The sequence below is a fragment of the Apus apus genome, chromosome 15, assembly GCF_020740795.1.
Source record: "Apus apus isolate bApuApu2 chromosome 15, bApuApu2.pri.cur, whole genome shotgun sequence".
In the NCBI taxonomy this organism is placed as follows: domain Eukaryota; kingdom Metazoa; phylum Chordata; class Aves; order Apodiformes; family Apodidae; genus Apus; species Apus apus.
This window is the reverse complement of record NC_067296.1, coordinates 14650819-14773427: the sequence shown is the minus strand read 5'-3', so window position 1 is coordinate 14773427 and position 122609 is coordinate 14650819. Positions and strand designations below refer to the sequence as shown.

The 122609-nt window shown below is 59.8% G+C and overlaps 14 protein-coding genes and 1 long non-coding RNA gene across 25 annotated transcripts; 3 read left to right on the top strand and 12 right to left on the bottom strand.

Moving 5' to 3' along the window:
- Window positions 1-1489: 1489 nt before the first annotated feature.
- HM13 (histocompatibility minor 13) lies at window positions 1490-12593 on the bottom strand. 3 transcript variants are annotated; one of them, XM_051633139.1, is made up of 12 exons: window positions 12369-12587; window positions 11162-11260; window positions 9971-10053; window positions 9012-9100; window positions 8200-8285; window positions 7942-8067; window positions 6824-6881; window positions 6191-6274; window positions 5948-5984; window positions 4949-5051; window positions 4324-4409; window positions 1490-1846 (listed from the first exon to the last, which is right to left on the bottom strand). In XM_051633139.1, exons 1-12 carry the CDS (start codon window positions 12546-12548, stop codon window positions 1765-1767), a joined length of 1113 nt encoding a protein of 370 aa, XP_051489099.1. In that variant the 5' UTR covers window positions 12549-12587; the 3' UTR covers window positions 1490-1764. The 3 variants fall into 3 exon arrangements, with proteins under 3 accessions (XP_051489099.1, XP_051489098.1, XP_051489097.1); XM_051633138.1 differs by lacking the exon at window positions 1490-1846 and adding an exon at window positions 2443-2635; XM_051633137.1 differs by lacking the exon at window positions 1490-1846 and adding an exon at window positions 3194-3410 and having other exon boundaries at window positions 12369-12593.
- LOC127391121 (basic proline-rich protein-like) lies at window positions 12547-14549 on the top strand. The gene is made up of 3 exons (XM_051633421.1): window positions 12547-13319; window positions 14043-14143; window positions 14296-14549. The coding sequence occupies exons 1-3, from the start codon at window positions 12547-12549 to the stop codon at window positions 14547-14549; spliced, it is 1128 nt and encodes a 375-aa protein (XP_051489381.1).
- On the bottom strand, window positions 14433-17906 carry REM1 (RRAD and GEM like GTPase 1). The gene is made up of 4 exons (XM_051633358.1): window positions 17419-17906; window positions 17104-17186; window positions 15998-16202; window positions 14433-15813 (listed from the first exon to the last, which is right to left on the bottom strand). Exons 1-4 carry the CDS (start codon window positions 17882-17884, stop codon window positions 15536-15538), a joined length of 1032 nt encoding a protein of 343 aa, XP_051489318.1. The 5' UTR covers window positions 17885-17906; the 3' UTR covers window positions 14433-15535.
- A 279-nt stretch (window positions 17907-18185) lies between these two features.
- On the bottom strand, window positions 18186-24920 carry C15H20orf96 (chromosome 15 C20orf96 homolog). Its single transcript, XM_051632726.1, has 10 exons — window positions 24764-24920; window positions 24452-24564; window positions 23983-24086; window positions 23296-23454; window positions 22760-22859; window positions 22277-22434; window positions 22048-22149; window positions 21089-21172; window positions 20690-20808; window positions 18186-18798 (listed from the first exon to the last, which is right to left on the bottom strand). The coding sequence occupies exons 1-10, from the start codon at window positions 24808-24810 to the stop codon at window positions 18738-18740; spliced, it is 1047 nt and encodes a 348-aa protein (XP_051488686.1). The 5' UTR covers window positions 24811-24920; the 3' UTR covers window positions 18186-18737.
- A 2224-nt stretch (window positions 24921-27144) lies between these two features.
- Window positions 27145-28659, top strand: SOX12 (SRY-box transcription factor 12). Its single transcript, XM_051632725.1, has one exon. The coding sequence runs from the start codon at window positions 27145-27147 to the stop codon at window positions 28015-28017; it is 873 nt and encodes a 290-aa protein (XP_051488685.1). The 3' UTR covers window positions 28018-28659.
- Window positions 28660-33108: 4449 nt separating this feature from the next.
- Window positions 33109-43612, bottom strand: TBC1D20 (TBC1 domain family member 20). 4 transcript variants are annotated; one of them, XM_051632720.1, is made up of 9 exons: window positions 43474-43587; window positions 41790-41870; window positions 40918-41103; window positions 39671-39754; window positions 38092-38278; window positions 37208-37309; window positions 36255-36396; window positions 35476-35660; window positions 33109-35344 (listed from the first exon to the last, which is right to left on the bottom strand). In XM_051632720.1, exons 1-9 carry the CDS (start codon window positions 43514-43516, stop codon window positions 35089-35091), a joined length of 1266 nt encoding a protein of 421 aa, XP_051488680.1. In that variant the 5' UTR covers window positions 43517-43587; the 3' UTR covers window positions 33109-35088. The 4 variants fall into 4 exon arrangements, with proteins under 4 accessions (XP_051488680.1, XP_051488681.1, XP_051488682.1 ...); XM_051632721.1 differs by having other exon boundaries at window positions 39671-39751; XM_051632722.1 differs by lacking the exon at window positions 41790-41870 and having other exon boundaries at window positions 43474-43612.
- Window positions 43613-43888: 276 nt separating this feature from the next.
- Window positions 43889-65685, bottom strand: CSNK2A1 (casein kinase 2 alpha 1). Its single transcript, XM_051632724.1, has 13 exons — window positions 65665-65685; window positions 54015-54213; window positions 52902-53013; window positions 51944-52045; window positions 51479-51529; window positions 50635-50694; window positions 49888-49971; window positions 49459-49569; window positions 48588-48689; window positions 47630-47730; window positions 46812-46960; window positions 45659-45745; window positions 43889-45223 (listed from the first exon to the last, which is right to left on the bottom strand). The coding sequence occupies exons 2-13, from the start codon at window positions 54113-54115 to the stop codon at window positions 45108-45110; spliced, it is 1176 nt and encodes a 391-aa protein (XP_051488684.1). The 5' UTR covers window positions 54116-54213; window positions 65665-65685; the 3' UTR covers window positions 43889-45107.
- Window positions 65686-70986: 5301 nt separating this feature from the next.
- Window positions 70987-73601, bottom strand: TCF15 (transcription factor 15). The gene is made up of 2 exons (XM_051633011.1): window positions 72994-73601; window positions 70987-71397 (listed from the first exon to the last, which is right to left on the bottom strand). The coding sequence occupies exons 1-2, from the start codon at window positions 73468-73470 to the stop codon at window positions 71323-71325; spliced, it is 552 nt and encodes a 183-aa protein (XP_051488971.1). The 5' UTR covers window positions 73471-73601; the 3' UTR covers window positions 70987-71322.
- Window positions 73602-77976: 4375 nt separating this feature from the next.
- SRXN1 (sulfiredoxin 1) lies at window positions 77977-80025 on the bottom strand. Its single transcript, XM_051633420.1, has 3 exons — window positions 80007-80025; window positions 79146-79591; window positions 77977-78997 (listed from the first exon to the last, which is right to left on the bottom strand). The coding sequence occupies exons 1-3, from the start codon at window positions 80023-80025 to the stop codon at window positions 78794-78796; spliced, it is 669 nt and encodes a 222-aa protein (XP_051489380.1). The 3' UTR covers window positions 77977-78793.
- An 891-nt stretch (window positions 80026-80916) lies between these two features.
- Window positions 80917-85972, bottom strand: SCRT2 (scratch family transcriptional repressor 2). Its single transcript, XM_051633009.1, has 2 exons — window positions 85803-85972; window positions 80917-83566 (listed from the first exon to the last, which is right to left on the bottom strand). The coding sequence occupies exons 1-2, from the start codon at window positions 85924-85926 to the stop codon at window positions 82860-82862; spliced, it is 831 nt and encodes a 276-aa protein (XP_051488969.1). The 5' UTR covers window positions 85927-85972; the 3' UTR covers window positions 80917-82859.
- Window positions 85973-89234: 3262 nt separating this feature from the next.
- SLC52A3 (solute carrier family 52 member 3) lies at window positions 89235-93334 on the bottom strand. Of its 6 annotated transcripts, none has more exons than XM_051633320.1 (6): window positions 92812-93334; window positions 92243-92431; window positions 91668-91836; window positions 90097-91159; window positions 89758-89881; window positions 89235-89639 (listed from the first exon to the last, which is right to left on the bottom strand). In XM_051633320.1, exons 4-6 carry the CDS (start codon window positions 91122-91124, stop codon window positions 89427-89429), a joined length of 1365 nt encoding a protein of 454 aa, XP_051489280.1. In that variant the 5' UTR covers window positions 91125-91159; window positions 91668-91836; window positions 92243-92431; window positions 92812-93334; the 3' UTR covers window positions 89235-89426. The 6 variants fall into 6 exon arrangements, with proteins under 6 accessions (XP_051489280.1, XP_051489282.1, XP_051489284.1 ...); XM_051633322.1 differs by lacking the exon at window positions 92812-93334 and adding an exon at window positions 92752-92786; XM_051633324.1 differs by lacking the exon at window positions 91668-91836.
- A 4432-nt stretch (window positions 93335-97766) lies between these two features.
- Window positions 97767-100611, top strand: FAM110A (family with sequence similarity 110 member A). Its single transcript, XM_051633286.1, has 2 exons — window positions 97767-97816; window positions 98818-100611. Exon 2 carries the CDS (start codon window positions 98872-98874, stop codon window positions 99886-99888), a length of 1017 nt encoding a protein of 338 aa, XP_051489246.1. The 5' UTR covers window positions 97767-97816; window positions 98818-98871; the 3' UTR covers window positions 99889-100611.
- A 1134-nt stretch (window positions 100612-101745) lies between these two features.
- Window positions 101746-102492, bottom strand: LOC127391029 (uncharacterized). Its single transcript, XR_007890995.1, has 2 exons — window positions 102066-102492; window positions 101746-101992 (listed from the first exon to the last, which is right to left on the bottom strand). It is a non-coding gene; the product is annotated as an uncharacterized LOC127391029 (long non-coding RNA).
- A 216-nt stretch (window positions 102493-102708) lies between these two features.
- Window positions 102709-109393, bottom strand: ANGPT4 (angiopoietin 4). The gene is made up of 9 exons (XM_051633285.1): window positions 108941-109393; window positions 106390-106545; window positions 106069-106190; window positions 105481-105713; window positions 105006-105121; window positions 104437-104538; window positions 104198-104364; window positions 103495-103625; window positions 102709-103397 (listed from the first exon to the last, which is right to left on the bottom strand). Exons 1-9 carry the CDS (start codon window positions 109262-109264, stop codon window positions 103237-103239), a joined length of 1512 nt encoding a protein of 503 aa, XP_051489245.1. The 5' UTR covers window positions 109265-109393; the 3' UTR covers window positions 102709-103236.
- Window positions 109394-111908: 2515 nt separating this feature from the next.
- On the bottom strand, window positions 111909-118300 carry RSPO4 (R-spondin 4). The gene is made up of 5 exons (XM_051633092.1): window positions 118163-118300; window positions 115000-115188; window positions 114627-114770; window positions 114360-114545; window positions 111909-111998 (listed from the first exon to the last, which is right to left on the bottom strand). Exons 1-5 carry the CDS (start codon window positions 118239-118241, stop codon window positions 111925-111927), a joined length of 672 nt encoding a protein of 223 aa, XP_051489052.1. The 5' UTR covers window positions 118242-118300; the 3' UTR covers window positions 111909-111924.
- Window positions 118301-122609: the final 4309 nt, after the last annotated feature.

Sequence of the window (122609 nt, the reverse complement as noted above, 5' to 3'; positions counted from 1 at the left end):
TCATGTTTCCGCAGCCCCCCCGGGCCGGCAGGACCCCGCAGCGAGGGGAAGGTGGCCCAGCAGCTGCCCAGACAGCGCGGAGCCTCACGGCCCAGGTGCAGCAGGACAGGGAGCCCGGGGCCACCGAGGCGCCAGCTCTGCAGGCAGCTCCATGCAGGGCCCAGCCCGCTTCCTTCCTCCTGCCCACCCTGGCTCCTTGGCAGGGCACGGGGTGACCCCACTGTCCCCTCCCCAGGCCTTCCGTTCCCCGTAGCCCTGGGAAAGCTGTGGGCCTGGAGCTGCACTCCCACTGCACGCACAACTAGCACCGGGGAGGCAGGAGGATGTGGGGCTGGGGGCACCACGTGTGACCCCCAGCCTGTTCCAGAGGCATCAGGCTCCCAGCACCCACAGCCAGAGGACGCGGAGCCTCACAGGGTGCAGCGCCAGACCCAGCAGTAAGCAGGGCCCCAGCTGAGAGCAGGGTGCTGCATCCCACGGCAGGGCCAGCACCGTGTCCACGGGACACTGGAGGCCGATGAAATCACATCTGGAGTCTAGACTCAGCGACTCGGTGGGCCGGGCCTGGCCGCCGCACTGTGCCCGGGCCCTGCTGCACACTGTTTGCTTAGCTGGAGGTATTTAATTGGAATTAAAGTGGCCCCTCTTGTTTTTGCGGACAGGGCTGTAGGAAAAAGGAGCTGTAAGTCATAGAAAACATCTGTAGGAGACTGGGAAGGGTCATTCATTAGATGGCAGAACGCGAGGCGCCACTTTTAGTGCTCGCAGCCGACGCGGGGAATAATGGTTCAATGCGGCTTTTGTGGAGGGGCTGCCCAGCCAGCAAACACTTCTGTTTATTCTGGCAGTGGGCACAGCCAGAGGCATGTGGGATCCTCTGCACGTCTGTACCCCAGGGAGGGCACTCCTGGTGCTACGGGACACACAGCAGCCAGCTCTGGTGGGAGCCCAGGTGGTTGCTGGAGTTGCCTCTGCCTGCAGCCACTCCAGCCCCCTGCCTGCCCCGGTCCCAGGGGATGTAGGATGGTGCCTGGCTCCCTGAAAGGAGAGGGGACAGCCTGTGCTGCCTTCACCCCACTTCACCCCCAGCCCTCTCCCTCCCCTGTCCACTCCCACAGGCCATGGGGGCTCAGCTCAGCTCCTCACACAGCCAAGGCAGGGTATGTGTCCCCTTCCCAGCAGGTTCCTGCACCCCAATCCCTGCTCACCCACCTCACTCCAGGGCCAGACCCTTGCTGAAACCCACCCTGTGATCAGCAACTGTGGCCCTAAATGTAGCAGGGCTGGGGGGATGGCCAAGCACCAGAGAAGCAGGAGGGGGAAGGGGACAGTCACTTGGAAACAGCCAGACAACAGCCATGGGCCCCACAGGGAGAACAAGGTTGCTGGAGAGCCGGGACACTGATCCCAGTGCTGGACAGGCAGCTGAGCAGGAGCTACGAGCCGGAGCAGGGGCTGCCAGCGCGGCCCCAGCCAGACCAGCACTGCCTTCCTTCAACATGATTTAATATGAGAGAAAGCAAACGCACGATACAAAATTTAAAAACCGGCCTGTGGTTTGTCCCCCACCCGCCTGGTACCCCCGTGGGAGATGACGAGGCAGGGGGGCAGTGGGGTGGCTATGCGGCGTACATCGATCCCCACCTGCGGCTGCTCCGACACACACAACACGATGCTCTTGCACAATTGTTTCGTCGTCTGTCACTTGCGGAGGGTCTGGGAGGGGCCCAGCCCGGTGGCACCAGGCACGGCCCACGGGCAAGGTCACTTCTCCTTCTTGGCAGCTTCTGTTGGCTCTTCTTTGGAGGCCCCTGGCACCTCCCTGGGGGTAGAGCTCTCCTCATAGCTGGGAACCAGAGGGATGAGAGGGAGGAGTGAGTGGAGATAAGACCTTCTCTGGGGACAGGGACCTGTGCCAGGCAGGGACGGCCCAGCCCAGGGGCCTGTCCAGCTCCAGCAGCTGTGCTGAGGGGCAGCCATCACCCCCGAGTGTAGGAAACCCAATGAGATAAGACCAGGTGGGGAGATGAGCCCTGTGACATTCCCCCAGAAACTACCCAGCCAGGGGCTGGGGCTTCCCCTGGCCAAGCCATGGGGCTGGGGGGGCTGTTCTCACTCCTAAGAGCACCATCAGATAACCTGGACAGCCCTACACTGCCAAGCAAGGGGCTGGTTAGCAGGGGGAGTCACAAGACCAACAACAGTGACACCCTCAGAAGAACTTGCTCCTCTGGCTCTAAACCCCCCTGAGCAGCATCCACACACCCCGGCAGAAGAAAGGGGCAACTGCTCCCCTCCAGCAGGAAGCACGAGGGCAGAGAAGTAAAATCCTCTTCCATTTCACACTCTGCCCTCAAAGGCAGGGAGAAGCCAGCCTGTAGCAGCAGGACAACAGCTTCTGGCTCTGCCCAGGGGAATTTGGGAGCCAGGACCAGCCCCTACCTGGCCAGAGCGACAGACAGAGAGAGGGCACCGCGTGCGCTGCTACATGGCACTGGGGCTTTGCTGCCGGCGTCGGCGGGGACAGGAGAGTTTCTGCTGCATGGAATCAGCAAGGCTGGCTGGAGAGCCCGACACGGTGGGGAAGTGGGTAAGTCTTGGTGTGTGTGGCAAGATTTCAGCAGAGGATTCATAGCTGCAGGAGAGAGAGGAAGCAGGAAAGAATGCAGGGAAGATGAAGATGGAAAGGAGAGGGAAGGAGAGAAAAAGCAGAAGAGTTTTGGAGTGAGGCTGCTGCACACCCAGCACCCTGTGCAGGCAGCTTGCTGTCCCCTCTGGCTGCTGGCACCTGCTGTCTCAGGCTGGGATGACCCCGGGGCTGTTCTGGCAGGCTCCTGCCCACACTCCCCTTCCCTGCAGACCCCAGGGCAGGGCTGCAGCATGGGCTGAGACCAAGGGAGAAGGCAGCTCCCACTGGCATGCGTAGATCCAGGAAGCTGGGAGCCCACAGGTGAGAGCAAGCCTGGGCACTGGGAAGTTCATGGGCTGTGCAGGCAGTAGGACACAGCAGACCCTTTCCTGACAGCAGACGGAGGCAGAGCGAAGGTCTCTCCCTGCCTAGGGAGGCTTGGCAAGGCTAGGAACCACAAAACTGAACATGACATCACCCATCTCTGCTCCATCAGTGCCCCCTCCCCAGGCCTGCAGCACAGACCTGCCCTGGTAGCGCTCAACAAACAACAGCAGGCAGGACTTTACTGCTGAACACCTTGTACTAATGCTGGGTGGGGGTGGGAAGGGGGGCATTAGCCCCCCTGCCTGGCTCCCTGAGGCGCCTTCCAGCCCGGCGGGCTGGACTGACAGCTGTGTCTCTCCCTAGTTTCCTGGCCAGGAGATGGTGAATCACGACAGGGGAGCGCGGCTGCAGCGCCCCAGGTGCACAGGAAGGCTGATCCCAGGACACGCAGAGCCTGCAACATCAAAGGACGGAGGGGCAGGTGCGGCAGGGCCGGGAGCTGGCCCAGCTGCCAGCCCTCTGGGAACACCCAGACCCGAGTCTCCCAGGGGAGGGGAAGGAGGAAGGGCAGTCCCCTCCCTGCTGCGCCCCAGTCACTTGCTGGTTTCCCTCTGAGTGGGCTGGGGGCTTGCACAGGGGCAGCCCAGGGTGGGGAGGCTGGGGGTGTGCACAGCCCTGCTTTGGGACAGATGTTCCCTTCCCCCTTCTGCCTCAAACCAGCAACTGCATTGGGCCCTCGAGCACGATGAGCTGAACACAGCACGGAACCAGCTCCCGGACAGGCTGGGCTGTGCTCCTCGTGGCCAGAGGGGATGGCAGGACCAAAGCTGCCAAACACCCGAAGCCTGGCAGGCAGAAAGGGGACACAGCACAGACCCCTTTCTCCACTCCTACTGTCCCCAGGGCAGGGAGACAGCTGCAAACCAGGATCCTTTACTGAGCAAGGAGGCTGGGATGTGCTCAAACCAGCCCTGGCTGCTCTCACAGCCTCATCAGGCTCCATTCTCCCCCACCCACAGGCCCTGGGACACAATGACCAAGTATCTCAGCCCCAGGTGTACGGTCCCACCCTCCCCTGCCCGCCAGCACACGGGAAGGGTTTGTCACTGGGGCGTAAAGCGATACCAGATGCTGCCTGCATGTTAGTACGGGACAAAGCTCCCACCCAGCTCAGGAGGAAGTGGCTGGAGCCAGGCCCAGCGTGTACGAACACAGCCCCGGCTCCCTCCACCCACACGTGCCCGCGCGCACCCGGAGCGTGCCCGGATGAACCCGTCCCTCCAGCTGTGCCCAGGCGTGGGAACATCTGCACGCTTCATGCGCTCCAGCGCCACGGGCTAAACAGCTCCATCCCCAGCTGGGCTCACCTGAACATTTCAGTTACTTCTCCCTTTGCCAAGGCCACAAGGAGCGGGAATCCAATGCAGGCAGGGACCAGGTACAGAAGAGCAGGCTGCAAGGGAAAAAAAAAACTGCTGAGCCAAACCACAGATCACCCCTCAGGGGGAACACAAGGTGAGCTGGCCCTGTCCCCACTGCACCCACAGTGTCTGTCACAGTGCTGCACAGGGGGTGAATGCTCCAGAAAGTGGCTTTGATGACCAAGTTACAGCTGCAGCACAAAACCCTTGTCATGAGGCCACCAACATCCCTGTGCAGACCAGTGATAGGACTCATGGACTGTAGGTTCCCAGGGCCCCCCTGCACATAGGGTGGGTCTTCAGGGGCAGCTTGGCTCCCAAGAGCCACAAAGACACAGGGCGGTTCTTGGGAAGGCAACTGCCTGAGCCAGCCTTGCCCCAAAGAGGGCTCAGCTCCAGCCAGGCGCACAACTGTTGGGCCTGGAAAGGTACAGGCAGGCACTGGTAAAAGCAAAGCCAAGAGAAGGAACACATGGACTGTTTCCTGGCATGATGCAGGAAGCTCCTGGCCAAGCTGGTGTGTCCCCCACTGGGGACGTGCACCTGCACGAAGCAGCACAGCCGAGCTCACCTGGGCATGCTTGAAGATGTGCATGATGAATATGGTCAGGCCCAGCCCGAAGATGTAGGCCACAAAGCTGGTGTAGAAATACGTGTGTGTGTTCTTCTTCAAGCTGCAGGGAGAGGGAGCGAGAGCCCAGTGACCCCGGGGCTGGGATGACAGTGGCCAAATTGTAGCCAGTCCAGTGTTCTCAGCCTGGGAGCTGCCCTCGGCATGAAGGAACAGCTCCTGGTTCCATGGGAGCAGTGTGGGACTGGGTGGAGTGACACCCACGTGAGGGGCTGGAGAAAGGGAAGCAGGATCCTGCTGCTGGATGAGGGGGGAGAGAGGGAGGACTCAGTGCTGGGACCCAGAGGGAAAGTCCCACCTCCTGACGGGAGGCATGACCAGTCCCTGGTACCCCACTTTCAGCACATGCTGTGTTATCACAGGGCAGGCTGCAGGGACTGGGATTCCCGGCAGGTGCAGGCTGGGTGTGGGCGTAAACACCTGGAAGAGCTGGCACAGACCCGAGGGCCTGTGGAGCAGCAGCAGGAGGGGGCAGGCACACGGGGGGGGGGGGCCATTCCCAGCAGCCAGCCTGTCAGTGTGGGGCAACTGCCCAGCACTCCACCCTGCTGGCAGGTGCAGCTTCCCCCGTGCCAACCCAGCCAGCACTGCCAGGCACTCATTTGCATCCACGCGAGCACTTCCCTGTTGCCAGTACCTCCAGCTCTTTCCCACGCCATTTCCCCTTGCTGCCCGGGCTGGGTGAGGCTCTGGAGGCTGATCTGTGCTGCCTGCCCTGCCCACCAGCTCAAACAACTCGCCCACAGGGCTCAGGACTTGCCCACAAAGCCAGCCCTGCTCCTGTCTGCTCCTTGCACCCCTCCCAGTCCCAGCCGCTGTCACAGATCCCCACACCAAGCCCCAGAGGGGAGCACACTACTGTGCTCCTGCCTTCCCCTTTTTCCTCTACAAAAGCAGCTCAAATACCCTGCAAGATCCAACCTGCCAGGGCCCCCTCACCTGATGTCAAACCGCAGCAGCAAAGCGATGAAGATCCCTGCGGGGAGAAGGGGACAATGAGGGGAGGCGGCGGCCGGGCAGGCTGCGGTGCCGTGCCTGGGCTGACAGCGCCCTCTCGCGGCACGAGGCACCGGGACAGCGCCCGGAGCCGCTGGGAGACCCCCAGCCCGCGCAGCCCCCAGCCTTGGCACGGCCGTTCCAACAGGCGATCCCGGTCACATTCCTCATCTTTTCTGTCCTTACCTGGAATGACAATGTCTCCCAGACCCAGCATGGCAAAGTTGTCGGCCTCCAGCCCCTTCTCCAGCAGGTCCTGAGGGAAAACCACTACAAGAAGCAGGGAGAAGGGCAGTGAAGGGTGGGAATCTGTGCTAAGTAGACCCCAGACCCGCTATGCATGGTGAAAAGGCACCAGAGCAAGGCAAGACCCCTGCCCTGCCCTCAGCCCTCTCCTCCCCTGCAGTTCCCCTTGTTCTTCTTCGTGGGACAACTCTGGGATAGGAAACAGAGAGGTTTGGGGCCAGCCCCATGCACAGGCTTCAGCCCCAGTTCCCAGGACCTCAACTACTGCATGTTCCATAACAGCACAAATTCATCCCTCTTACTGTTTGGGGGAAAATGTGGTGGGTTTTGCACATTATTATTTTTTTCTGAGCAGGTGGAATTGCCTGCTCTGGCGGCACAGACTGACCCAGCCAGCTCAGGGCCCTACAAACCATCCCTCCCCAGAGGCCCCCTGCACCTCACTGCCACCAGGCAGCAGTCGAAGGGCTCATCAGCAGTAACCAGCCCTTCCTGCAACACATCCCACCTTCCCAGCCACCTCCAGGAGGCAGAGGCTGCAGAGCCAAACAGACACAGGGCAGATCTACTCACGTTTTATTGGGGCTTCGAAGGATTTGGCAACTGTCACCATCACATTGGTGCCAAAGACCTAGGGGAAGCAGAGGCGTGGGGGGTGACCAGAGCTGCACGGGGCAAGGTGGGATGTCACTATGACTAAATCCGTGCTGAGACCCAAGCAACCAGTCCCTTCAGTGGGGCATAGTAAGAGGGTCCTCACTTGAGGATGGTTCTTCCACAAGGCTCCAGCAATTCATGGATCTGCTGGGGAGACAGCTGGCAAGTGGAGAGGCTGCAGAGCAGCAAGGGCTGCACTCTCCATGTCTCCAAAGCACTGGAAAGAGATTCACACCCAAAGGAGGGTGTGGGGCTCAGCCAGAAGGCTGAATCCTCTCCAGCAAAGAGCAGCAGAAGTGGCACACTGGCAAATGAACCACAGAGCTGAGGCTGTTAAGGAGCCTATGAAACAGGGGCAGTGCTGGCCAAGTACAAACCAGCACACAGTAGCCTGGCTTAAACAGGGAAAGGATTACTCAGGCAGCTGCAGAGCTGCTGGACAGACCTCAAGGTACACAAGGCTGTCAGACATTTGGAAATGCAGTAATTGCAAAGGTGGAGGCAGCAGGAAGGGCTGGGGAATATGGACATGACAAGAAGAAAGGTGCATCCAAACCCATAGCAGATAAGGAAACCCCAAAATGAAGATGTCAGGGTGCTGCACAGGCTGAGGGAGAGACTGGAGGCATTCCAGTGCTCTGAGGGGACGGATGGGCACTAATGAAGCTGGCAGATGACAGAGCTGGGACACAACTCACAAGTGCAGGATCAGCATATCCCAGAGCAGATATGTCCACCCAGCATCTCTGCCAGACCTCAGTGGGGAACACAGGTCACCAGAACCGGATCTGCTGCACCCCTGGGCACCCCACAGCAGCCCTGGTGAGATCCTACCAGCCCTGTGCTAAGCCAGGTATTAAAAGCAAACACATTTGCTGAGCCACGTTCTGCCACTGTTGGATTCCATCATCACCCCCACCACACCCCTCTGGGCTGAGAAAGCAGGAAGCCTGACTGAGACCATGTGTCCCAGCAGCGGGTGCCTGCAGAGCTGTGCCAGCCCCTCGGGTCTGCCCTGGGAGCGTCCCTGTTACCCAGAACACGTCGTAGATGAAGAGGCCTCCGAGCAAGATGCAGCCAGTGCTGACGTTGTTCAAGTGCAGCAGCTCCACTCCATTGAGGGAGAACGCCAGCCCGAAGAGGTTGTTGGCAATCCAGTGCTGGGAAGGACAGGAGGAGGAGAGTTGGGTCCCACAGAATGTCCCAAGCCACCACCTCGGCCCAGAGGCTTTCCCAGGGCTGACCCAGCCTGGTCCCTGGCCTCCCCACAGCAGGGCTGTGGCTCCACTTACCTTTCTCAGCAGGTACCAAACCCCCACAACACTGCTCAGGGCCAGGCAGACAAGATCCTTGGTGTCAAACTCGTAATTCACTATTTCTGCAGATACAAGAAGAGAAGTTGGATTTTAGGCAGTCCAGACAGGTCCTTGTCCCACACAGGGCAGAGACAAGCAACTTTACAGCAAGGAGGCCACCCAGCCCACAGCACTGCCACCCCAAAGGAGGGGACTGTACCCACAGAACTGGCTATGCCCAGGGGAAACGTGCCAGCAGCAGGCGAGCAAGCAGCCAGCCCTGGCAAGGCAGAGCCTGCCACATGGACAGCATCTGCCACCCTTCTGTCAGGGAGGAAATTGAATTCAGGCAGGGAGAGGCAAACCTTCTTCCTCTTCCTGCACCAGTTAACTCCTGGTGGTATCATAACCCCTTCCCCAGTAAAGCTACTGGGCAGGAAACTTATCAAAGCATCTTCTACCAGCACAAGGATTTGAATCAGATCGGTTAAGGCAGCAGAAAACAGCCAGGGCTGCCCTGCCCAAGGAGCTTCAATAAAGGCAGTGCTTTTGCAGCAGCTGCAGCTCCGTTCCTGCAGCACTCTGGGATCTGCCTCTGGGGTTCTGCTGCCAGCCAGAGGCAGCAAGATGCACAGGTCAGCCCAGAGCTGCAGGGACACCCGGGGCTCACGGGGGCAGCGGGAGCAAGACGGGGCTCCTTGAGAAGGTTGTTCCAATGGGATGAAAGTCAGAGCACCAAGTGAGAGAAAAACACACTAGTAAAGGCAGAAGACAACCTGGCCCCCAGGGAGGGTGGCCAGCCAACCTACCCTCCTTGCTCTCCCCAGAGCCCTGGGTGAAGAGGAGCTGGTACTGCTTGTTGGGGAAATTTGCAGGGAAGAATCTGTTCATCATGGGGCTGAAACGAGAGGTGCAGAGAAGGGCAGCTGGACAGAGCCCTGCAGGACACACTGGCCAGTGTCCCTGCAGCACAGGTGTCATCCCACAGCCCTCCCGAGACTGGGAAGCACCAGAATTCACCACAGCAGAGACTGGCAGGAGCCCTGGTGTCAGTCACCATAACACAGAGGCTGGCCCTTGTCCTCTCCAGGGTCTGACCTGCCCACATGTGACAGTCTCCCAAAATGCTGAAGGGCAACAGAGCATCACCTGCAAGAAGGGAGGACCCACCCCAGGCCCCAGCAGCCCCCTGAGGACCCAGCACTGGGTGGGCCACCACCCAGCAGCTCTTCTGCAGAGCTGGGAGTGGAGACAAAACCCTTGCCCAGCCGGTCCAGGGAAAGCATCTGCTCCCCAGCACCCCAGAGCTCAGTTCTACTTTTTCAGTTACTAAACAGCCTCAGTGTTGAGCACGAGAGGCCAGGGATGTCACTGTGAGCTCCAGCTGCCCATTTCAGCCATTCCAGTCAGGGAACAGTGGTGCTGAGGAGCTTTCCCCTCCCCAGGGCAGCAAGAACTGTGCCAAGCCACAGGAACTCTGCAGGGTGAGCTGGCCTTGTCTCATAATGGTGGCCACCCACACCTCCATGAGCTCTCCTGGTGATGCTGTACAGGGTCTTGGGTCTCTCCAAGACTCTGGTTACCTAATAAGGAAGGGTACACTGCTCTGAGCCCTTCACACCACTAAGGGACAAACCCTCAGAACTGAGATCTGGCTCTGCTGCAAGACAACAATGCTCAAGAAACCCTCGCCCAGAAATGGGGCACTCTGCTGCCTCGCAGGGTGGGCAGCCTGGGACACCCCCCTCAAACCCTTCCCTCCCTGTACCTGATGGTGTGGGACAGGGCCAGGATCCCCAGCACAAAGAAATACATGGAGAGCAGAAGATTGATGTACTCTTGAGAGAAGATCTGCAAGACAAAGCCAGATGGGGAGGACAGTTACTGCAGGGTCCTCCCCATCTACAGCACTTCCTGCTGCCATCAGCAGCTGTGTCAGAGCTCCAGGGAGAGGAGAGGAACAGCTGGAATAACCCAAATTCTTGCACTGCTGATGTGAAATATGTGGGGAACAGCTGCCTGCAGAACAAGCACGAGGGGCTGCAAGTTGTAGCACATCTTTGGGCTGCTGAAGTCAAAAAAAAATAACTTGTGGGATGTGGAAAAGAGGACAGAGCTTCCCACACGGAATCAGCAGGAGCAGGAAGCAAAGCTCCAGGGGCTGCCCTGGCTGAGGGGAGCAGCAGCACCTCCCCCCTCTTGCTGCTACAACACCCCCAGCGTGTCCTGCTCTAATTAACAGGGTATTAATAGAACTCCTGCCCTCTGATGCACACGTTGCCTCATCACCAAATCCCACCCCCTCAGCCCAGGGGCCTCTGTGCTCTCCTGGAGGGGGATGCTGGAATACTAGAGCTTGGGGCAGTGGTTAAAGAGTCACTGATCACAGTGACTTCAGGGGGGGCCACATCCGTACATCTTTCTCCAGTGTCCCCATCCCAGTCAGCTCCACATGCTGCTGCTGGGATCTCCTACCTGTGGCTCAGGAATGGTCACACAACCCCAGCTGTTGGCTCTGCATGTCTAAAAGATCTCACCTGAACACAGAGGGGCTTGCCCATGGGCTAGCCAACCCCAGGCCTGCAGCCAAATGGGCTTCCAGACAAAGCAGGAGCACAGCACCGGGACAGCAGCACTGGGAACTCAGCAGTCCTAGGCACCCTCTGCTCTCAGTCCCAGCTTGGCTCAGGGAGATGGGCAGAGCTCAGGGTGAGCTCGCCCCTTGGCGGCTCCCCAGAGCCACCTCCTGCACAAACAGGCCCCGATGTCCCCCCAGGCTGTGTCAATTCAGGTGAGAACTGACGTTCTCCTGCCGGTGGCACTGAAGAGCTCAGCCTCACGCATTTCCTGTCCCAACACTGAGGGCCCCCAAACGAGGGGAAGCCAAAAATCAGGTCAGGCCCATCTCAGAGCCCCATCCCAGGCAGGAGGGTGGCTGGGTCTGGCTCTGCTCACTTACTTTAAAGAAGAGGTAGAGGCCCAGGAGGGTGCAACTGGCAACTATGGGAAAACGAGCAGCATCCCGACTGGTGATGGTCTCTGGCATCTCCGAGGAGTTCTGGGGAGGGAAGGAGAGATCAGCCCCTGTCCTGGCTTCACACCCCACCAAGAAGGGGGCAGACACCATGAGCTGGGCTCTGCAGTGGCTTCCAGAGGGGCAGGCACTCTCCAGCCCTCCCATCGCTCCCAGGGGTAGGGCTGAGGCACAGGCAGAGCCCGAGGTGGAAAAGGCAAATCCGCCACAATTTACTGTTGGGTTTTTTTTTCATCTTGGATAAGGGAAAAAACCCAACCCAGGGCTTGTCCTTGTTCCCTCCTGCCCCTGCCCAGAGGAGAGCTGGGCTCCCCTACTGCTCACGCCCTCCCCATCTGTGCTCACCATATGTCGCTCACCCTCCCGACCACATTTCTCTCCAACCCCCTTTTCATCCCTCTCACTTCACCCTTGAGACTTCCCCTTGTGCTCTAAAGCTCCAGATTTATAGATTAAAAAAATCATACAGCCCTTTTGCCTTCTGAGCCACCTTTGCCAAAGCCAGCTCCCCATGTCCCACGGCAGACCCTCAGAGGGAGGCAGAGGGGGCTGCCTGCCCCCCTGCCTGCCCAGCTGCTCCGAGATCTCACCTTCCACAGGCAAACACCTGCGGCCAGAGTGGAAACTCTAAAGCAAAACCACCCTGCAAAGGAACAACAGCTCATCCCAGGAACAGCTGCAGCTGCACAGCACAGAAGCAGCAAGGGAAGAGAAATTTCCCCCTCCCCAGAAGCACAACCCCACACACGTACCCCAGTTGCCACGAAAACCAGCTGGAATAAGACATAAGGGTGGACAACGAGCTTTAGAAATGCCCCGGGATGGGGAAACAAAGCCACACACGAGTGTCCTCCAGCACCACAGAATCTCTTGGGGGGCACAGGGGGCAGCCAGGAGCTTGACAGCACTTGAATTTATCGGGGCAGGCAGGAGCTGCGCTGGAGGAGACTCCTGGGAAGCCAGACAGCTCCCCATGGGATGCCAGACCGCCCCTGGGGACACGGGGGGAGGCCTGGCATCCCCGGGGAGAGATCTGGCGTTACCAGGACCGGAGGGCGATACAGCTGCCGCAGGGGGTGCCCGGGGGGGTGTGTGCGGGGGAGGCCGACAGGCCCCGAAGCCGCGGGGGTACCTTGCTCTTGGCGCAGCTGACGGAGCGCAGCGCCCCGAAGAAGATGGGCAGCAACGCCATAAGGACGAGGCTGCCGTAAGCCAAGGCCATGCCCTCGGGGGTGGCGGGAGGGCGGGCGGAGGCCGCGGGGGACCCGAGCCCGGTCCCGGCGCTGCCGTTGTGCGCCGCGGCCTCCTCCATGGCGGCTCCTCCACCGCTTCCGGCCGGCGCGCGCCAGGGACACGTCCTCCTACCGGCCGGAAGGACGTCACGGGAGGTGGCCACGCCCCCAGCAACCGCCCCGGCCGCCGTTGCTAGGAGACAGAGAGCGGCTGGGCCCGCTCCCGGGCCCCGAGCCCGATCCAAATCCCGGTCACCGATCTTGGGATCCCTGTCATGGCCCCGATCCCGGCCCCGATTCCCGACCCGATCCCGGCCCCGCATCCCTCCAGGCCGGCCGCGGCCGTTCCCAGGCTGGTTCGCCCCCCGCGGGGCACGGCGCAGGTGGAAGGCCCCGGCACCGAAAGCCGGAGCTGCCGCTGCCCCTCCCTGCCCAGACCCCTCCGGGCGAGGAGCAGGGGGGTCCCTGGGGCGGGGGGTCCCTGCTCGCCCCTGCCACGAGTGGGAAGGTGACTTCTGCAGCCGCCATCAGCCCGAGTGCGCCGGGCCGGGACTCCCAGCCTTCTCCCCCATCCTGCGCTGGGTTTTCCTCCCTCTGCCGCCCCCCGAGGACCCCCCTGCACCGCCGGGGCTCCGCCGTGCCCGCTCCCAGACCGCCCTCGGCTGCGCCCGGCGAGCACCATCGAAACTCCCCGTAACTGGCATCAAACCCTTCAGGCCGCTGAGCCGGGGCTCTGCTGGAAAGGTGACTGAAACCTGCCTCGTCCTCACAAACGCCCCCCGCCCCCCCGAACCACTGGCCATGCCGCAGAGCCCCCTGGCCCCCCGGGGCCACGCGTCCCCAGGGCCGGGGTGAGGCTGGGCTGCAGCAAGGGCCCCAGCAAAGACCGAGATCGGGCAGAGCTGAGCGGTGCTGCCCTGACCGCGGGAGGGAGCGCGCAGGGATGAAAGAGCAGGGGTTTATTGTTTTTTTTTTTAATGCTTTCCTTTTTTTTTTTTTTTTTTTTTCCTTAAAAAGACTCTGCTTCAGGACCGGTGATTCATAGTTTCGTGTTTCAGGCGTAAGGCGGATGGACAGACCCCCCGGGACCCCCGGCTGCCTCTCCCTGCCACCGTTCTCCCACCCTGCTGCCTGCCATGGCCCACCCCGGCACCGACCCCCTTGTGGACCCCCTCACAGGCCCCTTTGGGTGCCCACTCATCCCCTAAAGCCCGGCTCGGCTTGGGACCCCTCGGCAGAGGCTGCTCCAGCGCCGCGGGCGGTGGGCTCTGTCCCCACGGGGGGGGACCAGGGAGCCCCAAGGAAACGGGTGAGGGGCTGAAGGAGGGGGGGTCAGCGGTGGGACCACCGCCCATCCCCGCGTGCCCTGAGCCCGGCCGTGGCACCTGGGCTGCTGGCTCGGCACCGCGCTCCGGGCTCCCCTCCTTTCTTCCTCCCTCCGTTTCCCAGCACCTCGCCTTGCCCCTCCTCCAGCACGGCCGCATTTTTCTGGGTTTGAGCTCATTCTTTCCACTCTCATCTCTGTCGGTTGCCAACTTTCCATCCCGTGGCCCCCCCGCTGCCTCCTGCTTCAGAGAACCGCCGGCTGCAGCTGCCGGAGGGACGGGCAGCAGCGAGGAGCCCCCGGCCCGGTGCGCAGCCCCCGGCCCGGTGCGCAGCCCCCGGCCCCGGTGCGGTGATGCGGCCTGAACCGCAGCGTCGCACCGACAGCAGCACGAAGGGGGGCTGAGGGGAGCGCTGGTGCCACGCTGCGGTCCCCAACGGGTCAGGAAGGCACCGAGCAGCACGGAGAAAAAGTCTGAACCTCGTCCCCGTGTCCCCTTTGAGCTCGTGATCCCCTTTCCGGCTCCACCGTGCCGGCCACCGCCAGCGGCTCCCGCTCCCGGGCCGCGGAGCGAACGGAAACTCCCGACCTGACCCGGGGAAGGCACCGCCGACCCCCGCTGGCCCCGGGCCCGGGGCCGCTGAGCCGGTTACACCGCAGCATCCCAGCTGCTCGCCGGCAGCGCAGCCTAAAAACAACCGGCAGAGCCCCCGCGGCTCCAGCGTCGCCTCCCCGGCTGCCCGGGGTCACTCCCTGAGCTGCAGCCAAGCACGTCCCTTCCCGGCTGTGCCGCGCTGCTCAGCTCCTGCCTCCCTGCCCCTTCCCGGGCACCGGGAGCCACCCAGCGCCCAGCTCCCTGCGGCTCCCACGGTGCTCGGGGCCTGAGACGTGCATTTCAGCAGAGCTTCGACCTTTCCAGAGGCTTTTCCGGAGCCAACCGGGAGCCGGGAGGCGCAGGGAATGTCGGGGTCTTCTGCTATCACCGGGGATGATGCTGTTACAGCTGATTTAGGAACAGAAACTTCTGTCAAAGGTGGATGAACGCGCTCCCAGCCCAGAGATATTTTGGAAGATGGAGCTGGAGCAGGTCTTCCGCTGCAGCCATGAGCAAGGAATTGGGCTTGAGTGGCTCCCCACGGCAGAGCAGGGACCAGCACCTCCCTGAGGTGGTTTATTCTGCAGGTGGAGGGTTTCCCCATGGCACCAGTGCAGGGACAGCAGAAAAACCTCAGTCTGAGAAGCACTGGTGCCAGGCAGATGTGGTACAAAGCCCTGGCACAGAGAGGCCAGGGGGGGATAAGGCAATGCTGCCAGTGCTCCCCTGGCTCCTCTCCCTGGCCAGGCTCCAGGGTGTCCCTGAGCTGGACACCGCAATGGTGCCCTTGATGGTCCCTGCCGGGCACCATGAGTGGGACTGGCCGTGCTCCCAGCTCCTGCACCAGGACATGGCCACCCCTCACCTTCAGCTCCCCAGAAGCATCCAAGATCCCACCAAGAGCAGGTGCCTGCCCCACCCTCTGCTCCACGGGTGCAGCCCAGGGGACCCACTTGTCCCCCCATCCTGTAGGGGAAGTGGCTGGATCCAGAGCACCCTGGGCATCCTTCAGCACCCGTTAGAATGGCTCCATGTCCTCAGCATCAATCCGGCCCTGTCTGTGCTCTCCATGAAGCCACTGGCCACGCTACTGGCAGAGAGGAGAGTCCCAGGCTGTGTGCGGAGGGAAGGGGAGAAGGCAGAGGCTCTCAGAGCACGGATAGGTCATGGCAGGACTTGGAGCGGACTTTGAGGGCCACTTTGCTGCTGTTCCTGGCCGCCAGCCTGTCGAGGAAGTGCCGGGCTCTCTTGGTGAGGCTTTCCTTGCGCTTGTGGCCGGGCACGGGGCGCGCGTGGGGCTCCCTTCCCCCGCGGCGCAGGCGGATCTGCCGCACCACCCCCTCGAACAGCTCGGCCACGTTGTGCTGCAGAGCTGCCGACGTCTCGATGAACTTGCAGTCGAACACAGCGGCACAGGCACGGCCCTCTGCAAGGGAAGGGCAAGGAGGGGACACGGCCCCGCTGGAACCCCGGGCGCTGCCACAAGCCAGGACGCGGCTGCACCTCCAGGGACAAGGGGACAAACGCCAGAGATGCAGCTGCGCCTGGAGCCCGAGAGCAGAGCCCTCCTGGGGGTCCCCACCACCCAGTTCCCCCGCCCAGCTGCTCACCTTCCACAGAGACCTCTCGGCACCGCACCAGGTCGGTTTTGTTCCCCACCAGGATGATGGGGATGTCCTCAGCCTGCCGCGCGCGGCGCAGCTGGATGCGCAGCTCTGAGGCGCTCTCGAAGCTGCCCCGGTCGGTGATGGAGTAGACCAGGACGTAGGCGTTCCCCACCTGCAGGCACTGGTTGCGGCGCCAGCTCCCCTCACCCTGTCGTCCCAATAGGAACGAAATGTCACTGCACCACAGGGGCTGGTGGCAGCCCTGACAGCTGCTGGGGCACAGCAGAGCACCCTGGCACCCGTGGGACCTGCCAGCGCAGCCCACCAGCCCCCACGTCGTGGGGAGCAGAGATGTGGCCCAGTTAATAAAATGCAGATTAAAAGCTCTGGATTTTGGGGGATGTTTGAGAGTTTTCTCCTCTATCAGCAATAAATGGGGCTCAGCTGGGCTCTGTGGGGCTGAGGCTGCACTTCCTGGAGCCACTCTCATTCAAGCAATGGCAGGGACCGAACACTGCCTGGTGGGACCTCCAGGAATGCTGAGCCTTGGCTTGGAGGGGCCAAAGGGGTGTTCTGAGTGAGGCAGTGACAGTGGCACTGGCATTCCTGCCCAGGAGGTGTCTCTGTGCACCGGGGGGAAGGAATGCCCCATGCCTGGCTCCCAGGCCAGAGCTCTGCCTGACAAAGCACGTGTCCTGGCTGGTCGCACCCTCTCACGTGGATTTATCCAGTTGGCTCCTTCAGCCCCATTCCCAGATGATTTCCATGCATTTCGAAGCTGGCTGGCACCACGTTCCTTCCCCACAGCCCCTTCTCTCCACTCTGTGCCCACACGATTGCTCTGGTGCTTGCCATGAGAGCCCTTGTCAGCGAGGACATGGTGGGCAGCTGCCCACAGAGGTGAAAGTGGCAAAGATCTGGCCAGAGACCTTACCCCAGCCCATCTTGTCCAACATGTGTCCCCCATTCTGCAGCGAGGGCAGTGTGGCAAGCTCTGGACGTGGCCAGGGGAGCCCAAGGGAGTTTGATGGAGCTCAGAGGTCTCAAAGCAGTGGCTGTGTCTATGCAATGTCCCGTGGGCAAGTCCCAGTCCCCTGGCCCCACCATACCCGCTGCTCGGGTGCCCAGCAGTCCATCACCAGCAGCGTGGTCTCCTCGCCATCCACGGTCAGTGTGCGCTCGTACGCAGCCTCTGCAAGATGCCAGGAGAGCCCGGTCAGCAGGGCACTGCCTGGGCACCCAGACCTGCTCCTGACCCCAGCCCCGGGATCCTCTCTGCCTCGCACGAGAGATGTTTCCATCATGGAGCCATGTACACAGCCTGGGCACATATTGCCTCCCTGCCACCGCCTCTGGTCCCCATGGTGGGTGACCCTGCAGCAGAAGGGTCCCCCCAAACCCCCCCCCCCTTCCCAGGCACCCACCTCCGTGCTGCTCCAGCAGGTCTCGCTCCTGGATGCCGGCGAAGACGTTGACCAAGCTGGTCTTGCCCACGCCGGGGTCGCCCAGCAGCACCACGCAGTACCGGGACTCCCAGGAACTGGAGGAGCCCGAGGACTCGGAGGACCAGCTGTCCCGGGGGGCCTCAGCCCTGCTGCCCGGCTCGGACGCGGAGTAGCCAAGCTGAGGGTGGCCGGGCTGGCCCTGCGGGGTGGTCCCCGGCACCCCCGGCTGGGGCAGAGGGGTGCTGGCCCTCCTCCGCAGCGGGGTCTTCTCGTTCAGGGTCATCCGCGGCACCGAGAGCAGCGGGGCTGGGAGAGGCCGCCCCGAGGGACTTCGGCTCCCCGTGCCGCTACTGGTGTCAGTCCCGGTGCCACTTCTGGCCCTGGTTCCGCTTCCAGTCCCACTGTTGGTCCCGGTGTCCCTCCGAGGCGGCGGTAGCTCGGGCATAACTTTCCTCGGGCCAGGCTCGTCCCCGGTTTTAAACCCCGGGAGGTGGAGCCCCTCGCCGCTCCCGGTCCCTCCCCCACCAGACACACCCCCACCCGCACCGGCCCCGGTCTCAGCTGCCCTGTCCGGTCCCCGAGGTCCCCTCGGGGCTCCCGGTGGAGGGGTATGGTGAGTTCCCCCGGGGCAGGATCCTCCCGGTCTCTCTGGTCCCCCCAGCCCCACGGCTGTGCTCCCGTGGCCCCAGCCCCGGCTCCATCCCACGGCGGCTGCTTCACCAAGGAAGGAGCGAGCCGAGCCCAGGCTGGTCCTGCCCGGTGCCCGGTGCTGCTGCCGCTGTTCTTTGCCGGGATCTCGCAGCTCTGCTTGCCCGACCCCACAGCACTGCTGCCAGGACCCAGGGAGGGGAGCACGGCTGGGTGCTTGCTTGGCACCGTCAAGAATGGGAGCTGGTTGTATTTGATGCTGTTGGGTGGCCCAGCACTGGCACCACTGGCACCAAACTGCCTGAGCACCGTCCCTGCAGTGGCACCAGTCTGACTCTGCACTGGGACACCAGTCTGACCACACTGGGATGCACTGGCAGAGCCTCACAGCAGGAGGGCCAAGCCCGGGACACCCCTCACAGTCACAAGGAGGCCCCTTCAACACCTCCAGTGTTACCACAACAGGGACAGGGATGGCAGCCCCAGAGTGCAGCACGGCTGGCACAGGCCAGGATGACAGTGACACCTTTACTGCAGCATCTCACCACAGCACTGAGGCCGCAGGGTGGCTGAGCATGGCTGGGATGGAGAAACACTGATGGGGAAAGAGGGGTCTGTGGCTCAGCACCTCATCCAAGCCTGGCCAAGTATCAGATGAGCTGCGTCTCCTCGGTGGGGATGGTGAGGATCACCTCGGTGTCTGGTGTGCACCTGAGAGAGAGCAGAGTCAGCAGGGGGGAAGGCAAGAGCAGGTTTAAGCCTGGCACATTGGGTGTGAGGAGGAGGAGAAGCCCCTGGGTGGCCAGGGGAGAGGTGTTCTGACACCATCCTTGTCACTGAGCCCTCTGCAAGGCAGGCTCAGCCTTCCCACAGTGGCAGAGCCAGATGTAACCCTCAGGGCTCCAAGAGGGAGAAGGAATGACATTATCCGCCCCTCACTCTTGATCCTGAAAGACAAACAGAAGTGGTGAAGAACTGTTGGAGGACCTTGTACATCTGCTTTCTCACAGGGAGAGGGCAAGCAGAGTGAGCTGGGCTTGCTCAGAGCTGTACTCATCCATCTTCGTCACAGTCCAGGACAAACTGTGCATCCCAAATGTCCCAGTGCAAGGCTGGAAGCTGCAGCTGAAATCCTGGAAGCAAGAGGATTTTCAACAAGAGGGAATGGATGCTCAGGGGGTTACAGCTCCTCCAGCTGCACGCAGGGACACAAGGAAGGCCAGCAAGAGTCCTGGGTGCCAGGCTGAGCCCAGCTTGTGTCTCGTTTTGTTTTTTTTCAGGAAGAAAATCCAGTCACTGGAACGAAAGGGTTAAATAGAAAAAAGGAAGGGCTGGTGATGTCGTGTGAAAAGTTGCAGGGAGGTCAGTGGGAAAGGGCTGAGGGATGGCGGAGAAGGCTCTGGCACGGGCTCCCGCCTGTCAGGGCGGGTAAGCACCAAATGCCTGACTTGTGATGTTACAGAAACTTTCCACTTGGACCTTCCTGCTATTTTTAACTCTCCTCCCAGCCCCCCCCCAGTGACCCCAGCCCCCGCAGTAACCCCAACCCCCCACAGTAACCCCGGTCCCCTCAGCAACCCTCGCCCCGGCAGCTGTTCAGACGAATTGATTCTTCTTTTTTCTTTTTTTTTTTTTTTAATAATAATTTTTTTATCAGGAAAAAAATAAAAAAGGGAGTTGCACTAATCCCTCAGGCAGCCGCCCCCCCGCCCCGTCTCCTGACATGTTCCAGGCTTCCCTCCCGCTCCAGCTCCTGCCCCCGCAGCGCTGCAGCCGTACCTGCCTTCCAGCTACAACCCCAGCCCTGCAGCAGGAGATCCAGCCCCACTTGTCACCTGCGCCACCACCGGATTGCTGGGCAAGGCTCTGCTCATCCCAAGGGATGGCATTTCCCTGGGAAATAACCCCCGTGTGCACAGGAGGTGCGGAGGAGCCGCGGGGCTGGACAGCACCTGCCGCGGGGGGAAGGAACGGCTCCGTTCACAGACAACTCTGTGCCGAGAACAGGCTGCACGGGCAGCTGCTGTAAATAAATGCACATAGGCACATTGTTCTGCACAGCACTGGGGGTTTGGGCTGCAGCACTCTCAGGATTAAAAAACGTTTGACCCATTTTTTTTTGTACATGAGGCAGTGGACAGCTTCAAATAACTCGGGTTTTGTGACTTGTCCTGCCCTGGGCAGGACTCTGCTGCCACGGGCCAAGGAGCAGCCTTACCAGCTATGAAGTGAAAATAGTAAAATCAGAGCTAGCATAGGCACAAGGACCTTGAGAAGCCCTTCTGGTCCTGCCTGTGCCCCGCTGCCACCACTAGCAGCCTCCTCTTGCAGGCTTCACAAAGAGAAGCCCAAAGGAAAGCTGTGATGTGATCAAGGATCAGCATTAGAGTTGTGGCAGTTCCTGCTGCTCTTAGGCAAGACCATGAGACCCTGCAGTTGTCTTTCCTAATGTGAGTTTGTACCCCGTGCTGGGTGTAGGTTTAAGTGGGATGTCTATGGAAACAGTGGGATGAGGTAATCAGCACCCAGTGCCAAAGTGCAGCCTCCTTGGTAGCCCAGGGCCAGGGAGGAAGGGCCGTGCATGCCCACTGACCAGACTTACTTGGGTCTGGGGAGGAGAACATCAGCAAAGAGCAGCTCTCTTGAGTCTCTCACACTCTGCTGGAGTGTCTGGATGCTCCTCTTCAGCTCACCAATCTCCTCTTCCAGGTCCTTAATAACCTGAGTGAATGAGTTCTAAGAGTTCTTTACATTGCAGGAGAAGAAAGAATTAAAGTTTTAGAGATTTTGCAAACAGCAGAGCTAGAAAACATGCCTTGTGCCAGTAAGGCTCTTAACAGGTTTCCTGAAAAACTTGCTGGGCTGCTCCTCCTCAGGGTGTCCTAACAGCCCACATGGAAGGGAATATACCCCACCGAGGCAGACAAAATCCTCCTGAAGGGCAAGGGCTGAGAGGGGCTGGTTCTGCTGCACTGTCCTGGCCCTTCCCCAGCTCACTCACCTCCTTTTGCCTCAGTATTTTATATTGCAGAATATGATTGTTTATCACCAGCTGCTTCAGACCATCCTGGTGCTGCAACGTCTCCTGGGTGGGTGAAGAGAAGAAATCCAGCTGCAAAAACTCCCAGTAACCACCAGCATGGAGCCCTGGCACCACTGGGGCCACTGCTGGCTGTGCACAAGTGTGTCACTCCTCAAGGAAGTGATTTTTACTCAAACAAGTTTTGGATTCTGGCTCTAGAAAGAGATTGTCACTGAGATCACGTTGTGCTGATTGTGGAACAAGACTGAGGAACTCAAGAGATCCAGTTCAGTTTCCTAGGGAAAGCTCATTAATATTGCTTGGGTTGCTCAGGTCACCCGTGCTTACACATGCACCTGTACAGGGGCCCAGCAGCTCTTCTGCATCAGAGCAGGCTGTAAGGAGAGCCAGTAATTAATATTTTCTTAGTGCTCTCAAGCTGCTAATGCAGGAAAAGTGTTAAGCAGGAGCCACACACCAGGAGTTCCTCCTATTTTGGGAAGAAGGACAGCAGTCCCTGCTCAGCAGTGCTGCATGTGGTTTAATTTCCTCATGAATTTATTACAAACAGCACTGCCACAGCGGTGTCACAGCCAATTAGGGAAGCAGCTACCTAAATAATGTAATAAAGCAGGGACCATAAAGGCAGGGTGAATGTTGGGTCACTCACCTCCATGCAGCAAATTCTCAGGAGTGACTCTGAGAATATTTCAACCCATAAAACTTCAGCAGCAACTCCAAAGTCCTTCTCATGTCCCCTCCCAGCCTGACAAACGGCTCCAGCCTGGCACCAGGAGGGGAGCAGGGATGCTCTGCTGCTGTTTGTGTGCTGGCTGCACGGTGCTGTTGCTCATGGGCACTGTGTGGCAGCCCCTGCCTTGTCTCCCAGCTCCCAGAAACTGACCCTCCTGCTGGGACGTCACAAGAACTCCACAAACCTCCACAATTTTCTGCACCAGGGCCTCTAGTTCTGCCCATGCCTTCTCTTCTAGTTCCTCCAAGATGACCTTCTGCTTTTCTTCTGTCTTGTCTCTCTCCTCCTGAGAAGGGCAGGAAGCAGTGCGACAAAACAAGAGGAGTGTTAAGCAAGATAACCATGGTGTTCCTTCTTCCCCTGCCCTCTCCTTCCTCCCTGGCAATGCTGCAGGGCAGGGGAGGTCTCAGCACCTGATGTTTCTCCTTCAGGCTCTGGATGCTGTGCTGCAGAAGAGCTATCCGGGCAGCTTGTTCTGGAAGCTGCCTGTCCCTGCAGATCTGCATCTCTCTGAGCTCCTCCTGGAGAACCTGTACCTTTGATGTGGCTTCATCCAGGCTCTGCTGGAGCTCTGATGGAAAATCAAACAGAAAATCTCAACCCAGGGGTTCCAGAGCTTCAGAGCCCTGTATTTGCCTGAGCTCCTCAGAGATTCCACACCCAGAGGGGAGTGGGAAGAACCTAAGTCAGACCAGCTTGACCAGATCCTGCCCCGAGGGGACAGTGCAAAGACCTGCCAGGAGTGACCCTCCCAACCCCCTGAGCACAGGCTGCCGGGTGCCACAGGCAGCTCTGCCTCATAAACAGAATTGTTTGACATTTATAAGATCAACACAGTGTCTTCAACCTATAAGATGGAAAACAAAGGTAATTGCATGTCACAGTGAGCTACTCACTTCCCACATTCTTTTCCATCGTTTTTTCCATCTCCTGCAGCTCTGCCCTAGCTGTTTTGAGCCGCTTCTGATTGGTTATTTGCACTGTTTCCTTCACCCTCTGCACGGGGAGAAATCCAGTCACTGCTCATTCCACAGAGCTCTGAAACATCCCCCCACCCATCCTTGAGCTCCCTCTCTGGTGCTCCAGCACAGAGGACTTGGTTGCTGTGGCTGGTGCCAGCTGGTGCACGGGAGCTGCCCCGGGGGGTGGAACGGTGCTCCAGGAGCAGCCGGAGCCGAGGGCATTACCGGGGGATGGCTTTGGGCTGTCACAGCGTGACTGCTGCTGCTGAGGACAGTTACAGTCTGGGTGCACTTGCGGCTTTAAAACATGGGCACAAAGCAAGAACAGCTCTCTGGATCTTTGGGCATCAGAGAGCTCATTTCAGCAGTGGAAGGAGCCAGGCAGTGCCTGCCCCTTCCCCCGTCCTAACAAGAAACGGGAAGTTCTGCCTTCTGCTGAGCTGGGCTGTGGGTCAGCCCTAAAGCCTCACCTGAAACTTGTCACACTCCTGCAGCAGGGCTGTGGCTTGCTTGGCAGTGCTCTCGTCAGCCTGCTGGATGTCCCTCACCAGCTGGCAGTTGGTCTCTTCCAGGCAGGCACAGAACTGCTGCAGCTCCTCGATGGCCTCTCTCTTCCTCTCGCACAGACTCTTCAGGAATTTGTGGGTTAAACTGTTGTCAATTCCACCAGTCCCGCCTGCCCCAGTTTTCACTGTTCCTGGAACATTCCTGGTGACAGCGACCACCGTGCCAAGGCACTCTGGCTCCCCCACCTGCTCCCACCTCCTGCACTGCCAGCTGCAGGATCACCAGCGCTTTCAGAACCATCTTTTACCTGCTAAAGAGCTGTGGTTGTGTCCTTCACCTCCACCTTCTCCTTGCTAGACTGAGAACACCTGATACCAACAATCTTTTCTAACAGGTCACATTTCCTAAATCTCATCCCTCCCTGCTGCAGTCTGGACTCTCTCTTAGTTTCCCTTAATTTTTCTTGATAGACAATATCAAGGTCAGATTTCAGCAGCATTAAGCAGAGCAGCATAATTACCTCCAGTGTATTAATAAATAAATACGTGTCATTTTGCAACAGAGTCAGACTGATAGAATTTCCTTCAGAAAGGCAGCCAGGGCATGGATTTGCAACTTACATCCCAGCGCTGGGTATTCGAGGAACCTACCAGGATAATTTCGATCTCTTCCAAGTTTTTAGCGAGTTCCTCCTTCCTAAGGGCTAATTTCTTTTTACTGAAACCTCCATTTTTCTCTGGGGATGACATAGTCTCTGAAAGCAAAGATGGTTTTTCACTCGGCATAAATGCAACTGGTGAAACAAACAAACACTGGCTTATTTCCCAGCCCAATTTCAGCATCTCACACTGACTCTCTCCGGTCATACGTGGCTGAGAGACTGAATTCAAACCTCCCTTGGCCCCAGCAGCCCGCAGTTGCAGCCCAGAGTTGAGCCTACAAAGCTCTACCTGGTCTTTTCTACTTCCCTCCCTTTTATTCTCAGCATTTCCCCTTGGGTTATTTTCTCCTTCTGGCTTTTGCTGAACGCCGCCCAGCAGGAAGCAGCGGGTTAAGGCAAAAGCAGCAGCAGTGGGCAGGGACAGCAGGGGATGGATGGATGAGGGAATCTCTCCCGACCTGGCTGCTGCTTCTCCCCTTTCTTCTTCTCCTTGTCCTCATTGGCGAGCCGTGGCAAAGCCGACCTGCGGGCTGGAGCTTTCCTCTCCTCTGGCTCTGCCTTCCGCCCCTCGCTGTGACCGTCACGGCAGCACCGCGGCAGCGCAGAGAAGACGGGGAGTCAGGGGAGGTTTGTGAGCAGGGACCGTGACCCGCGGACTCCCCGGGGCTTCCAGGTGTCCCTCTGTGCCCTTCACCCGCAGCAAGTCCCAGCCCTGTTTGTCACCACAGTCCTTGTAAGTGCCATAAACCTCAGGGGTGCAAGAGACTCACTCCTCTCGTGAGCTCCTCCGCGGCACTCCGGGCTGGGCTCTGTGCATCTGTCTCTGCGGAGGCTCTGGAAGGAAAGTGCATCCCCAGGGAGGAGGCTGCGCCCCACGGCTCTGCACCCCGGACGAGCCTCTGGGGACCAAAGTCAGAGCAGGGAGGCACTGACACCTTAGCAAACCCTTTCACCCACCTCCTCTGCCCTTGGGGAACCCCCTGCCCATCCCCTTGAGGGAGCCCCCCTCGGGGTCCCCACGGGGAACCCTCCTGCCTGTGCCCTATGGGGGGACCCCCCGGCCAGCTGCTTTGTCCCGTTGGGAACATGCCTGCCCCCAGGAATCCCACATACTCCATGGATCTCCACCATCCTCCCGCTCCCCGGGGAGCCCCCGTGTAACTCACGGTGCCCCGGGGATCCCACCCCCCCGTACCCCTCGTCCCGGTCTCCCGGCCGGTCTCCATGGCAACAGCAGCCGGGTTCGCATCCCGGGCGGGGTGCGCGGTCACGGGAAGGGGCGGGAATGGCGCCGCCTGGCGGCTCCGCCCCGGCACTGCACGGCAGGACCCCGGGAGCGGGGGACGGGATCCACCGGGACGGGATCCACCGGGAAGGGATGCACCAGGCTGGGATGTACCGCGGAGGTGCCCAGCGTCAGGCTCAAACGAGACCTGCGAGGCGGGTACCCGGTACCGGGTATAGCCTCCCTCCGGTCACACCGCGCGGGCAGGGCTCGGGCGAGCCACGGCCTGCCGGGCCCAGGGCGAGGCCCTGAGCGGCGGGGCAGCGGCGGAGGGGGCTGTGCGGTGTCCCCGGGGCTCCGGCGGGGCTGGCCCGGGGTGCGGGGCGCGCGGCCCCGCCCGGGCCCCTGTTACTACAGCAACTGGCGGCGGAGGCGCAGCCAATGGGGGCGCGCCCTGCGGCGGGCACGCGCGCCCCGGCAGCAGCCAATGGGCGCGGCCCCTGGCGGGCAGCCCGCGGTCACCGGGGCAACAGGCGCGCCGCCGCCGCCCCATTGGTGCCGGTCGGGAGGAGGGGGCGGGACCTGGCGGGAGGGGGCGGGGCCTGGCGGGGCCGCGCCGCGGGGGCCGAAGTGCTCGAGGCACCGGGGGAGCCCCCCGGGACACGCCGCGGGGGCGGGGGGTAAAGCACATGTCCGTGTAGGTACCGGCCTTTCCACTCTGCGGGGGGCTGAGAGCTGCGACGCCAGTACCGGCACCGGGCTGTCCCGGGGGTACCGGGAGCACGGCAGGGGCGCGGTCCGGGGGCAGACTCCCCGGGGGAATGCTCAACGTCCCGGCTGGACAGTGCGGTGCCCGGGGGTGCAGCTGTCAGAAGGGTGTGCGGGCTCCCGGGGGTGCCACGGGCGGGGGCACGAGGGACACGGGGGTGCCCAGTCGGGTGGATCGGCGGGTCCTGGCAGTAGCTGGAGCATCCCTGGGTGGGTACCGGGGGCTACCGGGGGACGTCGGGGTGTGCCCCCTGCCATTCTCTCCAGCAACCCTTTTCCGAGGGCTCCCATTGGCTGAGCCCGATATTTCCCCCCGCCCATTGGCCGCGGGGCGGAGGGGGCCGGTGTCTCCCATTGACAGAACCGGCGCGGCGGTGTTTACCGGGGGCGGGGCGGTGGCGGCTATAAGAATGGCACCGAGGGGCGTGCGGCTCCCGGGCTGCCCGCACCGACCCCTTGCGCACCCCCCGACTCGCACCCGCCCGCAGCCTCCCCGCACTGCGCCCGATCGGAGCATCCTCCGACTGAACCGGGGGAAGCATCCCCAGAGCGGATCATCCCGGTAACGGGGAGGGGCAGGGCGGTGCGGAGCATCCCCGGGTCGGTGCGGAGCATCCCGGAGCACCCCCGGACCGGCGCGGAGCATTCCCGAGCCGGACCGTCCCCAGGCCGACGCAGAACATCTCTCGGACCGGCGCGGAGCGTCCCCAGGTTGTTGTGGAGCCTCCCCGGGTCGGCGTGGAGCATCCCCGGGCCGGTGCAGAGCATCCCGGAGGATCACCGCGCCGCTGCGGAGCATCCCAGAGGATCCTCGGACCAGCGCGGAGCATTCCAGAACGGGCACGGAGAATCCCGGAGCATCCTCGGACCAGTGCAGAGCATCCCCGAACCGAACCGCTGCGGAGCATCTCGGAACGAAGACTGCCGGACCGACTCGTGTCCCCTCCGGAGCATCGCAGCAGCCGCCGCCCCGGCGGAGCCGCCCCCGCCGTGCGCCCCCGGGCCCCGTCGCGGCCCCCGTTGCCCCGCCCCGCCGCCGCCGCCCGCTCGGCACAATGGGGGCGGCGCGGCAGGGCGCGTAACGGCGGGCAGGGGGGGGGAAGAGGAGGAGGAGGAGGAAGGGACGGCAGCGGCGGAGGGGTGGTCCCGGGCTCCGGCATGGTGCATCGCGGCCCGCGGGGCCGGGGCGCGGAGGCTCGGCGGGAGCCCTGCGCCCCGTTACCGGCCCGCGACGCTGAACCGGCCTGGTGCAAGACGCCGAGCGGGCACATCAAGCGGCCGATGAACGCCTTCATGGTGTGGTCCCAGCACGAGCGCCGCAAGATCATGGATCAGTGGCCCGACATGCACAACGCCGAGATCTCCAAGCGCCTGGGCCGGCGCTGGCAGCTCCTCCACGACTCCGAGAAGATCCCCTTCGTCAAGGAGGCCGAGCGCCTGCGCCTCAAGCACATGGCCGATTACCCCGACTACAAGTACCGGCCTCGGAAAAAGGGCAAGGTGGGCACCGGTGCGTCCCGCCCACGCCCTCCGGTGAAGATCAAGCCTTCGGTGCTGGGCCGTGTCGCCACCGGCCGCCGGCAGCCCGCCAAGCCACCTGACACCCCGCAGGACCCCGCGCCGGAGGCGGCCACCGAGGACTGTGCCAGCACGCCTGCCTGGCACACGGTGCCCACCCGGGAGCACGGTCCCCTGGAGCCCCCGAGCCCTGCTGCCACCTGCCCTGAGCCGGGGAGGTCCCCAGAGAGTGGGTCCCCCTCTCCCATGTCAGCTGGGTCCCCTCCCTCCTCCTTCAGCTCTTCTGATGAGGAGCTGGAGGAAGAGCTGCTGGGGGTCCTGCCCGCGCGGGCCCCCACCGGTGCCGCCTGCGGCGCCCTGGACTGGTCCAGCTTCGACAAGGACCACGACCCCTTCCCACGGGGAGGCTCCTCACACTTCGAGTTCCCGGACTATTGCACACCCGAGGTGACGGAGATGATCGCAGGGGACTGGCTCATGTCCAGCATCTCGGACTTGGTCTTTACCTACTGAGTCCCAAACTCTGCAGGTAACACTCTTTTTTTCCCCCTCGCCCCCCACTATCAGGTTGTTCAAAACAAAACAAACAGAAAGCAAGCAAACAAACAAAAGAACCGAAACCAGCTGTTTACATGCAGGAATCAGGTATTTTGCCTTCCAGCTCTGGAGGGCAGAGCTCCCTGCTCACCCCAGCCGTGGCACACACCCGCTCCTGGTCCGTCCGTCTGTCCGGCCCCGCCTCGCCACACGTGGCTGGTGCTGCTGCCGTTAATTTGCCCGTGAAACGCGAGCGTCTGGTCGGGTTTTCATTGTCAGGGCTCGGCCCCTTCCCCCTGCGGCTCCGGCTGCTGCGGTGCTACCATGGCTGCTCCGGCCATTCCCATCCCTGCCGGCTGCTGCCCACGTTCCTGCTGCCTGCAGGAGCCCCCGCACCAGCCCCGGCTCTCGGTGCCCATCCCACCCTCCCCATTCCTCAGGGAATGGCCGGTTCCTTTTGCTTTTTGACTACATTTAAGGCACAGCTTCAATTTTCTCCTCCTCCTCATGGCAGCCCTTGGGGAGGGATCCCCAGCTGTGCTGTGTCTGGGGATGGCAGAGCCATGCAGAGCCCCCTCCCCCTGCCCAACGCCCCATTTTGCGGGGTCCCCAGGTCTGGTGTCCCCCGGGACCAGCCCTTTCCCTGCCGCGCGTGCTCCCGCCGCTGGCGTTGGGAAGAGCCAAGTTGCGCGCACGTGATCCGCACGTGGCTGCGGGAGCCGCCTTGTTCCTCTCGCCCAGCAGTTGGATTTGTGGAGCTGGCTGTGCCACGGGGGGAGCCCGTACCCAGAGCCACCCCTGCGGGGGCACCAGCCCTTCCTAGAGCAGCTGATCCCCGTTTTAACCTTGTACCCCGTGCCCGTGTGGGACCGTCTCTGGGATGGCCCACCTTGGCCGTGGGAGCCGGGTCCCACCGTGCCCGGCTGCGGGGGGCGATGCCACTGGGGTGGCTGGGAGCTGGCAGGGTGGCCGGGAAGGGATGCTGCTGGAAATCTGCCTTAACACCACCCAAACGGGGCTGGGAGCCACAGCCATGCTGGTGGGCACGTGGGGGAGGGCGATGCTCCAGCCTGGTGCTCCTCCACCTGGCATCATGCCCCGCTGCCGGCTGCAGCAGGAGCATCCCGGCAGAGCACTTCCCTGTGGGAATGTCCTGCCACGGCAGCTCTTCCAGCTGGGATTTTCTTTGATTTTCCTAATGGCTGCTTCCTGCCATGAGCTCCTCCTGCTGCTGGGGAGCATGTGGCTGTGGTGCTGGCATGGTGGCCAGCACAGGCTGTGTTGGTGGGGCAGGGGCTGTGCTCAGGGATGGCTCTGCCACACAGGGGAGAGCAGAGACCCCCCACCACCCTGAGCTGCCAGCCCTGGGGACATGGCAGCAGCTGTTAGTGCCCAGAGGAGCTGCACTGGGCAGCCTCTAAAGTTCCCCATGGCCCTGACTCCTGGTGGAGACTAACCCTGGAGAATCTGACCTTTCCCGGGCAGTGGGGTGGCAGGGACAGGGGGGCACCCACTCCCCAGAGGTCTGCCTCCCCATTTTGGGGCTGCAGGTCCCTCTGGTTGCTGCCTTGTGCCTGCCCGTTGTGGTAGAGTCGGACAGAGCTGCAACCAGGGGAAAAGCATCCCCCCCGCCCCGGGGCCCTGGCATCCCTCCCGGGTGGCTCAGAGCCAGGGACCTGCCAGGCCCCAGTGCCCCCAGCTCAGTGCTGGGGACAGGCACCGCGGTGCAGGGAGAGGTATGTCCCTTGGGCCCCTTGAAGGGGTGCTGGGTGTCCCGGGTGGCCTCGGGGTCCCTCCCCGAGCCATCAGCATTGTAGATGTGTCGCTGTGTAGCCGTAGCTGTGCGTGTGTCGGCAGCGCGAGAGCCGCCGTGTTCGGTAGCCCCGGTGCGGTGCCAGCCTGCGGAGGCAGGCGGGTGTCACGCATCGGACACGTGTTCCCCGTATAGAGCGTGTCCCCCTCCCTGTCCCCCCCACCCAGGCCGTTCCCCACCGGACCCAGCCCTACCCAAGGTGGAAAAGCCAAATAAGTGCCAGGCCAGCTGTGATGCCTGCTCCCGCCTCGGTGCTGTCCTGGGGAGGGCTCCGTCTTCCCACCCCCTGGGCAGCCGCACACCAGGAGCCCCCCAGCCCCCTCCCACATGTGAGCTGGGTTTGGGGTTCCCGGGGGGGTCGTGTGGCCCTGGGGCTCTGTGACACGCACAGATCTCACCCAGCACCTCGGTGCCTTCTTGGGGCACGCGCTGTGGCCAGGAGCACTCGGGAAAGGTGCTGAGGCTGCACCCACCCTCTGTCCCCATCCCTGGGGAACCAAAGCCCCCCAGGCACCAGAAGGGCCTGCGGCTACAATGAGGGTCTCACATCATACATGTGCTCTGCTGGTCCTGTGGCTGGGGGCTGCACCTCCTGGTCCCAGTGGGGACAGAGGCGGCCTGGGATCCCCTTTGTGCTGTGTGTCACCCATGGGCTGGGGTGCTCCCTCCACGGACTATCAGGCAAAAACATTTCCTCAGGTGCAAGTTCTGGGTCAGTGCCAGAACCAGAGCCAGGGCCCTCTCCCTCGCCCCGGCCACAAGCACAACACCATCCACTTCATCCCCATCCCCTGCCCACCCCCCATCCCCCTCCTGCCCCCTCCTCCAGACCCGCTGGGTGTGTTCGTTGGGGGAAGAACTGTTGTGGACAGTGGTGGATTTTCTGTGCCGTGTGGTTGTAGTGCTTAGAGACCCCCCCAGCGTGCGGCCCCCCTCCCGCTGCGCCCCCCGCTGCCCGGTGCTGGCTGGCGTGCGTGTGCGAGCGTGTGTGCGTGCAACACCCCGTCATCACTGGAGACAAAGCGAATAAGAATAATAATAATAAATTAATAATAAAAAAAAATAAACCAAACCTCTCTCAGGAAGAAGCCGCCCTGGCGGTGGCCGAGCGGGCCGGGGGTCCCCGGAGCCGGCGGGGCCCCAGCGCAGCCTGCGGACGGGCGCCAGCGCTCGGGGTCACCTTTGTAGTGTTGTGTTAGTGAAGGGTTCCTGTAGCTGTTGTCTTGGAGAAAGGGGCTGTTGGCCGAGGGGCAGCCCTGGCTCCCGCTCTGCTGGAGCTTGGCGAACAGTTATCCCGACTGTTGTGACTATGGAATAAAGTGTGTTGGTCTGCTGCCCATGGCTCCGGCTCCTCCTGTGCTGCCTCGCTCCTCCCCGGGGACACGGGGCTCCCAGGGGGATGTGGGGTCAGCTCCCACGCTGGCCCAGGGGCTCCCACCCTGACTGTCCCCCTGGGAGGGTTCACCTTGTCAGTTGGAGCCAGCTGGATATCCCCTGGGAGCAGGGTCATGCTTCTAAAGGTGTGTGTGCGCACATGTGTGTGTGTACATGTGTGTATGCATGTCCTTTTTGGTTGTGTAAGCACACGTGTGGTGTGTGCAGGCTGTGCCTGTGCATGGGCTGTGTGTGGGTGCACAATGTGTGTGTGTATGTTTGTGCACATGCAACTGCAGTGCCCTGTGTGCTCTGTGCACGCATGGGCTGTGTGTGCCATGTGCTGTGCATGTGTGTGCTGGGGACAGGACCAGGGCAAGTGGGGCTGAGGGGGCTAATCCAGCCCCAGAGGAGGACCTGGGGTGGGGCACAAGGGGGACATGCTGCTTGCATCACATCCCCCCCCATCCCACAGCTGTTGCCACAGCAACAAAGGGAGCCCGGAGCATCCTCGGGTACCACAGGCCCCTCCCGACCCATGCTGGGGACCAGGCTGTCCCCAGGGGGAGTGGCCACCCAGCAGCGACTCCCCCAGCCCCACAGCCTGTACCTCCTCTGGGGCAGCACCCAGCACTGCCCCGGGGTGCCCTGGCAATAACCCCAAAACTGAGGGGACAGAGATGCTCTGACATGGCAGCACTGCAGTCCCGGCTGTGGGGCCTGGATGGAGCCACCGCAGCTTGGCTGGGAGAGGGGAGGATGAGGGCAGCCAGAGGAGCTGTGATGGGCACCAGGGTGGTTCTCAGGATGAACCCCCCCAAAGCCTGGCAGCACCAGGCAGGGCCTGCTAGACCCCTGCATGTGAGAAGGGGTGGAGGGACAAGCATGTCCCCAGTGCTGGGGACACCCAGGCTGGGGCTGTGCTGGGGGACAGCCCATCCCACCCGCAGCGTGTTCCCTCCTGAGGCCTCTCGGGCGTGGGGCTTTGTTCAGTGCTGCAGCCGGCACCGAAAGGGTCCTGGTCCCCACCCCCCTCCCCCTGCTCCAGGCTGACATTTCCACACGAAGCCCCCCCAACACGCATGCACACAGACAAGCACACACAACCCCCCCCACCATCACATGCCAGGGCTGGGAAGTCCATTCCCGTGGCAGTGGCCCATCCCTGGGCAAGCAGCTGGACTGGGGCAGCAGAGGGCATGCAGCAGCCCCATCCCCGCAGTGCGGTGGCCCCGTCCCCACAGCCCCACAAGGCAGCAGCCCCTCGGCCACCCCAGAGGTGCCTCATCCCTCCCACCACCGCCCCTCCTTCCCCACCGCTGCCATTGGGTGGCTGCTGGTGGCCTGATGTCGGGCCTGATCCTGCCAACACAGCGGCAGGGCCCTTCCGGGGCTGTGCTGGGGCTGGATCCAGCCCAGGACAGGCACGGGGTTCCCTTCCTCCATCCCATGTGGAAGCCCCCTGGCTTGGCAGAGCTGGAGGCTGCCTGGGGTGAGCAGTGAAGGCTGGGCCTCTGCTAATGGGCACCATGCCCAGGATCTCCTCCCTGGCCTAGGGTAGGTCAGGCTATTTCCAGCCCCCTGCACAGTGGATGGGGGCACGCCCCGGGAAGCCCTGGCACACCCAAGCCCTGGCACACCCAAGCTCTGGCACAACCAAGCCTTGGCGCGCACACACACACACACACCAAGCCCTGGCATTTAACCAATGATGGGCAGAAGGGAGAGGAGTGGCAACCAGGGCACACAAGTGCCGTTTGGCTCCTGTGCCTCTTCCCACGACTTCTTGTGACTGCAAGGCTGGCAGGTTGGGCCACTGGGTGCTGTGAGAGCAGATCTGGCTGCCACGGTCCCTGCCAGCACCAGGGGAGAGAGGGCAGTGTGTTTAGTAACTGTTTATTTTACAGTTATAGGGTTTGTACAAATCTGCATTTACATGGGTCTGTAGAAGTGTTTGTACAGAGGAACTGAAGCACCCGAAGCAACCGTCTCCTCCCAGGCCCTTCCTCTCCTTGGGGACAACGCAAGAACTAAAGTGCATCATAGACAGAGAGCAAAGGGGGGGCCAGGGGCTTCCCCGGGGAGGGGGGACTCCAGTCATCCCCTCCTTAGGGGCAGTGGCAGAGTGTACGGAGGGGTCCCAGGACCACCAGCAGCCCCCCAGGTCACCACACTGTCCTGCACCGTGAGTTTCTAAAGTGCTAAATTCCCTCCACCCTGGAGAGATGCCAAGGTCCAGAAACAGGCTCTGCCTCCGCCATGCCAGGAGAGACCCCGGAGCTGCCCCTGGCTCCCACCAGCAGCACAGACAGCCCTGGCACCAGGAACAGGCCTCACTGCCCTGCCTCTGCCACAGCAGGTTCACACACTTCAGCTTTGAGCCTGCAGAGGTGAAGGAAACTCCTGCTTCTTATGGAAGCAGAGGTGCTGACTGCCCACTCACCCTCTGGCCAGCAAGGCACGGTGCCCCAAGGGCCCACGGGGCAACCCAGAACCTCCCCTAAGGCCATTACAAACCAACAGGCTGGGGACTGGGACAGGAGGGTGCTGAGCTTCACAGGGCATGAGTTTTCTATCCTAAAATCCATAACTCTTCAACCAACACCTGATTTCCAGGTGTGCAGCCCCTGGGCATGGCACAGATGGCTTTGGGCACAACACAGCACAGGGGGGCAGCTGGGGGGGAGCCTTGGGGGACAGGTAAGGGCACTTGCGGGAGGCTGAGCAGCTCAGGGGAGAGGTAGAGGCATAGAGTGTCTATTGGCTTTGTCTCAGTGGGACACGGAGTTGTCCAGAAGGATTTGCTGCTTAGCTGGGAGGGCAGGGAGCACTGGGGCTGTTAAGAGGGGGGAATTGAGAGCTATGCAGGAGTTGGGAATGGCCTTTCCAGGAAAATCCCTTACTTGCATTATTCCGAAGGGTGATGCTGAGGTCCCATCAACTCATGGGGGGAGATTTCAGACAGACTTCCTACCACAACAACTTCTGTCCTGTGCAAAGTGTTTCACAAGGTGGAAAAAGCCTCTCCCTGTGCTAGAGTCTGCTTCCAGAGCTGTGGAAGTTGGCAATGGATGTTCACTGCACCACCAACTCGTGTTGCTGACAGCCTGGCACTTGACAGCACAGACCTCAGGCAGGACCACTGACACTCAGCCCTCACCTCTCTGACCTGAGACAGGACCACGGGACACCCTGTGTGGGCCTGCTCCTGTCCCCAGCCCTTCCCTCCTCTTAATGGATCAGGGTGCAAAGGTGAGGAAGCAAAAGGAATCAGGGAGAGTTACATGCTGGAGAAAACCTCCTGGCAGGGGTTTGTGAAAGGTCTGGCTCTACTCAGAGGATGCTGACAGGAAGGGGAAGGGTGGGACCACCAGCAGCCTGCACATGAGGGATGCCAAGCCAGAAGGCTGCCCTGTTCTTCAGGGGTGTAACAGCCCCTCACCCCCCCACACACGCAGCTGGCCCAAACCCTGCTGTGACACTCCTCCTCATCCCAAACACTGTGGGATCGATTCAGCACAGCCCACAAAGGGCTCTTTCTCCTACAGTCACCTGTGCACAGCCTGAAGAGCCCAGCTCGTCCCTACCTTCAGTTCCTCCCGAGATGGCAGCAGTGTCCGTCTGCTCCCCCAGCACAGGGAGGAGAGGAGGCGAGTGTTGGGGTGGGGAACCCTCCTGCTGGGCTGGGGAACCCTCCTGCTGGGCTGGTTCCCATGAGTTGCTGTCACAAAGGCCAAAAGCGTCGCTGGACGCAGCAGAACAATCTTCAGACAGGTCGTTCCTGGACACATCCTCTCCTCAAATACCGTCCCTTCCCACGAGGGAAGGACGTGGTGACAGGGAAGGTCCTTCCTCTGGCTTCAGGGAAAAATCTGCAGTTCAAACTTGGGTGCCCACTCCAGGGCGCTCTTCACCACGGCCAGGGCAGCTGCTCCCAGCGCCACCGTCAGCCCCATCACGGCCAACTTGACAAAGCGGTTGGTCCGGGGCTTTGTCAAGATGGATTTTGTCCGTTCCTCCCCTCGGGGCCGCTCCCTGAAGCGCTGCCTCAACACAGTGTCTGGTCTCTGCTGCACTGACGCCAACTCAAAGTCCTTAAACGTGGAAGCTGCAGTTCTGGAAAAGAACAAACAGAGAAGAAACAGGTCAAGGAGTGTCCCCAGCCACGGGGACCAGCTCCCTGCTACGGGGGATCTTCCTGAGAAAGCAAGACCTGGCAAGGGGATGCAGAGAACACAGACACTCACCGTTCAGCCTGCTGCTGAGCTGCCTCCTTGGCCAGTTCAGATGGTGGGAACTGGACAAAAAGGACCCCAGCTTTCCTGATCAGAGACTCATAAGGAAGGTCCTGTGGGATCTGGGACAGGAGGTGGTGGACAGAGGCCATGTCACACTCGCAGTCCAGAACTTCCTGCTCCCGGTACAGCACGATCTGGAGAGAGGTGCAAGAGCATTGAGGACAGCTGGGATGACTCCTTGTCACTTGTTGGCCCCAACTTCAGAGCCACAAGAGTGAAACTTTTAACTGCCAGCTGAAAGACCTGCCTTTCCTAAGGAGACGCACTGCAGAGAATAATTCCCTGTCTGGAAAGAGAAACACCAAACCCTTCCCAACTCTTAGGCCACGGAAAGCCCCTTCCTGGGTCGTTACATCCATTGTGGAAGCACAGCCCACTCCTGGCACGTCAGAGATGTAGGAAGACCCTCAGCCCGGCCTGACCCCATGGCTTGCCCTCAAACAGAGATCTGTCTGGGCTTCCCACAGGACAAAGAGCAGATGGATGCAGAGGGCAGGGCTGCCCCACGACAGGCTCCCCAGCACCTGAGCAAGGGCCCAGCACATCAAAGCCAAGAAAAACACCAGGTCAGGCTGGGAGCTGCAACAGCCTGCAGACCTGGCCACCCCCAGGCTGCCTCGAGCAATCCTGATCCTTCTTGCCCTTCGCCAGCCCTTCTCTGCAGCCCCAAACCACTGGAACCTCACATTGGTTCAGTGAATCCCTCAACCACTCCAGCCAGTACCTACCACAGCAGCAAAATAGATGGGCATCAGCGGGTGGCAGGCCAGGAAGAAGTCGTATAATCGCACGACGTGCCGGAAGTCAGACAAGACGTGCCCGAACCAGGTGATCAGCCAGCTGAGGGCAAAGATGGTTCCCACCTCCGCACTGCAGAGAGGGAAAGTGCTGTTAGAGCAGTCACTGCCAGCAGCTTGGGAACCGTGCTGGAATGCTCCTGGTGCCACACACCTCCATGCCTGGGAGGGGAGACAGAGCTGGCATCAGAGAATGCAGAGCTCAGCCAGAGCCATGAGCTGCACCTCTGAACGACCCCAGGGCAAAGCGCGGCCACTACTCGTCTCACATCCAGTGGGGTCTACAGCAAAGGCCCAAATTTTTTGCTTTCAGGGGAACCTGAATGTGTGACGTATCACATCACTGTCTGGCATCTGAAGACACCTGAAGTCTTGCAGCACAGTCAGCTTTTCAGGTTCCTTTTCACTCTAAGGCTTACAGACCTCTGTGAGTTTCTAATCAAGCTTGGTACCCAAAAACATGCTGGCCATGAAATGGAACAGAGATGCTTGCCCAGAAAAGGACTCTGGCCTGAACCTTCCCACTTACCTTCCTGCTTCTGCTTTAATCTGCCTGGACTACACTTGTTTGTCCCTACTGCAAAATCTGGGAATGATCCCCAGAACTAGCAATACACTACAGCCAGGTGACACCAGACACAACACTGGGCACGTGAAGTGGTGGTGGCACCTTTGTGTGACACTGTCTGCAAACCCCTTGCCTTCCCAAGATGGAAGCAGATCACTGGGGTGAGGATGGCACCAAGGAAAACTCCTTAAAACAGGCAGCACAGCTTTGGGTCTGCTCAGAAGCAGAGTCCCACATGGCTTTGGACTGTCACAATCAGTTCTGGGTCAGCTGCATCAGGGCACAGCTCAGAGCCTGGGAGGGAAGCTCTGCGTACCTCTGCATGAAGTCGTGCACCTCAGGGTTCACTTGGTCTATGATGGGCATCAGGTAATTTAAAATGTGCTTGGTATTATCCATTGTTGGGTCCATAAAATCCCTGAGGAAAGATTTAAAAGAAGTTGTGAAGCAACCATGTCAGTGAGTTCTCCCTCCAGGGAGGCAGCTGGGAGGTACATAAATGTACTGGCAATAAACAGTGTAGCTGGCAGGGTGGCCCCCAGCCCCGAGGAGTTCTGTCCCTTTGGGACAGCCCCTTCCCACCCCCTGGGACACACAGGGCTGATCTGCACAGAAAACCTGAACCCAGGCAACCACGCTGGTATCAGCTGGCACTTCTTACTCTGCTGCAGTGCATGGATGAACCATAAAGCCTTTCCAGCACCCAAAACCCAACTCCCGGTCTGGAAGAGGAGGGAAAATCCCTCCAAACCACTCCCCAGCTGAAGGCTTGTTCTGATTTCAGTGCACGAACAGGAGAGACACTTGACTTGGGGCCCAGGACACTGGGAAGGCATGTGGGAGGCCCTGTGCTGAGCCAGCCCCCAGGAGCTGCAGAGGCCCCGTCAGCAGAGCTGGCCAGAGAAGGATGAATAATGCACAGGCCTTGGCTTTTTCAGCTTCAAGACACGCTACAACTGAGCTGGCAGCCTTCAATTATCCCTTCCCCAGGGCACAGCTCCCTGCAAAGCCACACACTAACATGTGGTCATGCAGCTCTCTCACAGCACCTCTCTGGGCATGGCCTTAAGCCAAGGCTCTGCCTTCCTGGCTCCCTGCTCCCGGACAGGCCAACCCACTGCCCAGGCTTCCCTGCAGGCACAGGTGTCCCCACAGCCCCAGGACATGCAGGTGACTCCTCCAGCCAAGCCCAACAAGTACCTGAGATGATGCGTCGAGAGCTTTTCCACCAGAGCAGTGGCCAGTCTGTCCCCCACCACCAGGAGGAAGGTGACCACGATGTCATGGTAGCCCTGGTAGTAGTGCAGCTGGGGGTTGCGCTTGAGGACGTGGAGGATAATGTCGATGAGTTCCTCCTGCAAACCTTCCCTCTGGTCATCTGGCATCCCTGTGGGGACAGCACCAGGGGGGTGGGATGGGCTGTGTCACCTACCAGTGCCTGCTGTGGGAGCGAGTGTGGCTGCGTGTGCAAGGAGAGGAGCCATCTGTCTACCCCAGGGGATGGGGTGCAAGGGGCAAAACCTAGCAGGGAAAGCATCTCGAGTCCTAACCCTGCCCTCCAAAACTCCGATGGCTCAGGGGAAGCCAGTTGTGAGGCTGCTTAATGTCCAGAGCTGCAGTGCCCCTACCCGTGAGGAAGTCAGGGAGGGGACAGGAGGAGGGTTTGCTGAGGTGTGCACAGAGAAAACTGCCCTGCACACCCAGCTCTGCTGAGGACCTGGTGATCATTTTTAATTTCTCAGGAGCTCTAGAAAAAATTGCCCAGGACCCACTTCCACAGAAACTGTGCCAACCGAGGCCTTGATCACCACAACTTGGTACAGGTCCCCTGCTAATGGCACTGTTTGGGGACAGGATGTCACAGGAACAACATCCTGCCCCTCACAGCTGCAGCCATTTCCTGGCAGTCCTTGTCAACTGAGAAAATGCCCTAAGGCCAAGCAGAAATTCCCCGCAGAGATCCTGCCATGACAAAGTTCTCCTTTTCCCCTGCTTCACTGATGTGTCTAAAAATAGGCAGGAGGCTGTCATTCCAGGGCAAAAACACCCCGTGGTAGCAGAGCCTGCAGGAATGAGGCCTGCACACAGCATCCACACTCCAGAGAATCAGAGGGAATCAACTGACGCACAACAAAAGTGGCAGAAGGGGGAGCAGGGTCTGGCCAGAAATAACGACTGCTCTGCAGTTACAGAGCTGCTGGATCACGTTTTATAAATAGCACAACGAGGCACCCAGCAGAACTAAACAACTGCAAAAACATTTGCTTCTAGAGGTTCAGAGCTGTCTTAAACTGAGTGCATGAACCCCACTCCGAGGCTGTTTTACACCAGAAATTGTTCTACCCACTGGCAAACTCGCCTTCCGTGCCCCGGAGCTAGAGCAGGGTCTAAAATAAACTGAATAATAAACACTGCTCAAGCACTCCACCTATCCTAACCTCCCCCTGGTGACACAAGGAAAGGGACATGCAGGATCCTGGCCTTCCTGAGCTGTGACTGTTTGATGGCACCAGCCTGCTGGCAGCGGGGCAGGGGGAAGGGAAATGCTGGAGGAGCCACATCAGCTCCGGCAGCTGAAGGGAACAACAGCCACAGAACAGCTCCACCGCATGAAGCAGCTGCTGGAAGCTCACCAGGAAAAGGCTTTCTGGAAGTCAGGCTCTTGGAGCAGTGGAGTGTCTCTTGCTGCCACCCCAGAATGAAGCCTGAGCCAGGAGGAGCCCCATGGCACAGCCCTTCCCTTCCCCCCACAGGGTGGGAAGAGGAGAATCCCCCTCACCTGGCGGGAAACGGCGCAGGGATCTCCGCACGTCCAGCAACACTTGCTGGTAATCTTTGTTGTCCTCGCGCAGCTCCTTTCCTGCTGAGGGAGGAGGAACAGGATTAACAGCAGGGAGTGCAGAGGTATGGGAAGAGAGCTGGGCGAGAGAGCCAGGAGGAACTGATGGCAGGAGGATGAGGCACAGACACACACACTCCCTGTCACACGTCCCCTTCATATGTGTCACACACCAGCCTTGTCCCCTCACTTGCACTGCCACACGTTCTGACACCAACAGCAGGTCAGGGAGAAGAAACCAGACTGTTAATTCTTTAAACAACATATGTTAAAACTGACACCACGCCCGGCATTCCTGGAAACATCTCTGCTCCACAGTTGGGATGTGGATTTCTAAGCATACTCAGCAGCAAAGCACAATATGCTGTGGAGACCACGAAGAAGAGTTCATTAAATAGAAAGAATTCAGATTGAAACCTCATACACAGGTGGCTAAGGCAGTTAAAACAGAAAAGAATTTGCTGGCACACTGAACTATCCATGTGACCACGTGAAATTGAATGTCATCTTCCAGCAGCTCTGATCACCTAATCCAGCTCTTGACTGCCGGGGAGACTGGACACTTCTAAACAGCCAGAGATTCAGGAACAGCAACAAAATCTGTCCTAAAAACTACAGGACCTGGAGCTCCTGCACTGTTAAGGGTTAAAAACCACGCAGGTACCTCCTCCTCAAGAAAGTAATTTTCCCTGTTCTGCTCTGACCAAACACCACAGCTGCTTCATGTCGCCCACTGCTCTGCCTACGCCTGGAAGAGACCCCTGGAGAGTGTCTTGGCCAAGCAGGGCTCAGCACAGCCACCGAGGGAGCATGACCGATTATATCTGATCCTTTCTGCTGCAGACGAACTTGGACACACCAGCTGACTGCTCAGGGCTATGCCCACCGCACCCACCCTGAACTCATTTCCAGTGCTGTCAGTAAGGACAACCACCCTCACAGCACCACAGAAATGCTTTTTTTAGCAAGTCGTGTTATTTTCAAATCACTGTGAAGCTGCAGTTTGGGAGGCCCCTCCATGCACCAGCTTGGTGGGAAACACACAGGGCAGGGGCACAGTGTGCACTTCAACCCATGACCCTTCCTCTGCCCTGCACAGAGATCATCCACCTGCTCTCCCAATGCACCTGAGTCATTCTCCCAAAGCACCCCTGACTCCCCAAGCACCCTTCCAGGCTGCTCCATACCTGGAAGAGGGGGCAGGTCATCTGTGTTGACACTGAGCAGCTTTGGCCACACTTTGCAGCGGATCTCATCGGTGAGGAGCCCCCCCTCGCTGATGGCCATGCGCCGCAGCGCCGCCACGTCGATGGGGTCACTGTTCAGGGCCTGGTAAATTTCTGCCACTTTTCTTTTCTTCTTTGAATCAAAGTCTGCAAGAAGGTCACAAAGAGGGCAGGCAGCGCAGAGCGAGGGGCAGGAACTCAGATCAGGAGAGACAAAATCCACTCACAGCCATGTCACACATGCAGCACGGGAGAGAAGATGGGACAGGCAGGACACACCCTGCCAGGACAGACCAGGGACCACCCTGGCAGGTCACTGTCCCCATGGGGTGACTGTCTCCATCATCTCAGGCTCAACACTGGGGGCACCCTGAGGGCTCGCAGGGCATCCCCACCAGCCCCACTGCTCCCACCCAGGAGCTGCCACCCAGATCCCTCGCCCGCGGCTCCGCACCGCGACAGCCCCGCAACCCTCTGCTCCTGACCCAGCCACCAGCTCCGGTGTCAAGTGTTTCCTACAACCAGGACTCCACGTTCCCACCAACTCCCAGCTCAGCAGTGGCTCCTGGATGCAGGCAGGGAGAAGTCTGAGCATTTCCACCGACAGCAACAATCACAAGAAAGGGCTTAATTACACCAGAGTTAACGAACCATGAGTACAGTGACTTCTCTCCCAACAGACACACTTGCCAGCTATGAGGACACACGTGGGTCAGCCAGGATTATCCAAACACTGCTGTTGTGTGGAGCACATGGAGTCGGGGGCAGGTAGGGAAGGGAATAACACCCAAAGCACACAGTGCTCTGGTTTCCATGGGGTGAAACACACTTACAGGACACAGGAGCGCTTCCCGGGGAGCTGAGGAGGGACAGTATTTCACACTGCATCCTGGTGTTGGTCACTGCTGCTTCTCCTGAGGAAGGGGAGAGGCCACCCAGGGCCTCAAAATCCCGCACTGGAGGAGTTTCCACTACAGAGGCTGTGCTGGGCTGGAGTGCAGGATGAGGCCACAAATGCTGCCTTTACTTAAAGGCTTTTCCAACAGACCCAAACTACTCTTGGGATCCAAATAGGATTCTTTGATACCGTGCCCAGATCGGATTTAGGGTGGGAGGGATGCAAAGGATCCCGATGAGGAAGCAGCTGTTTCCCAAGGCCCCACCCCCAGCAGCCACTCGGGAGCTCGTTCCTCTGCCCACGTGGCACCTCCGGTGTCCCGGCACTGCCCGGGCCCTCTTCCCACTCCCAGGGAGTGCCTGGCTGGAAGCAGCTCGGGGGCCAGCGGGATTACAGGCTGCTCAGACACTACGGAGGCCACGGGGTGGATGCTGTCCCTTCTCAAAGTCCCCTTAGACGCTTTTGGGATAAAAACAAGCTCTAGCAGCCCACGACACCTCTCCAAACAAGCTCCCGGTAGCGTTAAGGCTTCTAACGCTCACCCCGTGACCACTACTTTGTTTTATTTCCTTTTCCGCCTCTTGTGCAAGCAAAGTTGTTTGCACCCGAATGGAAACCAGCCCTGCTGAGCTGCTCCCTGTCCCCTGCCACACCAGGACCCTGGGCTGCCACACACCAGAGCCTCGGGAAAGAGGAGACAAAGCCTGTGGAAGAGGAAACTCCTGTTCACACAGAGAGAACTTCGGGAGCACAAAAGAAGGAGCGTATATTGAAGCTCCTCTTTGAGAGATTTACTGGCAAATACCCCCAGCATTTTATACTGTGGCAACCCACTTCGGTCAACAGCTGCCACCCAAACGCCGCGTTTCAAAGCCTTATTTGTGCAATCAAACCCCCCCAACTCGCACTAGCAGTTACACTTGGAAGGAGAGAAAGAAAGAGGAACTCAGAGCGCGGGGACTCATCGCACAGTCACTCAAACCGTCTCCTCACGCAGGGAGAGGTTTTCTGGTTCCTGCCGCGGCTAAAACCAGCGCCCGGAGCAGCTCTCACCAACCAGCACCGGGCACGGCCGCGCCTGCCTGCGGGACCCGCAGCGGGATGGCCGCCCGGCTCCGGAGGGAAGCAGCCCCGCGCTCCCGAAGGCTGGAACGGGGCCGGTACCGGCGCTCACACCGCGCCTGGCACGGACAGGCCATGCCCGGCGCTGCTGCAGAGCCCCCCGGCTGCGGCCGGGAGGGGTGGGCCGGAAAAGCGAAGCCCGGAGAGCTCAAGTGCTCGAGCTCGAGTCAGGCACCGGCCAAACGGCAGCTCCGCCTGCCCCGCCCGCCCGTTCCCAGCCCCGGGAGGTTCCGGCAGCCGCGGGGCTGGGCCGAGCAGCACCGGGACGCGAGCGGCGGCACCGGGACCCGAGCGGCGGCACCGGGACCCGAGCGGCGGCACCGGGACCCGAGCGGCACCGGGACCCGAGCGGCACCGGGACCCGAGCGGCGCCCACCCCGCCCCGCCCCGCCAGGGGGCGCCGCCGCGCCTGCAGGGGGCGCTGCAGCCCCCGCCCGCCTCCCGGGCATCGGTGCCCCCCGCCCGCCAGGCCCAGCCCAGCCCAGCCCAGCCCGTACCGTGGCCGCCGACGCCGTTGCGCGGCGGGCTCCGCCGGGCCATGTTTCCGGGCGCTGCGGTGCATACCGGGCCGGAGAGCGGCCCGGGCTGGCGCTGAGCGCTCCCCGCGCCGTCCGGCCCCGCCCCCGCCCGCTCCCCCCGCCCATCGGCCGCCGGCGCGCGCGCGGCACGTCACGGCGGGTCACGTGACCAGGCAGCCGCGGCGCGCCGGCGCATGCGCAGAGGGCCGGCCCGTGCCGCGGCCTCCTGCCCTTTCTCCTCGGAAAAGGTTTTTTTTTTTTTGGGTTTTATGGCAAAAAGCTCCTTCCAGGAGATACTCCGGCTTCTCTGCGCTTCCCCGCCCCCGCGGGGCTGCTGCCACCCCTGCCCCCCCACCCCAGGGCGGCCTCGACACAGGGAACTCCAAATCTAACCTCGATAAATAAAACCAAATGTTTATTTACACCAAAGAATTCCAACACTGGATCTTTCACATATGAAGGACAAAGTATATATACACAGCAAGGGGTAGCAGGGCTGTAACAAGGGTGCTTTTCCGTTGTCAATGATAACATTTGTCCACAAGTACTGATCTACCATGTCGGGGCAGGGAACTCGCTCTGTCCTCTCAGTGCTATTTACAAGACCGTGAGGTATAACTGGTATCTCACCGCATGGCACGTGAGGGAGGGGATGGTGGGTGAAGTGGTGGTATCAGACTTTTTTTTTTTTCCCCCCCCCAGCTTTAAGTAGCCACCAGCTTGAAACCTATAGAAACGATTTAAAAACAATATACCCAAATAACAAACTAATTCCAGAGATCCAAGCCAAGCAACGGCGGGTGAGCCCTCCAGGAGCAAGGGGCTGGTGAGAACGTGGCTTCCTCTAGAGGAGCCCCTTTCTCCAGAGGTGGCAAGGACTCCAATCGGATTAGTAACTTCATCTTTTAAGACTAAAATTACATGCAAGGGGTTGATGTGGCCTTCTGGCTTTCCTAAGGACACATGATTCAATCCAATTCAGGTTTCAGACATTATCTGTACTTCTTTTAAGCTTACACCACCTCGCCATACTGGAATGGTCTCCTCAGTGTACCCCAGCTGAGCCCTGTGCAGGACATGGGGTTAAGTGAGTGGTACTTTAGGAATCCCCCTCCCCTGCCTCATGAAGACTTGTCTCTGGAGAACAGCACGATCCTCCAAGGTGCAGGTTCATGGAGGAGTGAGTAATGGCAGGAACATGAAGAGATTTCCAGCAGGATGCAAGAGCTTGGAAATGCTGTGGATCTTTGTACTTAAATGAAGAGTACTTTTTTTTTTTGGGGGGGAGGGAGGGGTGGGGGAAGAGGGAGTGGGATGGGTGGGCGGGGGGGAGAGAAACAACTGTCCAAGAAATATTCCATCTGTAGGTATTTTCAGGGAATCCCCTGAGTTACGAAAAAGTTCAAGTAAAAAAAGAAAAAAATCAGCCTATAATAATTTTGTATATAATGACTGAACTACTATAAATCCACAAGCAACAGTTCAGACACGGTGCCTCCAAAGCTTCATCCCCTCCCTTCCCCTGCCAGGCACGAGCTGCCCCCTGAGCAGAGCTGTGGGGGGAACCTCATCCCCACCCTCCTCAGCCCAGGCAGCAGGAGACTGAGCCCATCCTACTGCTGAGCCCCGGCAGCAGCTGGAACAGGCATCCCCAGCGTGGTGGTGGCAGAGATGACGGGTGAGCCTGCGAGAGGTCCGAGGGGTGAAGGTGTTGGCACTGAAGAAATCCCTGGAAGAGACAGGGAAGCAGGAATTAGAGCAAAACCAGAGCTTATCCAGGGCAGCTCAGCTCCCCCAGTCCTTGCAGCTCAGTTTGCTGCCGCTTTGTGGCATTTGCAGAGCTGAGATTAAAGATCTGTTCCTGCTCCCCTGCAGCCTCTGAAGAGAGCTCAGGTTTGTACACACCGAGGGGCAGGAATCGCTGCCATCCACACGGCTGCAAAAATCCCAACTGCACTTTTTGAAACAGGACCAGAAAAGCAGGTCAGGCTGCAGCCAGGCCTTGTTTATCGCCCTCTCCCACCCACTTCTCCGCAGCCCTCCGCGCCCTTGTCATCAGGCCCTGGAGATGAACTAATGCAGGACTTGCCCTCCCGGATCCTCACATCCTCACGCAAGTGCCTTAACGTGCCAGGCAGCAGGAGTGACAGGGAGCAGCACTGACCTGACATCATACTGGCACTGCTGACAGGAGTGCTGCCACCCGCCATGTTGGACGAGCCCATCCGAGCTTGGTCTTTCACGATGGGATCTAGGAAGAGCAAAACCACCCTTAGGTGCCAGGTCCAACAGTATCAACCATCATCTACCACCCAAGAAGGTACCAAGGCAATGTGACCCATGAAAAGTTGCCTGAATGAAGTGCTCTGGAGTTCAGCAGGACTGGTGCACAGCCAGGGCTGAAGGAAACAGAGGGGATGTTGGTCTTCCTATGCTGAGAGCTGCATGGGGCCAAACCCAGGAAACGGGTGCAGCTCAAACCAGGACAAACAAGCAGAAAGATTATTACTAATTACAATCACGTCTCTATACCCATCTCACAGCAGCCTGTGAGTGTCACTGGAGCACGTTGCCTTCAGCAAGATGTCCCCAGTTTACTGTCACTATTTCAGCTGCATGTGATGACACTGAACAGAGCCTTCCCCTCCCTGCCTCTCAAGCCACTGCATCTGACAAGGGAGTTTTAAATGCTGCCCTTCCTCATGCTGAGTCCAGTACAACCTGCATCTCTCCTTGTACACAAGCTGATTAAGCTGTCTGTCCAACTCTCCCATTCCAAGCTTTCAGCTTTACCAATGCTCACACTTGCAAAACATTTCACTTGAACATCTGCCACAGCCATAATCCAGAGCAATCACTGCTTGATAATTACACAAGCTTGTTCAGCAGCAAGAAAAAAAAATAATTAACTGAGCAAATATTCCAGTGACAATAACCTAAATATCAGTATCTGTGAAAACAAAGCAAGCATTTAAAAACAATTACTAGTGAAAGTTACATTTTTGCTTGCAAAGCCGACCCGAGTATCCCATTTGCAGATCCCTACAGATTTAAAAACCAAAGGAGTTAAAAGGGTCTATTTGCCCCCAAACCAGTTACCTGGTTTGATCAACAGGAACTGGTGTGCCCAGACACCTGCTGAAGCCAGCAGGGGTTTAGCACCAAAGCTCCTTTATCACGCAGTGCTGCTGGTTCATGGCCTGGCACGGGTTTGGGTGGCTCAATTCACCCTCCATGGAGCCAAGAAACCTGGGGTCCAGCGCCGGGAAGGTGGGGTCCCCAGGGGCAGAGCTCCCTGGGCAGTAGGGGGTACTCACAGAAGTAGGGGTGTTCCATGGCTTCTCTTGCTGTGAGTCGCGACTGGTGATCGTATCGCAACAGCTTGTCTAAGAAATCCAGAGCTTCAGGACTCACCAGGTGCTGGTTCTCACTGTGGACAAAGCGCTCCCATCGCTTACGGGAGTGTCTGCAGGCCAAAATAAGAGATTCCCCAGATCAGGCTGGGCAGAGGACACCGACTCCAAAAGGCACTTTTAAGAAGAGCAAGGCCCAGCAGAAGATGTGCCCCTGGGAGAGGAGGGTGGCTCCTCGGCGGGGCTGAGCCCCAGGAGCAGTGCTCCGTGTCTCCACGCGGTGGCAGAGCCACCACAGCCCCGACTCCCTTCAGGACTCCAGTGTGGAATGGATTTACAGGCCTAAAATCCCAGTTTTGCTCTCCCCTCATGCTCCCCAAACAAGAGTTCCTTGTAGTTTTGGACTGTGTCACACAAAATGACTCTATGAGGGAGAAAATATGTAAATGCCACCTCAGGCAGCAACTGATTTTGAGGACCGTAATTCTGAGAAACACCATTTATGCTTTTGCCTCAGAATTCTGGGAAAGGCACTTGCCCTTCATGCTCCAGCAGTTCTTTAATTGCCTAAATGACATTAAAAAACCTTTCCCAAGTACATTGGCAGATAAAGGACCACGGGAAGCTCTGGCAAAAAGGGATCAAAGCCACAAAGTGGCAGTTCTGGAGAAACTTGGCTGTGATTTCTGCCATCATTTTTTGTTTGCTTCAAGGTGTGATGACAAAGCACTAGCTCCCTGGGTCCACCAACAGCTTATGAGCTCCTCTGGATCTTGGCTCACCTGCCCAAGATGTCATTGAAACGTGGGTCCAGTTCGATGTTGTATTTGTCAATGTAGTCATACAGATCTTCTGTTCCCAGCACCTTGGCTATCCTCACCAGCTGGGAACAAACAGAAAAAGAAGTCACTACTGCCAGAGCCAGCAGAAAGACACAGCAGCACAATTCCCTTGGGAGCATGATCCTGGCCTCAGAGGGGTGAACCAGCAGCCACAGGGGCACCTCGTGGCTCAGATGTCCTGGGCACACACAGTCACAGCAAACATCAACGTGCCTCCCTCACCTCAGTACACAGCAACCCAAGGCAGCTGGGAGGGAGCTGCCCATCCTAACATCACAAACTCGTAAGATCCTGCAACTATAACTCCCTTTGCAGCAAGAAAATATTCAAAACCAACAGAGGGAAAGGCAAGAAAAAGTGGGCAAAAAAGCAGAAATTCTGTAACTTGCATATGAAGGGTCAAGTGTCTCTTCAGAGGGCTCCAGAGTGAAGGTCTGAGAACAGAAGGTCAGGAATGTCTGCACGTCAAAGGCTTAAGTATAAAAATTTTGGCCTAAAGGCAGCACATCAAAGATTTCAGAGTCTATATAAAACTGAACCAAATTCAGTTTCTACCCAGAAGGGAGGGATGGAGACAAGGGGAGGGAGGGGGGATAGTGGCAGGGGCTTTCCACTAACCACCACAGGAACTGTCAATCTATGTACCAGAGCACACCAGCCTTAACATAACTACAGTTATAACTCTTTCCAGATAGTTCTGAGGAGCTCATGAATACAAAGGAGTATAAAACTATTTCTGTTTAATGGGTTAGATAATCTTGCACACTTGAGAAAAGGAACATGGCTTCAAACACAGCAAAGAAGCCATCAGAGAAATTTCTCCAGATCTCTCAATTCAAGTGCCAGCAGGAAACCCTCCTTGTGCAAAGAGGAGAGATTGAACGTGACCAGCTCTCACCTGATCATAGTTGTCATGGCCATGGAAAAATGGCTCCTTTCGGAATATCATACTAGCCAACATGCAACCCAAGCTCCACATATCCAGACTGTAATCATACATCTGTAAAATCCAGAAGGACAATTCAATTTCTCATGAATCAGGGAGAAAAACAGGCTCCCCCCTCCCTCCCGTGACACGAACGTGGCCACGTAACGCTGGGAACAGGCTGAAGCATCTTCATCTCGAGATCACTGCTCAGCCCAGTGTCCCAGTTACTCAGACTGGGATACAGCAATTAGAACAGCATGTATCCCATTTCCATCTGGTCCATAAAGGTACTACAGACCAGTGCCTTTTCCTGTTTTCCCTGCAGTCTTCATGTTTTGAATCTCTGAGAAACCCTGTTTTGGGAAGGGAAGAACCATGAGCAACAAGAGCAATGAGCTCCACAGGTACAGGGCCAGGTGAGGAAGTGCCTTCATGCAGCACTGGCACCATCTCCCAGGCATCAGGAATGCTGCTCCTTCCAGACCACAGCACTTCCAACCATGCAAAGTGCCCTCAGATATGGGGAAGTTTTTACAGCTTAATTTTGCGTTTCAGGCAGTCCAAGTGTTCCCACAAGGGCTGTTTCATTCCTATACTTTACTGCAGAAGCTGCCTTGAAAAAATAATATCCAACATCTGTATTCCATGATCCATGATGATAGTTCTCCAGCTCTTCCTCAAGCCCTGAGACAGTGGCTTTATAGCCACTGCTTTCCTGACCCACTTTGGAATGGACTGTCTTTAGCTTCAGGTCTCTAGAGATATGAATTTTGGGTTTGCTACTTTGAAAGGGCACAGACTTTTATATGGAAAGTCAGTGATAAATCCTGGTAACTCTTACCTGATAATCTACAAGGAGTTCAGGTCCTTTGAAATATCTGGAAGCCACTCTGACATTGTACTCTTGGCCAGGGTGATAGAACTCAGCCAACCCCCAGTCTATTAGTCTAAGCTAGAAATGGTAGAAAACAAAGAGAAGAGGCTCAAGGGATGCTCCAGATCACCCTTCAGGTGGGTTTTGTTTGAAGCTTCATTTACAAACCTTCTATTTCCAATTATTTTGCAGTTGATCAGAGTATCTGTCCCATTCCTCTCCCCACACCCTATCACCAACCACTCTGAATCAAACACCTCTCCATCCCAACCCTATTCCCGGGTTACACGTAACCCATTAAAACTTCAGAACAAACAACATCAAGGATTTTTATATTTCTCCACACAAGGGAAGTGCAGCCTCCCTTGCAGATGCCTCCCTGCCCCATGGACTTACCTTTCTGTGCTCATGGTCAATCATGACATTGTGAGGTTTGACATCTCTGTGCATGATTCCCATGCTATGGCAGTAATCTAGAGCCTGGAGGTGACAGCCAAAGAAACAGATGCTGGAGTCACAAGAAGCTTTCATGTTCAACCATATTCAGAAGTATTTCCACATACACCAAGTCTAACCAGCCAGCAAGACTTTACTGTCCAGCATTATACCCTGGACTAGACTTGCAAACCAGAGAAACCACCTCTAGAGCCCCCTCCAAAGGGAGGTCCCAGGAACAGAAGTGTTTTTACTTCACCTCATGCACTTACTCATAAAAATGGAATTTCAGAGCCCCTAAGAGCAGAGTTACCAGGCACTATCGATCAAATAAACCTCCTTCAGACTCCTGAGAAAATATTTGTCTCAGAAAAACGGAGAAACACATTTGACTCACATTAGGGCACAAAACCAGCCAGTAACAGCTCACAATTTTGTTTTCAGATGCTACATTTATTTTTGATTTAGGATCTAAAGGTATCTCAGTGTATCCAGAGGCTCTGCCATCCTCAAAAAGAAAAAAACAAAACAAAACTAGAATTTCTTGCAGACACAAAGCTGAACAATCGATACTGACTTGATCTATACTTTTCTATCCAATTCTTTCACAGGCTTTCTTTTCTCTTCCCCCACTAGCAACATGAAGAACATCTCTATAGGATTAGCTGAGAGCAAATCCTAGAAATAAACAGCAAAACACCAACCTACCTTCAAAATCTCATACATGTAGAATCGAATATCATAATCCGTTAATGTCTGGTATAATTGCTGTGGGACACAAACACATCCTATCAGTGCTCAACACCCAAGAAATAACCCTCTCCCTGCCCACCCAGAGCAGCCCAGCCCTGCTCTCTGCTGCTCTGCTTCTCCAAACCCATCTGAAGGGACAGTAAAAGTTTTCCAAGTGCCTCTGATCCCACACCCCACTCAGGTCGGCGTGTTCCTCTCCCCATACAAACCACATCCACAGCTGACTGCCAGCTCTCTCAGAACCTTCTGGTTCCTGTCATTCCCTCAGGCTGCACTCCCCCCCCACCAGCATGAGGCACTATCCCTGTGGACTGGGTCTCAACAGGACCAAGGCTCTCTGCAACACTAAGCAGCTATTCCAGGTGGCACTGCAAGCCTTTCTTCTCCTGAGGCAGGTCAGTAGGGAAGGGGACAAAGAAATATTCAAATCCCTTTTCCCAGAAGCATGGACAGTGACAGAAACAGCTGTCCACATGTCAAGTGGTTCCAATAAATAGTTACACACTGAACACAAAGTGCTTCAAAAGGACAGGCACTGATGGTCCACAAGAGAACAGATTTATTTGCTCCCAAGCTTAGAATACCACTTGGAATCTGGATTCTAATCTTGTAACTTCTGTGGCAAAATGGCATTAAAGGACTAATCACAAGCTGCTGTCCAAGTGTTTTTACCTTTAAAGACCGTTACTTTGTTGGAAAGAAATTATTAAATAACCTGCCTGCCCCCCTACCTTCCCCAGAAAAACATTCTGAGCAGCTTCCAATGGAAAACACCAGAAGTTCCCATCCCACACTGTACCTTAAAGTCTGTGTTGTTTACATGTTCAAATACCAAAGCAGGTGTCCGAGACTAAAACAGAGAGAAAAGTGTTCAGCCATGGTAAGTTGAGAGAGTATGTTTTTATCTAGGAGAATGAATTAAACTATTTGTACTCCTAAAACTGCTAGAAGCCCCTCTGCCTCAGACATAGTTGTGATTCCCCTCAGACAGGAGGGCCAAAGCCTGCAGCCTCACTGTTTGCAGAAGGAATTAACTTGTCTCAGTTCTCTGCTATCTCACCCTGACAGAGTGAGGGGCTGAGGGGCCCGTGGGGGAAGGGCCCTCCCTCTAACAGAAGTTAATCAGATTAAGAGCTGATCTGATTAAGCAATTCAAAAGCAGGATTTTGGAGCAGGGGGAAACAAAGCCAGATCAGAGCTGAAGTCAAACACAGCAACTTCACCCATAACCCCAGTGCACCCTTGAAGTTCCTTCCATACTCACCACAGGATCTTTTACTATATCTGCAAGGGTGATTATATTGGGACCTCCTCGCAAGTTCTCTAAGATCTTGATTTCACGCTTGATTTTCTTCTTTTTAACAGGCTGAAGAATAAAAACCCAGAGTGTGAGACAAAACACCCAAACAAAGTGAGGCTAAACAGACAGCCTAGCCAAGATGACCAAGGCAGGTGACTGCAAATCACCAAAATCCAACACAGCCTTTGCAAGTTGAGTTCAAACAGTTCCATTTTGTTTACCTGGCTACGCATCATTCCAGTATGGGCTCAATTACCTCCAGTCCTCTTTCCAACCATACAACCCTAACAGCCACAAGCATGAGCTTCATGTGAAGGAAGGCTAGCAAGATGGCATATTGTTTTTAATCTGTTTGAACTTGATCTGATGGTCCAAAATTTATTAACTGGCCTGTGCGCGTATCTACAAGTGCACAAGCTACCCAAGGGCCACCAGATGAAGGTTTCACCAATCAAGGCTGTGGAATAACTAGCATTCAGGAGACCCTTACTCAATCTGGAAGGATATTACTACATAGGTAATGATATGCAGAAAGAAACAGAAGTGGTAAGGCTAGCAGTGCCTAAATCTAATCAGGGGCTTTAAAGGACGATCCCTTTAGCTCACAGGGCTCTGCAAGTTAGAGGAGGGGAAAATTTTCTTGTCAGCTGCTGAAGTGCTGTTTAGCTCCAAGTAAACATGTGTTGCACATCAGCACTTCTTTAAGATAGAGTCTAATTCCTTACAGGTGGAGATTTGCCTCAATAACCAAGCACAGGGCTCTATCTGCAAGCTCAAAACAATGACCCATTTCACTGAGCAACACTCCAAAGCCAGGCTTTCAGCATTTCAGTTTTACAACATTGAACATTTTACACCAAATGCTGCACTTTCTGGATCACCTCAAGACAGATTTTCTCTCTTACCCAATCCCCAAGCTCACCTTGAGAATTTTAACAACTACTTTTTCATTATTTGTGATGTTGATGGCTTCAAACACTTCACTGTATTTGCCTCGGCCTAATTTTCGAACTAGCTGGTAGTCATCTTGATTTCTGTGGAAATAAAAAGTTAAGAGTTCCAAAGAGCTCAGTTATTTCCATCACAATTTACAAACCTCTCCTTAACACTAAATCACTCCCTCACCTTCCAGTCAAGGTGGATTAGTGTCTTACATCTCCTGACACGATGATTAGGAATTAGGAGAGAACAGGGAGCTTCAACTCACCCACGTCAGATTCAATCCAGAATTTATTTCTTCTGCTGAAGGTACCATAGGCCAAACTATGCACTCCAGCTTCAGCAAGCTGTCACTTCTACTGGTCTCTCTATATTTGGAAGCTATATTTTTCCTTGTATAATATTGATAAAAATCAACAAAGCCAGTAAGATGCAAAATTCAAGTGCTGGCCTGTTTAAAAAAACCAGACTAGGCACAAACCAGCACTGAGGCTCAGAAGAATGTGTGTATTTCAGAAACCTGCAACAAAGCTGAGGGCAGAACTTAATCTGGGCCCTGTTCTACAAAAGCAGAGCTATGCAGCTGGCATCACTGCTGTCTGATTCCTGGGTGGTTTAGTCATGAGCTCCATTTAGACACCTCCTTCCTTCAAAAAGCAGCAGACACGTCTTTCCCAGTCACTTGCAGGAGACAAGCAACAAGTCACAAAATAGCACATACCTATTTAAGTCTGCTAGATCTCTTCACTCATCCAAGTCAGAAGCAACTTCAGATGTCAGTTCTTTTCAGCCCTCACACTGGGCTGTTTAGATTTTTTCAAGAAAATGTTTTCTTCCCTCTGAAAGGGGAGGTTTCCTGACTACCTGGCAAAACTTCTTCAAACCACACTCTTAAGGAAGCTGGTAAATATGTTCCTGCGGTGCTGGGGATTTAAAATTTTGACAAGAAACACTTTTCAAAAAAAAAAGTTGTGATCCTAACACCTAACAGCCATGCAAACTAGACATATGTCAAGCTAAACTCCCCATGCATCTCTGTGCAGGATCCTACAGGGATCCTGGTCCAGAGACATCCACAAGGCACCCAGGGACTCACCCCCACTCAACAACATGTGACTCATAGTCCCAGTACTCCCGGGGTCTGTGTGTGTTCACATCCGTGTAAACTCTGGCCCTGCTCGGCACGGGTCCCGACATATCAGACAGGTTGGCAGGTGGGAGTGAGGAGATGGCTGGAACCAGGGGCTCCCGACCTGCAGAGCTGGACAGAGGATAAAGGCCTCAGATTCTTCCACCTGCAGAGAGATAATAAAGCAGAGACTAAAATCTCAAGATACTATATAAAAATATTTCAGTTAATCATTAGAAGCTGCAGAGGAGAGGCAGGAACACAGGCCTGGGATGGGCTGCTGTGCACACAAAATCTTTCAGGCTCTCCCTCTCACAGGACAGAGCACCTGGCCCCACTAGCAACAGTAACACACACCCCCCTGAAACTTTCAGCATGTGGCTTCCAACTTGTGGTTGCAAAGACAACTTTGTAATAGGGAAGAAAAGCAAGGTGCTCCATACCTACAGACTGACTCCTTCCCTTCAGCTCCAGAGGTACAGCAGGAGCCACCAGCTGCAGCCTCTCCCTTGGCCAGGAAGAAGCCTCGTGCCCCACCCAAACATGAGCAAAAAACTCTGCTTCAAAGGTCTAAAGATATCTCTTTGCATTCTGCTTGTCCAAAGGATCTGTAAGCACCTCCACTTCTTCCTTATAATGTGATTTTAGCAAATCTTCTGTTAAGCTTTATCAGTATTGAGTCGAGTCCAAATAACCCTGAAGGCAGTAACTATATTTCAGAGACAAATACTGACTATTTAAGCACAGTAACTTACTACAGTTTTATATCAATATTGTCCTACCTAAAATAAACGCAGTGCCCCTGCACCTCTCAGATCTTCCAGGAGTGAAAGCTAACACATTTTTAAACGTTTAAGAATCTCTTTGTAAGTATTCAAAATAACTTAGAAGGAAGGAAGCCGTGTTGGAGCATGAGAGAGTATTGTTTGGTGTGTGGGATAAGGCAGGGGCTCTCCAGCCCTGCCTGCAGAGAGGCCCTCAGTCAGTGGGCAACACTGTCATCTTAACAAATATCATGTATTTATTTGCTATGTCAATCTTATCTCTTCACAGGCAACTGCCAGACTGAAGGAGGGAGTAATAGCTGCATTAATCAGAAAGACCCAGAAATCTGCTCTAAGCAGTCAGCTCAGGCCATCAGGATACATCAGGAAAATTCTAGAAGCAAAATGCTGCTTTATGGGCAGCCCTGAGGTCTGCTGCAGGAACCACTGCAAGAGCCACTGGCTAGGAAGATGATGGAGAACCTGGGGGACATGTCTGATGTCCTCCCCCGTGTCACACAGCTTGACCAGCAGCTGGTTCTGCAGCAGCGGAGGCACCTTCACCAGGGCTCTTCCTGGCAGGGACTAAGCTTTCCCAGGTGGCATGGGCCTTGGCAGCATGGGTCATCTGCTGACCTACTGACACACAAATTGTGTTCAGGGCAGTCCCAGGTAGACAGGGCTGTGGTAACCCAGCCCCAAGGTCACCAAGGGACATGGCACTGATCCAGAGCCCACACCAGAGGTGTGAGCGAGGCTTCAGCCCAACAGAGGGGGAAGGAAGGAGGCCCAGGTATCCAGCTGGCAGAAGGATACGAAGTATTGCTAAAATTACTAAAAAGAAAGAGTCTATTCCTGGAGAAACTGTTAGTCCTTGAGCAAAACACCCTTTCAGAAGATTAGATAGCAAACATCTAAGACCTCAAACCATTTATGTGGCATGACTCACTTAGAAATTAGATGTATACTCCAAAAATGTACTCAGACCTTAACAGAGCATGTGAGTTCACTAGAACACTTTCAGTACAGTGAAATTTACCAGATTTCAAAGTTCAATTGCTGTGGTTTTGTTTCTCCTCATTCCATGTGCTTCTGGCAGGAGATGCACTGCATGATTTCCTCTGCCCAGTACTGCTGCTGTAGAAATTAAATGAACCTATATATGTCTAAGATGACTTAGCAATTTACATTTTTAAGCACAACTCTGTCACTAAAGGATGTGTGACTGCCCCAGCTGAGCAAGATCAGTTTCAACAAGGACAAAAATAAGAAAAAAGAAAAATCAATCATGTTATCTAAAGGTAGATCAGATTTCACAGTGGCTATTTTCTGTCACGTAGCTCTAGCCCAGCACAGGCTGTGTGCTGTAACAGGCTGCTCAGAGAAGGGCTTCTTCAGGAAATCATCGACTGCAGCTTCTAAGAATGGCACACAATGCCTGGTTCTGCAGGCAGGTATTGTTGTCTGCTGATCTTTACACAGGAAGAGGAGAGAGTCTGCACAGATGATCTGGTTTTAAAGCAAACAAAGCTACATTCATACACAAACCTGCCCTGCCTGAAAGCTTCTCGCTCTTGCTTAAAGCTGCTAATTTGTATATATTTTGCTTTCACTGCCCCTAGAGAGGGATAATTCTACAGAGGATCCAAGCTCTTTGGCAGAAGGGACTGACACAAACAGGGACGAATAAGGGGGTCACAGGTGTGGTCAGACACATGTCAGTTTAGCTGGCAGTTTTGAGGCAGAATATCTACATTATGAGCAGTGATTATACCTAGAGGAGTGTCCTGAGCTTGTTATAAAAGATGAGAACTGTTTCTGCAGAATTCAAACAGCACATGCCATTTATGAAGTCCTGCATTAATTACAGAATCAAAATAATTTATACTGGGAGAAGCTGCTAAAACTAATCTAGTCCAAGCAGATCTAATCAGATCAGGTTGCCATGTCCTGCATGGGCTTCAGCATCTCCAAAAGCCACAATGCAGCTCTGGAAATTTCAATTGCTCTGGTAGAGAAATGCTTAGCTAGGAAGCAGAAGCCTGAGCTGTCAGGCAATATCCCAGAGGTCACAGAGAAAGACAAAGTTCCCCTTTACTGTCTGACACTCACTGCTCAATACCAGGGCTTGCCAGCACAAGGACAAACAGCTCCTCTGTTGTGGCACTTGTGGTGACAGCCCCTGGGAGGACACTGCCCCACAGCCCTCACAGGGCAGCTGTATCAAGTCAGCACCATGCAAGTTTCAGGGCTTGGCCTTCCCAACTAGGCCTGCCCTTAAGAACACTGCCCAAGTACTAGCAAGCTGATAAAGAGCTCATCTCTTGCACAGCACCCTTATCAAGAGCAGCCCACAGAACCCTGCTCATCCTGCACACAAAGCCCACCAGAAGGCAGCCCAGCTCACAGATGTTGCCGATAATGACCGCACAGGAGTGACCCACAGCCCCAGTACAGACACAAACCCAACTGGGCTACCACAGTATAGCAATTTTTTAATTGGAGGGTCTATTAATTAAGAGAGATCTATTATTAAAGGTTTTAATTGCTCTAACAGTAGCTTGTTGTCTGAGCAGCTCAGCAAGCCAGAGTTTTTGTGCCTGAAGTTCAAGAAAACATCCAAAAGACTCCCAATGTCCACTTTGATTCTGATTTGTAAAACATTTTCATGTTACAAGCCCCCTCCTTTTTAAAAAGGGATTTTATCATCCTCACAATGCAATCCAATCCTAGTGGCAACCCCTGGAGGACATGTTTTCTTGTGAAGTACCCACAACCCATTATAACAGGAATTTCCTATGCCCTTCATCCTTCCAGAGATACCCACGTACAGCACGTAGCAACAAAACACAGCCAAGAAATCCCTGATTAGCTCCTGAGAAACACACCTACTCAGCCACTAGTAAAATTCACCTTTTTTTTTTTTTAGTTAAGAATAACTAAGATACTGGTATCTTCTTTTTTCTTTCTTCTTTTAACTGGAAATGTTTTTGGCACAAAGCTTCTCTCAAGCTCAGTTACTCAGAACCTTAACCCAAAGCTGCTGCACCAGCATGACACAGAGCACATACAGGCTCCTGGGGAGCTGGAAAGCCAAGAGCTTCCCAGAAGTCTGGTGTCCTGAGGAGCCTGCAAATGCTATCCAAGGGATGACCTTTGGGGATAAGGTTGGGAGTATAAATAATGCACCCAAGGACATGACCACCACTTGACACTGGCCTCCTGCAGATTGCTGCAAACAGCATGACTGGCCCTCAGTGTGAGTAGGATGAGGCTGGGCAGTTCCAAGTTCATCCAGAGCAGAGTAAACTCTGTGAACTACATGGATTGCTACCAATGAACTTGGATGCAAAGAGCAGACTGAAAGGAGTAAGGCCCCCAACTGCAGCAAGCCAAACTCAGAGCCAGGAAAACACTGCTGTCACTTTATCAGTTCCAGACAGACTGTCCCAGGCAACCTCAAGGAGAAAGCAAGATGCCTGGGTTGGTCAAACAGGTCTAGAGACTTTCCTCTCACTTCTGCTTTCCCCATGCAATTGTGACAGACTAAGACTGTAAAGAGGCTGAGACAGAGAGCAGCCAGTTCACTCTGAGGAAAGAAAAGCCCTCTGTCAGCTGAGAAGAGCAGAATTATGGTGAGCAGTCTGGAATCAAAAGGTTATTCCTTTCTTTTATCCACAACTCCAAAAGATACTCATCATAAACAGCCCAAACCCAACCTCTAAAATCAGGAGTGCATAATGTGCTTCATTACTGAGAGGAAGCATTACAATTATCAGATAAAATTGATCAGGATTCTCTTCACACAGACCATTTATCCCCTGTAAGGCTCCCAGGGAAGGAGCACTCATTTCTTTTGAGCTTGGAGAACATCTAGTACTGCAGAGACAGCACTGAAATGAAAAGATCAAGACATGTTAACTACTACAGGACAGCCTGCTGGCAGGCAGCTTTACCAAACCCCACCTCACCTCTGAGGGGGAATTAACAGCAACCACCTTTATAAAAAATACTTTCAGTCTCACAACAGAAATCTGATTTCCATGTTTTCATGATGCTGGAACTACAGTGATACAAGTAAGGAACAGATGACCTCCAGAAGTCCCTTGCAGCCCATGTTTCTATTATTTTATAGCTGAAATAGAAGCAAGCCTGGATTAACAAAACTGACATTTCACATCCTTTCTGGAAGACCATTCACCTACCAAAGGGACATCACCAACCGAAAAGCAGATTTTAAAATCTAATTGAGTTGGAAAAAGCAGCTTAGGTTTGAAAAAAAAAATTAAAAAAAAAATCAAACTTTTCTCTTGGAATTTTTTTGGAACAGCACACTCTGCTCTAACTACATTTTTCCATCAAAATTATTTACCAGATTGATTTTAAATAGCTGGTCGTGAAGGAACACATCAGGATATGCAACGACCTCAAACATTCTCTTAAAAAGAAACAGGAACAGTTGTGATTTAACTCAAAGCAAGACATGACCAGTCACTGGGGAAAATAGCTGACAGGTTTAGTTAAGCTGGAAGATATATCTTGGAGTCATTCTGTTCTAAAGACATCCTAAAATTGAGTGATTCTTCCTTCATCAGCTTCCCCCATTCCTCCCAGCTCCTGCCAATGAAGAAGCCATCCCTTGCAATAAGGATCCCAATCGGTGCAGAAGTCACAGGACTGACCACTGAACTGTTTTACTCCTGGATCTCATGACAACCTCCACAGCCCTGGGGAAGCTCAACTCTCCCAGGTCACAAAGGCAAAGAGCAACATCGATCATTTCCGACACTGCCCGGGCAGGATCCCTGGCGCCCACGTGCTGTCCTAGCAGGGGTTCACTAAAGACTCTTCATTTTTATTCCAACCTGGAACAGCTAAATTTTAGTGGAGCTTACATAGACCCTCTGGGCTCTCCAGCATCTCGGCCCAGCTGGGATCTTCTCCAACGCTCCTCATGCCATCTCCTACAGGATTCTATACAGAGCAGTCAACTTGGAATGCTCTTCTCTTCCCACTCCCCAAAAATAATGGAGTCTCCCTTCTATTTCAGAGCTAAGGTCATCCACAGCACACAGTGCAAAGGAAAAGCTTTTCCCAACACAAACCCACCAAGTCTGCTCTTTCATGAGGCTGTGTGGCCACAGTGGCAGCAGCACGAGTGAGATGCCTCAGCCCCACCAGGGTCTGGGCTTTTTGGAGGCATTAGTCTCTAGGTCCAACCATGCCAAAGCAAGAACACTTACAAGGACACCAATGGGAAGAGATTCTTTCTTCTAAGAGCATTACTAAAACCAAAGCTTCCACTGCTGGAGCTCTGGACAGTCTTTTCCAAGGTCTCAACTACCAAACTACCATTTCTGACATCTCAGCAACCCCAGGTAACTCTTCCTGAAGTCTCATGGAGAATCTTTTAGCACCACGACAGGCTCTTCACAGCTGACATCAGGTCAACTGAGACTGTCCTCTGGAAAGTTCTACCTTCCTAATTACTGCTAAGTGACACAGTTGTTTTCCTCATTAATTAGCACGCAGAGTGCTGACAGGCCAGTCGTTCAGCTGATGCGACTCCTGTGGTTCAAACACAGGGTGTGATTTAGCTAGAACTCAGACAACTGAACTGTCCCTCCCACCTGTACAAGGTACATGCTTCCAATTACACAATTGTCAAAGGCAGAACAGTTACCAGAGCCAATGGATAAACCAGTGTGCCCTGCATGTAACTGTGTCTTCAGGAGATCCCTGTGATTAGCTGCTCCCAGTGCACTGCAAACCCCCTCACAACTCAGCAAGAGACACCCACTGCAAACCCCTGCCAGAAAGTAGAAGTTCTAAGATAATTCTCTACACATTCCTCATTATTACCTCAAGACTAATCTAGCCCTTAATGTGAGGGTGGTGAGACACTGGCCCAGGCTCCCCAATCTCTGGAAGCATTCAAGGGCAGGCTGGATGGGGCTGGGAGCAACCTGGTCTAGTGGCAGGTATCCCTGCCCATTAAGGGGGCTGGAACTAGATGATCTTTAAAGTCCCTTCAATCAAAAGGGAAAAAATAGCTACTACATTCCAGAAACCAGCATCTGTGATGCCCTGGGTACCTAGACACCACACAGAGCGCAGGGCTGCACAGCCACAGGCAGCTTTCCCTGACACCACAGGGGAGGTACATTTATTGACTAAGACTTTGATATTTCATACCAATTTTGGAGATGAACCAAAGCCTGGTGACCCCTGCATTTACCACTCTGTAATCCAGCAGGGACACAACTGCTGAGGGCGCCCTTGCCATGCCAAAAAACCCACACTACTATTGGGCACACACCAGGGCAAGTTTCTCCCTCTCCACAGCATCCTTCTTCACACCATGCAACCACCCAGCAAAGCCCCCGAGCACGACTGGGTCATGCTCAGGACGAGTGTGTTTATACTCCTAGTAAAACACACGTGCTGGACAAATGCCTGGATGCCATATGTTCTAAACCATCAAAACTTGTATTTGTAAGCTGGGTCAACACAAACCTGGATGCTGCACAACTTCCCCAGTGAGCTAAGAGCCCCCCTTGTCCTTCTGGATGTGCAGAGGGCAAGGCTGGGATGCAGCAGCTTGCTGGTATCAGAGGGAAATCTGTGACACAATTTGTGAAGGCAGGAGCCTTGCTGGAGCTCTTGCTTTTCTACACTGGGAATTAATCAGTTGTGCACATTCATGTTCATCCATTTGCAAAACACACAGGCACATGTGTGCAAAAATGGGCTGAGAAGCTGCCTCCTCCCAGGGCTCTGGCCAGAGCATGGGAGAGACACCATGTCCCCTCCCTGGACAGCCAGGAGGGCTTGGGGTGCTTATTCAGGACATGGAGAGACCTTTCCCATCCAAGGGAAGCAAGTTCTGGCATGCAAATCCACCTCAGCACCACAGAACAGGCTGGACTCTCCCCACACTCAGCTTAATTAAAAAAAACAAAACCAAAAAAACAGCTTTACCCTGTGGCTGTTCCAGAAGGTGCAGACACAGAGGGACATTCTCTGCAGGAATGGACAGAGTAACTTCATTTTTCTAGGGCTTCTGTTAACACTTGAAGACATGACTAGAGGACTAGCAACCTGCAGCCCATCTCCACCTTGGCCTACAATTATTGTCCACTTCCGTCTATGCATTTTATCTGCCATCCACTTTGAATAAATTGCTGTAATATAATCCAGCCATTAGACTAAGCAGCTGGGCAGCCTGCTTTACAAGTGCCTCCCTGCAAACAGTCATATTCCTTCAAGATCAGAAACTGGTCATGAGAAGGACAAAATCTATCTTGGAAATAAACCCTGCGGAAATTAAAGCTATTGAAACTATAACCTTTCCAAGAGGACTCTGTGGTGATACTGTCTTGAGCCTGCAAAGCACTTCCAAGTCTCCATTCTGCTCTTCAGCTTCCCAAAGAAGCAGCATGAAGTGCATTAAAAAAAGCATTTGTTTGAATAAAATTGTCAGAACAATCTGTAAAAGGAGCAGGTAAGACTCATGTCAGGCTTGCCCTGCTGCTCCTCCGTGGCTGGTATCTGTGAACCATTGACCACACCAACAATCCCATTTCTTGTCAGACCTTCTTATCAACAGACAGGCCTGGCACCTTGATGGCAAACATGGTCCAAAAAGCAGCTTGTAAAACCACTCTGCTTCCAGCAACAGCACTAACACCCATTCAGAAAGCTGCAGTCTCCTCTTCCAAGCAGTTTTTCTAGGTCCAAAGGAGAACTCCTTTCCTCCAGTTAGGTTAAGTTCCAAAAAAGCCAGCTCTTGGAAGCCCCTGGAAGGAGATATCCAAGCTCAGAAAAATTATCCAAGAGTTGTCTTGCAATCAAAACCAGATGATGTTTGTAGCCAGCCTGAGTGCCAGCAGTCCTTCCCCCTCTCAGAATCTGGGGGTGGGTTATTCTCTCAAGATCCTTAGGAGATAATAAAATCCAAGATGGCATCAACAGCACTGAGGTTATAAACCAGATACTTTAATGTAAGGAATTCAGTAACGGAGGAACAGCAGAGGTGACAGGTCTAGTAACCCAGAAAGAAATCCCTGCCTCCTCAGAAATGTACCATGAAATTAATCACCCCACCACAATGTCACCCACTTGCTTCTCCTGGCTTCCTTTCCCTTATTCCTCAGAGGACGCGAGGAAAGACAAAAAGAGAAAATTAGTTCTGTAAGGAGAAAATGCAGAAAAAGAATTCAAGTGGAAGGTATAAGGACAAGCACCAGTTCATTAAACTGGGAGAAGTTAGTGTCACATCCCTATTTCAAAGCAAAACCGGGTTTTTTTCTCTCCAGCTCCACAAAATCCACATTTTTCCATCCTGTCTCCCCAAGATTCCTACCACAAACCCACTTCATGCCCATTTACCTGAACTGCACTACTTGAAAATGCCCCAATTTCATGTCTAACCTCCAGGACACAGTATTTTAGCAAATCTTTCCCCACTCATGGGTTTGAATCTTCACTCTTATGTTTCACCAGCTTATTTCCAGGAAAGAAGCACCCTTCCCTGCCCATGCAAAGAACTGAACTCCACTTAATTTCATGGAACAGTCCATGTGCTCATTTCCTCCACACTTGCTAGAACCTACTGCCAACCTCACTAGCTCTCTTCCAAAGAGCCACATTCTCAACAGAACCAATTTCTTCTCACTCCACCAATCCTGCCAAACCCCAAGAACCTGTTCTCAATCTCCCACCTGGAATTCTCTGCTTTCTCCTCCAGCATGCAATTCCCTCCCCACATTTTTTCCTATTCTGTGGCTCATCCCCACCACATGACCCAGCCACTCAGCTACACCAGCTTCCCCTCCTTTGCTGCAGCCAAGGCTGGGATGATGTTACTCTCCCTAGTTCTAGTTTTAGCACTGATTACCAAGCTTCGCACTTTCCCCAAGTTCTCCCAAAGCCTTCCCAAGCACAGTCTCCCCTCTCCTGGCACAAACCTTGCACTTTTCTACCTCACACCAACACCACCATCACACAGGATGAGCCCTTTCTCTGCACCTGCCTATACAATGCAAATCCACCCTGGTGAGTGGCAATACAGCGTGAACACTGACCCTATTTGAGCCAGAGTATTTTGAGCAACTATTACATCTTTGAAAGAAAGAGTGCTTGCTGACCCTTAGACACAGCACAAGCTTAGCCCAAGCCATTTCCAAACCCCATCACACCACAAACCTGTCCCAGGGCCCAAGTCTCTGCATGGGTGTGAAGGATCGTGCCACCCAAAAACACTGATTCCACCAATTTAGCTCCCAGAGGGAGGAACAAGCCCTTGTGAGTCCCTGCACAGACTAACCACTGCTGTCAGCAGAAAATATACCGATGATGGAGTGTTCGTAATCCAAACTTTATTGGTTGTACCCAAAGCCCTTAGTAAGAAAGAATAAAATAATATGACAAACAACACGCGTGGGGTTTCATAATCTTATCTGCCCTTTCCTTTACAAAGCATATTTTACCAACAGCCACACAGCCCGTCGCCCCAAGGCACAATTAACTAAATTACAGCAGGGGCGAGAAAGACCACCAAGGAGAGAAACCGGGATGGAAAACCACCTTCCCCTCCCCACCCAGAAAGGCCCAGAACAGGGTTCCTGGGCGGCTGGGAGGGGGAGCAGGAAGAACCAGGCCTCTTCCTCGCTCCTCCGCACACCTCGCATCGCCCTGCTTCTTGGGGCCGGGCGGGGAAAGGGCAGAACGGAACCTTCCAAGTCAGTAACACCGATGGCGCCGGAACGTGCGGGCTGAGCGAGCTGGGGGGAGGGGAAGGCCGCCCCTCCGTGGGGCCCTGCCCTTCCTGCGCGGCCGGGGGCAGCGGAACGCTCCCAGCCCGGGCCGAGGGCAGCCCAGGCGACCTCCCCGCAGCGCCCTGCCCCGCTCCCCTCCCGGGGGGCACCCAGAGCCCCTCCGCGGGCGGCAGGCGGCAGGCCCTGCCCTCCCCGCCGCGCTGGGCCGGCCCGCCCGCTCCCCGCCGCCGCCCCTTCCCCTCCAGCACGGCCGGGCCGGGCCCCGCACCGCGGCCCAGCTCTCCTCAGGGGCGGCCCGGGCCCCGCAGCCCCGACCGCGGCCGCCGCCGGGCGGAAGGGGCGAAGGAGACGCAGCGGCGCCTCGCCCCCGCCGCCCCCTCCGCCCCCCCCCCCCCCACCGCCGCGGGGCCCCCGGAAGGGCGCCGGAGCCGCCGCGGCCCGCCGGTACCTGCCGCGGCCCCCGCTCGCCGCCCGCCGCCGGCCGCACACAGACAATATGGCGGAGGCACAAGGCTCGGCCGCCACCGCAGGGACCAGCGCGAGGCGGCCGGAAGCGGAAACCCCGCCGCGCGCGCCGGGCCGGGCCGCGCGCCGCAAGGGCTGCCGGGGGGCTGCAGTCCCGCCGCGGATGGCGGGGCCCGCTCCGCCGCCCCTCGCGCCCCCGGCCCCGCCGCCCCGGGCCGCGCCCCGGCGGGGGCCGCTCGGGCCGCCCCGCCCGCCGAGCCGGGCAAGGCCGCAGGGCCCGCGCGTCGCGGCCTTCCTGCCCCCCTGCCCGCCGCGCCCGCCGCCAGGTGGCAACTGCGGCCTGTGGAGGCGATGCGGGCCTGGCCGCGTCCCGCAGGCGGGGCGGCCCCGGCCCCGGCCCCGGCCTGCCCGCCCCCCCCGGCCCCGCTGCCGGAGCCCTGGGGAAGCTACAGAGCGCCCGCGCTCCGGAGGGGCCCGCAGCGGGGACCCCGCGCCGTGCGGCTGGGCTCTGTGGGGGGAAGGGGCTCTTCCTGCCCCCCCTGCCCTTCCCCTCGCCGGCTTTTTAGCCCAGGTTTAGTCCTGTTGCGCTGCCTTGGAGACGAGTCTTACCCCAAGGATTGCCCAAAGCTGCTCCTCCTTTGGCCGCTCATGGCCTGCACAGGTGTACGCAGAGTAAAGAACTGGCTGGTTGGCCAGGCCCAAAGGGTTGTGGGGAATGGAGTTAAATCCAGGGGGCAGCTGGTCCCAGGCGTGTTCCCCAGGGCTCTGTAATTGGGCCAGTTCTGTATCTTCATCAATCACCTGGACACGGGATCGAGTGCACCCTCACCTTGCAGCTGGGTTGGGAGGCAGGACCGAATCGCCTGAGGGCAGGACCTGCAGAGGGACCTGGACAGGCTGGATCAACCAGCTGGGGCCAATTGTATGAGATCCAACAAGGCTGAGCGTCCCACACTTGGGTCACAAAACCCCCCTTCAGGTTTGGGGGCAGAGACTTGGGGGTCCTTGACAGCAGCTGAATATGAGCCAGCACGTGCCCAGGTAGCCAAGAAGGCCACCAGCATCCTGGCTTGTATCTGCAATAGTGTGGCCAGCAGGACCAAGGCAGGGGGTCTGTACGGGGAGAGCAGGGGGGAGATGGACTCTTCTGCTGCCTCTAGAACCAGACCGAGCCCCCCAGGCAGGGTGGGAACGTGCCCTGGCTCACAGCACCCAGCTGCCGGTGGCCCTGTCGCCGTGGTCAGGATCTGGCCAAGCACCTCAGGCTGCCTGGAGGGGAGGGGGGTTTGTGCCGAGCTGTGCCTGAGCCCCCCATGCCCGGCCCCGCTGTGCTCTGCGTGGCACAAGCAGGAGCCAGCCTGGACCCCCCAGGCTCCCCCCAGCCTCATGGAAAGCTGAGCCCGGCCGTGTGGGAGTCTCCCCCCTCGGGAGGTGCTGCTGGCCCGAATCTCACAGCCCCTCACCCCGGGTCACTCCCATTAGGTAAAGGAGCAGCTCTTCTTGGCGGGGGTATCTCCCTCTCGCGCTTTCCTTGTATTGTACGGGCCTGGGTCATCGAGGAAATCTTACAGATCCTTCTGCTGCCGAGTGGTCACGGGGGAAGCCCGGCCCCCTTCCCCCCATTGTCAGCGGCCCGGCCGTATCCTCGCTCCGAGCCCCGGCCCCTAAAAATAGCTCTTTGTCAGGCGATTGTTCCGACACCTTCGCGGCAGCATTGACGTGGGCCGGAGCGGGAGAGCGGTGGGGTAGGTGGAGGGGAAGGGCTGGAGGTTCCCCCGGGACCGCTCCGAGGATTGGCCGCTGATAACGGCCCCGCTGTGGGGAAATGGGCTCCTGGCGCGGCTGCCTGCCCAAGGCCTTCCCTGCTGCTGCCCCACACTGCCCACCCCTCACCTCTCCCCCACCTCCCCCAGCCCTTCCGCCAGCTCTGCACCACACCCCCACCCTGGGGTCTCCAAATATGGGGAGACCCCTGCTCAGGGCACATGGGGAGGACGCAGCCCTGCTAAGCCCCTGGCTCAGACCCTGCCTTGGGGGGTCCAGCCCCACACCCCTAAACCAGGCACCCCAGGGCTCCCCGCACACCCCACCAGGGCTGGCACAGGCAAGGGTCTGCCCCAGGGGGCAGTGGGGTTGCTGACGGGTGGGATCCTGATCCTGAAGAGCCTCCCAGAAACCTCACACCTCCCCATGCAGGGGAGGCACCCCGAGGAGAGCCCCCTGTGCTTGTCACCCCAGGCCGCTGTCAGCTGGAGGGGACTGTCCCCCCACAGCCCTCTCCTGCTCGGCCACCCCAGCTGCAGAAACAAGGGTTTATTTCCCATGAGCAGGTCTGGATTAAAATAAACTCCTGGCCCAGATCCCTTCGCTGGTGCCGCAGGAGATGCTGCGTTTGCTGCTGGCACTGCCCACAGCGCTGCGAGGGCCTCCACCCCCGGGCACGGCGGGGACATGCCTGTCCCCTGCCCAGCCCCTCGGGACATTCCCTCGCAGTGGGGCTGTGGGGGGACACTGGCCCTGCTCAGGCCAGGCTGAGCCACCTGAGGCCGCTGGCCGTGGGGCAGGGCACGGGGCCAGCCCTGCTCTGATCACCCCCAGCACTTTTTTCCTCTTTTCTTCCTTAATTTACCGAGTGCTAAATCCAAATATTACAACTTCCCCTCCACACCGCTGGTTACGCAGGCGGCCCCCGGCCGGGCATTGTCTTATTGTTTGCAGAGGGAAGCTCCAGTGGGAGATTAACCTGGCGTTCACCCCCGCCCGCCTTCACACCCTGTCCCTGCCGGCGAGGCCCGTGTCCCTGGGGACAGCGGCCGGCACGGGGTCCCGGTGGAGCAAGCAGCTCCGAGGGGTCCAGAGCACAGGGGGGATGTGGCAGGGTGGTGGCACCGCGGGCTGGCGTAGGGCTCAGGGACACCAGGGGAGTGGGAGGAGCTGGTGGGTGTCCTGGGGGTCTCCAGCAGACACTTTGTGCTGCTCCTGGCCCTGGCAGGGTGCTGGCGGGGTCAGGTTCGAGATGTTTCTGCAGGCACCGGGAGGCAGAGACAGCTGGGGGCTGTGACACTGCCCATTCTGTCCTGTTCCATCTCAGTGTGTCCATCACACCATGGTTGATGGTCCATCCCAGCCCTTGCTGCCCATCCCTCCCAAGTCCTTGTGCCCTGCCCTGGGCAGCAGAGCCCTTTCCCCATGTCCTCCTGTCCCCTTCTCTCCCTGTATCCATGTCCACCTGTCCCCTTGTCCACACCCACTCTGATCTAGACCTTGGGGGTCACTTCACAGCTGTATGTCCCCAGTCCAACAGGTCTGGGGGTGACCTGTGATGCTTGGTCAATCGCTGTGGTCACAGCAACAGGGAGGATTCCTGGGCAGCGAGCAGCTGAGCTTGGCTCCAGTGGCAGGGAAGGACATGTTGGGGTCTGTCCTGAGCCCAGGGAGGGCCAGGGAGCACCCAAAGGCATTGCTAAAGGACAAGACATGAGCAGGGCTGGACCTGGGGGCTGAAACCTGCTAACATGTCCCACAGGCCTGGCTGGCTCTGCGGGCACAGCCAGCTCCAGCTCTGGCTCCAGCTCAGACACATCTTGACCCAGGGGCCGTGGGCTGGCCGGGCAGTGCTGCCCACCCACCACAGGCTCTGCCAGGCCCCTCTGCCATGGCAGCTCCATCCTCCCACACCCTGTGCCAGCCAGGCCCTCTGGAGTCCCTCTGTGGCTGTGGGTCCCTTTCCCTGCCATGGTGCCCAGCGGTGGGGTCCCAGTCCCCTGTCACTGGGAATAGAGCCCCTGCCCGGGCCCCCTGCCCATGGCTCCAGCAGCTCCTGCCCAGCTGGTCCTGGCCTCTGCCATCCCACCAGCCTGGTGGTGCCGGCACCCCCGGCTCCGGCCGCAGCCCTCCTGCATTCCAGCCTGGCTGGCCCGGCAAGCTTAAACTGCAGTGAGGCTGAAATATTTGGGAGGGGAATGGAGAAGGGAAGGGAGGGGAAAAAAAAAAAAAGAAATCTATAAAAAGAAAGTTTAAAAACACAAGTTAAAGAAAAAAAAATACCAGGCGCGGAGTGCAGCTGTGGTTCTGGTTCCAGTTCCCAGGTGATGTCAGGCCTGGAGCCCCTCCAGCCCCGGCCCCTCGGAGACGGTCTTGGTGGGTTCAGCACTGAGTGTTTTTCCTTCCTGAGACTCGGGGACACCTTCCTGTCTCAGAGAAAGCAGCCAAGAGCCTTTCCAAGGGTGTCCGAGCGCAGGAAGGGGAGAGGATGGGAGGGGAGCGCGAGAGCGGCAGCACGGCCGGGCCATCGGCTGCAGGGGCCATCAGCCGTGGTGGCCATCAGCCACAGGGGCCATCAGTGCAGTGGCTGCAGCACTCACCCCACACGGGGCAAAGGGGCACCCGACTCCCACCAGTCCAGCTGCCTCAGGCCACTCTGAGTCACCATTTCCCTCTCGTGGTGCTGGGAGGGAGTGGAATGTACTGGGACCTGTGGGATTGGCACTGGCACATGCTGGGACCTATGGCCCCAGCACTGGGATATGCTGGGATCCACAGTCTCCAGCACGGGGATGTGCTGGATTCCTCAACCAGCAGTCCCCAGAACTGGGACCTACTGGAGCCCACTGGGACCCATGGCTCTGCACTGGGACTTAACTGGGATCCATGGCCTTTATACTGGAGCTTGCTGGGGCCCTAGTCCCTGGCACTGGGGCATGTTGGGACACTTGTGCTCAGCCCTAGGACAACCTGGAACCCACAACCTGATGGCTGGGACACCTGGGGACCCACTGTGTCCCAGCACTAGGACCACCAGCCCTCACTGGTCCCCCAGGGGGCTCTGGAGCCACCTCTTCAAGGGGACAGTCCCCTTTCATGTGCAGGTCAGGCTGTTTGCAGAATGCAGTCCCCCCCTCCTCACACTCCCCCTGCCCCCCGATAAACCCGGGGGCAGGGATTCTGTGTCCCAGGCTGTTTGGAGAATCTCACGGCTGTTTCTGGGGGTCTGGGACACATTAGCCACGCTGAGAACAAACCTCTCCCCCCAGCCCGCTCCCCGCCGGGGCCCGGCTCTCGCAGCTGCGCCGCGCTGGCAGCTCCATAAATCAAACCCGGGGGGAGGGAGCCCGGGGCAGGATCACCTCGGCTGAGCGGGGGGCCCAAAGGTGCTGGTGGGCTCCCACCTTTGCCCCCTCCCCGGGGTGGGACCCCCGGGGTGTTCCACCCCACTCCCTGATGCTCCGGGGTGATGGGGGAGGTCTGGTCCTGCAGCCCTCAGGGGTCATCCCAGCAGCCCCCAGCTGCCCTGGCTGCAGCTGCCTCTGCTCGGCGGGACACGGTGGCCCCTGGGACCGCCAGGCCCACCACGGCACCTTTCCCAGGCTTGGCGTTCCCCACCGCCCAGCCCAGCCCCCCCAGGCTGAGTCCCTGGGGGGGCCCAGCCTGGGAACCCCTCATGTCCCTGCCTGACCCCATGCAGGTGCAGCTGCCTGCAGCCCTGCTGTGCACGGGGCGGTGGCGGCAGTCACAGCAGTGGGGACAGTCACGGTGCTGGCAGCAGTTGTACTGGGGGCAGCCGTGGCCGTCCCGGTGGCACTGGCAGTTGCGGTGGCAGTCACAGCAGCCATGATGCGCTGGGTGGAGGGGAAGGCACAAAAGCAGTGACTGTCCCCAGCCCACCACCCGGGTGCTTGTGTCTGTGCCACGGGCCCAGCAGTGCTGTCCCCATCCCGTGGCACAGTGTGGATCGTGTCAGGGCTCCCGTAGCTCCTGTGGGGCCGGAGCTGTCGGCAGAGCCTGGAGATGTGGGGACAGAGCGTGCCTGGGGTCCTGCTCCATGTGGAAAGTGGAATGGCTGCTGGCTCCAGTGGCACAGACCAACCAGCTGGGGGGACCCGGGCTATCTCAGGGACCCCGTGTGCAACCCCCTTGCCCCACACAGGCCCATCAGAAAAAATAAGGTTTATTTTCCAAGCGGCTGCACGGTCACAACCGGTGCCTGCGGGGCTGCCGCACCCCGTGTCCCCCCCCGCAGCGCCTCGACGCCGGCCGCACACCGGGCCCCTGCCCGGCCAGCCCCGGGGCGCGGGGACCCCCCTTCCCGGCCCTGCCCCGCGCCGGTGGCCTCGGCCCCGGGAGTGTCCCCCCACCCCGCTGTGGGGCCGGTGTGGGTGCGGTGCCAGCCCGCGGCCCTGGAGGGGCAGCTCCCTCCCTCCCCGCTCCGGTCCCCGGAGCTCCGGCCGGCTCTGCCGCTGTCTCAGGTGGGTGCTGCCGGATCCCGGCTCATCTCCGCGACACCCGCAGCGGGGTCACCCCTCGCACCTTCAGGCAGTTGCCCCCGAGCTCCCTCCGGCCACCCTGCAGAGAGAGGAGGGAAGAGCTGCAGGCGCCGGGGGATGTCCCAGCCGGGGGTGCCCCACTCCTGCCCACCGGCACCCCGGGATGGCTCCGCACGGAGGAGATGCCCCGAAGTGGCTGGTGCTGCTGCCCTGGGGTGGGTCAGCACTGGCCAGGACGGACAGACAGACAGGGCTGTGCCCGGCAAGTGGCTGGGCAGGCGGCTGTGGGGTGGCTGCTTTGGGGGACCCCCCCTGTGGCCCTGTCACCCCGCAGGGAAACAGCCCCTATAGCTGCGGGACACCAGAAGAGCACTGAAGGGCTGGTGCCACCCCAGGGCAGAACAACAGCCCCTGGACAGCCCCACCGACCCAGACAGACCCACAGACCCTCCTGGAGATGAGGAGGCTCAGCCCCACCTCCTAGCACACCAGCACAACTTCAGCCCAGTACTGCCCACTATAACCCAGCACAGACCAGTGTGGCCCAGGTCTAGACCACAAGAGCCCAGTATAATCCAGCATGGCTCAGCACAGCCCAGCCCATTTCCAGCCCAGTCCAGTTCCAGCCCAGTTTTAGCCCAGTTCAGCCCAGTTCCAGCCCAGCTCAGTTGCAGCCAATTTCCAACCCAGTACAGTTCAGCTCAGCCCAGCCCATTTCCAGCCCAGTACAGCCCTTTTCCAACCCAGCCCAGCCCATTTCTAGTCCAGTACAGCCCTTTTCCAACCCAGCCCAGCCCATTTCCAGCCCAGTACAGCCCTTTTCCAACCCAGCCCAGCCCATTTCCAGCCCAGTCCCAGCTGTGAAGGGCTGGGGAGGCTGCAGAGTGTGGCCAGCGAAGGGGGGGCCGGGAGCAGGGGGAGTGATTAAAAATGGAGCAGCAGAAACCGAAAGAACCCCGAGGGCTGGAGCCTGTTCCACGGCTGCGGGGCTCGGGGGCAGCTTGGGGGGTCTGGTCGGTCCAGCAGCCCTTGCCCACACCCCTGCCAGCCCCCCATCCTGCACCCATCACAGCCCCATCCCAGGGCAGGAGCACCCAGCACCCACAGGGACAGGGTCAGCACAAGATAGGTCTCTCCCGGGGGGCGTCAGCTGGACAAGGGTGCCAAGCTCAGCCCCCCGACCCATGTGGGATGGGAACCCCTGCCGGGCCCCCTCCATATGTGATGTCCACTGTGCCACCCCCTCTATCCCCATCATGTCATGGAGCTGCCCTGGGCAGCCCTGCTGCAGCGCCTGAGGGGCTGGTGGCTCGGGGACAGGGTCGGGGACCGGGATGGAGGCAGGGACAGGGGCAGCCTGCGAGCTCTGAGTTACACACACCCCCTCCCCCCGGGGCAGCCAAGTGCCCCCAGCACTGGGGTGACTGTTTAACCCCCCGAGACCTCCCGGCCTGAACGGACGTGGGGGAGCAGCCCGGCCCTCTGACGCGAGCGGGAGCTGTGGGCGTGCGGCTACGAGCAGGATTTGGCCGGGAGCAGCCAAAAGCTTCGCGGGGGCTGGAGCCAGAGCCTGCGGCTCTCGTGGGGACGTGCCGACCCTCCTGCCCCGGGCAGGGGCTGCTGTCCCCCATCCCATGGGGACACGCTGACCCTCCTGCCCTGCTGCCCCGCTCACCCCTTTCCGCTGGTTGCTGAGGCAGAAGGTGCAGATGCTGCGGGGCTGCTTGCTGTCCAGGTCACCCTTGGCGCCGTAGATGGCACTGAAGCAGGGCTGCCCGTCCTCGCAGCCCTCGCCCAGCAGCAACACGTTGGCCAGGTGGGAGATGTAGCTGGAGGCCAGGCGGAGGGTCTCGATCTTGGACAGCTTCCGATCCACCGGCTCGGTGGGGATGAGGGTCCGCAGGGCGGTGAAGGCCGTGTTGACGCTCTGGGTCCGGTCCCGCTCCCGCGCGTTGGCCGCCTGCCGCTGCTTCACCATCACCATCGGCCCCGGCTTCCGCGGCAGCTTGCGGCGAGCCTCGGCCCCCTCGCAGCAGCCGAACGACTGGTCCGACGTGTCGCTCTCGCTCCGGTTCTCCTCGTCCTCTGAGAGGATGCTGAGGTCGGGGTAGAGCACGCGGGCGGCCACGGGGCGCAGCATGGTGAAGGCCATGGCAGGACCCCCCCAACCGCGCCCCCAGCCCTACTGGGGGGACCCCCCGGGCTGCGGGGAGCCTTCCCCCGCCGGCACGGCTCCGACGGCCGGCTCCGAAGGCTTTCCCGCTGCTGCTCCGCTCCGACAGCCGAGCGGGGCTGGGACGACTGTCTGCAGGGGGGAATCGGGATTTATACGGCCGGGGAGGGGCTGGCGCCGGAGCCCACCCCCAGCCGGCCCCCCAAGCCTCCGGCCAGCGTCCTCGCCCCAGCGCTGGCTCCGGCCACGGTCCTGGCCCTGCTCCGGCACGCCGGGCTGGCCGCGGGCACCTTGCGCCCGGGGCCGGGCTCCAGGTCGTGCCCGTGGTTCTGCCGGACCCTGACAGCGCCACAGACGGTGCCAGGACCGCCGCATGGCCGCCTCCCTGTGCCGCAGCTCTTGGCACTGGGTGCCTCTGAATGATACCACACGCAGTGCCAGCCCATGAGCAGCATGTCCCCAGTCCCTGCCAGGCTGTGCCCTGCCAGGCTGGGTCTCACTCAGACTGGCACAGGGCAAACATGGGATGTGGGAGCCAGGATGGAGCAGGGATCTGGGAGCAGGTAGCACCGGTGCACTCCTCAAGGTGTTTATCAGCTGGGATGCTGGTACCTGGGCAGGGGACACTCTGCTCTCCATGCCCCAGGAACAGGGTCAGTGCCAGTGCCAAGGAGGATGCCTGGAGTGGGCTAGGATCAGTGAGGACAGACAGCTCCTTGGGGATGCCCTGCACCCCTCTTTCCTCTGTTCCTGGGACTAGCACACTGCCTGCCCACTGCAGGAGGGGACAGGGGGACACGGTCAAGGGCACAGGCATCATATCAGGCAGGGCTGCCAGGCAGGCAGGAGCGTTTCCTGCCGCCCGGAAGGTGTGCGCCAGCACTGGAAACTCAGAGCCTTTTCCTGCTAGGGGAGAGCAGAGTTGGCAGCAGCAGGAGCTGCCGGTGTCCCAGGGAGGGTTAGGGGTGCCCTTGGGGCAGGACTTGGTTCCTGGTAGGTAGCTCTAGGGCTGCTGGGGACATGTCTCCAGGGCCTGGCAGTGGCCACAGTGCCAGCCCATGACAGCTACGGTCCCCACGTGGCCACCAGTCCCACATCCACAGGGGGATGCCGGAGGAAATCTCCAATTAGTGGGGCAAAAAAGAGCCAGCTTAGGGGCTTCCTGGTGACTGGGACAGTGCCCGTGGGACACAGTGGGCATGTTGCAAACCCCAGAGCAAGGTGGTCAATGGGGAGGCCTGGGGGCCACAGGATGGGGTGGCATAGTGTCTCACTATGCCCCACAGCTGGAGCCTAAATGGCTGCAGGGCTGGATCTCATGGAGAATCCTAGGCTGGTGGGTTTCCCCCTTGCCCCGTCTCTCCCAGTGTATGCCAAGGCTTGTCACTGCTGGGACTGTGGCACTGTGCTCCTTGGCACCAGCACTGGCACTGATTTGCTGCCTGCCCATCCCCCTGGCTGTGAGCAAACGGCCCCTCACCCCCCGCGGGGCGCAGACAGGTCCTTGCCACCGGGATCCCCCAGCCCTGTTTTCCTTTGCCATTTGTCTGCCTGTGCAGAGCCTGTAAATCACACAGTGGGGGGGAAGAGGGCCACGGCAGGGGCCGGGGGTCCTGCTGGGGGTGTGCAGTGATGCACCAGGAGCTTGCACTGTTGTGGGGACCTTTCCCCTTCCTGGCTCTGTCCCCTGCCACCCCTCGCTGTGCACTGGGTGACCCTGACTCTTTCCTGGCCCTTCCCATAGCCCTTGCCCAGCACAGAGCTGGGGCTGTTTTTACCTCTGTGGAGGTGCCTGGAGCAGAGCTGGGGGTGGGCAAACCCTTGGCACAGCAGGCAGGGAGCAGGCAGGTGCCTGTGCTGAGACAGGAGCCCCTGGTCTTACCCCAGTGTCCCTCTGGGCTGTGGCTGGGGGGCCGCAGCAGCCCCCGGCCCTGACAGGCAGCAAGATGGATGGCAGGGGCTGTGTACTCAGCTGCGGCTGCCCCACACATGGCCACCAGCTGACAGGGATGGGCTGGGATGGAGGGGACAGCTTGGCCCCCACAGGGTCCAGCCAAGCTGCCCTGGGGTATTTCTGGGGGACATGGCCACGGGTGGGGTCCTGGTGGCCTGTGCTGCTGCAGTGGAGGATGGGACATGTGGGGACATCGGCAGGGAAGGAGCAGCAGGCTTTGTCCAGCTGCCTGCGGATGCTGCCACTGGAGGACGCGCGGGACAGGACGTGTGTCCCGGTGCCCAGACCCCCCCCGGCACTGAGCACGGCGGGTGTGACTCAGCCGGGTGACACGAGGCACAACCGGGGGCTGCGGCATCACAAACCTCAGCGCCGCGTGGCCGACTTGAGCGGGTGCCAGGACACGGTTGTGTTTGGCATCGTGGCTCTTCCAGCAGATCCGGACAAACAAACCCGTCCCAGCAGAGCGGTGCTGTGATGCACAGCCCTGGGCACGGAGCACTGGGCAATGGGTCAGGCACACAAGGTGGGCACAGGACCCTGCATGGGACACATGGCATGCAGGTGACATGGTCTGAGGATGGGGCCACAACTGTGACCCCAGCCCAACCTGCCAGGCACCCCTTAGGCCAGGCAGTATCCCTGGGGTCAGGGTGCTGGGAACCCCAAGGGCTGGGTCCTGCCTCTACTGGCAGGGAAATGGCCCTGCCCCCACTCCAGGGAGTGTTTATCTGCGAGGTGATATTTAAGTGTTAGAAAATAAACAGGGAGCAGATGGGCCGGGGGGCCAGGGTTGCCCCAAGCCCCGTGGGGCTGCTCCAGTCCTGCTGGGAAAACACTTCTGCTAGTGAGGCAAATGGATTCCAGACCTGCAGCAACACCAGCACATGTGGCTGCCAGGACACAGGGGCTGACCCTGCTGAGCCCCAGCAAAGCAGTACTGGACTGACCTGACCCATCCCACCACATCTCATCATATCCCACCTCACCTCATCATATCCCATTCCCATCCCATGCCATCCTGTCCTTTCCCATCACATTGAGACCGCTGAGGGTGCTGCCTGGCCTGCTTGCCCTCAGCTCCCTGCTCCCCTGGAGCAAGGGAATGTCCGGGACTGTCCCCTCTGCCCATGGCTCCCTGATTTTGGGACCTCCAGCCCCCCCACCAGGCTGTAACCCCAGTCTGGAAAGCATTACACGCCTGTCGCATGGGGAAGTCTGTCCCAGTTCCGGAGCTGGGATCCCCCCACCCAGACCGGGGCCAGGGGGAGCCCACAAAGCGCCTTTGTTCCTGCCCTGGAACGAATGGATTGGAGGCAGCGGGGATCGGCTGTCAGCCGGTGACACTGGAGACCCATGGGTCAGGCAGAGGGAAGGGGGACAGGTGGAGGGATGGAGGGACAGACAGATGGACAGAGCTGATGTAGAGATCACTGGCTCTGGAAGACCTGCTCTGGTGCCAGCTGGGGGCTTGTGGCACAAGCAGAGCCCCTAGGTGATTCCCAGCACAGGAACCACAGCCCAGGGCTGGGGCAAATCCCAGTCCCTGCCATGGGGGACCCATTTGAGGACACCCTGGTGATGTCCGGTGCTGTCACAGGAGCTACTACCTCTTCCTTTCCCACCCCCTCCCCTCATCTCTCTACCAAGAGGAAACTTTTTAGCACGCCACAATTCTTAAGAGAAATTTATGGCCCATCAGGGAGCTGCAGGCCAGGGCTGTTCTCTCCGTGAACGCTTGCAGGGTTTCCTCCCGGCAGAGAGTGGCTTTGATGTGGCACATGCAGCTCTGCTGTGCTGGAGTCTCCCTCCAGTCCCATCCCTTCCCTCACCAGAGGATGACTCCGGCACAGCAGCCCCCAGCCGACCCTGTGCGTCCCATCCGGTGGGCAGCTCTGCCAGCACCCACTGTGCATGACGCCCTGCAGACCTGGCTCCCAGTGGGGCTGTGCCCTCCTCCCAAACCCTCTTACCAGCCTGTTTCTGCCCTGGGAGGACAAGATCCATCCGGGGAGGAGCGTGGCTGAGGGGGCAAAGCGAGGGTAGAAGTGCCTGGCTGCAGTTCCTGTCCCTGTCCTGCTGACTCACAGCGTGGTGGGGTGAGTCAGTGGCCTTTCCCCTCCCTGGACCGAGATTCCCGGCTCAGAGGGATGCCGAGATGCCTCCAGGGGATGCTCGGGGAGGTTTTTGCAGCCTGCAGATGGGGTGAAGTTGTGGTGTTTGCAGAAATGACAGCATGGCAGGACTGCATGTGCTCCTCCAGCTGGACCAGAGCTAGATCCTGACTTGAGCTGCATGGCAGTGGGGTCTGGCAGAGCATCCCTCCCCAGCACAGCATCCATCCCAAACCCAGCATCCAATCCCTTACAGAACTTTCATCCCTCAGGAAAGCATCTGTACCCCTGCAGAGCCTCCATCCCCTGGCAAAGCATCTGTCCCTGTCCCCTGTGCCTGCAGCCACCAGGTCCCCTCACCATGCCATGCCCCTGCCTGCTCCTGACCCAGCATCTCCCAGCACCAGGCCCCAGAGCCAGGGGGATTTCATCACCTTTATTCTGGGTGCAGCAGTGGGTGTCCTATGTCACCCCATTTTGGAGATGGAGAGGGGGACTGTGGGATGTGTCCAGGGATGGGGGCAGCCAGTTTCAGGTCAGGCACAGCCCAGAGTCCTCCTGGTCCAGGCACGGGGTAAGTCCAGAGTGGCTGAGGGAGGACTGGCTGTGCCCAGTTTGGCTGTGTTTTGATTCAGCTTTGTCCCGGTTTGCCTTTATCACTTTCCGGTTCAGCTGGACTCTGGGTGGGCTGTGACCTGGCCCAGTTCTAGCGTGCCCTGGTTCAGCCTGTCCCTGTTCAGCCATTTCTGGTTGAGCCGTGCCCTGGTTCAGCCATTCCCACCCCAGTTCATTCTGTCCCGGTTCATCCTGCCCTGGTTCATTTCATCCCGGTTTAGCCTGTCCCAGTTCATCCGATCTTGGCTCATCGCACCCCGGTCCAACCAGTCTTGGTTGAGCCCTGTGCGTCTTCATCTGGTCTGGTCTGTCCTGTCCCGGTTCATCTCGCTTCATCCCGTCTCGGTTTATCCTGTCCCCGTTGCAGTCCATCCCATCCCACCCCGATCCCTCGCGGCACAATAGCGCCACCTGCCGCCCCGTCAACGGAGCCTCCCGGTGCCAGTGAGACCCCGACTCCGACCCGGCTGGAGGGGCTTGGGGAGACTCCAGCCCCGCAGGGACCCCTCCAGGGCCGGGGTCCCTGACCCCATCCCCACCAGACGCTTACGGGGCCCGTGGATCAGGCCCAGCTCAGCCCACAGGGACCCACCGGGACGGGAGGCTGCGGGGGCCCGAGCTAGAGCAGGTGGGGCGTGGAGGAGCCCAGGTAGGTGCGGAGGTCGCTGAGGGTGGAGGGGATGATCTTGGCGGGGATGGTTTCCCGGTTGAGCGCCTTGTGGGCGGCGAAGCGGTGGCAGCCCCCGAAGGAGTAGAAGTAATCCCCGCCCTGGCTGCCCTTGATCCAGAGCACGTCGATAGGGGGAACCCGCTCGGGATCCTCCTGCGAAGAGAGAGAGAGACCCCCGAGAGCAATGCACGCCCCGGCACCCCCTGACCTGCCTCGGTGCTGCGAGATTTCCTGGTAGTGCCCCCAGGGTGTCATGGCGGGGTGTAGGGGTGGCACCCCGGGGGTCCGCAGCTGTGCTCACCTGCAGGGTCTCCATTAGGCTCTGCACCTTGCCCGGCTCCAGCTCCGCGGGGATGGGCCGAATGAGGACCCTCATGGGCACGTTGTGCACGGCCGAGATGTGCTGCGTGTGGATACTCCGGTCCGGGGCCTCGGCCATGGTTGCTGCCGGTGACCGGCCTCGACCTTCTTCCTGCTCACCCAGCCGAGCCCGCTGCTCCGCCCCGAGCAGCACAGCACCCAGCCGGGCGCCTCTGCTTCCTCTCAGCCCGGCCATCACCATCGTCACTGCCCCCGCCCCGCCGTTTTGCAGAGTCACAGTGAAGGGGCAGGTCGGGCTGCCGGGACGAGTGCCAGCTCTGGCTGGCCCGCTGCCCGCTCCAATTCGCCCTGGCCAGGCGGTGCTCGGGGCTGCCCTCGGCTTCTCAGCCGGCTTGGCACGCAGCGGCTGAACCCCCCTGCTGGGAGCTGCTCGGGGTGTTTGGGGTCCCCGACCCCAAGGGTCTCTGCTCCCGCCTGCTTGGGCTGGAGCTCTAAGGATCTGTGGTATCTCAGCTGGGAGCTGATATATGCTCCCCACCTGCTCAGCTGTGCCAGGATGATGTCCACACCCTCCTCCCCACTGACACCTGTGGGCTCTTTGATGAGGAAGAGGCACCATGAAACAGCCCTGGAGCTGTGCAGTGATGCTCCCTGGCCAGGCAGGCAATGCAGCTCTCCATCCCAGAATCTTTCTAGGTCACTCCACCATTCCAGTGTCCCAAATGGCAGAGAAGTTCCCAGCAAGAACTGGGTCTTCTGCCCCACCAGCTGCCTCAACTGGAGCAGCCTGGATCTGCAGCCAGGCCGTGGTGACAGTGGGTGGCTGCTCCTGGTCCCTCACCCTGACCCTTGGGAGTCATGGAGGGTCCCCAGCCTCAGTGCTGGCTCAGAGACACGCTGGATGACAGGACACATTGGGTGACTCACTGTCCCACGTGAGGGCTGGTGATGGTAACTGTTTGGGACAGGGATGTGAGGCTCTGGGATGATCTTTTGTAGAATGAATCCAGTGATGACTTTGCAGGTGGATTATTGTGCTCTTGCCTGTGGGGCAGCACTGATGTCACCAGGACCACAGTGCTCAGCGAGGGCTTCAGCAATAAGCTGCAGGATGAAAATAATTTGCCCTGCTCCATTTGGCACCCATCTCTGGGAAGGGAAGGGGGGACAGGCAGGAGTACCTGGCTAACCCTTGGAGCAGGGGCTCTACTGTGTTGTTCCCACCACCCCTGACCTGAGTGGAAATGGATGTGCACGTGATGGCAGCTGAAATAAAACCAGCTTCCTGAATCCTTCCTGCCTGCACAGCCGAGTCCCAGGGGTGAGGCTGGGGGTGCGTGAGCATCTCTGGGCACCCCTGGGCTGCCCGCCGGGCTCGCTGCCCCGCCGCTGGGATTTCACACGGCGCTTTGCTTCCAGGTCAGTGCTCTGTCGCCGCACGCAGCCTCCTCGGTGCTCCCTCCGGAGGGGTGGCATTACAAACGCACTGCTCACCACAGCAGGGGGTTGTCTGGCTGCTGCCGCCGGCTGCCGGGGCTGGCAAGGCAAAGTGGACAGCACCGGATGCTCCGGGTGGAACAGCTGCCCCCATCCTTGCCCTTAGTTTTGGGGAAGATGTTTTCTCCATGATGCTCCTGCCCCAGGGCTGCCCAGGGCACTGCGGGATGGACAGGCCAGTGGCCAGCTTCCCCTGCCTGGTGCTCACATGCCACCACCCACCACTGCCAGCACAAATCCCCCGAGACACACGGTTAGTGGCAGAAATCCCTTTTATATCCCTGAATTGCGTTACAAGTAATACTGCGGGCGGCCGGTTCTCAGTAGACTTGTCTTACTGGGGGCTGTCGAGTACAAAACCTGGCAGAAAAAAATCTTATCATGCACGGAAAATTATTGCTGTAGTATCTGCTATTTACAGGACAGACGGGGGCAGAGGTGCTGCGCTGCCCGGCCGAGGGACGCGAAAAGGCTCTGGCATTGCTGGGAAAGCCAGAACTGCTGCGGCTTCGCTGGTGGGTGCCAGCGTGGCCAGGGGGATGCTCTTCCCCCTGTGCGGGATGCGGGTGCGTGGCCACTGTGCCGTGGCAGCGAGGGCTGTGACAGGGACGTCCCCGGAGGTGCCAAGCCTGTGAGCCACGGCTGTGGCAACACAGACACCGCGGCGGCGGAAGGAAGACGGTGCAGGGAGGAAGACAGTGTGGGGGTACACGAGTGCAGCCCCGGGGGTGCCGGGCTGAGCCCCGAAGGTGTCAGGGGCCGGCACGGGGTGACGCGGCAGCTCGCGGCCCGAGGTAGGAAGCGGAGGCGCGGGTCGGGCCCCGCTCCGGGTGGCTGCACATGCGGTGCTCGCTCCGGGGCCGGTGCGGGGATGCTCCGCCGGGAGGTTGCATAGAATGGCTGGTTTGTCCCCGCCGGGCTGGCACGGGGCAGGGAGCAGAGGTGGAGCCTGTGGCAGCGAGGAAGAGGAAGGAGAAGGGCTTTGCCTTGCAGAGGTTGGCAGGGCTGCTGGGCTGGCTCATGCCCTCCTGCCTTCGTGCCCGCCGCACGGTTTGCTCTCGGGGTCCTGTCCCCGTCTGTGTCACCGTGGCTGTGTCCTGGCATGGTGGCATGGCCCTGCCAGTCTTGGCAAATAAATAGTGAAAAGCATAAGTTATAAATAATATAAATAAGAACATTTAAATAGACTCACCCAAACTTGACGGGTACACTGATCCCCTCCTCCTCGACACAGCTGGGGGCTGATGGTGGGGGGGGGGCCGCTGGGGAGAGGTCCAGGCAGAGGCTGGGGGTGTGTGGAGGGAAGCTGGGGTTTCGGTGCTGCCCCAGGTCTGGGTCTCCAGCATGGCCGTTTGCACAGCGAGGATGGCTGCACCTGCCTGGGGGTGTTTTTCCCCAGGCCATCACCATGGCAGAGGCCAGTCATACCTGGCCAAGCTGGGACCCAGCAGAGGGGGACGTGTCCCACAGGTCTCTGCCAGGGGGTCCCACAGGTCTCTTGCTCTTCCCCTGACCCTGGGACTGTGAAGCCACAGGGCCAGAGTGAGCACTATGCCATGGGGTATGTCCCATGGGACTGTGCCAGGCAGGGGAGCATCAGGGGGCCCCAGGAAGGTGGGCTGCAGGGACCGTCCAAGGGTGGCTGACAGCCCTGCCCTCCTTTTAGCTGCACTGTCCATCAGTCCCACCAAGCCATCAGTAGCTCCAGCCCATGGTCCCATCAGTGTTAGGGGTCAAGGTGAGGTTTAGCTCCTGGGGGGAGCAGGAAAATGTCTTTTCTCCCTCAGGATCCCCCAAGAGGAGAAGCAGCAGCTCTAAATAAATAATAGCAATAAATTAAATAAATAGAGGTGGGAGTCACGAGCTGGGGAAGGAATGTCTCTCCTGGGTCTGGAAGAGGTAACCCTGGGTGAGTCCCCTGCAGAGAGACCTGCCTGGCTGCAGGGGGCTCGGGGACCTGGGCAAGGAGCAGGGTCCTGCTGTGGACCTGACTGGATCTGGCCCTTCCCAGGGAGTGCTGGGGCTCCTTCCTTCCAGGTGGGGAGGAAGTCTGCAGGGATGTGTCCTCCAGCCACGGCACAGCCACAAACTGGCCAGCTGCAGCTGCAGGAGAGCTGGTGTGGGGACTGGGATGGGGACTGGGATGGGGATGGGGAGGGGGCGAGGAACAGGGATGTGCGGCAGGGCGCTGGGGGGGCTAGTTCCCTATTGCACAGCTGTGTTCGGAGCCCTTGAAGCAGGCAGACTCGTAGTGCTTGTTGAGGTACGACTTGAGGGCGAAGGTCTTCTCGCACTGCTTGCACTTGTAGTGCTTGAAGGCGGAGTGGGTCTGCATGTGGGCGCGCAGGTTGGAGCGGTCGGCGAAGGCTTTTCCGCAGTGGGAGCAGCCGAAGGGCTTCTCCCCAGTGTGGGACCTCATGTGGCCCTGCAGCAGCCAGGGCCGGCTGAAGGCCTTGCCGCACACGTCGCACTTGTGCTTGAGGTTGTGGGTGAGGACGTGCATGGCCAGGGCAGGCATGGAGACGTACGCCTTGCCGCAGGTCGGGCATTTCCTTGCCATCTTGCTGTCCAGGCTGCGGTGGGTCTGCTTGTGCCGGCTGAGGTTGGAGGAGGTGGCGTAGGTCTTGCCGCACTCGGGGCAGGAGTGGCGGTGGCTGCCGCGGCGGTGGCTCTCGCTGCGCCGGCGCGACCGCCCGTCCGTGATGAAGAAGGCGTCCATGGAGTAGCTGTCCGTCACTGCCGCTTCCCCGTTGAAGTAGCGGGCGGAAAAGCTGGACTGGGGGCTCTCGGGATCGCTGTACTCCTCGTGGCCAGGAGCGTAGGCTGGGTCCGGTGGCGGCGGCGGCAGACCCTGCTTCTTGTCGGTGTCGTAGCCGGCGGGTGCCAGGCAGTGCTGGAGGTACCCTGCGGGGATGACACAGTGGCATCACCATCCCTCCCGGCTACCGCCACCAGGGACAGGGGAAAGCCACGAGCCAAAAATGCCCACTGGGGGTGCAGAACCAGGGCTGTCTCTCAAGCACCAGTCCCTTGTCTCTTCTCAGCCTCATCCTTCCACACCAGAGCTGAGTCTATCCCAGCTCCTCTCCACATCTGCTGGCAGGATGGGTCTTGTCCTGTGGGGCTGCCCCAGGTGGGATCCAGGGATGGGGCTGCAGGACATCCAGCTGCGCCCACCCGGGTGCTGCCCAGCTGCCTGGCTACAGGCAGCCCCCGGGGGCCATTAGCCACCCGACAGCTGTCGGTGCCGAGCACCTCATTGAGCGCCTCATTGTTCACCAGGGCAGGCACCAATAATGAGCTCTGCTCCATCCACCTCCTTGCTTCCAGAACCCCTGGGAAAGCCAGGGTGAAGAGGAATAGGCTGCTCAAGGTTTCCCTTCCTCAGCAAAGCGACTGGGAAAGGCTCCTCTCCTCCCTGCCCTCCCGATCTCTGCAGGAACTGTTCCCAAAGGATATGGCAGCACCTGGAGACCAGCAGCACCAGGGCCCTGGGCTGTGGAGAGAGACCCCACAGCCCCCCCCAAGTGCAGAGCAGGGCCTGGGTGCCTCTCTAGGAGTGTCACCATCATGTGACATTGGTGCAGGTCTGCTCATGGCACGGCTCCGGATAAAGGACTCCTGACCTGGGGCAGAGCCACTGCCACACAGGCATCCCTGTCCCTCTGTGCTGGCACACGAAGGTCATGGCGGAGAAGCAGCGCAGCCCTCTCCCTGCCTAGCTGGTGGCCAGTGTCCCCATGGGTCACGCTGCCAGCCCGGGTCCCCCAAACCAGGACCGGTGGTCTCCTGCTGGCCATTGTCAGCCACCTCAAAGGACATGTCCCTGCAGTTGGTGACAGCGGGAGCTGCTGGGGGCCGGGGTCGGTGCAGGGACAGGCTCATCCGTGCATGGATTCCCTCCCCCGCAGGTGCCGCTGAGCATCCCCTAAATCTAGCCTCCCTCCCACCCATGGGACTCCCCACCCGGGGCGCGCGGCTGCTGCCCTTCATCTCATGGGGAGCTGGAGGTGCCTGCGGTGGGGAGGGGGCTGCGCGGCAGGGGCCGAGCTCGGCCCCCTCCGCCCCCCCGTGCCGTGCTGACAGCGCGGGCTGTGCGGAAAGCGTCTGCTCAGCAATTTCTCACGCTGCCTCCGAGCATGCAGCAAGGTTATTTCCAGGAGAGCAGCGTCGGCAGCTTCTGCCCAGCTGCAGCACATCCCTCCCCCACTGGCTCTCGGCTCCTGATGCGGGGGGGAGCAGAGAACCCCCCCGGACCTCAAACCCCTGTGCCTGGCAGGGAAAGCCCCCCAGAGGCTGGGAAGCAGCGAGCAGTAGGAAAGGGGGGTCAAGAACCTCGGCAGTTGGGTGGTCTTGACGTGTGCGTGGCTGGATCAGGCCCACCCTGCACCCCCGCACCCAGCTCAGCCTCTCAGTCCCCCAGCAGCCAGGACCCGTTAGCCCACCATCCGGCACGGACCTCCCCTGCTCCCCGGCAGGTCCCTGGGTCGCCCCGTCGGGGGTCTCTGCCAAGCCCAGGTGACTCCCCGAGTACCTTCCCCCGGTGCCCCGGACGGGGCTCCAGGGACCGCGGCCACCCCCAGCCCAGCCCTCCGCACCTCTCCTAGCGTTGCGGGTAGGGGGCTGCTGCCCCCTGCATCTCCCTGTGCCCCCGGGAGGCGACAGCCCCCCCCCACCGCGCTCCCGGGGGGGCTCAGGGCACCGCTGCGAACAATGAAACCCGCAGGCACGGGGAGGCTCCCGCTCCCCCCGTCGTCCCCCCCGCCTGCCCCTGTAGTCCAGCTGCTTCGAACCCCCCAGAACTTAAGATGGGAAGGAGCCGGTCCCCACTGCACCCCGAGAGGAGGGGAAGCAGGTCGGGCAGGGGCACGGGGGGGGCGGGCTGTCGCTGTCATGCAGAGGATGTATCCCTAAGGACCAACTTCGGTGGCCCCGGAGAAGGGGACATGGAGAAGAGGGACGACCCCCGCCCTCTACCCCCGCTCTGCACTCCCTGCACGACGCCCGGCTGCGGGACACAACGCCGGGGACCCCCCGCCCCCTCCTGCCCCGCGTCCCCCGCGCCCCCCGTCCCCGGTTTTCCTCGGTACACAATAGCGGCGGGGGGGTGCCTTTCCGGAGCCCCCGGCCCCGCACTCACCATCGCCGGCGGCGGGGCCGGGCAGCGCGTAGGGGGGTTCCAGGGGAGTGTAGGGGGGCGCGGGGGCCCCGGCGGCCGGGAACGCCTCCGCCTTCAGCTTCTTCACCAGGAAGGAGCGGGGCATGGCGGGGCCGGGCCGGTGCCCTCAGCACCGGGACTGCTCCGGTACCGGCACAGACACCGGCCCCGGCCCCCGCCCCGGCCCCGGCTGTGCGGGCGGCGAGGAGCCGGGAGCCGAGTGCGAGGGGCGGGGAGGCAGGAGGAGGAGGAGGAGGAGGAGGAGGAGGAGGAGGAGGGGGAGGAGGAAGAAGAGAAGGAGGAGGAAGCCAGGCTGCCGGGGGGGAGGGGGCCGCTCCGCCCGGCCGCGCCCGGAGCCCTCCCGGAGCCCCCCCCGAAGACCCCCGAGCCGCCGGCAGCGCCGGGCGCCCCGGGCATCACGGCAGTGGGGGCGTCCCCGGTCCCTCCCCCAGCGCCCCGCCTCCCACTGCCACGGACAATGGGGACCCGCGGGGACGGGGGGTGGGGGGGGATGGCTGCCTCCCACCGCCTTTGTCTCCCTGCCGCCAGTCCCCAGGGCCTGCGAAGGACGGGGCTGCAGGGCGGGGGTCCCCATCCCTGCCCCTATCCCTTTCCCCATTCGTGTCCCTGCTCTCTATCACTGTCCCGTGTCCCTGTTTCGTGCCCCTTTCTCTTTTCCTTGTCCTTGGTCCCCATCCCTATCCTCATTCCCTGTCTCTGATCCTGTCCCTCTTCTTGTCCTCACCTCTGTCGCCTGTCCCTTTCCACTGACCTCTTTCCCTTGTCCCTTCCTCTGTCCCTTGTTCTCCATCCCCATCTCTGTTCTCTTTTCCCTGCCTTCATCCCTGTCCCACCTCTGTCCTGTCTGTATCTCTGCCTGCTGACCCTTCCCCCCTCCCCATTCCTTTTCCCTATCCCTTTCCCCACCTTCTCCCCATTTCCTGTGTCCTTGTCCTCATCGCGGTCCCCGGGGAAGCTCTGTGACCTTTGCAGCCTACAACAATAGCCAGGCTCGTGGCGGTGCATTGTTCCCTGCCGGAGCCCCCCACTCCCCCGCCTCCCCTCAACCACGCTCCACTGCTGCCCTCCCCGGAGCAGGATGAACCCCCGGTTCTGCAGGCTGGCTCTCCTGGGGCTGTGCCAGCCCGAGGGCTGGCAGGTGACACTGCGACCTGGCTGGCAGCAGGCCCTGCTCTCCCCGAGCCCTGTGCTATGCTGAGAACGTTGCAGCACATCACTGAGGACAGTCCCTCATCTGTCACCGCAGGCAGAGCACTGGCACGGCCGGTGCAGGGCAGCCCTAGACGACCCCAGCCTCGAGAGGCACCAGCCCCTTTGGCTGGGCACATGGCATTGGGCCTGGGGGGTGAAGGCAGTACCCCCCCCTGCCCCAGCACCCTGGGTCTGCCTGCTCCAGCTGTGTCAGCCCCGCTCACTGCTTTGTGTGGCACCCCACAGCCCAGGGCACCCCACAGCACCCCATAGCCCAGGGCATGCCACATCCCACAACAACCTATACCCCACAGCTCAGGTCATCCCACAGTATCCCACAGCCCTGGGTACCCCTTAGCACACTGCATTCCACAGCCCACCGCATCCCACAGCATCCTAGACCCCGGAGCATCCCACATCCCACTGCTTCCCACAGCCCCCCCCACCCGCCCTCGTTCCCGGGGCTGGGGGTCCTGGTGCTGCGCCCACATGGTCTGGGGTCTCTCCCCCCCTCCAGCAGCACTGGCCCGGGGCTCGTAGGCAGCCACACGGATCCCATCTGTCCCCGTAAGCCCTGACGTCAGGCTTCTGCCAAGTTCAAGGTCACCTTTCCCGGAGGGCCATGGCCCTGGGAGAATGTTGCCTCGCCGGGCTGCTCCCGGCTCCCCCCTCAGCCACGCACCGGGCTCCCGGCCTCTGCTCCCTGATTTATTTATCCACGTGTGCCGTTTCACTCCTTGAAGGCACGTTTGCAGAACGGGCGATTACTTACGCCCTAGTTGGGCCGGGCCTGCCTGCCTGCCCGCCCGCTGCCCGGGGATTTTGTCTCTCTCCAGGCTGTGGTGTAATAAGGGAGGTAATTAAGTGTAAAAGACAGGGGGAGGGAGGGCTGGGAGAGGGGGAATAGGAACCCGGCTCCTTTCAGAGGCAGGGGACTGAGATAATGTATGTTAATAACCTGCAATCAGTCCTGCCGAGCTGTGCTAATATTGCTGACTGCGGCGGCTGGGCCCCCCCCAAACCTGCCCCCGCCACCGTGGGGAGGGAGGGGAGCGCCAGAAGAAAGGCTCAGCCTTTCTCCTCCGCGGCAGCCGGGTTTCTGCCTTCCTGTGCAGCTGTATGGAAATAATTCCCATTGGAAGCAATTGTTTCCCTGGCATGACGGTGGGGGCGGTGGGTGTCCGGTGGGCTTGAGTCTTTGGGGGGATCCCATGGGCAGAAGCATCCTCTCAGGGTGCAGGGAGAGGGGGATTGGGTCCTCAGGTCAGCTCCTGGTCTCCCCACAGGGCATGGGGTACATCCCACTCCTGGGATGAGACAGGCCACCCCACAGTGCCCCCACACCTCCTCTCTGGTCCTCATCCGGATCCTGGATGCATGGTGCTGGGGGGTCAGCTGGGGGGATGCCTGGTGATGCCAGGGGCAGATCCCACTGTCCTCACTCCTGCCATCTCTGCTGCCTCAGTCATGGGACCCCCAGTGCCACCGGCTGGGGGGCTGCTGGCCATTAGCTATTCCAGCCGCGTCCTTCCCGCAGGCAGCCGGGCTGCAGCCGGAGCCCCGAAGTGGCTCCAATCCCCGGCTCGGAGGCACGGCAGGCGCGGGGAGCAGATTGCCAGACAAAGGGACGGGGACAAAGGCCCGGCTGCCTCGTGCCCCAGGGAAGGGGTGCAGGCACGTGTGGGGTGTCAACCTGGCCTGGGGGCTGCTGCTGCTTCCTGACCCCCCCATGCCTGCTGTGCCTTGGTGTCCACCAGGCCCTAACCCTTGCTGGCAGAGCCAGGATGCCACTAGGTACCAGGTGGCACAGCCCTGGCACTGGTCCTGTGTCACCCCCTGACCAGCACAGTACTCTCACTGTGCCTCAGTTTCCCCAGCTGCCCCTGTACAATGCCCCTGCCCTGTGTCCCCTCTCTGGTCCCTCTCTCAGTGGACAAGGGTCCCACCCAGCCCTGCCTGAGCCATCTTTGTCACCAGTCCCCACAGCCGGCTACAAACCCACCATCCAAGGGGCAGCTGCTGCCTCTGCCACAGCACAGGGCTGGGAACGCTGCAGGTGCTGCCAGGCACAGCTGGGGCTGTACCCACCCGCAGGGACCTGGGGGACTTTTGATGATGCCAAACAGCACCAGACCCCCCAAGGACGGGATGGGATGTCGCCCAGGCAGGAGGCACCTGTGTGGGCACATGGGAGACCAAGGGTTGAGCAAACACCTTCTATTGCTTTGAACACAACAGAGACACCCTGTGCCCAGGCTGGGAACAAAGCCACCGAGCTGAGCACAGTGAGGTGATGTACACGCAGCTGCCCCAGTCCCCAGTGCTGCTTCCAGCCCTTGCTGGGTTTGGGGGTGTGTGCTGGGAAGAGGGGCTGTCCAGGGGTGCCCGTCCTGCTCACGCCGGGCACTGCAGGCTGCAGTAGTCAGCAGATTTGAAGAAGCCGTAGATGCTGACGAGGGGGAACATGATCAGGGCCCCCAGGAGGGAGCCCAGCTGTTCCAGTGCCCCGTACCACATCAGCGCGCTGCGGCTGCGGCTCCGCAGGATCACCCCGGCCATCACCTTCACGTAGGAGAGCGTCCCGATGAAGAGCACCCAGGAGAGGACCTGCTGGTGCAGGGGGGGAAGAGCGGTCAGCAAGGGCCAGGGGTTCCCCACTGTGGGGATGGGGGATATTGTGCTAGACCCAGAGACCAGCCCAAGCAAGAGGGATCCCGTGACTTACGATGGTGGCACTGCCCCACTGGGACTGCCGGAGGAGTGGGCAGGGACTCATCACGGCGATGGTCATGTTGTAGGCAGCAAAGCCCATCCCTGCCACGGTGAGGGTGCCCAGCAGGGCCAGGGACCTGCAAGGGACATGCAAGTGACACTGGAGAACACTGCCAGCATGGCCATGGTGAGGAGCACAGACCAATGGCATAACCTGATGGCTCCATGCTGACTCCATCTTCCTCTCCCAGGGTGTCTCTGTTGGCAGAGCACAGACACACCATGGACCCTTGCCCACCCAGTGCCTTGCCCCCCTCCCCACTGCAAAGCCCCCCAGCACCCTATTACCCACCTGCTGGGCAGAAGCGTGGCCACCACACAGGCGAGGGGGTTGGCCACAGAGCTGAGGGTGGCAGCCAGGTGGTAGGCAATGTTGCCATAGGGCAGGCAGGAGTAGGACTGCACAGACGGCAGGACCCCGTTCATCAGGGTGCTTGCCCAAGCAGTGAGGAAGTAGATGAAGGTGAGCTTGGCCAAGGGGTAGTAGGCCTTCTCCGGGAGGATGTCCCCAGGTCCCTTGGCATCCTTTGGACATGCACAGCCTCTGTTCAGCTGTGAGTCAGCTCCCTCATCCGGGATCTGGTCAAACGAGCTCAGCACGATGCTTCTCGGAAACAGCTGCTGCTGGGAGACCTCCCACACCTTGGGCTGCCTGGTGAGGAAGAAGAAGGCCAGCAAGCAGACCATCATCATTACAGTCATGAGAAGGAAGAAGAAGAAGGTGGAGAAGTTGGCTGGGAGGTAGTGGGTCTCCAGCTGGATGATGGTGGTCTCCATGGTCTCATTGCCGCTGGTGATGTTGACCAGGTGGGTAACGTTGTTGCAGCTGAAGATGCCAGAGCCCTGTCCCAGGGCGATCATGGCAGGGATGAGACCACTGAGCCCTTCACCTATGAAGAAGGTGGTCAGGTACCGGGGCTGCAGCTGTATCATGAAGGGCAGGAAGGTGACGGAGGAGGTGCAGTCCACCAAGGCCAAGAAGAAGGTGAGGATCATGAAGGCAGTGCTGCGGGGCCTACCAGCAATGGAGGTTGTGTGGTCCCAGAAGAAGGCCAGGAGCAAGCAGGCCAAGACACCCACAGACACAATCACATAGATAACAGCCACATCCTTCAGCAAGCCAGGCCGAAAGCGATGCATGAGGGTGACAAAGAGCGGTCCCACGTTGGCCATCTGGATGATGATGGTGATGTAGGAGGGCAGGTCCCACTGCTCTGGCAGTATCGTCACCAGCACCGGCAGCTCGACCCACAGCCCGTTGACAGCCACCCAGGAGCCCATGCCAAAGGCACAGGCCAGGAAGTGGGTGAGCAGTGCCATGGCTCAGGGCTGGGTACCCAGGCCTGGGGGTGATGCTGTGAAAAGAGGCTTTGGTCAGACCTGATCCCTCTGGACTCTGACTCTGGTATCCTGCGTCCACTGCCTGTGGTCCTGCTCCAGCAGGCAGGCAGAGCAGCTCCCCTTAGGGATGGCAGAATATCACAGCCTCCCTGTGGCCTGCCCCAGCCCACCTTTGTCCCCTGCAAGCCCTGACAACACCTCTGTTCCCTCTGGGTGATGACACTGCACCCTCCTGCACTGGGTGTGGGACCTGCTCAACTCTGCCTGGTAAGCCAGGGCTGGGGACAGGACCCAACAGGGCATTGAACCTGCCCCACCTCATGGTGCAGCACAACACGGGCTGGCACACCATGGGCTGGCATGGCCTGATGTGGCACAGCACAGGCTGGCATGGTGCAGCATGGCCTGGCATGGCATGACTTGGGATGGCTCCACACAGCCAGAAACACCACGGCCTGGCACGGCTCGGCACAGCCTGGCATGGCATGGCACAGGCTGGCAGGGGGTGAAGATGGCTCTCACCTGGGGGCCAGGAGGCCGGGGCAGCCGCTCTGCCGGGGCACGGAGGTCTCGTTTCCTCCCACGGCTCCCGCAGGGACAGTCGAGAGCAGCGCCTGCCTCTTCCCAGCAGGCTCCCGTGCGATCCCGGCAAGCACCGGCAGCCGCGGGAGATCGGCCCTGGCAGCCCCACCTGCAAACCAGCCCGGCTCGTGCCCGCGAGCTGAGTCACCCAGGATCCGGCCACATCCCCTGGGCTCTGGCTCCCATCCTGCTCTGGAGAGCGGGACCCCCGTGTCCCCACGTCCCCACAGCCCAGCCAAGCCAGCTCCAGCCCTTTGCCGAGCCCAGCGGAGGAAACCCGAGTCTCCCGGGGCTGAGCCTGACGGGTGCAACAACCCACTCATGGCTCCGTCCCCGCCGAGGGTCTCCGGTAGGGACCAGGAGCCAGGAAGGAAGCAGCTGGCCGGTCTAACCGGTCCCTCGGCCATTCCCAAGGGGGAACTCACTGCGCTGTGGGGACCCGGCAGCAGAACGCGGGCGGGAGCCAGTTCTGGCTGCCGGGACAGCGACGTGAGCCGGCGTGTCGCGTCACTAACCTCCGGATGCCGGCGGGTGACGGGCTGCCGGCCTGGTCCCCGGGGTCACGGGGTGCCTGGGGGGGACCCCGCGCCCTCCTGCCACCCGCTCAGCAGGGGGGGCCCAAAGCTGTATTTCAGGGTGTCTGTCTTGGGTGGGGACGTCCCAGCAGGTCCCCGGGGGGGCAGATGAGCTGCGGGGTTGGTCAGCTGCCGGCAGAGGGTATGACGGGATAAAAGCGGTAAGAAAGCGTAAGGGAAAGCACTGCTGCCCCTGGAGGGTTCTGGGGGGTCCTGCTCCGGAGGGGACCCTCACGGCCAGAGGGACCGGCTCGGGTGCCAGCTGCTCCCCCCGGTGGGGCAGGGCAGGGTTTTTCGTCAGCCTGAGCACAGACAAAAAGGGGCAGGGACCTCTGATCCTGCCTCCTCTTCCGGTGGGTCCCTGGTATGTGTCCCTGGAGGCCAAACTCCAACCGTGTCCCCACTCCCTCAACCCCCCTACCCAGCTCCCGGTCACCTCCTGCCCTCACCCTGACAGCTTGGGGACAGCCCTGCCCCGGGGGTCACCGCTGCCCTCCGTCCCCACGTACCGCCGGTGCCGGGGACAGTCCCATGGCCGGTGCTGGCCGCTGCGTCGCCGGTGTGCCTCGGCTTGGCCGAGTGCCGGTGATTATTCTTGGTGACGTCCCGGTCACTCTACTTGTCCCTGGCTGAACTGCGTCACACCTATTTCAGGCTGCTTCTTTCAGGTGTGAATGTCACCCGGTGACAGCGTATGTCCCCACCGGGGATCTCAGGCTGGGATGTGGCCCTCGGGGTCCCCGGAATATGGCTGCAGAGTGACTGTCCCCCCTTCTCGGGACTACTGCGAGGCTGGGCACATCTGACCCCACCTCCAGCAAGAGGGGACCAGGCGACGACTAGAGCCGTTAGCCACTTACACCGGCCGGGAGGTGACACAGGTGAAGGATCAGAGGCCAGGTCACCCCCAGCAGCACCACCCCCCCATCTCATCCCAGCACCCACTGCCCCGGGACGCGGCTCTTCCCCCAGCACCCACCGGGTGTCGCTGGGAGAGCGGGCTGCAGCCCTGCCAAACCCGGGGTTGCTTTCTCCAGCGCCCTCCCTGCCTGCCCACCCTGCCTGTACCCTGTCCCTCTGGGGGCTGCAGCCACCCCGCCCCGCTCCTGGCCCCGTCTGTGTCCCGACAACGGAGCATCCAGGTGCCGCAGGGACAAGAGTGTCCCCGGGGTGCTGCTGGCACGGCCGGGTGCCCGCGGCGGGGACACGGTCTGGGGGGGGGGGCTGCTGTAGTTTAAGCCCCCAGCTTAACCACTCGCTCCTGGTGGGACGGGGGAGGGAATGGGAAGGGTAAAAGGGAGAAAACCGGCGGGCTGAGATAAAAACCCCATGTCCCCTCTTCCTTCTTTTTCCTCTTTTTTTTTAGTGCTGAGCAGGACGTTCTAGGGATAGGACACCCCAGCAGGGCCAGCTATCTCCACCCGTGTCCCTCCCCAACTCCTCGCGCACCCCCGGCCAGCCCGCTGGAGTAGAAACAGCCTCGGCTCTGCGCAAGCGCTGCTCGGCCTGGACTGAAACATCCCCGGCTTATCAGGGCTGTTTTCGGCACAAATCCAAACCAGCCCCGCACCACCTCCTACAGAGAAAATTAACCCTATCCCAGCCAAAACCAGTACAGGTGTCCCGGGGGAACTGGGAGGGGAAGCAGGTCTACGATGCTGAGAGAAACCAGACGTGGGGGGCTCGGGTTGCCCCCGGGTCAGCTGAGGTCCCCCGTGTGTCCACAGGGAGGGGGCGGGGAGGGGACAGCGATTGTCCTGAGTTTAATTTGGCAGCACAAAGAATCGGCGCAGCCGGCGGCGAGATCCTTCCCAGGGACAAATGGGGCAGGGGAACCCCAGGGGGTACTGAGTGAGGGACCCCCACGCCCCCTCTTCACGCTCCTCACCCAAATCTGCCCGACACGTGCTGCCTGCTCTGCCTGAGCGGTGCGAGACGGCCGGGCCCCCTGCCCCCCCTCCCCGCGCTGCAGCTGAGCCCCCGGCCCCCCCGGCCCCTCGCCCCTCTGCACCCCCGGCAGATGCGAGAGAAGGCCCCAGAGGCAGATGGCAACATTTGGTAGCCGAGCAGTCGCCAGCCACGGGACTTTGCCGGGCTCCGGTGGCCGGCCGGCCGGCCGGGAAGCCCCCTCCCCACCCGGCCAGGACTGGGGACCCATCCCCAGCCGCAGCCGCAGCCGCAGCCGCAGCCGCAGCCAGCGCAGGGCAGGGGTGCAAGCTGGACTCCCCGCGGAGGACACGCTGCCTGTGCCGGGAGGATGCCCGGGGGGGTGGGATCGGCAGCCCAGGAGAGCGGGGTCTGTCCTCGAGCTCAGCCCAGGGAAGACCATCCCCTAATGTCACCTTTCGGCAGAGAGCAGAGAGGACGGACTTCCTGGACAGGGTAATGCTGCTGTCCCGTTGCTGGGGGACAAGGAGGACCCCCTCACACCAGACACCACTATCCAAGTGGATATGATCCCCTAGACTTGGATGCGGGGAGCCCGCTGGCCCCCTGGCAGCCCCCCGGCCTCATTTGCATATAATTTCCATGTGAAAGGAGCAGGTCAAGTTGAAAGTTGAAAGGCTGGCGGGGAAGGGGCCACTGCCGGAGGTGAGACCCCCGACAAAAGGGCCGGATCCCCAGGGCCCGGGGCTCGCCTGGCCACGGGCTGCAGCCCTGGCCCCTCCGGCAGCCGCCATCTGCGGGTTCCTGCCGCTGCCATCGCGCAGACAAAGGCCTCGCGCCCGGCGTGTCCCCATCTGTCACCTCCCCAGCTCCTGGCCCCGAGCTGTCGCCTGCAGAGACATGTGGGGAGAGCCGGATGCGGGCAGCATCCTTCCCCTTGCCCGAGGGAGCAAGGTGGTGCTGGGCCCAGCGGGAGCTTCTCAGCTGTGCCCCGAAGTCCCTTGGGAAGCCAAGTAGAGCTCCCCTGTGGACCCCACAGTTGGGGAAACTGAGGCAGGAGGCAGTGGCTCACCCATACTCAGGGCATGTGGCACAGGGGCAATTCCCTGCCACAAAGCTGGACACAGCCTCGGCGTAGGGCTGTAATTAAACACCAGGAATTAGCACCCACTGAGACCAGGGGTTGTTTGGCTTCCCAGTTCTGGGGCTGCCTGAGCTGAACCGATCCCCAGTCTCATTGCTCTGCAGGTGTTACTGAGCACGCGCAGCCACCCCCACCCAGTGTTTTCAGGGAAGATTTGGCCTCTGAGCAGGTTTTTTTTGCTCTTTGGAGGCTGCACTGAGCTCGCGGGAGGTCCTTGGAGCAGCACAAGGAGTCCCAAGCCTCTGTGGGAAGTGAGAGTGGAGCCAGTGCCAGCACTCCCTACCCCTGTCTTCAAACACAGTTCTTCCAACTCTGCCCCATCCCTGTGTCCCCGGGGCAGCAGCAGAGGTGCTGAGCTGGTGCTGGGGGAGCTGCCCTCCCAAAACCAGTCATGGGGTGCTCCCAGGGAAGGCGAGGCTCTGGGCGCTGCCTGGCTCCAACGCCCCACTCCAAAACTCCCTGGCTGCTGGGACGTGTCCGGGCAGCTGCCAGCAGCCGGTTGCCTGCACCCCGCACAGGCTTGGTGGCCACGGTGGGATGCAGCCCGGATGGGTGGGTGCCGGCAGGCTCTGCCCTCACCTCAGCAGTGTTTTTCCAGCTGAGCTCGTTGTGTGGATTCACCTTTGCCGTTGCCCAAGCCCAGGGCAGCCTTCCAGAGCTTGAATGGCTTTTTTCTGTGTGCTTCCCTCAGCTCCTCTGCCTCCAACAGCTCTTTGTCTTCCTTCCAAGAGCAGTTTGAAAACTGCACGGCTGTGATCAGTCTGCTTGAGCCAAAAGCTCAGCCCTTCCCTGCCAAGGGAGATGCCCTACACCACAGGGCAGAAGTCACCCCAGGGCTGGGTTCAGGCCAGCAGGTCCTTGTGGCTGAGGGCTTAGTGACCCTGCTCCAGTCTGTCACCTCCCTCCTGCTTATTATTATTTTGCTCCATTTTGGAGTTTATAGCAGGGGGTTGCTGCCAGGTGTGTGGGGAAACAAGGTGACTTTTCCAAATCAGAGCAGGCCCTGTTGGCTGGCTGTGCCAGGCAGCAGCTCTCTGCCTGCAGGATGGCTAGTGATTGTCCCATCTCCCTGAAGTCCTGGCAGGGCACCAAGACCATGCAGCAGGCAGGGGACATCCAGAGGTGTTTTGGCTTTGGCAGTGTGAGCACTTCAGGTCATACATCCGCATTGCTGGATGAACAGGTACCTGTGCTGGGACGTCACTGGCTGCCGTCACACCGCATGACGCAGCCTGGCATGGAGGAATGCCCAGTGGTTGGGAACCTGTGAGAGCGCTGAGCTGCCTCGGAGGGCGTCCTCGCCCGGCGCTGACTCACAGCAGCCTCGGCACGGAGCTGCTCCAGCGCCCTGCCAGCCACCAGCCTGCTGGGAGGAGAGGTGGCTGGGGAGGAGGAGGAGGCATGAGGACATCAGGACACTACCAGGACCAGCACAGGGAGAAGCAGCGTAGCCACTGAGCTGTGCCAAAGAGGCTCCCACGTTGCGGGGCAGATCCAGGTGAGTGGTGGAGGTGGTGTTGGTCCCATGCCAAGACTGTGGGGCTGTGTGCGGGAGGCACAACTGTACACCTCCCAGAGCGGGTCTCCGGAGCAGCTGCTTCCAGGCAGGAGCTGACCAGTATGCTGAGTGATCCTGGCTGAGCCACCCCCACCAGGAGCTGGGCATTGCCCAGCGAGAGCAGGGCTGTGAGTACCCACCTCCAGGCAGGCTTGGGGCATAGGATAAAGTTGCTGTGTTTTTGGGGCTGTCTGGAGGGCGGTTCAGCTGGACTGGTCTCAGTGCAGCCCAGCTCAGCTTGGCCCAGCCAGGGCAGGCGGCTCAGCACCACAGGAATGTGGAGCAGCAGGTTGTGCCCAGCTGGGCTGTCTTTGCTAGCCAGGCAGAGAGGGAACCCCACACCAGCCATAGGGGGCTGTGCTGGGGGGCCCTGTGTCCTTGTCCCCTGCATTTGCCCAAAGGACATTGGTGCCCTGCACTGCTGGCTCTGTTCCCAGGTTCGCCTATTCCCGGTGCTGGGCTCCCCGCAGAGAGGTGTAGAAAGTTGCCCCCAGCAGGAGGGTCTGTGCTGATGCTGGGACCATCCCCAGCTGTCCCCACGCTTGGCTGAGCCCTCTACAGACACTTTCCAGGTCAGAAGGCAGTGTGTCCCTCCCGGGCACGGGACAGGAACAGTAACAGCCAGTCTCCCTCAGGCTGGTTGCTCATTACAGCGCATCAGGGGGTGCTGGGGACCCCCTTGGGGTACAGACCCCCGGGGCCGACACGCTGGCACATGTGGCCTCGCAGATGGTGCAGCCATGTCTCGGTGTGGCCATGGTGCGGTGCTGTGGGTGCCGAAACCGATTGCTGCTGCCCGTGCCAGGCGCTGGGACGGGCCCTGGGCTGCACCCAGGAAGTTGTGGCAGTAGGTGAGCGGCTGACGGTGACGACAGCCAGCTCGGGGCCACCGCGGGAGCCACTGCTGTGCCCATTACCGTGCCTGGTGAGTGCCAGGGCTTCCTGTCATCTCCCCGGGGCTTGCCTGTAGCCCGAGACCCCCCCACACCCAGGGAGTTCTCAAAGCAGCTCAGGAAGGGGGATGGGGAGAGAGGAGGAGGTGGAGGGAGACTGGATCCTGCACCTCTCCCCCCGCTGCTGCTTGAGCTCCTCCATGCACTGGGACCCTCCTTGGCTGTCCCCGCTTCTGGGCCGGGGGCTGCAGAGGGATGCAGGGCTGGTTTGGGGACCCCTCCACCCCTGCTGTGGGCGGGCCGGTGCCTCTTCAAGACCGTTGGGGCGGTCGGGTGCTTTTGTTGGGGCTGGCGGAGGCCCAAGGACACAGGGCGCACGGGGCCCCAGCACGGCTCCTGGCACACCTCGGCTGGGGAAGCGTGTGTGGAAAACCCCGCCAGGGCTTTCCAAGGGGCTCAAGGGTGGGAGCGGGGATCCCGGGAGCAGCCCCAGAGCCTGTGAGGGGGCTGAGGGAATGGCAGGGAGAGGAGACTCGAATCTGCCAGCCTGGGGAGGGGGAAAGTGAACGGGGTGAGGAATGCACCCCTGGGCATGGGCGATGCACCCGTTGGGCTGGGCAGTGCTCCCCTGGATATGGCTGATAACCCGCTGGACGCTCCCCTGGGAGGGGGAGATGCATCCCTTGGAGCGGGGGAATGTGGCGGAGCCTCTTCGAGCAGCACCACGCCACAGCAGCTCCTCCCGTCCCCGTCCTCGGTCCCCGGGGTGGCCCAGGCGCGGGCTGGGGTGCCCTCCCCGCCGGCCCCATTGGCCCCGGTGCGGTTTGAAGCAGGCTTTGCTCCGCGGATTGGCCAGGGCAGGTTTCGGGGCGGCCGGGGCGGCGCGCGGAGGCGTGGTCCCTGCCTTCAAATAGGAATGCCGGCGCGGCCGGCGCTGGCAGCGCAGCTCCGCACAGCCCCGCGCATCCCTGCGCTGCCTTTGTCTGCCCGCAGCGCCCCCCCCCCCCCCCCTCACTCTCGCCCCTCTTTGCAGCCCCTCGCTGCCTGTGGCGGCCGCCCAGCCCGCGCCCCGGTGCCGGTGCAGAGGATGCCCGTCGAGGCCCTGCAAGCCGGCGACGCCATGAAGGGGGTGGCGGTGACGGCGCCCTTCACTTCGGCCATGCCCATCCGCGTCCTCCGCAAGGGTCCCGCGTATTTCCGTCGGCGAGCCGAGCCGGGCGCCGGGAAGCCCAGCGCTGTGGAAAGGCTGGAGGCCGACAAGGCCAAGTACGTGAAGAGCCAGAGGGTCGCCAGCACCAAACAGGAGCCGGTGAAGCCACCGCTGCTTAAGCAGCCCCTCTTCACCCCGGGGGTCCGCCGGGCTGCGCTCACCCCCAGCCGCAGGGCACCCCCGGGGCCACGTCGCACTGAAGCTGGCGGCCCAAAGACCTCCCTTGACCTGGAGATCCTCAACAACCTCATCAACCTCTGTGACAGTCCCTTCCCCAAGGTGGAGAGCCCACTGGGACGGGAGTGCAAGTGGAGGGCGGAGGTGCCAGGGGTACCGGGCTGTGGGACAGAGGATGCCAACAAGCTGCCAGAGCCCCCCACCGCCACCAAGCCCCCCAGCAGCGTGGCTGTGCGGAGGGTGGACGTCCATCCCTCTGGGGCCCCGCAGGGCCGGGTGACACCGGTATCTGCGTCCCCCGTCCCGGGGGGGCTTCCTGCCACCCCGTCCAGGAGCTCACCCACCCGCCCCGAGAGCACCCGCCGGCAGCCCCAGCTGCACCGCTCCAAGTCGGACCTGAGCGACCGGCTCTCACGGGCCACTGCAGACCTGGAACGCTTCTTCAACTACTGCGGCCTTGAACCCCAGGAGGTCCAGGACATGGGCGCCGAGCACTTCGCCCGCGCCAGCTCCGACATCGTGTCCCTCAAGTTCCAGAGCGTGAGCACGGCCAGCTCGGAGGGCGGCCGCTCGCCGCCCAGCGCGGCCACACCGGAGGGGCGGCCGGTCGAGCGCGTCCCCTACGGCATCTCCGTCATCGAGCGCAACGCCCGCGTCATCAAGTGGCTGTACGGGCTGCGCCAGGCCAGGGAGCCACAGCGGGTCTCCGACGTGTAGCGTTGCTGCAGTGGAGGCAGGTGCCGGGGACGGGTTGCTCAGGAGCAGGTGATGACAGATGGGGCTGTGGAGGTGCTGGCTGTGCCCCAGGAGAAGCGGGGAGCTCTTGGTGGTGATAGGACCTTCAAGCTCAGCCCCTGTCTTGCTTCCCTGGCCTCTGTGCCACAGCAGCACTGGCAGAGCACTGGTGTGGTGGCTGGACATCCTACCTGCTGGCTCTGGCTCTGACAGACCCCTGTGAGCCCATAGGAGAGGCATGTGTCCTCAGGTGTGTGGCTGGTCCCCAACACCCTCCTCCCAGCCACTCCCATGGGACCCCATGTGTGGTCACCCTGCTGGATGCTCCTGCCTGCCCTGCTCCTTGCCAGCACCCATGGGTGGGGGGTAAGGGTCTGGTTCCCCCCTCCCAGCACAGAGCCTGGACATAGCCCCTGGGAAGAAGGCTCTCTGCAGCCTCCACAGGGAGGCCCACATCCTGGTGGTCCTGGTCTTAATGCTGGAGGTCTGGGAGAAGTGGGGTTCTTCAAAGGGGGGCAGGCCTGACCCCCACCCTCCAAGCAGCCCCCTTGGCTGCCAGCAGGCACCCAGCCCCAGGGTGCTGGGCCCTGGTATTTATGAAGATGATGGTTGTTGGTCTTTTCCTCATTTCTACTGTTTTTCCAGATGTTTGATATGTAAATAATAATAATAATGCAGCTGGTTTTATTAAATCTCTGCTCTGGAGGCCGGGCTCGTTGCTGTCTCTTGAGGCGGCGGAGGTCGGGGTGATGCTGGGGGAGCGGTGGGTGCTGTGCCAGCGCGGGGCCCGGCGGGCACAACGGCAGCTGCGGTTGGGTCTGGCAGGTCCTAACACAGCCCCAGTTGGTGGGATTTTCCTGGGTGCTGCAGCCAGCACCCTGCTAGCCCTCCCAACGCTCTGGCAAAGCGCTGCAGAGCTTGGCCAAGTCACAGCTCCTGGGGGGCTGTGAGATGGGGCAGCAAAAGCGGGGACTTCCCAGGCGGGCTGGGGAGGTGCAAGGATGAAAGTCGGTGCTGGGAGTTCTTTGAAGATTAAAAACATCTGTGTTTTATCCTCAAGTGGCCTTCGTGGCACCACAGCCCCTGGCACTGCCTGTGCCAGTGAGGTGCCCCTGCTCCTTGCTGTACTAGTGCATCCCATGCTAGGGAAGGTGGCATCAAAGCCACCAGTGCCTGCACCCAGGGGACACCCTTAGACACTGGCTCTGCCACTGTGTCCCTCCAGCTGTGGTGTTGGGGCTGTGGCTGCCAATGGCTCCACATGTGCAGGGAGCCTGGCACTGGTGCTGCTTGGCAAATGCCATGTGCACGGTGGTGGCGACAGGCTGGGGATAAGGTCCAGGACTGCAGGTTTTCCTTTTTGAAGGGAGAAGAGCTGCTGCCACCTGGTCCCACCCTGGGATGCCTCTCCCCAGCTCAGTACCAGCTTCACAGCTGCTCGCCAGGGCAGCACTGGGGCTTCCATCAGCACATATGTGTGTGCACACACATGTGCATGTGTGTGCACACAGCAGCATGGATGGGAGGAGCCATGTTCCTAGTGCAGTGTCTTTGTCTGCCCCTGCACCCACAGAAAAGCCTGCATGAAACCCCAGCACAGCTGCAGCAAGAGGACATGTGTCCTCCCAGGGGTGTGATATCCACCATTGTGTGTCCCTGCTGGGGACAGCAGGACTACCCCAGTGGTCTCGGTGGTTTTCCCTGGCAGCTGCCTCCCCATGGCTCCAGTTTCCATATGGAGCCACAGCTGAGCCTGTCTGTTAGCTCCAGGGAGGAGGGATGGGCAGGGAGGGTGCCTGCAGAGCTGCTGGCTGGGAGTGTACACCCCCCCCCACCCCATATTTTTAAGTTTTTAATCATTTTACACAGTGCCCCTGATGAGCATCTTCTGGAAGTGCCAACTGTGTCACGGGCTTTAATCACTGTTCATGAGTGCATGCCTGGGGACAGGGCAGGGTGTCAGGAGCCCCCATGCTGCCACCTGTACAGGTGGTGGCAGTGCCAGCACCCTGCCAGCAGGTCCCACCTTCCCCACAGGGAGGACAGTGCATCCCTGTGCCCCTCGCTCCACTCTGGGGTACTGGCCCTCTCACAGGGGGAAGGGGCTGGGGTTAGGTGGCAGAAGGGGTCCCCAGGTACTCCTCAACTCTGTCACCCACCTGACCAACCCCTGCCTGGGGTGAGAGGGATCTGTTTTGGAGAGGGAGAAATGGGGGTGTCTGAGTGTCATGGAGCCAGTGGGTCCCTGGCATCTGCCACCAGTCCCCAAGTCTTGGGTACCAGAGGGACAGGTGACATGGGGATACTGCAGGGCAGGCAGTGGGGTGCAGAGACCCCTCCACCCACTCCTGCCCTGCAGAGGCATGGAAAAATAAATATCTCTTAGTACAAAAATAAAAGCAAATCCAGCCCAAACTGGGGGTGAAGAGGGGAGGGCAGGAGGAGGGACTTGCATCTGAGGGGCACCCACTGCTGCCATCTCAGTGCCACCATGGGCAGGGGAGCTGGGGGTGCAGAGGGCTCCCCCTCCCCTCCCCCCCATGTCTAACCCCATCAAGCACCCCTCCTTTCCGCTCCCTTCCCTTGCCCCAGCTCAGATTCACCCCAAAAACAGCCCCCCAAAACCCTTCCCACTACTCCATCTCAAACCACAGCCATCCCCTCATTCATGACCCCTCAGTCCCCATCCCGCCCATCCCAGCACTCCATCTGGCCCTGCCAGTGCAGCCCCCCCTCATGGTCCTTCCAGCATGAGGCCACTGGGCATCCCAGCCTGGGGATGATCTCCTCAGGATCCCCCAAAGCTCCCCCTGCTCCCCCCTACTCACCCCGGGGGCTGGAGACACCCAGCCCCATCCTGTAAGGAGCAGTGCCCTTGCATGGGGACAGGAGCTCAGGCCATGCACAGGGGAGGGGACAGCCCGTGTGCCCATGTGTGGCTGTACCCAGGCAGGATGGGAAGGCAGGATGTCACCAGCCCCACGCCCTTTGCTGCATGGGGACCCCCATCCCTGCCAGCCCCCCCTAATCCCATGGGGTAAGTGGGACAGTGCAGCTTTGCAATGCCCAAAATTATCTAGAAAAGACAAATCCCCAAAGCCCTGGAAGATACCAGGGGGGTCTTGGCCCCCATTCCCGAGTGAAGGAGGCGAGATGGGGAGCTGGAGGCCCAGAGCCGTGCAGGATTCTGGAGGAGGGGATAAACAAGAGTGAAAAAGCAACTGGGGAAAAACATCTCCTGCAGCGGCAGGGAGGGCTCAGTGTCCCCCAGCCATCCCTTCCCCCGGCCCCCTCCCTCGGTGCCAGGCTGGCACGGTGTGCGGTGCTGCACTAGAAGCTGGCAGGTCGTATCAGCATGCGGGTGCCCTTCAGGGAGTAGCTGGGCCCCTGGAAGTGGTGCCAGCGGATGCCGTTGAGCTTGCGGATGTTGTGCCGGGCCGGGTAGTAGATGCCGTTGAGGTTGGAAAGCCCGCAGGCATCGAACCACCAGCCTGTGCGGAGGGAGGGAAGGAGGGAGAGTGGCACCCCTGGTGGGCTGGGGTTTGGTGCTGCTCGAGAGTGTACCCACCCTCCCCCCATCCCCCTCACCTCCTGACAGCATCTGGGCACACTTGCAGAGGCAGTTGTCGTTGTCGGCGTCGCGGGTGCTGAAGCGGGTGCCCTGCAGCGCCAAGCCGCTCTGCTGCCCGGCCGTGCCGCTGTAGTCCTGCAGAGAGAGCCTGCCCGCCCGGCACGGCCCCCCTCAGTGCCAGGCGGCTGCTGCTGGGGGGTCACAAAGCCCCTCCCTCGGGGGAGGTTTGAAGCCACGGGATGCCATGAGCTGAGCGAGGGCTGGCACGGAGGGATGCAGGCAGAGATCCTGCATCTCTAGCATGGCCTGGAGCTGCCAGCTTGGAGGGTCACCCAGCTGCCGGCCAGCCCTCCTGTCTGTGGCCAGCCTGATATTCCTGGCAGCAGGAGTGCCGCAGCCTCAGGATGCCCAGCATCCCCTGGGAATGCTCCAGCTGCCACCTGGGCAATCCTGCTGCCTTGATGTGTTTTCATGCATTAAAGTCTACTTTGGGTTCTCAGGAGACCACTAGGAGAGGAAGGAGTGGGTGGCGAAGCAATGTTCCCCAGCACCTGGGGAGGAGCCATCATCCCACCAGGAAATCCTCACGAAGCCCTGTGTGATCCTGCACGCCCCATAACCACAAGCCTCTCCAGGGCACTTGCCCAAGGCCACCACTGCCCAGGGACAGCTGGAAACAGGGAGGGCTGGGTGGTGAACCCTGGAGTGCCTTGCTCCTACCTGTAAAGCTGCCGCTCGCTTCCCAGCTGGAATTTCCCATAGTGGGCATAGACCTGGCCTCCCTCCCAGTCCCACAGCTCGATGCGCAGGGCATAGGGTGCCTGGCTGGTCAGGAGGTGCACGGCCTCGTTACCCAGCCAGTACTCGCCTGCTGCATCTCCGAAGCCCTGGGGGAGCAGAGGGGTGGGTGAGCACAGGGCGCCTCCCAGTTTACCCCCAATCCCTGGGTGGGCACAGACCTGTTTGTACTCCTTCCAGCCCTTCTGGAAGCTGAGGCTGCCGTTGGTGCGGAGCTGGATGATTGTCCAGCCTCCTCGGTCTGTCTCCATGTCACAGAATGCCTGCAGTGGGGAGAGCGGGGACAGGCTGCAGAGTGGGGCCACCAAGCTGGCTCGGGGTGGGTGGTGGGGGGCAACTGTGTGGGGGGACCCCAGGCTGGGCAGCTTGGCATAGGTTTTAGAGCTTGCCAAGGGGCTGTCAAGCACGTGCTGTGCCAAGCACCTGCTGGAGGGGGGGGTGGGGTGTGTGTGTGTGTGTCTCCTCCCTTGGTGACCATGGGCAAGGGCTGGGGCATGGGTCTTATGGGGGGGCTGTGGGGGTGGGTGCCATTGACATCAATTTTGCCCCCCACCTTCACCCCTTCTGCAGCCCCCAAGGCCAGACAGGATGGGAGGCACAGCCCCAGCAGGAAGGGTTGGGATGTGTCCATTCCACAGGGGTACCTGCTGTGGTATGGGGGTAATGGGTGGCATGGGGTGGCCACAGGGCCAGCAGCACCCCGGGGTGCTGCAGTGGGAGCCGTGCTCACCTTTTTGGGCTCACTGAGGTTGGTGATGTGGAGGGTGTAGACCCCGCTGGCACGGATGCCTGCTCGGCGCACCTCGGCACAGTCCTGGAATTGCTGCTCCTGCCTGAGCAGTGGGGCTGCAGCAGAGAGGACAGTGAGAGGACACCCCCCAGTCCCACAGCTCTGCCTGCCTGTGCAGCTCTTCCCCGCTCCCTTTGGATGCTTTTGTCCCTACAGATTATTTTTCTTTCTTCCACTTCACCTCCCTAGGACTGAGTGAGGCGGTTCCGATGCCGCCAGCCTAAGCCTGGGGATTTGCCTTGTCTGGGGATAGAGTGGGGACATGGGCCATCCCCGGGGGACCTGGAGCTGCTCCTTGGATCCAATCCAGGCCTCGCTTCTCGGGCGAAATCACCCAAGCCTGAGCTGAGCGCGGGGACTCTGCACCTCCATGAGGGGATGGAGGAGCTCTCCTGCTGCCTGCCCCCTGGCTCACCTCTGCCCTGAGAGACGAGGCGCACCAGGCTCTGCACCGACTCCAGGAGCTGGAGCTGCTGGCGCTGGAGCAGGCTGGCGTTGGTGCTGGTGGCCACCAGTGACTTCTCCAGCTCCTGGATGGTGCTGCTCTGCCGGCTCACCAGCTGTTGTAGCTTCTCCTTCTCCGAGCGGGCCCCTGCCAGCTCTGCCTGGTGCTTTGTCTCCATCTCCAGCACCCGTGTCTCCAGGATGCTGGAACGGGGGAGGCAGCAGTGATGGGGGGAGCTGTGCCTGTGCCAAGCAGCTGAACAAGGAGTGGGTGGCAGAGTGGACCTAGCCCTGGTCTGTGAGGACCCAGAGCTGTCACTGACCCCTGCTGCACCCACCAAATCACACCTTGCCTGGCACCTCTGGGACGTGCTCAGCTAGAGGAAACTAAAGCTCAAGGGGCTGTGCCAGGGCTGTGCAACCCCCCAGGAACCCCAGCCAGACCCTCAGGGGGTTCAGGCCCCCCCTCAAAGTGCAGCTGTGCCCCTGAGGTAGAAGAGATCATTCTAGCCCCAAGGTCCAAGGACTGTGGGGGTCCTTGGGTCACCCCAGGCCCTACTTGTTCCTGTTCTGCAGCTTGTGGATCTCATTCGTCTGCAGCAGCAGCTGCTTCTCCAGCTTGGTGGTGGACAGGGAGTTCTCCTGCAGCTGCATCTCGATGCGCAACGTCTGGTTCAGCACCTGCCCCGGAAGCATCAGCATGAGCAGCCAGGGCCATGTCATGTTCCCAGTGTCCCCAGGCTCACAGCCCTGGTTTCCTCCACACACCAGCACACTCAACCATGCATCACCACGGGGCATCGCCCCAGAAACCTCATCACTCGCCGCAGTCCTGGGGGTGGTGGGGACATGCATGCTGTGTGCCCTGGCCACCCCTTACTTGGGCCTCCACATCAGTGAGCTTGCGGCTCTGCTCGGCGCTCTGGTTGAGGAGGCTGCTGCCGATCTCCAGCATGGTGGCTGTCTGGTTCTGCACTGCTGTCTGCTGCAGCTCCGCCATCTCCGGCTTCATGCCCGTCTGGATGTAGCTCTCCAGCTGCAGAAGGGAGCAGGGACACAATGCATTATTTGGGAAGCTCTCTGGGTCCTCCCTTGGTGCCCTGGCTGAGCCCAGCAGCACTTGGCACAGCCCCCATGCACATCCTGGGAGTGCCTCAGCGTGGCACGACCCATCCTGGGGCCTGTTTGAAGCTCACTGGGAGGAGGGAGAGAACTGCCAGAGGGGAGCTGCCTTGGGCACTGGTTGCCAAGATTCCTGTGTTGCAGTGTCAGCAGGTTTCCTGGCATGGGTTTGTGCCCAGGTCTGCTGGCATCTGGGGCTGCTGCCCAGCCAGGGTGACCTGTGCCAAGCAGCCAGGAAGGGAGAGGCAAGGTATTGGCATTGGTATTGGCATAACCATCACCTGCCAGCCTGCAGCCATGGCTTTCCCAGGACTGGGGACACAGAAGTTAGGGGGCCACCATCAGACAATGAAGGTGGCCATGGGGAAGTGCTCGGGGCTGGGAAGAAGCTGGCTGTGGACACAGCCAAGCTGCCGCTTCCGCTTTCCCAGCCCACGGGGGAGCTGCCTTTCCCAAAGGCTTTTCTATTTCTGGTGACCCTGCCATGAGGTTCCCATTCGGTCCCTCCCGGGGATGATGGCCTTGCTGGGGCCACAGTCCCTCGCCGGGGGCCGCGGGGAGCGGAAGGGGCTGCTCTGCCGCCCACGCTGGGAAAGCAGCTCTGTGCTGGGCAGCCCCTGAGAGCAAGGAGAGGGGCTGGGGGCTGCCTGAAACCCCCCAGGCCCCACTGTCCTCAGAGTCCTGCTCCCTGCCCTGATACAGTCCCACATTCTCCCACATCCCATGGGGCTGTGGACCAGGCAGGACTGGCCAGGATGGGATGATGCTTTCCTGGGTGGACATGGGATGATGGGCATGGGAGCAGGGCCAGGGCTCTGCTCTGCACTTGTCTGTGTGTGATGAAATCTCACGGGTGGCAGCGGGGACCCCAGTCCCTCCTCCCCAAAGCAGCAAAACCAGCACCCATGAAGGGCAGGGGTGTTCCAGGGCTGGGCACCCCAGCCAGCATCGTCTGCACCCCAATTCCCTAGGGATTTCCCCTCACAGGAACATGCTGGTGGGGAAGAAAGCTGGAAGAGGTCAGAGAGCCATGTCTGGAAAACATTTCCTGAGCTGAGTGATTGCTGGAGAGTTTCCCTTTAACCACGTCGTTAATCTTGTTGCTTCACAGGGCTCAGGGAGGCCTTTTCTCCCTCTCAATCTTGCCTTTTTTTTTTTTTTAAACAAACACGTCTCCAAGCCCAAGGGCAGCACATACCCATGGAAAAGGTCAGGCTGGCACGGGGAGCGATAGCCCCAGTCTCCAGCCCCCTGGAGCTGGAGGGGAACACAGTGTCCCCAGCCTCAAGTGGCACAGGGGACCTGAGAGGGAAAGGCTCTGCACAGAGGGATGGGAAGCTGGCATTGCCCTCCCTTCACCCCAGGGGTCCTGGGTTGAGCTGGGCTCAGAGGGGCCCCACCAGCCTCATGCCTCCCCAAAATGCTGCCCTGGAGCAGGAGAATCCCTGGTCATCCCACTGTCCCCATGCCAGGGACCCATTGCCCTTGGCTAAATGGTCCTGTGCTGTCTTCTTGCAGCTGCCTCCCTCCCTTGTCCCCATCCCGTCCCAGAATTCCAGGCACCCAGGGAGCTCTGCCGGGTCCCCCAGCCCCCAGTAGGTCTTCCCGAGCCAGGAGGGAACATTGTTTACAATCTGTCCCTGAACCCAGTGCCTCCTTTGAGCCCCCAGTTTGTTTGTTCAGGCCTGGAGCCTGACCAAAACAAGCCTCTCTGGGCAGCTTTGGTTAAATTAGGAAAGCCAAGGAAGAACAGGGAAAAAAAAACATTAAAAAAAAAAGGCTGAAAAGTGCCTTTGCTGGAGGGGCTGAGCTGGGGCATGGGACAGGGAACCCACTGTCCAGTGCTGCACTGCCCCCTGCTCCTCATGGGCAGTGTTGTGGGCATCGCTGCCCACAGCTGCTCAGATGTGCAGCCCCACTTTGCCTGCCCCAGGCAGGGCCATATGCACCTGTGGTGCCCCCCCCCCAGCCCTCTGCCTTGCCTGGCCATGCCTAAAGGGTGCCCAGCTGGGACCACAACGAGCTATGGCAGGGATGGCAGAGGGGTGCACTGGAATTCTGCAGCACCCACAAGCTGCAGCACCTGCAAACCCCATCCCCTCTCAGGACACAGCACCTGGTGCAAAGGGCCCAGAATCCGGCCCAGGCTACAAACCCGTGGGGGTGGAGTAGATGCTGATTTGTCTCAGGTGGGCATGAAAACACCCCCAGCTCTGCTGCAGGCCACCTGGAGTAGGGCAGGGAGCTGGAGCTGCTGCACCCTTGGGTGCTGGAGGCAGACCCCCGCCCCCCTTCCCCTCACACCCTACCTTCAGCAGCCACTGGGTGCTGTTCTCCAGGATCCTCTCGAGCTGCCGCAGGCGCTGGGCAGCCCCGTGCCCGGCGTGCCCGGCACCGGCAGCCGGTGAATCCCGCTGGAACAAGGCGTTGGCGGATCCGGGGGCGAGGGGGGCGAGCGGGCAGGGCGGCGGGTCAGCCTCGGGCAGCACGAAGGTGTAGCTGCAGTGGCCGTGCTGCACCCGGTGGTAGCGCCGCGGAACGACCCCCTCGGGCGCCCGGCGCTGGGCTCCGGCCACCCACAGGACCGTGGTGACACAGGTCAGGGCCACCAGGCCCAGGCTGAGAGCCCTCATGGCACCGGGATCACCGAGGTGCCGGGCAGGGGGTCACCAAGAAGGGGGTGCCACGGCCGGGGGCGGCTCTGGGCGGGACGGGTCAGTGGGTGCTGCTCGGCGAGTCGAAACGCTGCGATTTCAGCATTTCCTCCCTCTGAGCCGGCGGCTCCGGCTCCTCCGGCCTTTTATCGCCCGGCGGCCGCAGCCCCCGCAGGGGGAGAGGGGGCGGGAGGTGGGGCGGGGGGCGAGGAAAGAAAAAAAAGAAAAAAGAAAAAAGGGAGGAAAAAAAAATAAACAAAGGAAAAAAATCTGTTTAAACCCAATACTTCTATCTTTTCTCCCCTCCTAGCCCACTGCAGGGAGATCAAGTTTCACACGTGATCTACACACACACACACACACAGGCAGCCCCCCCTTCCCGTCCCTCCCCCAGCTACAAGCACCCACCGCCCCCCCCGGCCGTTCTCTGCGCAGCTCATTGCACCTCCCGGGCTGGGCAGCGCTGCCAGGCAGTGGTTCCGAGCTGCTGGCGCTGGCACCCAGCCCTCCCACCCTCCATCCCCGACACCCAGAGACTTCCCCCCCCGGTCGGAACCCGCTGGGACCCCCCTCCCCCATCCCGGGGAGCAGAGCTCCCTCCCCTCATCCCGGCTATTTATAACGCCGGAGGGAGTCAGGCCGGGATTTGGCTGCTCCGGCCAAGGGACGAACCCGTGGGGACCGGGACGGGGGCTGCGACCCCGGCAGAGCTTGGCAGGACCTCACTGGGCCCTGTGCAGGACTCGGGCTGCCCGGCTCTGGGTGGGGGTCTGCCAGAGGGGTCACTGCTGCTGCCAGCCTGTGTGCTGGGTTAGGTCTAAGATGGGTCCCGCCGGGGGGAACAGGCTGGCATGTGTCCCCGCACGCTGGGCTGCTCACGCAGTGTGGGGACCGGGAAGGGATCCTGTTGCCGTCCCGGTCACCGCGGGACGGCCTGGGATGCTTTGAGCAGCTGCAGGATCATCCTCGGCAGCACGGAGCCGCGTTTCCTGGGCAGCTCCAGCATCCCCAGGGAAATGCCGGAGCTGCGGCGGGGCCGGGGCGCTGTCGCTGTGCCTTGGCAGTGACAGGATCACAGGCCGCCGCTGCCAGCAGGTCCCCGGTGCTCTCGCTGCAATAAACAAGGGGCCGGACGAGCCCTTCGGTGCTTCCCGGCTGCAGAGCTGAGCCCGGGATGCCTTTGGCTGGAGCACCGAGCTGGTGCTGCTTTAAATAAAACTTTTAAAACGAAAGCTTTAAAATAAAACCTTTCCCCTGACTCCCAGCCCAGAGCCAGGCTGCAGGCACAGGCTGGGCTGGTGCTGGTGGCTGCATTTCCCACAGCGGGGCTGAGGGACACAGGGCCAACACCACCTCCACAGCCAGTGTCCCTGTTTCCTTCCAGTCTCGTGGAAACAAGGCAAACAGGAAGGTGAGAGGGATGCTGGAGGTTTACTACATTTATTTGACATTAAGCAGATGAAGGAGCCATTACAGCAGCTTTGTGCTGGCTCCCGGGGCCAGCCTGATGCTGGCACCCAGCACTGTCACCCTGAGGGGTCTGTGTAGCCCCCACAGCCCTAACACCCCCCTGCCAGACCCTGGCTGTGCCCAGAGCAGGGATGGGGGTCTCTGGCCCCAGCAAACCACCAAATACAGAGATGCCCGAGGCTGGGGCAGCAATTTGAGTGAAAACACATTAAATATGCTGATGCCCTCTGTACCTCCCAGCCATACACCATTGATTTCTGCAGGTGACATGAGGGTGGCAGCTGGCTCAGCAGGCCAGATGAACATGGCTGGTCTCAGCACTCCCAGGCCATGCCCCAGGTGACACTTGGGAGGGAGCTGTGGTGGCTGCTCCCAGCAAGAGATGCAAGAGGCAGCATCATTCCTGCCTGGGCTGCAGCTGCAGGGTGTGCACCCCCTTTCCTGGGCCAAATATGGAGAGCCACCCCAAATTCCTGTGCCTACACCCAGCTTGGGAGAGAAGCTCCTTCAGCCCTTCTGTGAGCCTGAGGATGGCAGGATTTGGCCCACGGTTGTGCCATTGGGGATGCTCAGCACTTGGCAGGCACAGTCCGCAGAGGGGTCCCAACCCTAGTGGTGCCACCACTCTCCATGCCAGTAACTGAGGATGGAGGACCCTGTCCTGCACCCAGAGCAGCTTGATGGCACACTGTGCACCCTGTGCCACTGGGACACTGTGGGGACAGGACATCTCCCAGCCCTGGGGGACAGTAGCCAGGCAGGCATCATCCTCATCAGGGATTTGGGACCAACCCCATCCCACCCGGCTGGAGGAAGAGAAGGGATGGAACAGTCTGGGGGAAGAGAGAAAAAAAAATAAAAATAAAGGAGCCACCCCCTCCCCCAGCCCCAGGGCATCGCTTTGGACACTGCAAATTAGGTTTTCTGAAAAGGAAATGTCTTACAGGCCATAAATTGTCTCAAAAGAAAATGGGAAGGGGAGGAAAAGGGGGTGGGGGGTGTGTGTGGGGAAATTGTGCAATTTTTTGTTTTGTGGATGGAAAAACAGGGGCGACGTGGCCGGGGCAAGGCGGCGGGAGGCGGGCGGCAGCTCTCGGTGCCTCCGGAGGGCAGCACGGAGAGCTCCCGACCGCCTCCCGCCGCAATTCGCGGCTCCCGTGCCGATCCTGCTAGGTACCCACGTGCGGGTCTGTCTTTGGCTTCTTCTGCCTCTTTTTGCCTTTATTTTTGGGTTCGGGTTTCTCTGGAACAGAAAAACAAACAAACAAAAAAAGAAAAAAAAAAAAAAAGAGGAGAGAAGGATGTTTAGTTTGATCCATGATGCGGCCCTGAGCACCATCCATGGGATGCACATCCCAAAAATCCTTTCTTGGATGTTAGCAGAAGACCAAGGAGCTGCCCCAAGTACTGAAGTGTTGGCGCTGAGGCATCAAAGAAAACAGGGATGCAGGATAAGCCCTGGTGTGCTCTGGGCTCCAATGTGAAGACCCCTTCCTGGTGGGGAGCAGGAGGGCTGCCCTCAAACCAGGCAACTTCCCCTTTCCTTCCCCTTCTGCACCCTCCACACACTGTCCTGCCCCCAGCCTGGGTGACACAGGGGGTCTGGTGCTGCTGGGGGCACTGGGACTGGGACCAGCCGGTGCTGGATGCACCAGCACCATTGTCACTGATCCTTTCCTAGGGCTCCAACTCTTTTCCTGCCCAGCTCTGTATTTTTTTTTTTTTTTGCCTCTATTCTCCCAGACAGTTGCCACCCACAAAGAAGAGGGCACAGCACGAACACCAAGTGTCTGGAGAGCATGGCAGACACCACAAGGCAGATTTACAGCAGCGTGAGGGGTTTGTGCCTCGGCCAAGCGCGGATGCTTCTCCCTTCCAACTGCCTGGGGATGGCTCAGAAGTGGTGGCACAAATCTCTCATCACACGGTCGGGTCCTGCTGCCTTCCCCGGCTCGCCCGGGGTTTGGGGGGATGTCTCGACTTGCAGCATCAAGTGAACTCGTTGTCCTGTCCCAGCATCTGGATCCCATATCCCAGTGCTTGGCCGGGCAGGCAGGAGCCTGGGAGCATGGGCAGGCACACACTGGGATGCCAAGCCGCCTGCCTGGGAGCTGCCAGACTCCTGAGGCTGCCCTTTCTGCCCAGGGCAGCAGGCGGTGGGGGCTGCCTGTGGACACTGAAGGGATTTCCCTGTAACTGTAGCTGTTCACAGGTAGCAGCTTTGAGAGTGCAGCCCCGCAATTCCCTGAGCCCATCATCATGGCCTCAGGGCTCCCAGCTTGCCATCCCTTGCAGCACCGTGCCGAGGGACACTGTGCTCCAGAGCAGCCTCTCCTCCCATGCCAAATTTGCCACATCAAACTGTCACCAGCTCTCCAGGCCGAGAGCCGGCAGGGAAGGGAACAGCTCCCAAATCAATGCCACCTGGTTTCCTGGAGCTGCAAGTCAGGGCCCGGGTGAGGAAAAAAATCAGCTCCTCCATGCTGTCAGCAGGAAAATATGATTTATGATGGATGGTGCAGAGATGAAGCTGCTCTCCTGGCTCCATGGCCCCAGCCTCAGCACGCACATCTTGTTATTGCCCCCATTTCTCCATCCTTTTTCTCTTCCTCCCCTTGCTGTCCTTCCCTCAGGAGCCAGCTGGTGCATCCCACAGAACAGAGTGAATCCACAGCTCTGAACCACAACCCTCCGCATGGCAGCTCGGATCTCCATCCAGGATCTATGGATCAGTGTCTCCTACTATCCCCCTTGCTGCCAGTTATTAAAGGGAGATTTATTAGAATGGCTTCAGTCCAGCCAGTTGCATCCAAAAATGACATCAGCCTCCTCCTGGTTCCCATTGGCAGCCACGTGCCCAAGCCCGGCCAGACCCCACGCTGGGTCTGGGGGCTGCAAGAGGTGGTGGAAAGCCCTGATCCAGTGACCCCCAGCCTGGGGCCGTGGCACTGCTGTGGTGGGAGGAGGTGCAGGAGCAGCAGCTAACATCTTGCTGGGCAAGTCATGAAGGAGGACCCTGCCCTAGGGGTGTCTGCCAAAGGTTTGGCCATCAGAAATCCCCTGTGTGATGTTCTCCAGCTCCAGCAGTGCTGATGGGAGTTTGGGGGCTCAAACCCTGTGGGTCTCAACCCTGTGGGTCTCAGCCCTTGTTATGCACAGCTGGGATACCAGATACCCAGCCATGACTTCCCCTTCGCCAGCACAGCAGGATGGCAGCCAGAGCTTGGCAGTTTTGTCCCACCACAGCAGCTCACACCAGCGCCTGTCCCAGCCCGGCAGTGGAAGGGAAGGAGCCTCTGGCCAGCGCCAGGTGGTCTGAGGGGCTGCCAGAGGGAGCAGCCAGGCCGGTGTCCTGCCCACGGGGGTCCCCACCGGCCCCGCAACGAGCACCAGAGCTGCTCAGCACATGTGCCTGAGGCAGTGGCTCTCTCCAGAACTGCAGGGTTACAGCCACCAGCCTCAGGATGCTCAGGAGAAGACAGGCAGGCAGGTCAGCCACTGCCAGACTACCACCACACCCCTCTTCCTGCTGCCTGCCTTGGGGACATGGAGCCACCCCTGGGGGTGGCAGGGGGCTGGGGGTGGCAGGCAGTATGATGCTCACCTCCCGGGCAGTGTTTCCTCATCCGGCACTTCCTTGTCTCCAGCAGGGCGGGGCAGGCAGCCCCCTCCTCCCGGTTGGCCCCCAGCACCTCCCGGACCCTCGTCTCCACACCCCACTTGCAGCCACAGGTCCGGCCCTCGTGGGTGCAGGTGCTCCACTCGCTCCAGGGTCCCGGCTCACACATCTCTACAGGGGACAGGGAGTGGGGACAGTAGCAGGCAGCACCAGCCATGTCCCCAGGGACCACGGGCATGAGGTGCTGCTTACCTTGGCACTCGTGGGTGCCGGGCTGTGCCGCGGTGCTGGGGGGGCACTGTCGAAAGCACTGGCCCTTGTGTAAGTAAAACTTGTCTTTGCACTTCATGCAGAAATCTTTGCTGAAGCAGCTCTCGCAGCTGGGAGACCTGCACTCTGCCAGGAAGGAGGGCTGGTCACCCGGGCCGGCCCGGTACCACCGGGGAACCCTTTGCAAACTTGCAGGGTCCAGCTCTGGGCAGGGGCAAAGGGGAGGAAGCCCCATGGCCCTGCTGCCCCCAGCTCTTGCTGCCGGGAAAGGCAGCCGTCACCATTCCCGGGGACCACCAGGGCAGTGAGGGGAGATGGGCAGGGTCAGGGGGTCCCTGACTGGTGCTGGACGTACTTGTGCACCTGTTGACCTCCAGCCCCCGCACGCCGAAGTAGCCGGGGGGGCAGGTGTGGACACACATCCCGTACTGGCGGATGCCATCCCTCCAGATGAGCAGGAAGAGCCGGTGGTGGCAGGTGATGCAGCCGTTGTCCTCGGAGCACAGGATGCAGCCTGTGCAGTTCTCCAGCAGGCCGGCACTCACTGTGGGGGGACACAACCCAGAAGGGCTGAGGCATGGCTGGGGCTCTGGGAGGGTTCCAGCCCAGTGGCAGCCCCTCTTTGACCCACAGAAAGGGTGACAGCACCGTCCCATCACCCTGCAGATGCCTCCCCATCTCCCTCTGCCACCCAAATGCCACCATGTCCCAGGCTGGCAGCTCAGGGACACACAGAGCCATTGGTCTCTGCAACACTCAGCTCGGGCATCACTGCCTCCATCACTCCAAGGCTGACGTTTGGCCCCGAGCTCTGTCCCTGTGCCAGCTATGCCTATCCTGTGGGAAGAATCCGAACGTGAGCTAAACAACAGCTGGGTCAGAAGGACAGAAATATGCTCCAACCTGGATTAATTAGTTGATGCCTGTTAAGTGTCAGGGGACAAAGGGCATTTTGGAAGCACTCTAGAGGAGCCAAGATAAGGATCTGTCTGGTTGCTCAAGAGCCTCCATCACTGCCCTGGCTGCTCTTGCTATGCTCCTGGGTGACAGTGGCCAGGACAAGGATGGGGTGTCAGCCCCCATTGGCCTGCAGCCCCTGGCAAGGCCCATGGAGACCCTGCCAACTGCTGCTCCTCCCCAGGCTGGCTCCCTGCACCCGGAGAAATGCATCCTGGAACTGGGGAGCTGAGGTCTGAGCACTAGGGGCTACCTGTGCCTGGTGTCTTTTTGCACCCCTGGGCTGGCTGGGCATCACAATAAGGGGCCACCAAGCTCCTGGCCACGTCAGGAAGCATTTGCTGGAGTCTGGTACCACAGACTCCCCAGAGTATTCCTGAGTGGGTGCCATGCAGCAGTGACAGTGCCAGCAGCACTGGTGCCACATGCTGGGGGCCTGAGCTTCATCTGCCAACAGATCTTTGAGCATTAAGATGGGAGTTTGCAGGTAGTGAAGGCCTAAGGAGGTGGCTGACCCAGACAGAGCCCTGTCCCAGGTTGGGGCTGACACAGACCCCCTGGGTCTGCAGGGAGGGACCTGCCCTGGAGCAGCTGTGGCTCCTACAGAGCCGAGAGGCCAAGAACAAGCCAGATGAGCCACTGTGCTGGGTGCTGCCCAGTGTGGGGACAGCTTCCAGCCCCAGGAGCGATCCCTGGCACTGGTCCTTTCTGAGCCCCAGGAGCTGATGGCAGAAGGGGCCTCATGGCCACAGCAGCCAGGGCAGAGGGGCTGGAGGAAAGCAGAGGTGGGTGCCGAGAAAGCTGGGGGAGATGCTGGCAGGTGGTGCCCTGCATCCTAGTGTCCTGGTGCCAGGCACTGTCCCCATGCTGGCTCATCCCAGTCCCCTTGCCTGGGCCCAGGACAGCAGCATGGCCGGGAGTTTCGTTAGGACTGCGTCTGCTGGGAGCACTAACGAGGCACCTTGGATCCATTAAGTTGTTATGGTCTCCGTTACATATTTACCAAATGCTGACAACATTTGTGTTCCTGGCTGCAGCTGGATCAGCTTCCCTGGAGACCCAGGGATTTACGAGCCTCTTTTCCCTTCCCTAATTCTTTTTGATGATTTTTTTTTTTTTTTTTTCCCTGTGACTGCTCTACCTCCAGCCCCCATCTGAGGCAGGGAAGGTGGGAGCCCTGTGTGGGTTCCAGGGCATAATTGCCTTCACTGATGGGGGCCAGGGAAAGGCTCTGGTCCTGCTCCTCCAACCCAGGAGCCTCAGGGTTACCAGCCAGGGCTGCCAGCATGGCACGTGCCTCTGCCACCAACAGCAACACCGCGGAGCTGCAGAGCCAGCGGGAGGGCTGTGCTGTACACTGGGACGGGGCTCACACCAAAACTGTGTGACTGGGGACACGAGAGACACCTGGTGGGCTTGCTGTTCCTGGCGATGGCAGACCCAGGCTGAGCCAGACATCGGTGCAGCATCACCCATCGCTGCCTCCCCTGAGCCCAGCTCTGCCACCGTCGGCTCTGCCGGCACTGGGCTGCCCAGACTGTCCCTCTGTGGCACGGCTGCAGGCAGCTCCCGGCAGCAGCAGGATGGCTGTGAGGTGCTGCACCATCCCTCGGCTCCTGGCCCTTGGAGACCATGCTGGCCGTTGTGCAACCAGTTATACTGGGAGGTAGAAGATACGTTTGAGCCCCCGAGCTGTAGGCAGAGCCACGGGTGCTGGCCAGGACATGAGGTTCCCATGCATCCCACAGCACCGGGACACTCCACACGGATTGCCAGCAGCTGGGGTGGTGGGTGCCATGGCCCCCTGAGCCCCTCTCGGTGCCATTTCCCACCAGGGCTGTTTTCGGCAGCCACCCTGGTCACCTGCATTGTCACATGCACCAGCTGCCTCTGCATGTCTTTAGCATGCAACAGGCTTGTGAAAAGCCGTCCAGGCTCCAGCCTCCAGCAAGAGCCCTGTCCCGCCAGGTCCTGTCCCTGGCACATACCAGCTCCAAAACCGAGCGGCTTCTAGTACAGAACTGAGCATCAGCCATGGCACTGCCCAGCGAGGGGACAACAGCAGTGCCCAACAGAGGGGTGCACTGCCTAGCACAGCCCTGGCATACCCTGTGCCCTTGCCCTGGCACAGAGGAGGGGCTGGGCTGGTGCCTCTGCTCGGGGGGAGAACGGGGCGGGGGGGCAGGCAGTGCCTGCGCTGACTCTGAGCATCCTTCCCGGAGGTTTTACTCCTCATGTGCTTAATGCATTAGGCAGAGAAGGGAAATACTGGAAAATCAGCCTGTTCTGCACTATCACCGCTGTCCCTGGCTCTCCTGGGGTTTGGACTGCCCGTCGCTGTCCCCTCCCAGCCCCGAGGGCAGGGCTGGCATCGGGCAGGCAATGCCATGGGGCTGCTCTGTGCTTTCTCCGCACTCTGAGCCAGCCCCGGGCCGTGCACCGAGAAGGGACCCAGGGGGCCGGTCGGGATGACGCTGGATCCCGGCTCAGCCCGTGTCACACTTCGTCCCCAAGCCTCCCTGCCCTACTTGAGCGGGACGCGCCAGCCCCGCGCACCGTACCTTGCTTCTTCCATCGGTTCTGCGCGAGCATTTCCATGGAGCGGATGAATAACAGCAACATGAACATTATCCACTGCATCTGGGCAGGATGAATTTCGGGCAGGGAAGAAATCAAAGCATCCAAGCGGCTGGTGGGGCTCGTCTGGAGGGGTGGTGAGAGGAAGGAGAGCGGCTCCGGGCTCACACCAGCCCACCCCGGCGCTCCCGGGGAGGCAGGGGCTGTCAGGCCAGGGGACTGCTCATGGTGGCGGGGAAATGCCGGCTGCTCCGGGGAGCTCTGCTTTTATAGCCGGTGCCAGCCCCCTCTCCTCACCCCCCTCTTCTGCAAAATAATAATAATAAAAAATAATAATAATAAAAAAATTCCCCCAGCAGCAACAAAGCGACTCGCAACCAAATTGGCTGGAGTTTCCCCCGCCGGAGCCCTCCAGCCGCCACCCCGGCTGGGAACCGTCCCGCTGTCCCGCCGCGGTCCGACTGTCCCGCTGCCATCCCAGCGCCGGGGTCACGGCGAAGCCCCCCGCGATTTGGGGGGGGGTGGGGGTGGAGCCAGGGGGGTGACGCTGCCTGCGCCAGCCCTCCCGGCTCAGCCTGCCCCCCGGCTCAGCCCCCTGCTCCCGCCTGGCAGCGACGGTGGGGCTGGGGGGCACCCGGCAGCCCCCGGGTAGAACTGAGCCCCCAGCCCCGACGACACTAACTCCCTCTCCCGCCCCGGCACCAGCCAGTGCAAACCAGCACATTGTGCCTCTCTCCGCCCCTGGGGAGGGCACAGAGGGGGCTTCCTGGGCACACAGGACCCCCCAAAAAATAAAAGGGCCAAGAACTGGCTCCCATGATTTGGGGGAAAACCCAGTGTTTCCTGAGCTGCGGCTCAGCTGTGTCCCTGCTAGCTCCACAGAGAGGTCTGGGTTTGGATCTCTGTCCTGGGGGCTTCCAGTCGTCCAAGGGAGTGTTTCTGTCTGCTTCACTCTTGCTGCATCAATTTCACTGGGATTTGCTCCTGCAGGTATGGCTGAGGCCAGCTGAAGTGGGATTATTCCCTCTGGGATGCTCTGGGACTGCTTTACTTGGGAAGGAGAAATAGGTTGGGGGACTGCTGAGCACCATCAAACTCACTGCACTGGGAAGGCTGCCCGTGGTGGATGTGTCCATTGGTATCCTAGGACATCCCACCATGCCCAGGGAGATCACATCTCTGTTACTCTCTTCAATGGTCCCACAGATTTCTCCCACCGGTTCCCCCTCTCTGTGCCAGCTCCTGACATTCCCTCCCCTCCACTCCTGTCCTGCACCATTCCCATTTCAGTACCAACAAGTTAATGATTCAGGCTGCTTGGACCCCCACCATGGGAAACCAGAGGTGATAAAGGCTGGGATCGCTTTAGTTTTTTTCCTAATGCCAATACAATAGGAAAGAAATTGAAAACTGACCCATAAAATGCAGGTTTTTAGTATCTGGCTCATCTTACCAAACCCAAAATACAGTGCTGCCATCACAGATCTGCATGGGCTGGGGGATCCATGTGGGCACAGGCATGGCAGTGGATCCTGGTCCAGGAGCTAGGAAAAAGATGGATATGGGAATGGTGTTGGAGATACTTGAGTGTCTTTGAATCACAGCTGCCCTGGTGCTTGTGGGGACTGTCAGGTTGGCTGTGGCTGGGGGAGCCACGCGTGCCTGGCTTGACTTGGTGGCAGCTCCTTGCCCCATGGCCAGCTCTGTTTCCCAGGAGCTGACTGGGAATTTTCATTGTCCAGACCTGGAAAGAAAATGCTGGGCAAAGGCCAAGGAAGCACATTGGCCCCAGTCACACTTGCCGGCTGTTGGCATGAGACAATGGATGTCAGAGTGAGCCCTGCCAGGGTGAACCCCCTCGCTAATTAGGTGGCTGTCATTAGCACTGGGCACGTGGCAATTTACTAATCTCATCTCTGGGCTGTGCAATCTCACGGAGGCTTTGCCAAGGCCAGTGCTGGGTGACCCCGGTGCGTGCCAGGTGTCCCTGGGAGAGCAGAGAAATCCTCTCATTTGCCTTAGATTGGCTATTTATGACTACTCCTCCAAACATTGCAGTGGGGAGGGATGATCTGTTGTCTGCTGATTAATCCAGTGCCTGTTACCCCGGTGCTGTGCCGGGCTGGGGGGGCTGGTGGTGCTGGGTTCAGCAGCCACAGTGACTCAGGGCTGCTGCCGGGGAGAAGCGCGGCTGAGCCCGTGGGCGCTGCTGGCAGCTCCCGGCTCCCTCACGCAACCCCGCTCCACGCCAGAGCAGAGGGAATAAAATGTTCCTCCTCCGTCTTCCAAAGCACCAGGGAGAAAGTGTCCAGGAAGATAATTTGGAAAGTTTGTTTGACACTTGAGCACTCTTTCATCTTTGGAAAAATCTTGGTGATCTTCCAAGGCAGCACCGCCTGCTTCCCGGCATGGCCAGCGCTCGGGGCACGCACCCATGGCACCAACCCAGGGGCTGGTCCTGGGGTGCTGGGGGTTCCAGAGGGAATAACGTGGTCCCAGTGGGCCTGCAGGTCAACCAGGGATGCTGGCACACAGATGCTCCTGGCCAAGGGAGCAAAGTGAAAACGAAAGGGCCGGAGCTGGCTGGCAGCAGGGGAAGGAGCAGGAAGGGGCAGCAGGATGGATGGAGGGCAGCCTGGAGGAAGTCAGGGTTTTGTCCCCAGGTGCAATGAGCTTCCCGCAGCCGGGAGGGCCAGAGCAGCCATACAGAGGAATACTGACTCCAGAGCAGGGGCCCTCGTGCATCCCGGGCAATGAATGTGGGTTTGATCAGGGGAGGGTTTAGGCGGATGGTAGTGGATAAGGAAGAAAAATATTTGGCATTCCTCTCCCATCATAACAAGCCCAGATGCTTGGACGGTGGCAGCCCGCTTCCCACAGGAATGGAAAGTCACAGCCACTCCCTGCTCGGCAGAGGCCCTTTCCCCCGCGCTTACAAAATGTTGACTCCACCTAATTCTGCCCTCGCTGGGCATCCCGTGGCACAGCCACCTCTGTCACCCAGGTCCCTGTCGGTGGCACTAGCCATGACCCCCGTTCCGAGGCAGGCAGAGCTCAGAGCTCCAGAGATGCACCCAGAAACTTGCTGAAAAAGGACAAACTGCAGATTTACTGCCTGGGCAAGAGCCTGGCAAGGCCAGACACTCCTCCTCATTCCAGCATATTGGGGACACCTGGACCAGTGCAGCCTGGCGAGGAAGGAGAGCCCCAGCCGGGCCAGTGCCATGGGGAGCTGGAATGGGAAGCAGCTCCTGCTAGGCTGGAACTGGTGGGAGCAGCCAGGCACTGTGTAGCAGGAGGCAGCTCCAGCCTCTCTGGCTGCCTCCCGTGCCAGCACACAGAGCCAGCCCGGCCGCTCCGTGCCGGGATGCCGGCAGCTCTCCCGGGCAGGGAGGACGGTGCAAGGTGGATGACTTCAGCAGCCCGTGCATGCTCACAGCATGCCTGCTCTCCTCCTCCCGCCATGCACCAGCTGGCCCCGAGTCTGTCACACCGCTCTCGGGGGGATGTGGCACCCCAAAAGGCCTAAGTTTTGCTCTAAATACAGTCATCCCAGAGAGAGCACTGAGGCTCCGCTCCTCTCCTGCCCCGCAGTTCCTGTGGCTCAGCTCCGGCCCTGGCTCCCGGTGTAGCTGCACAGCCTCCAAATGCTCCGACTGCCAAAACAGAAGCAAATCCCAAAGATGGGACTGGTGTGGAGTGGCACAGGAGGCCGAGGGGCAGCCGGAGGAGAAAAGTGAGCCGGGAGGGGGAAAGGGAAGGCGAGCGGTGAGGTGGGAGGGAAGGTTTGGTGTTGAAACCAAATTCCTTGTCTGTGCCAATGGAGCAGATTTCTAGTGTTTATTTTATCTCTTTAGTTGAGCCCCTTTGAGGCAGAATATATTAAATGGCTTGACTTTATATAATGGAAATAATTGAAACAATACTCCTCCTTCCCAGCCGCAATTTGTCGTGATTTCAGCCAAGACTGGCCAGCCTCCTCTAGGTGGTGGGGACAGCCACCGCCGACGGCGCTTGTTCGCTGGTTATTGTTGACACATGTCAGCATCTCCTCCCAATTTCCGTACAGCTGCCGGAGTGGGAAAAACACCACGGTGGCTGGTGTGGGATGGGCTGAGCACTGGCCGGCTCTGGAGGGCTGATCAATGGGCTGTGGGAAGGGCATTGCCCGGGCACTGGGGCTTGTCCGCCATAACAGGGCTGGTGGTTAAGGTTGAGCTCAGATTTCTTGGAAAACTTGGCATTTAGCAGCTCTCACAGGTAGCTGGAGGATGGGGATGGTGGGACGGGGCGAGCCCTGGGAGGAGGGGGGATGCGCTTACCTGCTGCATGGACTAAAGTCTTGGTATTCACCAGGGAAGGTGAAAGGAGGAGATGGAGGTGAAGGTTGGGGGTTGTTGAAGGTTTTACCCAACTCCTGCCCAGCAGCAG

What these genes read in the sequence shown, in the direction of transcription:
- LOC127391121 (XM_051633421.1), top strand. Translation starts at nt 12,547, where the DNA reads ATGGCGGCTCCTCCACCGCTTCCGGCCGGCGCGCGCCAGGGACACGTC. An exon ending in CACGCGTCCCCAGGGCCGGG is followed by an intron (nt 13,320 to 14,042) that starts GTGAGGCTGGGC and finishes CTCCTGCTTCAG; the next exon opens with AGAACCGCCGGCTGCAGCTG. An exon ending in CAGCCCCCGGCCCCGGTGCG is followed by an intron (nt 14,144 to 14,295) that starts GTGATGCGGCCT and finishes GTCCCCTTTGAG; the next exon opens with CTCGTGATCCCCTTTCCGGC.
- HM13 (XM_051633137.1), bottom strand. Translation starts at nt 12,548, where the DNA reads ATGGAGGAGGCCGCGGCGCACAACGGCAGCGCCGGGACCGGGCTCGGG. An exon ending in TCATCTACGACGTGTTCTGG is followed by an intron (nt 6,882 to 7,941) that starts GTAACAGGGACG and finishes TGCTTCCCCTAG; the next exon opens with GTCTTTGGCACCAATGTGAT. An exon ending in CTGCTGCGGTTTGACATCAG is followed by an intron (nt 5,052 to 5,947) that starts GTGAGGGGGCCC and finishes CTCTCCCTGCAG; the next exon opens with CTTGAAGAAGAACACACACA.
- REM1 (XM_051633358.1), bottom strand. Translation starts at nt 17,884, where the DNA reads ATGCCCGAGCTACCGCCGCCTCGGAGGGACACCGGGACCAACAGTGGG. An exon ending in CCTGCTGGAGCAGCACGGAG is followed by an intron (nt 17,187 to 17,418) that starts GTGGGTGCCTGG and finishes GGCATCTTGCAG; the next exon opens with AGGCTGCGTACGAGCGCACA. An exon ending in CCGAGAGGTCTCTGTGGAAG is followed by an intron (nt 15,814 to 15,997) that starts GTGAGCAGCTGG and finishes CTTCCCTTGCAG; the next exon opens with AGGGCCGTGCCTGTGCCGCT.
- C15H20orf96 (XM_051632726.1), bottom strand. Translation starts at nt 24,810, where the DNA reads ATGCACAGAGCCCAGCCCGGAGTGCCGCGGAGGAGCTCACGAGAGGA. An exon ending in AAGAGATCGAAATTATCCTG is followed by an intron (nt 23,455 to 23,982) that starts GTAGGTTCCTCG and finishes AAATTCCTGAAG; the next exon opens with AGTCTGTGCGAGAGGAAGAG. An exon ending in TGGTGCAGAAAATTGTGGAG is followed by an intron (nt 21,173 to 22,047) that starts GTTTGTGGAGTT and finishes TCACCCACCCAG; the next exon opens with GAGACGTTGCAGCACCAGGA.
- SOX12 (XM_051632725.1), top strand. Translation starts at nt 27,145, where the DNA reads ATGGTGCATCGCGGCCCGCGGGGCCGGGGCGCGGAGGCTCGGCGGGAG.
- TBC1D20 (XM_051632720.1), bottom strand. Translation starts at nt 43,516, where the DNA reads ATGGCCCGGCGGAGCCCGCCGCGCAACGGCGTCGGCGGCCACG. An exon ending in CCTGCGCCGTTTCCCGCCAG is followed by an intron (nt 38,279 to 39,670) that starts GTGAGGGGGATT and finishes CTGTCCCCACAG; the next exon opens with GGATGCCAGATGACCAGAGG. An exon ending in GTGCACGACTTCATGCAGAG is followed by an intron (nt 36,397 to 37,207) that starts GTACGCAGAGCT and finishes CCCTCTCTGCAG; the next exon opens with TGCGGAGGTGGGAACCATCT.
- CSNK2A1 (XM_051632724.1), bottom strand. Translation starts at nt 54,115, where the DNA reads ATGTCGGGACCCGTGCCGAGCAGGGCCAGAGTTTACACGGATGTGAAC. An exon ending in ATATAGTAAAAGATCCTGTG is followed by an intron (nt 51,530 to 51,943) that starts GTGAGTATGGAA and finishes TCTCTGTTTTAG; the next exon opens with TCTCGGACACCTGCTTTGGT. An exon ending in TTCAATGACATCTTGGGCAG is followed by an intron (nt 46,961 to 47,629) that starts GTGAGCCAAGAT and finishes TTTGGCCTGCAG; the next exon opens with ACACTCCCGTAAGCGATGGG.
- TCF15 (XM_051633011.1), bottom strand. Translation starts at nt 73,470, where the DNA reads ATGGCCTTCACCATGCTGCGCCCCGTGGCCGCCCGCGTGCTCTACCCC. An exon ending in TCAGCAACCAGCGGAAAGGG is followed by an intron (nt 71,398 to 72,993) that starts GTGAGCGGGGCA and finishes CTCTCTCTGCAG; the next exon opens with GGTGGCCGGAGGGAGCTCGG.
- SRXN1 (XM_051633420.1), bottom strand. An exon ending in GCCTAATGGAGACCCTGCAG is followed by an intron (nt 78,998 to 79,145) that starts GTGAGCACAGCT and finishes CTCTCTTCGCAG; the next exon opens with GAGGATCCCGAGCGGGTTCC.
- SCRT2 (XM_051633009.1), bottom strand. Translation starts at nt 85,926, where the DNA reads ATGCCCCGCTCCTTCCTGGTGAAGAAGCTGAAGGCGGAGGCGTTCCCG. An exon ending in CGGCCCCGCCGCCGGCGATG is followed by an intron (nt 83,567 to 85,802) that starts GTGAGTGCGGGG and finishes TCATCCCCGCAG; the next exon opens with GGTACCTCCAGCACTGCCTG.
- SLC52A3 (XM_051633320.1), bottom strand. Translation starts at nt 91,124, where the DNA reads ATGGCACTGCTCACCCACTTCCTGGCCTGTGCCTTTGGCATGGGCTCC. An exon ending in GCCACGCTTCTGCCCAGCAG is followed by an intron (nt 89,882 to 90,096) that starts GTGGGTAATAGG and finishes TGTCCCTTGCAG; the next exon opens with GTCCCTGGCCCTGCTGGGCA. An exon ending in AGTGGGGCAGTGCCACCATC is followed by an intron (nt 89,640 to 89,757) that starts GTAAGTCACGGG and finishes CTGCACCAGCAG; the next exon opens with GTCCTCTCCTGGGTGCTCTT.
- FAM110A (XM_051633286.1), top strand. Translation starts at nt 98,872, where the DNA reads ATGCCCGTCGAGGCCCTGCAAGCCGGCGACGCCATGAAGGGGGTGGCG.
- ANGPT4 (XM_051633285.1), bottom strand. Translation starts at nt 109,264, where the DNA reads ATGAGGGCTCTCAGCCTGGGCCTGGTGGCCCTGACCTGTGTCACCACG. An exon ending in GCACCCAGTGGCTGCTGAAG is followed by an intron (nt 106,546 to 108,940) that starts GTAGGGTGTGAG and finishes TCCCTTCTGCAG; the next exon opens with CTGGAGAGCTACATCCAGAC. An exon ending in TGCCCAGATGCTGTCAGGAG is followed by an intron (nt 103,398 to 103,494) that starts GTGAGGGGGATG and finishes CCCTCCGCACAG; the next exon opens with GCTGGTGGTTCGATGCCTGC.
- RSPO4 (XM_051633092.1), bottom strand. Translation starts at nt 118,241, where the DNA reads ATGCAGTGGATAATGTTCATGTTGCTGTTATTCATCCGCTCCATGGAA. An exon ending in GAACCGATGGAAGAAGCAAG is followed by an intron (nt 115,189 to 118,162) that starts GTACGGTGCGCG and finishes GTCCCCCCACAG; the next exon opens with TGAGTGCCGGCCTGCTGGAG. An exon ending in GAGGAAACACTGCCCGGGAG is followed by an intron (nt 111,999 to 114,359) that starts GTGAGCATCATA and finishes TTTCTGTTCCAG; the next exon opens with AGAAACCCGAACCCAAAAAT.